At 41.5% G+C, this 125,000-nt stretch overlaps 2 protein-coding genes across 2 annotated transcripts; one reads left to right on the forward strand and one right to left on the reverse strand.

Annotated features, from left to right (window-relative positions):
* The first annotated feature begins 35,559 nt into the window (after positions 1–35,559).
* LOC137616753 (trypsin-1-like) lies at positions 35,560–41,844 on the forward strand. Its single transcript, XM_068346755.1, has 5 exons — positions 35,560–35,654; positions 36,625–36,734; positions 40,152–40,301; positions 41,130–41,275; positions 41,704–41,844. Exons 1-5 carry the CDS (start codon positions 35,560–35,562, stop codon positions 41,842–41,844), a joined length of 642 nt encoding a protein of 213 aa, XP_068202856.1.
* Positions 41,845–47,559: 5,715 nt separating this feature from the next.
* On the reverse strand, positions 47,560–110,953 carry Atu (Another transcription unit). The gene is made up of 11 exons (XM_068356080.1): positions 110,796–110,953; positions 101,985–102,092; positions 100,644–101,828; positions 73,177–73,237; positions 64,845–64,930; positions 64,207–64,388; positions 63,747–63,949; positions 62,804–62,966; positions 55,234–55,449; positions 54,305–54,488; positions 47,560–49,017 (listed from the first exon to the last, which is right to left on the reverse strand). The coding sequence occupies exons 1-11, from the start codon at positions 110,839–110,841 to the stop codon at positions 48,518–48,520; spliced, it is 2,934 nt and encodes a 977-aa protein (XP_068212181.1). The 5' UTR covers positions 110,842–110,953; the 3' UTR covers positions 47,560–48,517.
* Positions 110,954–125,000: the final 14,047 nt, after the last annotated feature.

Here is a 125,000-nt window from a genome sequence, read left to right on the forward strand (position 1 = left end):
TTGATGAAGGTTACTATAAAAAGTTATACAGGTAGTATGTTTTCAGAATGAACACACGTTTTGCTTCAATAAAAAAAATTAAATTACCCACATATTACGAAACAAAGTGTGTAACGTATACTGAAAGTATATCTAATACTATATAACACCTCCCCTTCAGATTCAACGAACTGCTTACCAAACCCTGTGGTGAACACGATGCCACTGGGTACCTCCATGGTTTTGACTTCCCCTAGATACCCAAGGAAATATCCAAGAAACACCGAATGTGGATGGTATATCCAGGTGAGTAACTAATTAAATAAAATGTGTGTATATATATATATATATATATATATATATATATATATATATATATATATATATATATATATATATATATATATACATATACACACACACACACACACACACACCCTTTCCGATTGGGAATACCTTTACGTGACGAAAGGGTTTGCTTATCGGAAAAGCTGTACTAGTCAGGGTCACCCATACTAGGTTGGGTAGCTGTGAGTGACCAGACGAAAATTTCCCATCACCAATCCGCACTGGCCAGCGTGGTGATGAAAACTAGCCAATCCCTAGACATGAATTGATGTGTCTGAGGTAGGCTCTGAACGTTGCATTATATAGTAAGATATAAAAGTGACTGTAAAGGAAGACAGAATATGGAAAAAGGGGTGAATATAGAAGATCAAAAAGTAGGTGCAGCTGGGGCACAATTATACACTGCAATGACACTGTAGTAATACCTACAGTGCACCATGCGAGATATACTGATGGCACTAACCCCCAAGAGAAAAGCTATGTGAAATAGCCTCTAATTAACATCAAATCTGAAAGAGCATTTGCTTTGATGCCACTCCTTAAATCACTTTAGGTCGCCTTCATCTCGCTGAAGCCTCTCTCTCAGTCACTTCAGTGGGCAGGAACACTAAGAACCAAGTCCCAACCGTGACAGGAAATTCTAGTTACAAAGCTGTTTTGACAGTTGAAGATGTCGACAAAAACACGTGTTCATATGAAGGATAATATGGTTAAGAGTATTGAAATCTGCTTGTCATATCACGTGAAAGTATGTGAGATTCAACAAGATACATGCACAGCGAGTTTAGTTTAGCAATACAAAATAGGTACTCTCAAGTTCATGATGAAATGGAAGCCATAACAATATGTGTATTGTAATCAGCACAAAAGATAGGTGGAAAAAGTTTCTAAACAAGATCAAGGAAAATTTTCAGAAAACAACGAAAACATAATAAAAGAAAAAATTGGATAAAATTCAAGAGATGAAATAGAATTAGCAGAACTATCTAAAACAATAAACAAACTAAGCCCAAGACATTGGTAAACACAATCAGACTAAAATTGAGGAAACACAAAACAAAAGGAAATATGGAAACATTATCAACAAAAGAGATGGAGTGATAAAAATTGCAGAGGATTTCTAAACAATGCTATACAATAGCGATATAAGAAAACTTTGCCAATAAAAATAAGGAAAGACCTGAGCTGGTACCAAAAAGTAATAGCAGAAGTAAAAAAAAGCATTAAAGGGTATAAAAGAGGCAAAGCAACAGAAGATGACGACCTAGCAATTGATTTGATGATAGACAAAGGAGATTTCATAGTAGTAAAATTGGCTAAACTTTACACCAAATGTCTGCAAGGATGCTCTATATTTACAGCTTGGAAAACCTTATCAACATACTAATTCACAAAAAGGAAGGCACAAAAGACCTGAAAAATTACTAGCCAATAAGTTTACTCTTGATAATATATAAAATATTTACAAAGATCATATTAGGCCAAACAGAAAGACAGCTAGACTTTAATCAACCAAGAGAGCAGAGAGGATTTAGAAGTGGGTACTCAGCAATTGACCATATCCATGTAATTAACCAGCTAATGGATAAATCAACAGAGTATGACAAACTCCTATGAATAACATTTATAGACTACTAGCAGAGATACCCAGCGTTGCCCGGGTGTAGGATTAAAAAGCAATGTCAGTATATGCAACTGGTCGAATTGTGAAGATGAAACATTTCCTATGTTATGGTGGAGATGATATACGTAACAAAGGCAGCCTAACTTTCCCTCCACTGCCCCACAATCCAGGAGGTTCATTCTTCCATTCAGAACACCACAGTGATTACATTTTTGAGTCGTCAAGCCAATTTGTACTACCTCTTCTGTTTCATACCGATGTCTTGGGTTATAGGTGAAGGTACCAAGGCCCCATTGTTCTGCATTAAACAGGGGTGCTCAAACTTCTGCACACCTGACTCTATCAATATGGCCCTAATTCTCATCTTCTTCCTGCGTTTGTTGGTTTTACTGAGCAATCATTCTGTTTGTAAGTCTGAAGTCAAGTTATTCTTTTATTTATTTTTCCTGATTTCTTAGTGGTGCAATTCTTTGTTGATTATTTTCAAGACAAGAATTTCTTTGGTCTTCGTCTTCTTCTTCATAGGTAGCGGCCATTCGACGGGCATAATGTTCCTTCTATCTGAATTTTTAAGAGGGCGAGGGTTCTGCCTGCAGGCCCCATAGTTCTCTTAAGGGGCACTTAAGAGATTTCAGACCACCTCCATTGTCTTTCTCAAAAATTTTTACATAAGAATATGACTTCAAATTTTACATAGAGTAGAATAGTATATATTTGAGGTTTAAAGTGGGTGGGGTTATGGCCCCCATAGCTCCCTTAAAAGGGTACTTAGAGATTCAGGACAACTTCCATTGACTTCATCGAAAAATTTTATATGAGAATACACTTTCAGTAGAATTGGATATATCTAAAGTTTTAAGAGGGTGGGAGTTTTTGCCCCCATAGCTCTCTTACAGGGAAACAGAGATTTGGGACCAATTGCATAATCTTCCTTGGGAAATCTTACAAAGGAATACAATTTTAGTGTTTATGTAGATTCCTAACCCCTCTTTCTATAGATAGCACACACAGACATTGCCTTATATATATATATATATATATATATATATATATATATATATATATATATATATATATATATATATATACATATATATATATATATATATATATATATATATTTATATATATATATATATATATATATATATATATATATATATATTATATATATACATATATACTGTATATATATATATATATATATATATATACATATATATATATATACATATATATATATAAATATATATATATATATATATATATATATATATATATACACACATATACATATACATATATATATATATATATATATATATATATATATATATATATATATATATATAGTATATATATCTTAATACATTAATGTCTGGATTTTCTTACCAACCTCGAGATCAGAGTCCCAAGGCGAAACGACTCAAAGACAATAGCATCTGACCGGCTGGGAATCGAACCCTGGTCCAGGATACTTGTATGACAGTGACAGTACCATTTCGTGGCCAAATAATTGCATTATCTTCCTCAGAAAATTTTACTAAGGAATACACTTTTAGCTTTCATGTAGATTCTCTAATCTCTATTTCTATAAGGAACACATGCACACATACATACACACAGACATTGCCTTTCATATATATAGAAGATGAGAAAGCTTTTGATTCTGTCAAAACATCAGCAGTAATGGAGGCCCTTCAAAGACAAGGAATAAGTGAATCTTATGTTAGAACACTTGAATATATCTATACAGGAACTACAGCAATTCTAAAACTACATGAAGAGGGTAAGAAAATTCTGATTGAGAAAGGAGTTAGACAAGGAGACCCCCCTCTCTCTCCTAAATTATTCACAGCATGTCTAGAAGTTTTCAAGAATTTAGATATGGAAAAATGTAGGAATTAACATTAATGAGGAAAACCTTACAAACTTAAGATTTGCAAATAACATAGTTGTGTTTAGTAAATCATGGCAGGAACTACGAAAGATGATAAAAGATTTGAATAGAGAAAGCAGAAATGTAGGACTGAAAATGAATATGAGCAAAACTAAGATGATATTAAACAAAAATGCAGAGTGATAACAAATAAAAAGTTGTAGAAGAACCTCTGGAGATTGTTAATGAATATACACGAGACCGAAATTAAAAGAAGGATAAGCATGGGATGGAGAGCATTTGGTAAATAGAATGAGATTATGAAAAGTAAAATGCCACATTCTCTAAAAAGAAAAGTATCTAATCTGATGGTCCTACCAGTATTAACTTCTGAATCAGAAACTTGGAGCCTTACTAAAGCCTTGGAACATAAGCAAGTTACAACTCAAAGAGTTTTGGAAAGAATAATAATGGGATTAAAACTAAGACACAAAAAGAGCAACCTGGATATGAGTGCAAACTAAAGTAGAGGACATTCTAATAACATGTAAAAAAAAGAAATGGACATGGGCAGAACATAAGAGGAGAATGACAGATAACAGATGTACAGTATCCCCCTTTGAGTACAGAGACCGATTAAGGTTCAGCCCCACGAAGTATCCACCTCTGCCATTAAAAAAATGGATCGCACACAGACCTCCTTCAGGCGAAGGAGCTCGCCCACCCACCTCGTAGTCCTCAGTGAATGAGAGTACTCTCGTATGACCTGGCTCCCGCAAAAGCCAGGTAGTTAGCATTATGCACTCCTACAGGAGGAATTCGATCGTTAAAGGCTATCAAGGCTGCGGGACGTGGGTTGTGTCAGCAACTTATAGGCGAGGAAGTAATTTCCCCTTCAATCAATTGGAAGATGGGATGGTCTCTGGCTACCTGGTCAACCAATTACCAAGTAGGGTAGCCAACATTTCCCAGAGACTGTAACTGTTGCTTCCCATCCCCACCAAAGGGTTGTCAAATTCCACTGAGAGGAACAAGAAACCTTTACTTTCAAGCGAAAGGTCAATTCTCACCGGTTACTCACGAGGGGCCAAGAGATTGCCTATCAAGTAAACATCTCAAGTTCATTGATGTCAAGACGTACAATCAGTTGTGCATAACTGCTCTGTCAGGGGGGAGATTCTGTTTACCAACTGCCTTCAATCCAACGGGAGTTGGCCGTGTAAGTATGCTTAGAGATCGGTCATACCAGAGTAGCCAGTGCTCCCTAGAGGAAGATGGGATTACAGCCAATCTCCATAGCAATCACTTTCAAGCAATACACCAGTCACTAACGACCGATCGCACACAACTACTTCGAAAAGGCAAGACTGAAACGTATCTTCAATCCATTGTTGGACAGGTAATGTATGCATAAGTCCATCCATAAACCAGTAACACAGACCGGCCAGACGAGACGAACACATGGGCACAGCCCGAATAATTCATTGCTTCCGGAACTCGATTGGAGAACATTGATCAACATTCGCAATCGAGACCTCCTTTTACCTATGACCGAGATCCCGTAAAAATGACGAATATGTTTGTATTTCTTAGTTTCCGATCAGCAAAACTGGCTTAAGTTCGAATGTTCCCTCCCAGAGAAGAGATTCGCTTATGCAAAATTTCGGAGTCTAAATATTCTAAATACTAAGTCGGCTGATATGAAAATTAGGAAAGAACTGCCTGGAATGAAAGAATAGGAAGAAACTGCCTTGAATGAAGGAAGAGTATACCCCAAGTATGGTTACGGGAAGGCAGGAGGGTAATGCATAACATGACTTCACACAAAGAATATAACCATTGAAATTAATGATTTATTAGAACGGAGTTCTAATTGCATGATAGTACATAGCCCTTGTTCGTAGAAAAGATCGCTTTCCAGCACGTGGTTGTGCAAGCATACCTTCTTTGATTCCGGGTAAGTGTTCGAAAGAGCCTGAACCCGCTTGCGGGAATAATGTAGGTGCAACAAATCGCAACATTATTGCCAAAAGAAATTGGTCGTTGACTAGCTGTAGCTTTGTTAACATGTTCGTGAGCATGTGTGCACCCATGATAAGTAAAGGCAGTTAGCGGAATGATCAAATCTACGTCAGTATTAAATGTTTGCCTTCCCGATTTTTGGACATGACAAACATCCTTGTAAGTCAATACTTGCTTGCTATCATTAAAAAATGTAAGCAGAAGTTGACATTATCCCCTTGGGACTAAAGACTTGAAAAAAATAACCTTGCAAGGGTATTTCTCACTAGCCTCGTGCTCAGGAGCACAATGATGGCATGCGGTAGCTGCATGCGATTGGCAGTAAACTGTATTTGCAGCCATAACCCTGAGGTTTTGTCTTGGCAAGAGAGCACATGCAACCGTAAGAGTTTGTTTTAGCCTTTAATGAGAGGGCTACCGAGGTAAAATTATAGTTACAGACAGGGAAACATTCCGAACAGAAAATGTATGATTTCCTGTAGTAAATAATGTGATTTAACTGAATTTCACCTTCATTTCAGCCGCAAACAAACAGAGCAACCAGTTTGACTACTTTGTTCCCCATTACACACTCACTAAAACTGGTATAATTGAAATGAAGTCAAATTTAGTCAAATCACAATATTTACAAAAGGTAAACATATATTTCCTGTTCATAATGTGTTACCCTGAATCTAATGGTTTTTGCTTTGTCGTTCTCTCGCTTCATTTGCAAAAAAACAAATACAGTATATCAAGCTCCATATGTACAGGCAAGTAGTAATGTTGAGCTGCGTACACTTACATCAATGATTGATTATTATTTCTAAGATAATTATTCTAGATATATTTTTTCTTTAGATTAACTTATGGTTCTTGCATCGTGTGCAATCACTTCACACGCGAAAAAAGAAAAATATTAAGCTCCAATGTACTGGCAAGCGGTACATGCTGAGCTGTGCACTCCTCCCCCAATGGGTTCCTATTTCTTGGTAATTATTCGATAGATTTTTGTAAATCTAAAAATCACAGACCCTAAAATTCAATAAAAAAAATTAACGACCTGCTTCTCTTCCCTGTACTTGGTGACACACAAAAAGGATTTGGAAAGGACTGAAGCGAAGCACTTGAAGTGATAATATAGGAAGGGGGAATATAAACCCCCTATATAAGTTTCCATACACACGGGTACGTGATTGGTTAACGGAAACATCAGTGTAACTGTGTGGCATCTGTAAAGTAAACTTGAAGGGTAAACTTGTTCAGAGCAAATATGTGAAAACTGAATGTAATACAGTACGGCAATAACAAGAAAAAAACAGAAATGATGAACAATTAGTAAGTTAAAGTGAAGGAAAGAAAAAATATTTATTTTGTGGGAATACATTAAAATGTTGTAATAACGGAGGAAAAGACCTTAAACTTGATAAAATGAGAAATATACACTTGGGTATTGCATCAACAAATACATACAGATGGTATTAGAAGCATCAAGTCTCATAGTATACTTGAATATCGTGAGTAAAAAGAAATATGTACACGTGGGAATTGCAACAACCAACACATATATATGGTATTAGAATAGTCAAATACTTGAATATCGAGGGTAAAAATGAGGAGGGCTTATAAGAAAATGAGTAATCCTATTGGTCAAAATAAAGGTGGGCGGAGTTTATGCAAAGAAGTTCTAAAACTGGTTAACACGCATGTACATACGCACGAACAGGAGCGAATACAACCGCTTCATAAAATGTCAACAAACAAATGGAAAATATACCAGTAGTATAGGATTATAAATAATCTATGCAGTTTTCCATAGATTTATTATGCCCCAAGAAAATAATTTATAGAGAAGAAAAGGTTTGTTTTATCATTATATACCATTTTCCCAGTAAGTTTTCCCCACCTAAAACCCCATCTTCCCACTCAGGTCCCCCATTACTGACGGATATAGATATATATGTATAACCCTGAGTATTTATTTGTGGTGAAAATAAGTGTCATTTTCAAAGAAAAGGTAATTTTTCTGTAGGAAAAAAACTGTTATTAGTAGGAAAGCTTTCCCCCTCCGTAACTATAATAAATCCGTTACTGACTGCCTGTAGTTGTGTAAACCTTCTCATGGAAGGGGTTTCCCATGAAGAACACAAAAACTAGGCAGATTGTCCATGCTTGCAAAGCAAACGCCGGAAAGCACCAGTGAGCACCTACAAACACTGGCGAGTACAGTATTAGCAAATGCTGGCGAGCACTGGCGAACGCTGTCAGATATTAGCGAGTGCTGCCGGGTGTTAGCAAGCACTGGCCAGTGTCAGTGAGCGCTGACAAGGAGAGAGTTAACTCTTACCTGTAAGGATGGGTACAGGTAATGTAGGCAACGAAGTAAGCGCACTGGAGGCAACAGTAAGCTGAAGCTCTGTGTAGGCACCCTTGAGACAACAGTAAGCTGAAGCTCTGCGTAGCGCACACTTGAGACAACAGTAAGCTGAAGCTCTACGTAGCACACACTTGAGACAACAGTAAGCTGAAGCTCTGTGTGCTACTGAAGTAGCACACACAAGAGGCAACAGTAAACTGAAGCTCTATGGACTACCGAAGTAGTGCACACTTGCACACTGGCGAGTAGGGTATCGCAGATCACCAATGGGTATCAAGGCGAGCAATCTGGGTTGCTCACAGATCTTCGTGAGGCAGAAGAGCTCACCCACCCACCTTGCTAGGGCTCCGTGGATGGTTGAGCAATAGTGCGCATGACTCCTCTGCAAAACTAAGGTCTTAGCAAAGTACTCATGCTCATCCTACCACCCACAGGGACTTGAAGAACTGCCGTTTCTCCCACGTATGAGGTTGAAACCATGAGGCACAGGTACGTCCCAAAGGACTTGGTTTCACAAAGCTAGTGCCCCAATAGGCATGATCTCCGCAATAACCACAAAGAGTTAAAGCCTACCAGACACATCGATGAGAGAGGAAGCTACCACAAGCGATTGGCAGTCATCATCATCTGCGGCAAAGACCCAAAAGGAAAGTTGCATATGAGACTCGTTTTGTACCCTGAGGGTACGGCGATGATGAGAGCAGGAATTGCAACCAGTCACCTAACTCGTCCATTGTCAAGCTCCAAAGAGTAAGAGCGGGGCATGGATGAATCCAACTTCCCGCGTAGGAATACCCCGAGGAGGAAAACTATTCAGGCAAAGCCAGTCTCTCCCACAGACAGAAAAGGCAACTAACCCTTGTCGGCAATTCTCCCGGCAAGCAGGAAGATCGCTGGTCAGTGGCTGATGGAGGGTAACTCTCCCTAAAAAGATAAAGTTGCTCAACACCTGGTGGAGGATGCCTCTCCCTTGTAAGGGATGGCTGTCAAACACCTGGAGGCTGACCTCCGAGCAGTGCTTTCTGTTTCCCGTCACCGAGCTAAGCTCAAATTGAAGGTCAGCATCGAGTGTTGCCTATGAAACATAGCCAAAGCTGGATTTTGGATTTCCCCTGAAGGAATCACCCCGACTGGAAACCCCGAAGGAACAAGTCTGCCTCTGCTCTCATTCCTACGCCGAAGCTGCAGGAACAAAGGTGAGCAGAAGCAGTGTAAGCTGGAATAAACTGTAACACTCTAGGAACCATTCCTTAGCGGGAGACCTGAAAGCCCAAAGGAAGGTCGGAAAAGATTTCCCTCAGAGGTGGGAGCCATTACTTTGCTAAGGGATGCAACGGAGTTCACACAAAATAGAAATCCTGGGTCACCATCTGAAAGAAAAAAATAATTTTCAAACTTTTAGGCCAGTTGCTTTTCATCGTAAGGTGGTTAAAACGTTTTGACGGGAGAGCAAGACAACGTCTTTACTCTACCGAACCGAAATAAAAAGGGATGGTTGTTTACTAGTGCTGGTCTACTACCGCTATCCCACTCCGCTAACTAGCAGAGGGTAGTTACTCCTTGCCAAAAACTTTTATAGCTGGTTTAAGCTGTCACAGAAATAATACTCCTAAGTAAAACACTGTTATTCCTATCAAACAACACTCGGAGATACTGTAGTGTTTATTACTAATATATGTATAGAACAACAGTAATGCCTCACAACACGAAATTAATTGGTTCTGTAGTGGCTTTCGTAACGAAATTTTCTTCGTCTTGTGAGTCACTTTTTACATGTAAATAGCCTAATTCACTCCCAAACCTACAAAAACACCATAATAAATAATTATAAAAAGGATACACTCCACAATACAGTACTAAATGTATGACTACAATTATTTGGATCATTCAATAATAACTTGATCATTGGTTACGGTACCAGTAAAAGAAATGCATAATTAGAGCAAACAGTAAAAATACAGCAACAAAATTGTCGAACCTTACCTTTGGAGTGAGGCAATGTCCAAGAGTGAAGTTGCGGAGCGGTAGAGGAGGATGGCAAACAGCAGAAAACGTTAACAAGTGGCAGAAAATGTAAACACTCAACTTTACAAAACAGATTAATAAATGACAGAAAACATTAACACTTAATTTTAGAGAACACATTAAAAAATGGCAGGAAATATTAACACTTGACTTTACGATAAACTTAAAATCAAATTTCTTTTCTTTTTATATTTGCCTTTTTCCATTTTTTTTTTTTTTACTTTACGTTTTGTATTTTCTAAATCTAATTATACTACATATTTTCTTCATCACTGCCACTTCTCTTTCCTTCAGCCATACAGTATTCCTTCGCGATCACACTTAACCGCATGCCAACCTCGTATTTCTTGATTATATATTTCCATGTTTGTCTCCATAGAAAGCATCATCCTCTTCTTTCTCTGGACATCAACAATTTTCTTGGGCCCCATGGCTAATAACATAACATAATATCACACATGATACAGTACAATACAGCAGTTACGATAGCGAAATCAAAATCACAAACAGTAAATGAATGGGCGTGATACCGCTGCCAAAACGAAATGGAAGCGGACTGCCAATGCATAGATACATAATGGGATACAGTACAGTAGATGCTGACCAATAGGAGAGCAGAATCTTATGGTGGTAACTAGTATCTAAGTAAGGAGATAACAAATAGGAGAGCGGGAGGATGGTGGCGAGTTTATGGGCTGGCGGTGTGCGAATTTTAAAATTAATCTAGGACACGGTCAGGCTCTTGTACCATACCTCCTTTCATTGTCCGAAACATTTTTCGTAATGCGAGTCGTAAAACTCTTCGCATCGCTTCGCAGAGTGAAAATTTCGTAAGCACATCCTTTCGTATCGAGAAGTAGTTAATATACAATGAATACATTACCACAATAAAAATTTACAAAAAAAGTACCGGTATCAGTACAAAACCATTAACCTTTTATGTACGAAGTTCTATGCAGTAAGTCTGTTGCATGATGCAACTCTTGAGCCATCAACTGTTTGGCATGTAAGGTAATTTAATGTTCATATCACATTTTAAACTAAAATACATTAAACACATTGGATAAGTACAGGATTTTTACATCACAATGTGATTCTACACAAATATCACAGAAGCGCGAGAGGCCCATGCAAGGAGATGATGAGAGGCTGCAGCTGAATCAGCAAGATATGGGGTGTTGTATTGTGTGGAGAGGGAAACCGCATGAAACATGCCGGGTGCAAAGGAGAATGGCGAATTTGAAATCTACAGGATACAAGAATACTTACAGCAAATACATGATTTTTTACTCACTGACTGTACAATCTATTTTGGAATTTAGTGTAATTTCATCTACTTCAGTAATTCTTTATGCTGAAAACACTCTTCATTCAATATATATATATATATATATATATATATATATATATATATATATATATATATATATATATATATATACATATATGTAAATAGCTAGTGTTATCCTTCTAAAAGTGGAAAATATTCCTGAAAAATAATTATTGGCGTGAGCAGCTCATCCATATGCCGCTTCAAAGAACAGGAGCAGTGAGATTACAGTACTGTATCTTTATTTGAGAGAAGTGAGCCACAGCACAGCAAAAATCATTTAAGGAACTTTATATAAATTATAAGTAATTATGGTACTTTAATCATGACACACATCCATGTACCGCTTGCTAGATCAGTGGAACTGTAAGATTATGCTCATTTCCGAGCAAAGCGAGCCATGGCAGAGCAAAAATCTACTGAGGGATGTGATATGAATTATAGGTAATTATGATACTGTACTTCAATTTACAGCCACTAACATGAATCATATATATTCTAACTGGTTATATTGTGTTTATTATTCATTTCTGACCATTTGTTATTTCCCTACTCAATCTCTAGATTCCCACTGAGATCCCACATAAGTGTATTCATAAGAGGGGGCTAAAAAAACTCATGAATGAGGAGTTTGCCCACTTATTCATGGTCAAAAATGGTTAAACATAAGATAGCAAGTAAGAAAAAATAGTTTGTGCATTTAGCTAGGTATTAAGATACTTTCCTGTTATTGCCCCACCACTATTATCCAATATAACCCCAATACTGTTTTTTAGGTTACGTTAGGTTAGGTTAGGTTTGAATTTTATCCCCCTACAGATTAAATAATTCACCTAACCTAAAACATAGTATTAGGGTCATACTGGAAATTAGTGGTGGGGAAATAATGGGAAAGTACCGAAATTAAAGTATATATTTAACTGTATTTATTCAAATGTTGTTTGGTAGCTTACATATTTTAAACAATTCCTGTATTTGTGCGATTAACGGGCCCACATACATGCTCGCAAGGACATAGAAACAAAAATAATAGTACTGTATTCCAGATAAACAATAATGATAAGAAATGGACAGAACATTCGATAAACACTAGAATAAATGCAAGTTTTGTGTGTCTGGTAAGAAATTAGGTGATATACTGTAGCATAAGTCAAACTTGATATCGGTTTCCACTGTAAATTCTTTGTTACCCCATTAAAAAAGATAACAATAATAAACATGGTGAGTGACCCAACTGAGGTTACAATAGGAGGAAGGTTCACAAGTGCCCGTTTAGTTAAAACAGAGTATCCTACGTTAGGTTACTTGCCTGGGTCTGATGATATCTGTATTTTAAACATCGGTTTTATCTGTTTCACCCTTTTAAAATCAACGGTGTTATTTTAAATATATATCCCACAAATAAGACTGCTTGCCATGCACAATATTTCAGAATAAAAAATATGATAAATATCAGAAAAGTACTTACCATGTTTTGTATAGATACTCAGAAATGACAACACATTTAAATATAAGCTGGTGCAGGGGACGACGAGGGCCTTTTTTTTTCTTACCTTTTCAAAATATGCATACGGTATTAAACTTTTTAAGGAAAGGTAAATTATACGCAAATGATGTAGAAACGCAGTCATGGCGAAGCTTCTTAAACTCTGCGTGTTCGATAGAATAGGCCTATGCAAGTACATAGTATTTCACAGCCTAACCTAGAGTGCCTAAATAGCCTCCTAGCCTTGTCTAGTTTCTATTCTTCCTATTTCCGGTTTATCTTGGACAGTTTTTAAACTTCAAACACTATATTTCATGGGTTTTTATCAATAATCCTTAACTGTAGCTTGCCTACGCTAAAGGCATTCATGAACACGATATTGCAATCTTCATATAAAACTTGTGCCAAATGCTAGAGTACCGAAGAATTATTTTGCTTCAGTATTACCACTTCAACACAATTATTTTTTAGGAATTATAAGTTTACTAATTTTCTTTAGGCATTAGCTTGAAATTTCTCAAGATGTTATAACTCTACGACCACTTTCTAAAGATGACAAACTATTTTCATTGGATATTTTTAGTTACAGTGAATGAACACCCCATTTTGAACTCTTCATTAAGGTAGTATTATAATTCATCACGGGGAAAGCTTTGTTAATAAATAAATGACAAGCATTATGAATTCCTTGAAATCATCGAGGTAGTTTTCGAGAAAAATCACAACAGTAAAACCACTCACAGCTTCGATAACATACGTCAAGGATGACTAGTAGACTTAACTAGACGTGACACTCACCAACACTTTGAAAGGTAAGACTGAACTAATGAAGCTCTTTGCTTATGTAAACACAAGTTTATAGTACGATATTTATAACTCAATATACGAAGACATCTCCCAAAAACAATTCCTACAAACAAGTAAAAATCACCCCAAATAAGATTCCACTAATTTAAAAGTCTTCCACAAAAGATCCCTCGAAAGGTTATTTCTTCCAAATATTTATGGGAAGTTCCCACGAACCGGCACAGTGTGCCGTTTTGCTTAACTGAAACTCGCAGTTTTCCACGCAATTAGTAATTTTCCAAAACTCCCAAGCTCAGAAAAACAGAAATTCACATGAAAAGTCCCATGATGTTACCAATCATTTATTTCTTAATAACATTATACATACAGACAATAGTAGCGAACAACACATCAAACTTAATATTTTAGCTTTCAAATAAATTATAGTAGTAAATTGCTAACTTTTCACATTAATTTTTCTTTGCTCTGTAGCCTATTAAGAGGGAATGCTTGAGAAAGTAATGAGAGGAAAATATGAAGAAGGACAATTGTAACAAAATTCAAAGACATTTGAATCATTCAGATTCACAAAAAAAAAAGATATCAAATAGGCCTATAGGTCTATCACAGATCAACGTTGGACTGTGGGTGAGGGTCTACATAACTAAATGGAATGCTGCTCAGCTGTTTACTTAAAAGAGAATTTGCCAGCTTGACCTGTAACCCTAATGAAAAAAAAACTATAATTTTCATCCTGTGCTTATACAAACTGCTATAATTCTAAGGCTACAAAACTATTTCCTCCTTCATCTACAGAGTCTCCCTTCTCACCCTTCTATCAAAGGCATCTTCTTTGACAAAAACTTTTTTCTCTATATCATCTTTCACATTATAACACCATCTAATTATCTGCCTCCCTCTTGGTCTATTCCCCCTAGCAGGTTCCTCCAAAGTCCTCCTCACTCCCTCCCCACCATGCTGAATACTGAATTTAAAATATGATTATTACTATTATTATCCTTTTTTATAATCATAATCATTATAGCGATTATTTCCGCTTCTCATGAATCGGGATAAAGATTAATTTTCCCTGAAGTTAAGTACACCTTACAATGTAAAAATCAAATTGTGAAAGAAGTACCTGTAGGCTAAAGGAAAAAAATTACGTTACTCTAGTTTTAAGCTAACACAATTGGACTGGCCAAGATACTGGAGACTGACGACTTCCGTTTTAAATTACCAAGGTTTTAGTTGATACTGGTCGTTATGGCCGTGTGGTATTATAAACTTTTCAATGGTGATAAAAAAAAATTGGTGCCCTTCCGATATGTGATCTACCTTCACATTACCATACAATGATTTTCTTTTCCAGGGAGAAGACTGGAGTGTCAGAGTGAAAGTCACCTGTGACGATTTCCTCCTCCAAGAGGGCAACGGAAATCAGTGCTTGGACTACTTAGCACTGTCCCAAGATAGGTATTTAACTTTCAAATCAATTCCATGGACAGCGAAACTAGCATGTAATTATTCTCTCAATAAACGTAATTTAAGCAGAGGAGGAACTGAACGATTGCAATTTTATGTTATTAAATCATGATGGGTAATCTGATATCATTTTCTGGTTGTTGAGATTGGCTTGGGTCTATGAATTTGGGCCAATTGGCCAAGCAATGGAGTCAAGGAGGCATTTCATGACACCGCTACTGGAGGAGAACGTGTTGGATAAACATGATATAAAAATTAAGAGATCTCACATGAAAGAAAGTTGGAGTGGAGGTAGGCCTACTCTAGATTAACAAAAGGTGGGGACAGCTAAGGACCAAAAGATAGACAAATCAGGACCAAAATTCAATTTATAGTTTCTTGTGCCCTTCTTTATGTGACTGTGTTCTGTAGACAGCCATGGCCTCAAAGATTTCAATTTAGTGGGAGACATTATGAGCAGATAGTTCTTCAGAGTTTAATAAAGCTGAGCTAATGGTTACTCTAGTTTCACAGTCTATAGTAGTGTACTCATACCAAAAGATTGCGATAATTTAAAGGATGATCTCTACAACAATTCTAATACATACTGAAGTATATTCTCTCTCTCTCTCTCTCTCTCTCTCTCTCTCTCTCTCTCTCTCTCTCTCTCTCTCTCTCTCTCTCTCTCTCTCTCTATACATATATATATATATATATATATATATATATATATATATATATATATATATATATATATATATATATATATACTTATATATACTTGTTGTACCCATAATGTAATAATTGATGGTGAGCTGTCTTTCCTTACTGTACCAAAATTTAGACCAAAGCACATTAGGCCCACTGTACCTTCATTTTGCTTATCTATGTAGAATTGAGATAAGTTTTCCCCTAACTGCACATTGCTAAGTCTAAACAAGAACCTCCTTACTTGTAAATTATCAATTATAAACAATGCATATTATTTGTTAGTGTTATTGTTGCTTATTCTGTAGGTACTGTGGGTCAAAAGCGCCTCTCGAATGGATAAGTCATAGTAGCCAAACGATAATGTGGTTTTCGAGCAGCAGGAAGAATCATCATAAAGGCTTTATATGCACAGCCACGGCAGTGGGTCCATCTGAATATGGCATTGGAGCCTCAACTAAATGCAGTTAGTGTATTTTGTCAAATATTCTCGAACATAATCATTCTTTATATGAACAATCAAATGTGCATGAATACATCATCGCTCCAGTAATTCATTTAAAAATTCCTTAATAAATGAAAGCTTTAATAAAAAGATTAAATATTAAACAAAAACTTATATAAAGTATTTCTGGAACAAACACCAGTGATACAAGTATTCTGAATGACATTGAAAAACAAAGTACTCTACAATTAATGAGAGTTATTCATTTTATGAGGCCTTGTGCTAGTATTGAGTCCTGCTCCTTTGGGTAAATAAGTAAAATATAAGCATGCATTCAACATCTTTTATAGTACCAGTTTAATTCATCAATTTTTCATTTGTTTAAAGAGTACAGTACTAACTTTTCTAGCTTTACCTAATCCATGAACACCTTATAAACACAATATTATTTAATTGATATTATCATAAGCTGCTATTATCTGCTTTATAAATTATATTTTCTGCCAAATAGGGTGAACCAGCAAGTAATCATTAATAACTTCTAAAGTTTTTGAGTGAAAGCACCATCTTTCTTCGATCTTACCTACCCAGAATGTGGACGTGTGAACCGAGTCACAAGAATCTTAGGGGGTCAAGCCACTGAAGTGAATGAATATCCTTGGCAGGTATCCCTAGTGTACAGGAATACAAACAACTCTTTCTGTGGAGGATCTATTATCAACAATCGCTTCATCCTCTCAGGCGCCCATTGCACAGCCGCGTAAGTTAGATGAGAGACAGAAATTGCAAAGAAATTTCTGTGTGATGTCAGGTTTGTCGTGTGCAGATTGTATGAAGAAGAAACTACAATCAGAATATGAAAAATAATTATACATCTAGAGGTTTTAAGTTGATGCCCTATTCTGGTGTTGAATATATATATATATATATATATATATATATATATATATATATATATATATATATATATATATATATATATAACAGATTTTCAAGTAAAGCGAAAAATCTATTTTTGGGTCAGATGGCCATGTCGTCCTGATGGAAGCTTCCTATTGGTAGCTTTCTAAGGGATATTTGGCTACAGTGATACTCCCAGGGAATTGACCATAGGTCTCCAGAATTCTAACTCCTGGCACAAGTATCCTTAAAATTTTTCTTAAGGATATCGCATAATATCAGGGGACGCATTTCTTGATACAACACATGGCAATCTTCACCCCGAATAGAGTTTTCGCTCTGAGGGGGGAAGAGTGGCGAAATTGAAGGGGGAGCCGTCATCAAGGTTACCCAGTGGATCTCCTTCCCGTACTACTACGGGTTCCAATATGGCTACCCATTCCTTGTAGCAATTTAAGCATGGTGCTACAGATAGAGTAGTTTCGGGTGGGGATTGTTATATAATCCTTTTCTTAGAAAAGGAGGCTGGGTCCATCCGGACAACATGGCCATCTCACCCAAAAATAGATTTTTCGTTTTGCTTCAAAATCCGTTTTTTGGGCTCAAGCCATGTCGCCCTGATGGAAGTTTACCAGAGAATTACTTGAAAGTACTGTATCTGTGGGTTTGTATAAGTGCCTCAACCTTGGGTCAGCTTCTATATGGTCGTTCAGACCACAGAGATATATGACGATACTATTATACGTCATCACCGCTAAGCATGGAGCAATGTTAGGGCTTCCTGCTCCCTCCAGGGAAATGTACTCGACAGTAGAAGCAACAAGGTTTGTATTCATATATGAAAAAATCTAGATATCATTCAGATCTTTGTTCATATATATAAGTACCCTCAAGCATGAAATTTACTTAGGAAAATAAGTAAAAAAACTCCGTCTAATTTTATCTGACTACATTTGGGGTGAATAAGATGCAAATACACATTTACATTTATTGAATAGACAAATTAATGTAACAAATGTTGTATTAAAATGTAACAATAGAATTATACATACAACATATGAAAGATAAATATATTTTCTACCTGAAAGGGAAGAAAATTTATAAGCCACTCTAAATCAGTTGAAAAATTATTGAGATAATTTCACTGCAAATGTTGGATAATTATCAACACTGCGTACAAGTGTACACATGGCACTGGTGTCATTGGTATAATTCTGCACCTATAAAGAACAGTCCTAGTGTCACCAGGGTGACACTTAATAGAAAAGATATTGCACTACAAGGTGTCAACACCTTTCCACCCGAATTGAAACAGTCCCAAACATTTCACTGTTCATCGCAGCACTAGACGACAGGTTTCACAACATTACCTGCCACCACCACAAAATTTTTTAAGGCGTGCACTTGCTTCGCATAATGTTTATAGAAGACTTTGGAGGATTTCCAACCAGTGTATGAGCAGAGTCGCTCAAAGTCCATATACTGAAAAAAATTCAGTGAGGAAGCAATCTTTCTCGGATCATGACCTGCGGGTGTACTATCAGGATCCGCTCTGCGAATGAAGTAGGTGAGCTTCGCCCTCAGTTGTTTTAGGGATAAGTTTGATCCTGAGGTTTCACCTTTGAAGAGCTGTCCTCCCCTGAAGTCTGAAGTTCTTCAAAGATAGACCTTTAGACACTCTACTGGACATAGAGAGAGACATCTTCCTTCATAGGGCAGATTCTCCAGGGACCCCACCTTTTGGTGGGTAGCTCGTTTTTGGCGAGAAATGTAGGATCAGGAAAGAGATTCAGTTCTCCCACTTCTGTGAACTGAATATGGCCCTCGTCTCTTGATAGGGCTACTATTTCACTAACTCTAGCCCCTGAGGCTATAGCGAACAGGAATATCACTTTTTGTGTTAGATCCTTTAGAGACCAATCTTCATTGTTCAGGGTTGAAGCATAGTGTAAGACTTTGTCCAAAGACCATGAAATGGGCTTCGGAGGGGCTGCTTGTTTAAGTCTAGCGCATGCCTTCGGAATCTTGTTGAAGACTTCGTTCGCCAGGTCCACCTGGAAGGCGTATAGAAGAGGTCTAGTCAAGGCTGACTTACGCGTAGTTATCGTTGTGGCAGCCAAGCCTTGTTCGTGGAGGTGGATGAAGAAGGACAGGCAGAAGTCTATAGAGATTTCTTTCGGCTTTTTTGCTTTAAAAAAAGCCACCCACTTCTTCCAGGACGATTTGTATTGTCTTCTGGTTGACTTTGACTTGTATTCTTCTAAGAAGTCTATACTGTCTTTCGAGATCCCAAATCTTTTCTTGACTGCTAAGGCGAGAAAATCATGAGATGAAGGTTTTGGGTTCTCCGTGATGAAGCAAAGACAGTCGACTTCTGAACCAATTGGGATAGAGCTGGGTTCGGTAGAGGGACCAGCCTCAGCTTCAGTTCCATCACAAGGGGGAACCAATTGCTCTTGGGCCACTTGGGGGCCACTACTGCTGCAGTTCCTTTGAAGGATCCCAGCTTGTTGAGGACCTTTAGCAGGAGATTCGTTGGAGGGAACAGGTAGATCCAGGTTCATCTGTTCCAATCGAGGGACATGACATCCGTCGCTTCTGCCAGAGGGTCCTCGTATGGGGCTATGTATCGAGGTAGTTTCTTGTTGTCGCTTGTTGCGAAGAGGTCGCTCTGCAGTTCTGGGACTTTTTTCAAGATGAAGGAGAATGAGTCTGCGTCTAGGGACCATTCTGACTCTATTGGCTTTAGCTTGGATAGAGCATCCACCGTCACATTGCGGAACCCTTGTAGGTGAACTGCTGATAAGTGCTATCTCTTCTTTTTCGCTTAACGAAAGAGGGCTAACATCACATGGTTGATGTGGGGCGATCTCGAACCTTGTCGGTTCAGACATCTCACTATCACTTCGCTGTCCAAGACCAGCCTGATGTGGGCTGATCTGCGAGGGGATAGTTTCTTCAGCGTCAAGAGGACCGCCATGGCCTCCAGAATATTGATGTGAAAGGTCTTGAACAGGGATGACCAGGTCCCTTGGGCTTTCCTTTGATGGGAGTGACCTCCCCATCCTTCCGTCGAGGCATCCGTGTGGATGGTTACCGATGGGGGAGGTGGTTGTAAGGGAACGGTTCTTGTTAGGCTCTTGACCTTCGACCATGGCTTGAGAAGTGATCGCAGTAAGGTCGGTACCGGTCTCTGTAGATCTCTTCGAGCATTTGATGCGTATCTTCTCCAGACTCCTGACGCATATTTCAGCTGTGCTCTTAGCACTGGGTCTGTTACTGCTGCAAACTGGAGAGAGCCCAGTACTCTTTCCTGTTGGCATCTTGGGATCCTGTCGGATTTCAGTAGTTTCTTGACAGAACCTGTGATCTCTCTCCTCTTCTTTGGTGGAATGGAGAGGCGGTGTGACTTCAAGTTCCAATGGATTCCCAGCCATTGAAACTCCTGAGCTGGAGAGAGGCGAGACATTTTGTAGTTGATCTTGAATCCCAGATGTTCCAGGAACTGGATCACTTTCTTGGATGCTTGCAGACAAGCAGTCTTGGATGCTGCCCACACCAGCCAGTCGTCCAGGTAAGCTGCTACCTGAACGCCTTCTAGGCGTAGTTGTTGTACGACTGCGTCCGCAAGTTTCGTGAAGATCCTTAGGGCTATGTTTAGTTCGAAGGGCATGGCTCTGAAGACATACTTTGTCTTCTGTAGCTTAAATCCTAGGTAGGAGGAGAGGGGGTAGCTGACTGGAAGGTGCCAGTAAGCATCTGCCAGGTCTATTGAGACTCTGTACGCCTCTTTCGGTAACAGGGTCCTGAAGTATTGAAGGGTTAACATCCTGAACTTGTTCTCGATGACTTTGTTGAGTGGTGACAAGTCTAGAATGACTCTGAGTTTGTCCGAGTCCTTCTTGGGAACACAAAACAGCCTTCCCTGGAATTTGATGGACTTTGCTTTCCTTATAACCTTCTTGTTCAAGAGTTCTAAGGTATATTCTTCCAGTAAGGGGGTAGAGTGTTGGAAGAACTGAGGAAATGAAGGTGGAGATCTGTTCCATTTCCATCCTAGTCCATTTTTGATTAGGCTGTGGGCCCAGGGATCGAAGGTGCAACAATCCCGAAAGTGTTGGAGTCCCCCTCCTACCTGGAGCATCTTATTGCTTAGATGGTCCTGAGGGCTTGCCACCCTGACAGCGTCCTCCCCTTCCTCGTGAGGGGTTTCTTGAGGAGCCCCGTCGAGATCATCTTCCTTTCGGGCGAAAAGTAGTGGTGTGCCTCTCAAACCCTGGGTTGAAGGCTGGTGTCTGGGCTACCAGCTGTTGAGGCACCATCTGGAAGGTGGTCTGTGGTTGGGCGACCACTTGGGGCATCGCGGTCATGGTGACCGTGGGATGTTGGTGAGCAGGCCGAGAAGGTAGACGAGGCTTCTTTGTCTTCCTCTTGGGTTGGGGACCAGCATCCGGGGAAGACTTCCTCTTTAAGGAGATGCTCCACTTTTGGAGAAGGTTCCTATTCTCCGTGGCGGCTTTCTCTACTACTTCTTGGACCACTTCCTTTGGGAAGAGGTCCTTACCCCACATACAGGAAGAAATCAGCTTCCTGGGTTCGTGTTTCACCGTTGCACTGGCGAACACGAACTCCATGCAGGCACTCCTGGCCTTCACGAAGACATACAGGTCCTTGACGAGGGTGGCCATGTACATCTTGGCCAGGACTGTGTACATATCTGGGGTGCTGTTATTGCCTGCACACATCTCTATGCAGTTCTGGAGGGAAAGGGAGGCGACTATCCTCTCCTTTGTCTCTTGCTCCCTTCGCAAGAGAAAGTCTGATAGCTTCGGTAGGTTCTCGCTGAACTGCTGTCCAGCGATATCTGCATCAAGTTTTCCTACTGAGAAGGTTAGGTGGACCTCCTTCCATTCCTTCTCATCTGTGGGCAAAGCCAGTGACAAAGGCCTACACTCCTCTAGTGTAGGGCATAGTTTGCCTGCATCAGCGGCCTTGAGGACGCTCAGAAAAGCCTTAGACATGAAGGGAAAGGCTCTCGAAGAAGGAGCAAGAAAGGTAGGGTGTTTCTTGCTCAGTGCAGAAACTCGAGAGTCAGTGTATCCTGCCTTCTTCAGGCTACTCGTCAAGAGAGCCTGTGCCTTGTCGTGGTCGAATACCATGACCTCCTTTGGTTCCGTCTCTTCTCTTGATGCTGGCTCATTATTCAGCCAGATGAAGCACTCCAGATAAGCTGCAAAGTTAGGCCAAAACTCAATGTAGTCCGGGTGGACGGCTCCCAACTTCTCTGAGATGTAGAGTTTGCCGTTAGTGATTGGCATAAACTCTGCGTACCTCCAGGGATTGGTCTTGGAGAAGGGTGGTACGTCCTTCACTTTGGGTCCCTTGTAAGACCCTCGGGAAGTGACGATCCGAGTCGCTTCGCGGAACTCTCTCATCATCTTTTCTTTCAAGTCTACGTTCTCCTTACATAGACTTTCCATTAGAGTGGTAATGTGGGCCAAAACTGCATGACCCATCGAGTCTAATGGAGGGGTAGGAGCCGAAGACGTAGACGGTGTCGGTTCTACTGCCGGCATTAGCAGAAGGAGCTCCTCCGCTTCTGTCGAGTCGTAGTCCTCATCTCCTCTGGGTGGTCGAGTAGGCTCTTCCTCAGGATCGTCTTGAAGAAGATCCTTCTCCGTGTCTGTGGACACTTCAGACCTCCTTTCCTCTTGGTGGATGTCCATGCCTTATAAGGCTTCACTGACATCAGCCTCGACTGTGATCTAGACGCAGGGAGGCCAGGGTCGTACCCGGGGTATGACGGCATCAGCTGTTGCCTTTGGGAACAGCAAGCTTTGCATACTATCGTTGGGGAGGTACAGTCCAGGAGAGTTCTTTTGGAACCCTCGTACCCATTTCCGAAGCTTCTCACGTGCTGCATCCCTCAACTCCGTCGACTTGGGGTCGCCGAAACCCTCGGTCACCAAGGCCGAACAGACGTTACAGTCCTTGCGGTCCCAATACCTCAAGGTTTCGGTTGTCACTACACAGGCGGCATGAGACCTGCACATAGTGTGACCACAAAAGTTCCTACTTTTGTGGTTACAGTATATCACCTCACATTTCAGTTTCTGGTCCTCCTGTAAGGAAAGGAAATTGAAAATAGTATGTGGTAATTTATCACACTTGATAAATTAAATGTTTTCTCATGCAAGAAAATTTTGATATTATCTTAACCATTATAGCTTAGGATAGTAAGCTAGAAAGGAAATAGGAAAGACACATACTTGTGCTTCCTGTCCAGCCCATTGCTGTGATATCTCTCAATATTAATATAGAGTTTCCTTATTAGGGGAAGACTAGAATAGAAGGGTTCTAACTTCTAGAGTTAAAATTAGTGCATACTAGCACTAACCCTTTCATAAAAGAGTATTAATATTGTGGTGAAAATATGATTTGATGACTATGATTCATCAGTGTATTGAAGGAATACTTCACTTCAATATTATGATTGGTTTCAACAATGGACTGTGAAAGGATACACAGGGTATGTTGGAAAAAAATAAACTACTGTATAATATATGCTATAGTTTTCTGTGTGCAGTATGTACTATACTGCAGAAATACTGACTACTGTATAAGCATATACAGTAGTTCAGCCGGCATGTTGCCGGCTAGGCTAGTACCTGGCGGCACTAGCCAACAGAGAGAGAAAGCATGGGGAGAAGGGCTACCTTTTTATTATAGTTTAATACAATAAATAAGGATGTAGGTACTACTGTCCCTACTGCTTCCTTCCAGAATGAGGGTTCAAATGGAAGGGGGGAATGAATCATTCTAGCTTCCGCCCAGCCACACGATCTTTTGCCGGCCACTGCCAGTTCCAGGGATGTGGGTGGCAGTCCAAGGGAGGACTGAAGAACACTCAAAGACATTAGGGTCTCCCACCGGCAGCCGTCATGGCCGGCACAACCTTTCCCGGAGCCTTGCGTCCATAGGGAGGGGGAAGGTCATGGTGGCTATCAAGCCACCTACGTAGGAGCCCAACCGGCACCACAGCCCCACCCGGCGAGCAGGTAGATTGTAGAACACCGGCCAAAGACATGCGATGGCTAGGTTATCGCTAAAGGACAGAGAGGGGTAGGGAAAGGGTCTTGTGTGTTGTGTCGGGAGAAGGCAGCAGGGTTACCGGCCATTCTAGTCACAAATCAGAAACATCGTTTCAATATCAGCGCTGTCCTGGGTGGCAGAAGAATATCTATTCTTCAGCCCAGGACCTTGCCAAAACAAGACTTGTCTTCTATACCACAAGGGAGAAGGTGGCGGCATTGTACTACCACGTCGGATGTGGTCTAGGGAAGCTAGGCTTCCTATGCCTGCAACTGTAAGCCGGCAGGGGAGTGACTACTCCCCCGGGCAGCCGAGTTGACGGCATAAAGACGGAATACTCTGAGTTACTGTCGTAAAACCAAGCCGGGATGCTCACCGGCAAGGGGGAAGACAGGAAACACTAGCCTAGGCAAGCCGGAGTATATTACTCTATGGCAAGACCAAGATACGGTTGTCGCCTGATGGCGGCACTCAGAGGGAAGGAGAGTTTACCCTTAAATCTCTAAAAGAGACGAGTATCGAATTATATGAATAATTCTAAGAGATATACTATCTCTTGTTGAATCGAGAAAATGATACGCGAGGGTAAACGGGGATAATGTACAAAAGTATACTAAAGTGCATAGGCTAAGTTAGCCCAGCGTGGGGCAAGATCTCGGCTACGCTATATCACCGAGACTCTAATGTATACAAACGTTAAATTTAAGGAAGAGGAAATATATGTGCATGATCTTATCTTCATTAGTATAATTTTGCCTAAATAGCTATAATTCATTAAAGCTAAATACCGGGAACGTCGTTCTACCGACTAAATAACGGATTTTGAGCGAAGCGAAAAATCTATTTTTGGGTGAGATAGCCATGTCGTCCTGATGGAAGGTTCCTATAAGTAGCTTTCTAAGGGATATTTGCTATAATGATATTCCCAGAGAATTTACCTTTAGGTCTCCAGAATTCTAACTCCTGGCACGAATATCCTAAAAATTTCTCTTAAGGATATTGCATAAATCAGGGGATGTATATCTTGATAAGACACATAGCAATCTTCACCACGAATAGCGTTTTCGCTTCGAGGGGGAAAGTGGCAAAAATAGAAGGGGAGCCGTTATCAAGGTACCCTTCCTCCCGTAATACTACTGAGTATCTAGATGGCGCTGTATGCAAGATACCGTGCTATTCCTATTGTTGTAGCAGTTTTGCACGGTGATTTTCCCTGTTGCTCTTTCGTATACACTCTAGTTTCGTGGATTTATCATGCCATCTCCAGCCTCTTCTGCCTCTGGAAAGTTGAGTATTTGTTCTTTACAGTGTATAATTTTTAGCTTCTGCTTCACAGTGAAATTAGAGTAATTTTCAGTGTTTGGAGCTTAGCCGGTCACCGGAGGCGCCATGGGCGCTGTCGTTCATAATGCATGTGTTATTTAGTTAGTCGAACGAAATTCCCGGTGGTTATAGCATTTACATTTTGAGGCTATTCAATTAAAGTAATACTGGGATGATTTTTATTATGTCGATTGTATTCTTTAGAGTTTCGGCGATTTAGGTAACCGAACCTCGCCCGCGCTAGGCTTCCTAGCCTACGCGCTTCAGTCTACTTTCATGCATGATATAAGTCTACTTCCTAGTGGTAATAGCATTAATAAATATAAGCTATTTAGGCACATTATACTTGTAAAGATTTATACATAACATTGCATACATTTCCTCTTCCTATCGATTGTATACGTTAGAGTTTCGGTGATATAGGTAACCGAAGATTCGCCCTGCGCTAGGCTAGATAGCCTATGCGCTTTAGTATACTTTCATACATGATCCAAGTTTACCCTCGTGTATCGTTTTATCAATTCAAAAGGAGATAGATATCTCCTAGAATTATTATATAACTCGATACTCTTCTCCAGTGGAGATTTAAGGGTAATCTCTTCTCCCTCTGAGTCCCGCCCTGGCGACAACCCTATTTTGGTCCTGCCATTGAGTAGACACTCAGGCTTGACTAGGCTAGGGTTTTCTGTCTCTTATCCTTGCCGGCGGGTAGCCGGCTTTGGGTTCCTTGACAGAACTTCAGAGTATTCAGTCTTTGCTGACGGCAGAGCAGCAGGGTGAGTAGTCATTCCCCTGCCGGCTTCTGCTGCCGGCATAGGAGGCTATGCCTCCATAGGCCTCACCTGAAGTGGTGTATGATGCTGCCACCTTCTCCCCTGCGGTCTAGAAGACTAGTCCTGTGTTGGCAGACCCTAGGGTGAAGAATAGACATTCTTCTGCTGCCTAGGATGGCCGCCGACACGGAAACGATGTTTCTTCCCTGTTGAGAGACGGCGGCACCTCCTCTTAACACCATTTTGGCAGACCCTAGGCTGAGGAATAGATATTCTTCTGCCGCCTAGGATGGCGCCGATATTGAAACAGAGTTTCTTCTTTGTGTAGTAGGGGCGGCAACCCTGCCGCCTTCTTCCACACTTTATACAGGACCCTTTTCCCTACCCCCTCTGTCCTTTAGCGATGGCCTAGCCATCGCAACCCTTTGGCCGTCGTCCTGCAATCTCACTGCTTGCCGGCGGGTTGTGGGGCCGGCCGGGGCTCCTACATAGTAGCTGTTTAGTCGTTCAGTCTTCCCTTATGGACGCAAGGCTCCAGGAAAAGCTGTGGCGGCTGCCGGTGGGAGACCCCTATCCTGTAGAATGTTCTTTAGTCCTCTCTTGGACTGCCATCCACATATGCAGGGCCGGCAGTGACCGGCAACGGTTTGTGTGAATGGATGGAAGCCTTAATGATACATTCTCCCCTTCCATTTGAACTCTCTTTCTGGAGGAAGGCAGTAAGATTAAGTACTTACACCTTTATTTATTGTTAACAAACATTTAATAAGGTAACCCTTCACTCCTTGCTTTCTCTCTCTCTCTCTCAGCTAGTGCCACTAGGTACTAACCGCTGGGTGGGCCGGTGCCGTCGGGTACTACCCCAGCCAGCGTAGTCTAGCCAGCAACATGCTGGCTAAACTACAGTATATGATTATACTGTAGCAAGTATATTTGCAGTATATATTATACTGCAGATAGAAAACTATAGTATATATTATTCAGTAGTTATTTTCCAACATACTCTGTGTATCCTTGCACAGTCTATTGTTGAGACCAGTTATATATTGAAGGAAAAGATTTCTTTCAACAGACTGATAGATGATCAGTTACCATTTACCCACATTATTAAAACCTTGGGAAAGGTCAGTGTTAAGTGTAACTTAACACTGACCTTTCCCAAGGTTTTAATAATGTGGGTAAATGGTAACTGATCATCCATCAGTCTGTTGAAAGAAATCTTTTCCTTCAATATATAACTGGTCTCAACAAGGGAAAGGTCAGTGTTAAGTTACACTTCATCCTTATCACTAACAAGCTAGTGAAAGGATCACCTTTAACAAGCGAGTAACTGAAATTTTTGGTCCTTTGTCCGTAGATTTTATTTTCATTTTTAGCGAGTTCATAAATTGAACTATGCTTGATACCTTCTTTTTCTTTTTTTTTTTTTCTTTGTTTATTGAGAAAACACCCGAAACCAAACACCGTTCGACAGCTGAAGACTACCATCGTGTGTCTGCAATGGCAGAAAGGGGTTCTTCCCCTATCCCCACCTCCTCCCCTCGAACTAGAGTGGAGAAAGGCAGGATAAAAAAGCCAAGATGTCTCACTTTGAGAAGCCATAAACGCCTACCAAAGTCTCCTGCAACGGAACCAGCCCCAGGAACCTAGAAAGACCATCCTGAACAAACCTCAACTCACCCATCAGCAGCGCAAGAAGAAGTGGAGACCGAAAATAGCCCCACTCAAGGGCCACCTTCACAGCAAACAACTGAAGACACCAAGTTTAGGCTTACTCCAGGACCCAGCACTACATCCTATGCTGCCATTGTCACCATGGAAGCCAGCAATCCTCCCCTTAACATGACTATACGTCCCAACCGCAGGGGACAGTTAGTCATCACAGTCAAAGATGAGCCCACCAAGGCCTACCTTGAGCAGCAGGATAATGTGCTCAAGCTTGACATTAACGAAAGGCCCACCACTATCATAGTATATGACCTCGACCTGCCATTTGAACCTGTGCTCCAATATCCCTCCATCATCACTGTCAAGAGATGTGAAGGGAAGGACGGAGGGAGATCCCATAAGTTGGAGACTGTCTCCAAAGGATCTCGTCCTCCTCAACTCTCCTTTGGGGTACCTTCCACACCGAAGAGTACTTTAAAGAGCCACTAAGATGCTTCCGGTGTCAGAAGTTTGGCCACCACAAGAGCCGCTGCACAGGTCCGGAGATCTGTGGAGTTTGCAGCAGCAGACAGCATCCTACAGCCCACTGCATTGCCAGGCACAAGGAAGGGCACAAAACCATCGCCCGCTGTCCAAACTGTGGAGGATCCCATCATGCTTGGCATGATAGATGTCCCCACAGACTTCAGCGTATCGCAGACCGCCAGGGAGCAGACTGCCAATACAACCTCCACCCACGTCAGCCACGTTGAACGCAGCCACCTCCAATCAAACACAACCCTCCACCATCCAACCACACCTCCCAACAAAATCCTAACCCTTCCAGACATGCCATTCCTGAACTTTCCTCTCCGCCAGCTCCCCCTCCAGCACCTAAACCTCAACGTCCTCCCAGACCTCCTCCCAAGGCAAAACGATCCCCAACCCATACTCCTCGCACTCCCTCACCTCTAAGATTTACCTCTCCAACCAATACTCCCACTGCCACCCAGCCAAAAAAACCTACCTCATCCTCCTCCGCACCTGTAACTCACACACCCAACAATTCCCACTCCTTAAAAGAATTCCCCAACCTACCTAGCTCCACCGTTACAAGCAAACCAAGCGCCTCACGCCCCTCCAAACGTCCTCCAATCATTGACAGCAATGAGTACGACCTCTCTGCTTGCCCTATGGATGCTCTTCTAGCAGCCATCAGCAATATCCTTCGCAACTTCTTGCAATCCCGCAAAATTAAATTCACACAGGAGTCTCTGGATGACTTCATGTTTGACAAAGCCGCCCGGGAACTAAAATCTCAATTCCCTTCATAGATCCTCCTGCAAACGAACCTAATACAACCACCTGCAACAACCAAAACACCCAAGTGAAAGTGCTCCAATGGAACGTTTGTGGACTTCGAAACAAGTTTGCATTCCTCCAATCTCAAACCTCAGTGCAAGACCCTGACATTATCATACTCCAAGAAACTCTGCTTAATGAGAACATACCATTTGCGTTCTCAGGATACAAAGTGTACACAACGTATCTATCACCAACGACAAGAAGAGTAACCACCCTTGTCAAAAGCAGCATCCCCTCCAAATTACTACCAAGCATAGACTGTGGGACAGAGGCAGAGACTCTTAGTGTCAAGATATCTCTGCTAGCCACAACGCTAACAGTCTACAACATCTACAAGTCCCCAGCAAAAAGCATCATTGCGGAGGCGCTCTTCGCCGCAGCCTCCGATGATGACTCAATTATTGCAGGCGACTTCAACGCTCACCACCAGTTCCTGAACTCAAGATCAGAAACAAATCAAACAGGCAGACACTTGCATGCCCTATTGCAAGAATATCCTGATGAAGCACTGCTTAACAACGTCACAGAAGCCACCCATCTAAAAGGAGGTCGCCTAGATCTCACCTTCCTCTCCAGTGCCATACAAAGAGGTGCCAAATGGCAACTACATCCTGTACTAACCAGTGATCACTTTGCCATTGAAGTTAAACTCGAATTGGAGAAGTACCCCCCTCCTCCTCCACCCTCAAAAAGGTGGAACCCAGAGTTTGCTAACTGGGAAAAATTCGAAACAGCTATGACAGAGTGGGCTCGGGAATACATCAAAAACCCTCACAATGATATCTGCACCCTATCACTCGACTTCTGCAAACAACTAGAGGTAGCAGCCAGTGTTTCCATGCCTCAAAAAAAGAACTCCGAGAAGAAACACGCCGATGCCTGGTACTATAACAGACGCATCAAAGAAATGAATGCTAGAATAAACAGGACCAGAAAACTTCTCAGAAGACATATAACTGATGAGCTACACAATTTCCTTGTAGAGATCATCAAACATTCTGTGCAAGTATCACTGGAAGTAAAAATAGACAGATGGTACTCATGGTGCAACGAGGTCAACTTCAGCACATCCCTAGCCAAGATATGGGGCTGGTTTAACAGTCTCTGGGAAGTATAATACACCCAGAGTCACACACCCAGACCCATTAGCTGAAGCCAAGAGGATTGCTAACAACTTTGCGGACAGAGCAAAAAGCACTAACCTACCTCTGCAAACTATAAACAGGCAGAGAATACTGCTCCCAATCAGGAACAACATCATTGAAGCCGCCTGCAACATGGTAGATGATACTGATCACCCCTACACCATGGAGGAACTTGACATGGCCTTCGCAAAAGGCAGGAAGAACATTGCCCCTGGAGCCAACCTCATCACATACAGCATGCTGAGGAACATGGGAAACCACGCCAAATTGGTCTACTTGCATTTAATCAACAGGACGCACAAGGAAAGACTACGTCCAACCACATGGAACCAGCAGGACACCAAACCAATTCCAAAACCCAAGGAGCCAGACACCTACCGACCAATAGCTTTGATAAGCTGCACTGAGAAAGTAGCTGAGAGAATGGTACTCAACAGACTGCAGTGGAAAATAGGCCTACTACATCACCGCCTATATGCCTACAGAAGCGGCATAGGCACTCAAGAATGTATTACAGATGTCCTCTCAACAATTAATGACAAAAAAGCCTTTGTCATATTCCTCGATCTCAAGAAAGCTTTTGAGCTAGCCAGCTCACCAGCTATACTCTTCACACTTATTGAAAAAAGTGAAAGGACACATACTGGCCTGGACTCGGAACTACACACTGAACCGAGAAGCCAGAGTCACTTCCCAAGGAAAAACCACCGATTTCATACCCCTAGAAAACGGTACACCACAAGGAAGCATATTAAGCCCCTACCTTTTCAATCTTCTAATGGAGAATTTAGCCACTTTAAACCTCCCAAATGGGGTGGAAATCTTCATATATGCCGACGATATATGCATAGTATGTCCACATAAAGCTCATGCAAGAAATGCTACTCAAAAAGCACTTAACATGATCCAAGCCAAATGCAATGAACTTGGCCTAAAGATCAACACCAACAAAACAAAAGCAATGGCTATAAGACACTCGCAAAACCCTCAGAACTTCACACTGAGGGGCGAAGACAATGAATGGGTGAGTCAATTCATGTACCTTGGGGTAATCATTAGCAAAACCCTATCACCAGCAAATGAAGTAACTTACCTCAGAGAGAAGATAAAGATTCGTCTATCAGCCATGAGACGAATGACCTCCCTAAAACAAGGAGTATCAAATAACCTCCTAAGACTTTTATCTACAAGCACTTCGATCCCACATCGATTATGCAGCACCCACACTCACTGCATTGACTGACACTCAAAAAGCATCATTAGAAGTAGTCCAAAACAATGCCCTGAGACTCATCAGTGGCTCTCCAATGTGGACAAGACTCTGCTTACTTAGAGCAGAAACCAACCTAATTCCCCTGTCAGCTAGGATTGACATTAGGAATAGCAGCATTATATTTAAGTCAATCATCGCCGACAGTAAAAGCCCACTCAACAATAAAATAAAAAGGCTTCTACCTCTAGCTGAAGAACTGGATCCACCAAACTCCCATGCAAAGAAACTACTGGATACACTCAGAAGGATGAAGATGCAAAATGAGGCTCACAAAACCAAAGGACAACAAAAGCATGATGGTTACAGCCCTCCTGCCCCTTGGGCTCAGGACCCTATCAAATACAACTTCACCATCCTACCATCAGCAAGCAAGGCTCTCTGCACACCAGAGCAACTCACTGAAGCTGCAAAGAATGCAATCAGGAACACACCTGCGCCTCACACTTACTATATGGATGGATCAGTAGACCGTGCAATCCCTGCAGCAGCTGCTGCAGTTATCTCTACATCAGGATATAGAGAAAACTGGAGACTTTCCAACCACGCCTCCACACTGCAAACTGAACTAGTGGCTATTGCAAAAGCTCTAGAACACTCTGCCAACCAACAAGATGGGAACACAACGATCCACACAGATTCCAGAGGAGCCATTCTGGCCCTCAGCAACAAGGAACCTACAGAGAATGTTTACTTCATCACTGCAATTCAATTCTTAGCCTTGTTCCACCAAAGCAACAACAGGCAAGTAACCTTGAATTGGATTCCAAGGCATACCAGAGTCTCTGGCAACGGCGAGGCCGATCACCTAGCCAAGTCGGCCTTAATGTGCCAAACCATTAGCATTACTCTGCAACCTTCATTAAAAACCATCAAGAATCAAATGGCTGCCTACTGCAACATCCAAAAGACAAGTGAAGTAAGGCGAGCCTTCCTAGATGGATCAAGATCTGCAAAGTGGTATATTGAAGCAACAAACATACTACCACACCCAATTGCAAGACAAACACCACGCCAGGATGCAGTTATCATCTGCAGACTGCGACTGGGATATCTATGCAGCTGGCAAATTATCTTAGATAATGGCGAAGACCCAGCAGCACAGCATAGACCAATAAGACCGTGCAAGTACTGTAATCAAGACACAGAAGAACCTCTACAGCACTATCTACAGCAATGTCAGGAAACAAGCCTACTTCGGCAGGATCTTAATCCCAACAATCCTGCAACTGCAACAACAATTGTCAAACACATAATCGATAATCATAATACCCTCTCAGCCTTTCTCCGCAGCTACCCTCCACCGAGATAACGTTGCAACAACGCCAATCGGTAATCTAAGCGGCAATTAAAGAGAAACCTTCTTATCCCCCCTTCAACTTCTATGTTGGGAGCAGAACGATTGTTGGCGGCTGAGGACAACAACTCATACTCCTTATAAGGAGACAGTTTTGTCTTCCTGTCCTGTTTTCGGCTTGAGAATGGGGTCAGAGTCGTCGATGGTCTTTTTGTCTTCCAACATATCTTTCTCTCCTCTCAGCTAATCTCCCTTGCTGGAATCAGAACGGGTGCTGGCAACTGAGGGCAACAACTCGTACTCCTTATAAGGAGACAGTTTTGCCTTCCCGTCCTTTCTTCAACGTTGAAGATGGGAACGGAGCCGTTGGCGGTCTTTTTGGTATCCAGCATCTTTTTCACCTTCAATCTCTCTCTTCCCATGTCAGGCATCCCTCCCAACCACCTTTGAAAGAAGTCTCAATAAATCAAATCATAAGTACAGTAACTTTTTATTTTTATTTTTATTTTTTTTTTTTTTAGATTTACAGGTACAGGAATTTTTTATTCCATCCTATCTCTACTACTCAAGCTGCTACAACTCCCTCCTTTCAGCTCTCTCTCACTCAGCTGAAATCTCACACTATCCCTCCACCTCCCAACTTAAGCTTAAACCACTATGAAGTACTTTTTTACTTCACCTATATCGATATCTCCTTCTAAAACTTTTCAACTCCTTCCCGAGCTCTCCTACTTATCGGGACTTACTACTATAATTCTTTTTCTCTAACTAAGACTGGAGCCAGTCGGCTCTTGGGAAGGTATCCCCTTCCCACAGTCACCTACTTCTTTCTTAAAAACAACCCATCATAACCCAAAACCTATCCCAATATCCTAAAATAAATGTTGCAGAATATCCCCCATCCCAACTACCTATCCTAATAAATCCTACCAAAACACCTACGAGCTGCAAGATTGCAAGAGCCCGTGTCTGGCCAAAAGGGCCAGGCAATCTTCAACAACAAGAAGTTACACTTATCTACCCCTAGAGGTTAGAACCCTTCCCTTGGGTTTCCTGAATAGGAAAACTTTAGGTTTTAATTTTGGGGGAGGTCGCAGCAATTGGCTGGACAGGAAACACAAGTATGTGTCTTTCCTAGTTCCTTTCTAGCTTGTCTATCCTAAGCTATAATGCTAAAATATTAATAATAATATTTTATATAGTTGTTTATCAGGTGAGATAAACTACCGCATACTCATTTAATTTTCCTCTCTTTACAGGAGGACCATCCAAAGTGCCTACAAGTCTTCTGCAACGTTAGGAGCAAGGACTTCTGTGGCCATGCAGAGTGAAGGGCTCATGCCCCCTGCGCCACTTCCAAGGGACCTCTTCGGTACAAGGACCCCCAGGACTGCAAGATTTGCAAGGCCTTGGTTACCGAGGCTTTTGATGACCCCAAGACAGCGGAGTCAAGGGATGCAGCACGAGAGAAGCTGCGCAGATGGGTTTGTGGCTTTCAGAAGAACGCCACGGAACCTTACCTTCTTAGCGAACGGATGCGCTCCTTGCTGTTCCCAAAAGCGGGTGTGGAAGCTGTCATACCCCAGCCACGACCTGAGAACCCTTGCGTCCAGATTGCCGTAGATACGGCCGTCTCTGACGCAATGCAAGGCATGGACATCCACCTAGACGAGAGGATGTCAAAGGTGTCTGAGGACACCGAGAAGGGCCTTTTAGCAGAAGGTCTCGAGGAGGAGTCCACCTTGACTCCTGAAGAAGAAGATGATGATGTTGAATCGGAGTCCCTTACGTCAGTTCCGGCTCGAGAGCCGTTACCCATTACATCTTCTGCCCCTCCATCAGATGACATGAGACAGGCAATGGCCAGTCTCATGGCAATGATGGAGAGCCTTCGCAAGCAAGGCGAAGAAAGGGAGGCAAAATGGGAAAGACAAATGGCCCAACTCACCGCCTCCCATGGGTCTCACAAGAGACTCAAGGTTCAAGATCTTCTAACTTGCTCTGACGTTAATCCCTGGAGGTATGCAGAATACATGCCTATTACCAGTGGCAAGATCTTTATATCAGAGAAGTTGGGGACCGTCCCTATCGAGGACGTTGAATTCTGGCCCAACTTTCAGGCCTACCCAGACTGCTTTGTCCGTCTGAAGATGGAACCAGCATCGAGGGAGAAGACAGAACCTAAGGTCATAGTACTTGACCACGATAAAGTTCTGGCTCTTTTGTCAAGTAGCCTGAAGCAGAATGGCTTCACTAACTCTAAGGTGTCACGTCGTTCTACTGACTAAATAGGGCATGTATGGCGAACAACAGCGTCCGAAATGGCGGCTCCGGTTACCGGCTACGCTCCGAAAAACACGTCTAAATTATACTAATTTAACTGTGAGAAGGTAGCTAAAAATTATACACAGGAAAGATTAAATACTCAACTTTCCAGAGGCAGAAGATGCTAGAGAATGCATGATAAATCCTCGAAAATAGCAATCTAGAACACAAGACCAAGTGGGAGTACACCGTGCATAATTCGCTACAAAACAAGGAATGGGTAGCCATATTGGAACCTGTAGTAGTACAGGAAGGGAATCCACTGGGTAACCTTGATGACGGCTCCCCTTCAATTTCGCCAATCTTCCCCCTGAGAGCGAAAACTCTATTCAGGGTGAAGATTGCCATGTGTTGTATCAAGAAATATGTCCCCTGATATTATGCGATATCCTTAAGAGAAATTTTAAGGATACTCGCGCCAGGAGTTAGAATTCTGGAGACCTATGGTCAATTCTCTGGGAGTATCACTGTAGCCAAATATCCCTTAGAAAGCTACCAATAGGAAGCTTCCATCAGGATGACATGGCTTGAGCCAATATATATATATATATATATATATATATATATATATATATATATATATATATACTGTATATATATATATATATATATATATATATATATATATATATATATATGTATATATATATATATATATATATATATATATATATATATTTATGTGTGTAAGGATATGATCACTGGCATCTTCATGCTATAATGATGGATTATTGATGAAGCCTCCGAGGGGAAATTTTTCCTATTAACCAATTTATACACCTACACAAGTTTGTTACCACTTTGAAAACAACTACACGTGCTAGATAGCTCCCCTCTATCCTGCTTGCAATCTCACTTTTCTAATCAAGAGGCTCTTTGACTGCAAGAGGAATGGTTACCTTTAGAGCATAAGATAAGAATATAATAAATCTATAGAGCTAAACTAAACCAACAACAGCAGCTGGAGTACTGGTGAGAAACTGCAATATCCAATTTCGTCCACAGAATTATAAAATGTATAACTGTCTTTGGCAGAGTTAATGATTTCCAAATTGTCGTTGGTGGCCACTCATGGACGAATCCTCCAACATCTTTCCAAGTTGTTGAATTTGAAACCTACTACTACAATCCTTACTATAATTATGGTAAGTAAATGCTGTAAAGTTTTTCCCTACGCTGCAGAATGTATTAATTGATGTAAATGTTACCGCACTATTACAGTACATATATATACCAAGGCACTTCCCCCAATTTTGGGGGTTAGCCAACATTAACAAATGAAACTAAAAAAAAAAGGGGACCTCTACTCTCTACGTTCCTCCCAGCCTGACAAGGGACTCAACCGAGTTCAGCTGGTACTGCTAGGGTGCCACAGCCCACCCTCCCCCGTTATCCACCACAGATGAAGCTTCATAATGCTGAATCCCCTACTGCTGCTACCTCCGCGGTCATCTAAGGCACCGGAGGAAGCAGCAGGGCCTACCGGAACTGCGTCACAATCGCTCGCCATTCATTCCTATTTCTAGCACGCTCTCTTGCCTCTCTCACATCTATCCTCCTATCACCCAGAGCTTTCTTCACTCCATCCATCCACCAAAACCTTGGCCTTCCTCTTGTACTTCTCCCATCAACTCTTGCATTCATCACCTTCTTTAGCAGACAGCCATTTTCCATTCTCTCAACATGGCCAAACCACCTCAACACATTCATATCCACTCTAGCTGCTAACTCATTTCTTACACCCGTTCTCACCCTCACCACTTCGTTCCTAACCCTATCTACTCGAGATACACCAGCCATACTCCTTAGACACTTCATCTCAAACTCATTCAATTTCTGTCTCTCCGTCACTTTCATTCCCCACAACTCCGATCCATACATCACAGTTGGTACAATCACTTTTTCATACAGAACTCTCTTTACATTCATGCCCAACGCTCTATTTTTTACTACTCCCTTAACTGGCCCCAACACTTTGCAGCCTTCATTCACTCTCTGACGTACATCTGCTTCCACTCCACCATTTGCTGCAACAACAGACCACAAGTACTTAAACTGATCCACCTCCTCAAGTAACTCTCCATTCAACATGACATTCAACCTTGCACCACCTTCCCTTCTTGTACATCTCATAACCTTACTCTTACCCACATTAACTCTCAACTTCCTTCTCTCACACACCCTTCCAAATTCTGTCACTAATCAGCCAAGCTTCTCTTCTGTGTCTGCAACCAGTACAGTATCATCCGCAAACAACAACTGATTTACCTCCCATTCATGGTCATTCTCGTCTACCAGTTTTAATCCTCGTCCAAGCACTCGAGCATTCACCTCTCTCACCACTCCATCAACATACAAGTTAAACAACCACGGCGACATCACACATCCCTGTCTCAGCCCCACTCTCACCGGAAACCAATCACTCACTTCATTTCCTATCCTAACACACGCTTTACTACCTTTGTAGAAACTTTTCACTGCTTGCAACAACCTTCCACCAACTCCATATAACCTCATCACATTCCACATTGCTTCCCTATCAACTCTATCATACGCTTTCTCCAGATCCATAAACGCAACATACACCTCCTTACCTTTTGCTAAATATTTCTCGCATATCTGCCTAACTGTAAAAATCTGATTCATACAACCCCTACCTCTTCTAAAACCACCCTGTACTTCTAAGATTACATTCTCTGTTTTATCCTTAATCCTATTAATCATTACTCTACCATACACTTTTCCAACTACACTCAACAAACTAATGCCTCTTGAATTACAACACTCATGCACATCTCCCTTACCCTTATATAGTGGTACAATACATGCACAAACCCAATCTACTGGTACCGTTGACAACATAAAACACATATTAAACAATCTCACCAACCATTCAAGTACAGTCACATCCCCTTCCTTCAACATCTCAGCTCTCACACCATCCATACCAGATGCTTTCCCTACTCTCGTTTCATCTAGTGCTCTCCTCACTTCCTCTATTGTAATCTCTCTCTCATTCTCATCTCCCATCACCGGCACCTCAACACCTGCAACAGCAATCATATCTGCCTCCCTATTATCCTCAACATTCAGTAAACTTTCAAAATATTCCGCCCACCTTTTCCTTGCCTCCTCTCCATTTAACAACCTTCCATTTCCATCTTTCACTGTCTCTTCAATTTTTGAGCCAGCCTTCCTTACTCTCTTCAGACATACCGTTAGCCATACCCCTAAACACGTGCACGTCTTTCAATCTTCCAAACATTCTTTTAGTTACCAACACATAATCCATTAATGCCCTTTCTACTACTCTTCCATTTGCCACTCTTACCCATGTATACTTATTTTTATCTTTCTTTTTGAAAAAGCTAGAACTTATCACCATCTCTTGCTCAACACACATATCTACCAGTCTCTCACCACTCTCATTTTCCCCTGGTACGCCATACTTCCCAATGACACCTTCTACCTCTCCAGCGCTCACTCTAGCATTTAAGTCACCCATGACAACTACATAATTCCTTCTACCCAGTCCTTCTACACACCGTTAATTCATTCCAGAACTCATTCCGCTCTTCTTCACTTTTCTCACTACCTGGCCCATACGCACTGATAAACGCCCAACATTCCCTACCCAACCTAACCCCTTACCCACATTAACCTAGATGATATCTCCTTCCATTCCACTACTTTACCTGTCATCCATTCACTCAGCAATAAAGCCACACCCTCTCTCGCTCTTCCCCTTTCAATCCCAGACACTCTACCAGACATTTCACCAAACATCACTTCACCCTTTCCTTTTATCTTTGTCTCACGCAAGGCCAATACATCCATCCTTCTATTCCTAAACATACTTCCAATCTCACATCTTTTACTCTCTATTGTACTACTATTACAGTATTTTCATAAAAGATAAAATTAGAGTAAAAGAAATACAGGATATCTACCCACTTTTAAGCTCTTTTTATCACGACCATAATTGGCGTAAGACAATACTGTAAAGTACTTTGCCCGTTGGTAAGTACTCATGAACAGAAATATATTGCTAGAAGACTTGTTTCTTTTGATGTAAGAATTCTCTCTTTGTGTGGAATTACATGAACTAGAATGTAAACAAAATAAAAATACTATTTTCAAAGCTGGGTAAACTAGTGCATACAGTACAATGCTTTCCATACAGATTGTTTGAACCAATCCACATAGCTTCTGGTTTAATAGATTTTGGTTCAGTTGTAGGGCAAGGTAAGTAATTCAGCACCTGGTTGTAAATGGTGGAATACCTTGAAATCGTAACACGAAGTAAAGATTAACAGGTAAGACAGGAAGATGGAAAGAAATGAAACAAGAACCGAGGTAAAGCAGATAATAAAATTAGTGACCCTAAAAAACTAGTGGAACTAGGGGCCACAGGGATGCTGCAAAGACCCTTTTGTAATTTCTAGTGTACCTTGTGAGGTATGGAAACAATTTTCCAAGTTCATGCCATTTTAAAATAGTTACTAAAAAAAGCAGTTATAAAGTAGTTGTTGTATTGAATAGTAACATTCTATTTTATTCAGCCACTCAGGACAATGACATGGTTTTGATAAAGCTAGCCACCACTCTGGACTTCAGTGACTCTGCAGTAGGTCCGATTTGTCCTCCAGAACCATTCAACAACTATTATGAAGTCAATGTAACAGTTACAGGATGGGGATTCACCAAGAATGGTTAGTATAAAAAAAAGTTTGTGTATGGAATATACTGTAAAAACTGATATTCCTTGGCATTTGCAGCTATGATGATCTAAAATCTTATATATTTTGTATTTTTTTTTTCTCAATTCAATTCTCATCCCTTAATGGAAGTTTGGTATTTTGAAGAAAAGTTATTTTCTTAAAAATTTCTTCAATATATAGGATTTCAAAGAAAGCATTTAAAAATTTATGATCTTGAAACAATTTTGACATAATTTAGTCATTACTGTGAGAAAGTAGGCCCTTTCTCTGATGGTTCCAGAATTTTGTGAATTGGATCAATAATCATAACTTTATTCAGAAAAAATAATCCTATTCAAAGGTTTTATATTCCTTAGGCTTTCCCTGAAAATTCCATGTAGATAGCTTCCAAAGAGCTACTCCCTGATAAAAAATAATAAGCAACTTGAGATGAAAATACAAAGGATTTGCAAGGTCATTATGATTCAAGGAATACAGCAAATATAAAGTGTGAAAGAAAGAATATGGGATTACAAGTTATCCAGAGTGATAGATAAACAGACATACATATACATAAATATGTAGATAAAAGCCAACATAAAGGCAATATAAGAATAATTAGGAGAGCAAAGGCCTGCACCTTTTGCAGCGATTACATTAGAGTACTGTAGCACTGACAAAGAAATCAACATAGTTTTTACTATTTTATCTTATAATGAAAAGGAATGCATTAGCAGCCTGACTTTTATTTGAGAAACAGCATATCTAAATAAGATGTTTATGGATGGAAAATTTGAGCACAGCATTGTCACCCATATTACCACTTTATCTGCCCAATAGATAGTTCAACTCTCCCAGATGAACTCCAAGAGGTCCAATTAACAACAATAAATAACACAAAATGCCAGAACGCTTATCCAGACTATACAATTACAAGCAATATGCTGTGTGCTTGGTACCCAAGTGGCGGCAAAGATTCATGCCAGGTAAAGAATTTTTGAGATACGTGGTCTTTGTTCTTCATATTTTTACTTTCAAAGCTTGCAAAAAATATGTCAATAATGAATGTATTCTTTCAAATATAGCAGCCATATATAGGATATTCACATTTACTCTGCAGCTCATAATTAATGGAATTACTGTCATACATATGGCACAGAATTCTTTCAAATTTATTTGAGAAAAGGGAAAACAGCTAGTATTAGAGAAGCTCCAAACATAGTTATTCACTTGTAAAACTGAATAGCACCTACAGAATCTACAAAACAAAAATTTTCCTTCTCTTGTGACACCAAATTCCTTTTAAGATCATGAGAACTTAAAAATCTCTTTAAAAAATATTGCTACATAAATAATGATGATAAACAATGAGCATTAAATTACCTGTTAATATATCCATTTAAAATTTGTCAAGGGTGACTCTGGAGGGCCTCTCATCACACAAGAAAAGGACTACTATGTTCAGATAGGCATTGTATCCTGGGGCGTTGGATGTGGCATTGCTGGGAATCCCGGAGTATATGCTACAATTGCTAGTAAGTACAAAAGTGGATAAATTGAAGTCTCATAAAACCTTTTGGTGAATGCTAACTTGAGTACATGAATGGAAAAAGATAATTTTATTTTTTTATTTTTATGAGAGAGGGACTCAAGATATCAAACTATGCATAGTTACAAGTTGCAAAACTTAAGCTAGCTCACTGATCGGGAAGTGTGTTAATAGAGCTCCTACATTAAGTAATTCAAATGCAAACAAGTTTTAAAAATGGGTTAGTTGGTTGACAGAGAAGCATGGAAGAGAAAACTTCATAATTATTTCATCAAATGATACTAAAGGCTCATGAAACTTGCTCTCCATTTTCATAAGGAATATGTGATGCTAAAATGATTAGCAAATACAATACAACAGTAGAAGGAATGTAACTATAGCTTTAGAAATGCTATAACACCATATGTAACTTTGATCCTCATCTGGCATGGTTTCATGATTAAATTTTGCTTACTAATTCTATATACTGCCATTTTATGGACATTTCCTTTTGTCTTGTTAGTGTCATATTCCACTGCAAGTTTATTGTTCATTTACAACCATGAATATCCATTAGGAATGATTTCTGAAGGTCAAAAATGGAAATACCTCACTAAAACATCAATGTTATGCTTTTAATTTGCATGATAAGAATTCCATTCATAAAGATAGAAAATTAAAACTGCCATTTCAGTAAACCATACAACCGAGGTAAGAAGGTTCTTCTATTATAGTAGATCAACTTAAGCTGAATAGTCGAGATAAAGATACAGTATTAACATCTATAGCTTACTACAGAATTGTACTAGTCTTTTATAGTGAATAAAGTTTTCATATCTAAAGATAATCATAAATTAGTTAAAACTACACAAATGTTTTGCAAAACTTTAAATATGCTTAACTGCAAAGATGGTGGACACTTTTTTTTTTTCCCCCTCAAGTGTACTGAAGATTCTTTTCAAATTTCAGACCAAATGTATTGGATCAATGCCATTGCCAGTGAAGGAGAAACCTGCTCTAAGTGAGAAAAATGCAGCAGTACAAATACAAATGTCCTGTTGTTTCTGGTCCCCCACTGTAACTCCCAATATCTATAGATTCTAGAATTTCTGGTGTAGAAAACGAGCTTTATCCAAGAGCAAATGGGGTGTCCACAGCTGGTTTAAAAAGTCTTTGAGACATCCAGAGAGAGTCTCTCTCTCTCTCTCTCTCTCTCTCTCTGTGTGTGTGTGTTAGATGTTGACTTTCGTAATGCAATGATGATAAACTAAACCTCTAAGTTTACCTTATCATGTTACCTCTGATGGTGCATCAATGAACAAGTGATTTGCTAAAAGGGTCATATTACATGGGTGAAACAAGTATTCAGTGTTTGGCTAACTTATAAAACCATGGTGGGGTGGCTTGTGTAATGTTTGGGAGAGACCCACCTGACAGAAAGAAGTAATGTATTGGGGAACTCTACAACTTAGGACACTCAACATCCCAGCACTCTAACAGGTCACTATAGTCTAGCTTTTAAACTACTGTATTCTCCTTGACAATCACTATGCATTTCCTGGGACCATATCATTATCTAAATAAATACAACTATTAAATTATGACATCTCTTATCAACTATTTCGTCAATACTAATCTACAATATACATTTGCTTGTTCACTATGAAATAAGAAGCAGAACCAAAGCTTATTCATCGCGAACATAGGATAATATGTTCCAAACCATGGTAGCGATTAAAACAACACACTATTGCATTTAGTATAATTGAATGCAGACATCCTAATCCGTCCAGCTCTCACCCGATTGACATCCCCTCATCACTTGGGCTTGTAGCACCCTGTTTTTCCAACTAGGGTTGTGGCTTGAATAATAATAATAATAATAATAATGATACAATAATAACAATAATAATAATAATAATAATAATGATAATAATAACAATGATAATACAGTATGACTGAATACATGAGAATCATAAATGCTACTAACCTTTGACACGCTACAGGAAGAACTGACACCTATAACTAGTAGAATGCCTGACGACAACTCTGGAATTCAACAGCCTGTTGCTTAAATTTTATCAATAATATCAATAAGATAGTTTAACAAGATAATAAACTTTCAGTAGACTATCTTAACAATACTCCATTTCTCCATCAAGCATTATTTTCCCACTACTTGCTTGTTTTAGGACAAATTATGATACACATGCCTCATTCCTCACTTCTTCTTCTTCTGACTAAAGGAAGAAGACATTTGGTAAAAATTAGCAATTCTTTTCTGCAAGGACTACTTCTTGGCAATGTTCTGCACCTGTACCTAAAATACATACATACATACATATACCAAGGCACTTCCCCCAATTTTGGGGGGTAGCCGACATCAACAAAGAAACAAAAACAAAAAAAGGGGACCTCTACTCTCTACGTTCCTCCAGCCTAACAAGGGACTCAACCGAGTTCAGCTGGTACTGCTAGGGTGTCACAGCCCACCCTCCCACATTATCCACCACAGATGAAGGTTCATAATGCTGAATCCCCTACTGCTGCTACCTCCGCGGTCATCTAAGGCATCGGAGGCAGCAGCAGGGCCTACCGGAACTGCGTCACAATCGCTCGCCATTCATTCCTATTTCTAGCACGCTCTCTTGCCTCGCTCACATCTATCCTCCTATCACCCAGAGCTTCCTTCACTCCATCCATCCACCCAAACCTTGGCCTTCCTCTTGTACTTCTCCCATCAACTCTTGCATTCATCACCTTCTTTAGCAGACAGCCATTTTCCATTCTCTCAACATGGCCAAACCACCTCAACACATTCATATCCACTCTAGCTGCTAACTCATTTCTTACACCCGTTCTCACCCTCACCACTTCGTTCCTAACCCTATCTACTCGAGATACACCAGCCATACTCCTTAGACACTTCATCTTAAACACATTCAATTTCTGTCTCTCCGTCACTTTCATTCCCCACAATTCCGATCCATACATCACAGTTGGTACAATCACTTTCTCATACAGAACTCTCTTTACATTCATGCCCAACGCTCTATTTTTTACTACTCCCTTAACTGCCCCCAACACTTTGCAACCTTCATTCACTCTCTGACGTACATCTGCTTCCACTCCACCATTTGCTGCAACAACAGACCCCAAGTACTTAAACTGATCCACCTCCTCAAGTAACTCTCCATTCAACATGACATTCAACCTTGCACCACCTTCCCTTCTCGTACATCTCATAACCTTACTCTTACCCACATTAACTCTCAACTTCCTTCTCTCACACACACTTCCAAATTCTGTCACTAATCGTCCAAGCTTCTCTTCTGTGTCTGCAACCAGTACAGTATCATCCGCAAACAAAACCTGATTTACCTCCCATTCATGGTCATTCTCGTCTACCAGTTTTAATCCCCGTCCAAGCACTCGAGCATTCACCTCTCTCGCCACTCCATCAACATACAAGTTAAACAACCACGGCGACATCACACATCCCTGTCTCATGCTGAAAATTACACATGGCATACTTAGATGAAAAGTTACCACCTCTTATTACAAAAGAAATCCTGAAGGTACCAAGGTAGTTACTTTGGGATTCATCTTATCATCTGTGTGTCACCTGCTTGATCTAGAAGATGAAAGCACACGAAGGGGAGTTCACTTTCAGTAATCTTGTGATAACTAGAGGTGTAGTTACCAGGAAAATCAATATCCTAATTGGTTATTAACATTCACCTCCAAGCAAACCGAGTGTAATTTCTACATGAGGAAACTGCCATCAAAATATATATATTGGAAACATAAATCTCAATGGAACATTGGGATAATGTAATGATGGGCAATTTTAAAGACTGGAGAATAAATGATCTCAGAGTTACATCACATGCCCCTTTCAGTTAATGCTTCTTCAGCATCACTTCCTCTTGCATTAACTTGAGAATATACTTTTCCACAAATTAATGAGAATACTATTACCTGCTATGAATGAAGTCCAAAGGATTGGGCACCCCTAACATAGAATTATCAAAAGAAGTGCCCAGACTTTTAATTACTTCTACCCCTTTTCCATGTCTAGGCAGGTGCATCACCTTCCCTTTTAATATAGGTGCTGTAAAATTAGCCCATGATAAAATTCAAGGATGTTAAACAACCTGATAACAAAGTGCAAGTACATTCTATGCACATTTTGAATTGAAATCAGCCCCTAACACCACCAAAATATTTGCATTGTGCTATTGATAATCCTTACCATTAAATTGTTCAAATAGTTATGGTCCAAATCTACTAGCTTCAACATTGCCTTCATAACCTAGCCTTTCCGCTTTACCTCAACTGCTGTTTATCAAATTGCAAATTTTGACAGAAATACAGCCAGTCTGTTCACTCTTTTTATAGTTGCCTAATTGTTTAAGGTATTATCTTATTCCTCATGTTCCACCCATCTTGTCCTTCAAGAAATCAGAATGCAGTATCTTTGTTGAATCATCCATATTCCATGGGAAACAAGTACTAAGCTTGCTTGCAATTGAATTTTCTGTTCACCAGCAAAAGATGTCCAAGCACTAGGATATACAAAGATAGATCAACAATACTAATAATCATCCCAGAGTTCATCCCTGGACATTGTTGTATCCCTTACCACTTTATCTATATCAACTTTGGTCAACCAGCCAACATAGCACCTTTGTCCAGACCTTTGTCCTTTGGATATGCTTGATGGCAAACCTTTTAACTAGTATGTTGTGATAACCACTTATGGAGCTCTGCTATGTTCATTTTCATCCATCAGTCTTTGTAAATGAAACATGGAAAAAACGGACATGGACAAAGGAGCAATTATATATAGTTCACAAGCATTGCATACAGCTCCAAGCTTATGAGTTTTTTCTAACTTACGACCAATGGACAAGAACGTAAACTAGTTATAAATCATGGACTATCTGCATCAAGATTAAATAATACAAATCATATTACCACAAGTAGCAAATGGAGTTAGAAATAGATACCCAAGGAAATTAATTTTGAAAATCTCAAAATACCTCAATCTTCCATAATCTAGGTTTCATTTGTTCTAATGAGTTCTCTCCACTCCCTCCTGTACTTTGCATTCTCCTCCTACTCAAGGCACCCATTAAAAACCCATGGATCATCAGTGATTTTTGCTCCAGTCAGTATATTCCTTTCAAACACCACTTGCCCATGCAGCCTTCATCCTCTTCCTTCTGTACTGTAAGTGATCCCAAAATACTTAAATTTCTCCAACTGTTCAAGGGTTATCCAATCTATTCTGTATTGAAACTCGAACATCCTTGCTCCAAGTCGTAAACCCCGCTGTTCAAACGTTCATGTTTTCACCCCCAATCCTAAACCAATCTCTGTAATTCTTCTAATTCTACCATGACTGCAAAATTGTCAGCATATAGCAACTCCCATACATCTGGTTCTCTAACAGAGTATATCACCTATAGAAAAGAGAATAGAACCGAACAATGAACTGATAAATGATACCTGTATCAATATTTGTTGTTGCCACCAATGTCTTTATGCCATCAAAAATTATTCCTATCAATTCAATTCTGCAAAAAATTTTCTGAACAGACTTACACCTTTTGCTTTATCTATATCAATTTAACCTTCATCTTACATGGAAATGACAAACTGAATATTCTACAATTAAATCATTACCAACAAGACAGTTTGGTATTCACACCAGTGACATGTTATTAAAAAAGCAAACCAGATATTAAATTTTTATTATTTCATTTTAGTTCTTGGTATATTACACAATCAAGTAAATATCTAACAGCCTAAATATTTATATTGTAAATTCACAATTGTTCAATTGCTGAATTTCGTCATATATGATTGTTAATTTTATTTATTACAAAATGTCCTGCAATAAGTGCTCTGTGAAATATTCTTAATTCATGGGAAAACTAACTAAAATCATAAGCACCCGAGTAAACAATCTTATTAAGGAAAAATAGTCTTATTAAGGAAAAATAGGGACAATAAATATGCAACTTATACTTTACTCTCATGGTTCCACTAAATTTGAGAGGGGAGTACACTTTTTCTCTTTTACTGCAGTATTCTAAAATTAGCCTAAAAAACTATTTTCAGCATTACTTACTTGAAATGCTTTTCTTCAGCTCCTTTATCCCTAGTTATCGGATGTAATCTATTTACACTATTTCAACAAAAAATAACTGCATCACTTTTGCTACATACTATATGTCAACACCAAACATTCTATATTCATCATACATCTTAAGTTTTCCAAGACTGAAAAAAAAAGCCTCACATATACGAGTATCAGCCATTCATCACTATGTGCTAAAAGGACATGATTTCAAAGAAGAACTTTTTCACATATCAAATCTGTCACAATCTACAGAAAAGCACTTCCCTTTTCTTTAAAAATGTTGGATTTACGACATAGTTGGAAAGCTCTGCGAAACTCAATCACACTGTTTACTTACCAGATGCATACAAGCTTACCTTAAACTAGTTCTCAACCCTAATATGACCTTTCTTATATCAAGAAACAGGAGAAAAGTAACCAAGAACTTTCCAAAATAGACTAAAATTGGTTATGGTTATGTTTAGTGCAATTCCCAAATATACAGTACTATAAATCCAAATAATCATACTGTAAATTTAACAATATAATTTTTGTAAGAGAAGATCTAAACTAATCACTGTCACTTTCAGAGCCAGATGACTTTCCACCACTATCACTACCACTTCCGCTCTTACTTCGGCTCCCACTCCTACTCCTACTCCTACTCCTACTAGGAGACTTACTCCTACTTTTACTCCTGCTTCGACTTCTGCTCCCTGATTTACTTCTACTCCCAGATCGGCTCCTACTGCGACTCTTACTTGGTGATCTGCTCTTGCTTCTGCTTGCGCTTCTACTCTTACTCCTGCTGGTACTCCTACTTTTACTTCGACTTTGACTTCTGCTACCACGACTCCTACTACCGCTTCGACTTCGGCTCCTGCTCTTGCTTCTGCTGCCACTTCTACTTCGACTCCTGCTCTTTCCGCTAACACTTTCCTTTTCAGATTCGCTTCCACTCCCGGATTCATCATCCGAATCTTTGATGGCATGTTTGGCCCTCTCTAACCTCTTGGCCTTGCCTGTTTCAATGTCAGACTCTTCATCAGAAGAATAGATTGGCGCACGATCTGCAAAACATATAATTCCTTGATAATACATTAAAGAGAAATCAGGAAAAATACAGTATGGTAACAAGTAGCTGGTTAGAAATAATGAGCATTTTAAGATATTAGGACCTTTATCAGTGTAAGTTAATGCGCAGAGCATTCGGCAGCCAGCAGTGCAGATGATCCTAAAAGCTGAAATGGATAATTTCATGAAAATGTGAATTTGGAAACAATGCAGTGTAAGTTATGATTAGTAGGAATGAAAGAAAAGGAAAGGAGATTGCCATAGACAAAAGTAAAACTGCTTTTAATAACAACACGTTTTTGAGTAAGGATGATTCTAAGAAACAGAATAGAACTTAAAGAAAAGATTAGTGAGGCAATTTGCTGTCCCTTGCTGAACTTTTATTTACATTTCTTTAAAAATGATCTTTGATTCTTATTTTCTTACAATTTCTGTCCATTGTCTGTAGGATTACTCTATCTTACCCAATCAAGCGATCTTGCTTTTTCTTTGTAATCATCGGTGGCATTGATGCCTCATTACCTTCAAGCTACTAATTCTTTGAATTTATATTTTATTGTTTACTGCCACTGCAATCCTCCTTACCCTGCTCTGCTTCAGCTCCAGCTCAGTATAGTTGGATGTTGCATTCCTTGATATCCTTATCAATCCTAGCTCCAGATATAGTGAAGCCAAGGTGATGGCCATGCACAAGTATGGTGACTGTAAAGATATGTTGGCTTACTGCTGCCAGTGACCCTAATCTCTACCAGCAAACTAAATCTCCTACTATATCCCCGTCTATATGTATATTACCAGGCCTTCAGCTAGGACGTGTTCCAGGGGGATGGTTTGGCAATTGAACCTTTAGGAAAAGGTTCCATGAAGAATTGCAATCATTCAGCTGGGTGACACAAACGTAAACCACAAGCTTCTCTTTGTTTGTTAGAAAATAGTAGAGTAAATACTCAACATACTAGCAGGTTTACAGTAATCAGTTAGGTTACTGGATTCCTATTAACAGAATTAACTTTGAGGGATACAATCACCTGACTGTCTTACACTAATTTTCTCTCTGTTAATATTCTGTCTGCACATATCACTTTCATCATTAACAATCCTTTATAGGTAGTAGGTTGGCCATGGCACCAGCCACCCGTTGTGATACTATCTCTAGAGAGTTATGGGGTCCTTTGACTGGACAGACAGTAGTAAATTGGATCCTTCTCTCTGGTTACGGTTCATTTTTCCTTTGCCTACACATACATCGATTAGTCTGGCCTATTCTTACATATTCTCCTATGTCCTCATACACCTGACAACACTGAGATTAACAACAATTCTTCTTCACCTAAGGAGTTACTGCACTGTAATTGTTCAGTGGCTACTTTCCTCTAGGTAAAGGTAGAAGAGACTCTTTAGCTATGGTAAGCAGCTCTTCTAGGAGGACAAACCAAAATCAAACCATTGTTCTCTAGTCTTGAGTAGTGCCATAGCCTCTGTACCATGGTCTTCCACTGTCTAGGGTTAGAGTTCTCTTGTTTGAGGATACACATCGGGTACACTATTCTATCTTATTTCTCTGCCTCTTGTTTTGTTAAATTTTTTTATTGTTTATACAGGAAATATTTATCTATTAATCTTAATGTTGTTAAAGTTCTTAAAATATTTTATCTTTCCTTGTTTCCTTTCCTCACTGGGCTATTTTCCCTGTTGGAGCCCCTGGACTTATAGCATCCTGCTTTTCCAACTAGCGTTGTAGCTTAGCAAGTAATAATAATAATAATAATTTGTGCAAATCACTGTTATTTCTTGCCCCATTTGACTTCAAAATATTTTAAGAATATACAATATACTGTATAGGCTATGAAAGAATTATAAGAAATTTAATAAACCTATATAACGATAATAAAGTACTGTCATAGTTAAATTCAAACTAGTAATTAGAAGAAATACAAAGAATTATTTACAGAATTTTCCACAAGATTCATGAACTTCAAATATTTCAAGTACTATATTTTTTTTATTCCATATTAAGCTGCATGTTGATGTTATGATATCCTGACCCTGCTGGTGTATGTAGTACTCAGACAGTGCTTCAAAGGTTATCATCAAAGTGTAACCCATGTTCATTTGGAAATCCTTATTTGGCTCCTTGGTAGGAAATCAATCTGACACAGCTACATGTGGGATGTGGCATTTTATGCAATAGTAACATGGTCAACTAAGGCAACCAAAAATTGTTACTAGAAAGTTGTAGAATAAGAATCCGGAGATGATGGAATTACCAAGAGTTAATAATAAAGGTAGCAGGCTGAGATGTAAGACTTAGAACAGTTATTGAGAAATTATCAAAAGTATAATGTATCACTTAAAAAAAATTCAAGAGCACAGAAGACTTGTAATCAGGTAAAAGAAAATAAAAGCTAATAAAAACTGAATTGTTTGAATTGATCTTAAGAACAACTAAGTTAAAAGGAAGAACAACATGGAACTATCTGCTCACCCACCTTTCCAAAAACAACATGCTACCCATAAGGTCTGATTTAAGAATAAAACTGAAAATTTAAACAAAAATAAAAGTAATACTGATGATTAAGGCAATAAAAAAATTATAATACAATACCAATAATGAATGCGGTAGTAAAAAAAAATGCGAGTAGAAAGCTCTAAAATAGGAATCTGGAGAAGGCTGATGGAATTACTTAGTAATACTTACAAGGGTAGCAGGCTGAGAAATAAGAATTAGAATTAAAGGGGTTATTGCAATAATACCCAGAAGGGTGTATGTTAGAAGAAATTCAGGAGGAAAAAAGGAGAAATAAAGATCACAGAACTTATTATTAGGCAAAATGAAAAGGTTAATTGTAAAGCTGGAATAGCTATGAGACAGGAACTTCGTAAGCAGACTTACGCTTAAGCAAATCTGAAGAGAAAAATGAAGAACAGTTTGAAATTGTTTCATTCACTTTTCCAAGAACCATAACCTACTCTTGAGGTCCTATTTAAGTGATAGTCATAATAATTCGTAACAATAATAGTAATGATAATAATGCAATCAGATATTATCATTACCATGTAGGATATTATCAATAAACAACACTTAGCCTTAATACTATTTTGATGGTATTTGCAAATACTGCAGTCTCAATTTGTAATCTACAACAATATTGTATTCATTAAAAAAAAATTCTAAATCCCAAGGTCAGTCTTGTCTACCTACTGTATATACCCTTAAATTTGGTACCATAGATTTCTGAACCCTATGCATTTAGTGGATTGTTTTTTATTTAGAATTTAGGACAATAAGATCCAGCACTGGGTCCTAGGAAGCCATGCTGCACTGGAATTAGATCCTGCAGTTACACTACGGTTATAATAGAGGTTGGACAGTACCCAATAACGGGTTAGATCTTTCTAGTGATGGTTTTATATAAAGGTAATATTGTAGGTTTAAAGTTCATAAATACCCTACAAGAATACCCTTTCAAAAGTTTTTCAGTTGATATTACTTGAATACACACGAACAGTGACTAAAATCAGATAAATCCCTTCAGTTCCCAGCTACATTGTTTTCTACCTATTGCTTTCCATGTACCTTTTTCTTTTTCTCATTTTGGGTGTTCAACTTTTAAATAATGCCTTGCACCAATTCTCACCTTTGGAAATGTAATGAGAAGGAAGGATAAACATAAGTAAAAGAAAATCAGTACTGTAGATTTGGCAGTGGCTGGACAAACCCCTACAGGAATGGCCACAAAGTCATGGGGGGAAAGAAAGAAAGAAAGAAAAAATAATAATAATAGAGGACCTGAACCTAATTGAAGTTCCGTGGAACAAGAGAGAGGAGAGAACTCACTTCAGGTCTACCCAGAAGAGGGAAGAACTAATGATTTAAAACATTGGTAATGGCGAAATATTCACCTTTAAATAAACCCTTGTGTAATTTTGTGATAATTTTTTTGAATTTCATGGCAACAATATGCTGGGAAAACATAAATGATAAATAAAAGAGATGAGGTGATCAGGGACTTAAAACTATACAGCTGGTTTCTGCAAATATTAAAGGGAGAGGAATAATTAATAACATACAAGAAATGTATGGAAACAAAAAGTACAGTGGCTCTCTGGAAGGGCCAGATCATGTTCGAAATGTCAATGGCTGTCTGTAAGAATATCAAGTTAGAGCGTACAGAAGGTGGAAGGCTATGAGGATCTCAATGTAACATAATACTGTATCTTAATGAAAATTATTGATTATATCAAGAAATTATATAAACATGAATATCATGAATCTTGATTACATTAAATTTTAGTGACTTACTAACGTATTGCTGATACAGTAGTTTTAACTTAAGTGATCTTTACTACTTAATACTGAACAATTTATAATAGTCTGTGAAACCTTTACTGCTTAGGATACTTTCAGTTATTATCCATAGCTCTTGTTCAAAGGTATTGATCTAGATATTAATCTTGGGCACTGTCGTTTAATTAGTTCATTATGCCTGTTGCATAAAATTTTTCATAATTCTGACCATCCTTTAAATTCACATCTTCCTGGACAGGTCCATCCTGTTCGTAATACTAGGCATACAATTAATTCTAATAGTCAGGTCTTCTCCATCATGAGGCTCAATACTACACAGTATTCTAGAAGATTCCAGCAGTGATCAAGTGGAACGATCTTCCTAATTGTGTAGTTGAATCAGCAGAACTTCAAAAGTTCAAACTTGCTGCAAATGTTTTTAAGTTGGACAGTGTCTTTTCATAGTCTATATATGAATTATCTGTTTTAATTTTTTAATGTGTTTTATTATTTTACTTCAATTTTCCATATAGTTTATTTCTTAGTTTCCTTTCCTCACTGGGCTATTTATCCCTGTTAGAGCCCTTGGCCTTATGGCACCTTGCTTTTCCCAATAGAGTTGTAGCTTGGCTGGTAATAAAATAATAATATAAAAGGCAAAAAGTAGCCCAACAAGGCACATAAATACTACCACTTTCAGTACCAAAAAGAAAATCTAAATCTTCTTTAATGATGTTACATATTATCTAAATCTTGATGATAAACAAAAATGGTCTGGAAAGACAACTTGGCTAATGAGATACAAATAACATTAATATACTTTACAGTACCACAAATCACTGCTTACAAACATAAAAATAGTCTTTATAGATTTCTATAGAAAAATACATAAAACTTTTTTCATTGAAAGAATCCCACTACTTTTAAGTTCTGAAACAACATACTAACAATGTTAAGTACTTCCTAAAAACCATACAAAAGAATCAATTACTAACCGTTTTGTTTCTTATTCTTGAACTTATTCTTGATGGCTGATAATGAGATTCCACCTTCATCTTCATCTTCATATGCATCAGGCTCCAAATAATTTGCTGACAACCCTTGGCTCGATGCTTTCTCTCTCACACGTTTCTGTTTTACCTCACGCCTCATTGAAGCTCGGAGACGATCTTCATCTCTCTATAGGTTACAGATATAATTGATTAAATATTCCAAAAAAAAGTATATCAAGATATGAAACACAGCATCCTCATTTCTTTGCACCTTCTAATAATATCAAGCCTAACTATTACCTACTGTATAGCCCATCTCACTTTATTGTTTTATACTATTGCTCTCCAGTATAGTTATGGAAGATACAAACCTATCATATTCTTTACAAGACTGATGGGTGAATCATGAGAATGTAATATAAAATAGTAAGAGCATGACACCAAAGTTTGCATTGTGGATGAATGTTGATGACATAAAACATTCACTGTATTCAGAAATTAACTATAAAAAGTATACATTTGAAAGTTAATGCAGTTGCTGACGCTTTCACTCATTAATTCAAAGATGGTACTGACTGACACTGAGCTGTGTTTACGAAGCCCTCCTCATTTAATGATATCTCTAAATCTTTAAGAAAGTTTCCTAAAGTTTCCATTTTAGGTAACATATTTCCCCTGCAAATTTTATCATAATGCAATGTTTTTGTCTTATTTAATGGTACAGTTGTGATGATGCATACTGCCTCCATCATCTTATCTTATATATCCGATATGCAGTACTTATTTACAGTAAGGATATACCAGTATACTCTTCTATTTTCTGAAACTGTTCAACCAAACATTACTAACATACATATGCTCACAAAATATAAAAAAACTTAGCAAAAGAAACTATATATGAGGAAAAAAAAAAACATGCAAATACTTCTTACCCTAATACTCTCCACCCGGGAGGATTCAGGATCACGCGTAACAGCAGATAACACTTTGACACCAGCAGCCTTTGATGATCGATCAGCCAAGGAAAGGGTCATCTTACGATGTGTGAATGAGTCTGTTGAATGTGGACGGAAGGTCAGTTTTGTACGGAAGACAGCTTGACCTTGAAGTCCAGTGCCTTGCCTAATAAACAAATGATTGTGGTCACCCTGCAATGCAAAAAGGTAAAGTATTAGGCAATAAGTAAAACTAATTTACGATTTTTAATTCTTGTTAGGTAAAAATGTTATTTTCCTTAGTAAAATAAATTTTTGAATATACTTACCCGATGATCATGTAGCTGCAACTCTGTTGCCCGACAGAAAAAACCTACGGTCGGGATACGCCAGCGATCGCTATACAGGTGGGAGTGTACAACAACAGCGCCATCTGTCGAGTAGGTACTCAGGTACTTCTTGTCAACAAGAACCAATTTTCTCCTCGGTCCACTGGGTCTCTATGGGGAGGAAGGGAGGGTCCTTAAATTCATGATCATCGGGTAAGTATATTCAAAAATTTATTTTACTAAGGAAAATAACATTTTTCAATATTAATCTTACCCGATGATCATGTAGCTGATTCACACCCAGGGGGGTGGGTGGAGACCAGCATACATGTTAACATTAGAAGCTAAGTATCCCGTATTTCATTTTAGCAGTTATTCAAAATAACAAACATAAAATAAATAAGTACCTGGTAAGGAAGTCGACTTGAACCATTACTCTGCCTTTTTAAGTACGTCTTCCTTACTGAGCCTCGCGATCCTCTTAGGATGCTGAGCGACTCCTAGGTGCTGAAGTATGAAGGGCTGCAACCCATACTAAAGGACCTCATCACAACCTCTAATCTAGGCGCTTCTCAAGAAAGAATTTGACCACCCGCCAAATCAACCAGGATGCGAAAGGCTTCTTAGCCTTCCGTACAACCCAAAAACAACAATAAAAAGCATTTCAAGAGAAAGATTAAAAAAGGTTATGGGATTATGGGAATGTAGTGGTTGAACCCTCACCTACTACTGCACTCGCTGCTACGAATGGTCCCAGGGTGTAGCAGTTCTCGTAAAGAGACTGGACATCTTTAAGGTAAAATGATGCGAACACTGACTTGCTTCTCCAATAGGTTGCATCCATTACACTCTGCAGAGAACGGTTCTGTTTGAAGGCCACTGAAGTAGCGACAGCTCTAACTTCATGTGTCCTTACCTTCAGCAAAGCATGGTCTTCCTCATTCAGATGAGAATGGGCTTCTCTAATCAAAAGTCTGATGTAATAAGAAACTGCGTTCTTCGACATCGGTAAAGAAGGTTTCTTAATAGAACACCATAAAGCTTCTGATTGTCCTCGTAATGGCTTTGTACGTCTTAAATAGTACTTAAGAGCTCTTACTGGGCATAGTACTCTCTCTTGTTCATTTCCAACCAAACTGGACAGGCTTGGAATCTCGAACGATTTGGGCCAAGGACGAGAAGGGAGCTCGTTTTTAGCTAAAAAACCAAGCTGTAAGGAACATGTAGCCGTTTCAGATGTAAAACCTATGTTCCTGCTGAAGGCGTGTATCTCACTGACTCTTTTAGCTGTTGCTAAGCAAACGAGGAAAAGAGTCTTCAAAGTGAGATCTTTAAAAGAGGCTGATTGAAGCGGTTCGAACCTTGCTGACATCAGGAACCTTAAAACCACGTCTAAGTTCCAACCTGGTGTGGCTAACCGATGCTCCTTTGAGGTCTCAAAAGACTTAAGGAGGTCCTGTAGATCTTTGTTGGTGGAAAGATCTAAGCCTCTGTGGCGGAAGACTGCTGCCAACATGCTTCTGTAACCTTTGATCGTAGGAGCTGATACGGATCTTACATTCCTTAGGTGTAAAAGGAAGTCGGCTATCTGCGTTACAGAGGTACTGGTTGAGGAAACTGAATTCGCCTTGCACCAGCTTCGGAAGACTTCCCATTTTGACTGGTAGACCTTGAGAGTGGATGTCCTTGCTCTGGCAATCGCTCTGGCTGCCTCCTTCGAAAAGCCTCTAGCTCTTGAGAGTCTTTCGATAGTCTGAAGGCAGTCAGACGAAGAGCGTGGAGGCTTGGGTGTACCTTCTTTACGTGCGGCTGACGCAGAAGGTCCACTCTTAGAGGAAGAGTCCTGGGAACGTCTACTAGCCATTGCAGTACCTCGGTGAACCATTCTCTCGCGGGCCAGAGGGGAGCAACCAACGTCAACCGTGTCCCTTCGTGAGAGGCGAACTTCTGCAGTACCTTGTTGACAATCTTGAACGGGGGGAACGCATACAGGTCTAGATGGGACCAATCCAGAAGAAAGGCATCTACGTGAACTGCTGCTGGGTCCGGAATCGGTGAGCAATAATTTGGGAGCCTCTTGGTCATCGAGGTAGCGAACAGATCTATGGTGGGCTGACCCCACAGGGCCCATAGTCTGCTGCAAACATTCTTGTGAAGGGTCCACTCTGTAGGGATGACCTGACCCTTCCGGCTGAGGCGGTCTGCCATGACATTCATGTCGCCTTGAATGAACCTCGTTACAAGCGATATCTTTCGATCTCTTGACCAGGTGAGGAGGTCCCTTGCGATCTCGAACAACTTCCTCGAATGAGTCCCTCCTTGCTTGGAGATGTACGCCAAGGCTGTAGTGTTGTCGGAGTTCACCTCCACCACCTTGCCTAGAAGGAGGGACTTCAAGCTTCTCAAGGCCAGATGAACTGCCAGTAGCTCCTTGCAGTTGATGTGAAGTGCTCTTTGATCCGGATTCCACGTGCCCGAGCATTCCCGACCGTCCAGTGTCGCACCCCAGCCCGTGTCCGATGCGTCCGAGAAGAGAAGGTGGTCGGGGGTCTGAACAGCCAGTGGTAGACCTTCCTTGAGAAGAATGCTGTTCTTCCACCAAGTCAGTGCAGACTTCATCTCTTCGGATATAGGAACTGAGACCGCTTCTAGCGTCATGTCCTTTCTCCAGTGAGCAGCTAGATGATACTGAAGGGGTCGGAGGTGGAGTCTCCCTAACGCGATGAACTGGTCCAGCGATGAAAGCGTCCCTATTAGACTCATCCACTGTCTGACTGAACATCGGTTCCTTTTCAGCATGCTCTGGATGCATTCTTGGGCTTGACTGATTCTGGGGGCCGACGGAAAAGCCCGAAAAGCTTGACTCTGAATCTCCATACCTAGATAGACTAAAGTTTGGGATGGGACGAGTTGAGACTTTTCTATATTGACCAGGAGACCCAATTCCTTGGTCAGATCCATAGTCCATTTGAGATTCTCCAGACAGCGACGACTTGACGGAGCTCTTAAAAGCCAGTCGTCCAAATAGAGGGAGGCTCTGATGTCTGCCAAATGCAGGAATTTGGCAATATTCCTCATCAGTTTGGTAAACACTAGAGGTGCCGTGCTTAGGCCAAAGCACAGGGCTTGGAACTGGTAAACGACCTTTCCAAAGACGAACCTTAGGAAAGGTTGGGAGTCTGGATGGACGGGGACGTGAAAGTACGCGTCCTTTAGGTCCAACGAGACCATCCAGTCTTCCTTCCTGACCGATGCTAGCACTGACTTCGTCGTCTCCATGGTGAACGTCTGCTTGGTGACAAAAGCATTTAGAGCACTGACGTCCAGCACCGGTCTCCACCCTCCTGTCTTCTTCGCTACTAAGAAGAGACGGTTGTAGAAGCCCGGGGATTGATGGTCCCGGACTATGACTACCGCTCCCTTTTGTAGCAAGAGAGACACCTCTTGCTGTAAAGCTAGCCTCTTGTCCTCCTCTCTGTACCTGGGAGAGAGGTCGATTCCGAAAAGGTCCAGCAAATCTTGGAGAGTCTCATAGCCAGTCTGCGGGGAGAGTCTACCAGACTTGAGAAGTCGCCCTGGGCAGAGGCAGGAACTCCCAATCCGGGATCTTCTCCCGTGGCATACCAGCCGCTAGATTTGGAAGCAAGCTTGGTCGGTGCAAAGATGAAGGATGTCTTCCCAAGTTGCTTCTTGGACTGCAACCACTCTCCCAGTACCCTTAAAGCTCTCTTGGATGAGCGCGCGAGTACAAGCTTCGTAAAGGCAGGAGCTGCTGACTGCATGCCTAAAGCGAACTCAGAGGGAGGTGAGCGCAGGGTTGCAGACACAAACTGGTCCGGATACAACTCCCTAAACAGGGCAAGGACTTTCCTAAAGTCTAAGGAGGGAGGCGTAGTCTTGGGTTCTTCTATGTCGGAGTGTTGATCGTCCAAATGCGCAGCTTCGTCGTCATCAGAGACTCCTTCATCCGAATGCTGAGGAGGAAGCGGCAAAGGAGGAGAAGAAAGCTGAACGGCTGAATCCGGCAGCACGGGTGCATGCGTAGCTGCACTGGATCCAACATCATGCCGCTGCTGGTCAGTCTGAGAGCTGGCAACAACAAAAGCGGAGTGATGGTGCGTGGTGGGGACTGCCGTGGGTTGCGGAGACTGCCGCATTGCGTCAAAACACGGCAGCTTGACAGCACCTTCCCACTGCTGATGCGGTAGCTCACGCATGTCAACGGAGGGTGCCGCACGTCGGCTAACGTCAACATGCGTCTGGCAGGGTCGACTGCGCATCGGTGGTGGAGCTCTCACAGCCGGAGTGTGGGAGCAGGCAGCCGCAGTGTCTGCTGAGCGCACAACCGTGGCAGGTTGTAGGTTAACAGGTGCAGTGTCAACCTTCTCAGCACGATACTCCTGCATGAATGAAGCTAGCTGAGTCTGCATAGACTGCAGCATAGACCACTTAGGGTCTACAGTGGTTGGTGCGGCAACAGACGGAGTGATTGCCTGCTGCGGAACCATTCTACCTCTCTTGGGAGGTGTGCAGTCTTCGGAAGACTGCGGCGAGTCCGAACTGACCCAGTGGCTACACCTGGGCCGTTGGACTCGCTCGGAAGGGACCTTGCGCTTGAGAGGTCGTGAGACCTTGGTCCAGCGTTTCTGCCGAGAAACTTCTTCCACAGACGAGGAATGAATGGGCTCACTCGTCTGTTTGTGGATGGGACGATCTCTGCAAGATACGTCCGCAACCACTGAGGGTACATCTGTACGCTGATCAAGGCCTGTCGAACCCTTTGGTCCTTCGACATTGCTTCTCCCCTGGGCTTGGGAGCTTGCAAGAGGTCCCGGACTGGGAGGACGACTGGCACGAACAGATGCACCCTCATGCGTAACACTGACACTGACACTTTTCACCGCACTTGCACTCACTACACTTCCCACTGCACTATTCTCCTTCAACTCTTTGACATCGGCCAAGAGTTGATTGCGGTCATTAGCTAATGACTCCACTCTGTCACCAAGAGCCTGAATGGCACGCATCATGTCCGCCATCGAGGGTTGCTGAGAGCTAGTAGAAGGGTCGGGAGTCACCACTACAGGGGAAGGAATAGGTTGAGGGGCATGGGGAGAGGAAAAATCAAAAGAGCGAGACGAACTCCTCCTGATCCTATCCTTCTCTAGCCTACGTGCATTCTTAAGGAATTCATTAAAATCGAATTCCGAAAGCCCAGCGCATTCCTCACATCGATCTTCCAATTGACAGGATTTACCCCTACAATTGGAACAAACGGTGTGAGGATCTATAGAGGCCTTCGGAAGACGCCTAGAACAGTCCCTAGCGCTACACTGCCTGTACTTGGGGACTTGAGTATGGTCAGACATCTTGAATTAGCCAAGGGGGGAATCCAAAATCTATCCAAGTCGTCAACAAATAATCCAAAACTAATCAAAAAAGCTTGATAAGGTAATGATAATAACTCCTGTACAGCGAAAGCTAATATCTAGAGAGAATACATCACCAAAAAGCGTGAAATCAACTCCAGAAACAACAGCGTATCAAGTAGGTCTTGCCGGTGGCACGACAGAGGAAAAATTGGTTCTTGTTGACAAGAAGTACCTGAGTACCTACTCGACAGATGGCGCTGTTGTTGTACACCCCCACCTGTATAGCGATCGCTGGCGTATCCCGACCGTAGGTTTTTTCTGTCGGGCAACAGAGTTGCAGCTACATGATCATCGGGTAAGATTAATATTGAAAAATTGTGCGTAATAAGATCATCAATTAACAAAATCCACAATAAAAAAAAAATGTATAGTACAGATTTCTAACTAGTCTTCTCATCTGCTTAAACCTCTTCTAAAAACAATTTAAACATCACTACTTCCAAGAAGTTTTTATTATCTTTTCTGTCTTAGCCCTTCAAATTAGCAAGCGCTAGTTGCTTTGCTAAGTTTAAGCACCCACATTTTTGTGAGGTACAGAGTCATACTGTCCAATACCAGAGATTCTTCAGGCCTTTACTATAAAACTATGGAACATACTCTTGGTAGTATTAAAGATGTTATAGCAAAAAAAGTGTAATAAACTTACCAGCTATTACTTGTGTATGTATATAGAATATTTATCTACTTGCCAACTCATATTCACAAAATATTTTCACCTGTATGTATTTTATTTTTTATAGGTGTTCCCCTTTTTCATATAGATACTAGTATTTACTTTTCTGAAGGCTTGTTCCACATGTGCATATCCCAAACAAGAGGCAGGAAAAAAGGAGAAAGAGCAAGAATTTGTAATTGACTTGTGGAATTAAGCTTCCGTTCTCATGATGGAGAACTATTCTTGGTTTACAAGAGTAAAATAGTTCATGGGAGCAGTCAATATTCTTCTAAACTGTCATGAATGGTGTCTATCATCAGTTCTAAACATATTTCCATACGAGACTAGTTTAAACTCGACTTTACTGATACTTTATCCCAGACCCTTACACAAATTAAGGAGTTATCAAAAGTTTCTGTTTACAGGGCTTGTTCTAGCACTGTTGCTAATACCATGTCTACAGTAAATCAGTACATATAGCCACTGATGACATAACTCATGATTATCTGAGGTACAGAGACTGTACAAAAGAGCCTGAATCTGTACGACTAACAATGACTTTTTCTTGATAACAAAAATAATGTTTTATGACAGACAATTCAGGTTATTTTGTATCTGTTTGCGCTCCTTGTAGTTAATTACCTCAACCTAAATTTCATAATGAAATTGGAAATAAACACCCAAAAAAGATGCAACATAAACACAAACTCCATACACTAAAACACCCTCTTTATCCTGTCTTTGCAACACACTGCAAAACCACAGATTATCATCATCATAAGTGTACTGTATCATTATCATTATCACTGTTACAATTACAAACATTAAAAGGTCAGGTTGCAACTCTTAGTTGGAAAGCAGAATACTACAAGGCCCAAGGGTTCTAACAGGGAAAGAACCCCTATACAGAAAACTAGAGTAATTAGGACCATGAATAGATACAAAACTTTTAGCTTAAGAACCAAATTCATACCAATGTGGCTAACCAGTGAAGTTTTTTGGCACTGTAACAGAGCCTTAAATTTCTGTTCAACTGACCAGTGATACTAACCTTATCATAGGCATGACGCCAAAAACGTTTTCAATTAAGAATGACTTCAAGAGACTAGCTTACTATGTATGTAGAAAGCTCAACAGAACAAAATACATACCTGCAAAGGCTGCTTATATACGTCGAAAATTTCAGCACCAAGATGCAAGGACATTGAACCATCAGACCACCTGACAAGCTTTGAATTACTCTCACGAATAGCATTGCCTTCTTTGTCGAAATTTATCCGCCACCTTATAGTGTTTTCTACCTTAAGCTTCAACCTGGAAAATCGTAGATTTTAGTAATTATTCTAATGAAGGTATGCTACTTTAATTTTCATGATAAGATAGTGCTCCAAATTACCTAACATTAATTATTACACATGAACTACATTGCATGGCAATATTTCTGTGTGCTTGTAAAGCTGGTATGAAGCATCTATTGTATTCTTCAAACATTAAAAGTTGTGACAAGAAATTATTTTACAAATGTATGGTAAAATAAATACAGTAATTACACAAGGAAGCACAGCTGAAAGAATGCATGATGAAAAAATTTTAATACAGGGAACAAAGTGCTGCACAAGGCAAACCAGTAAGAAGCAAGATCCCCCAAGTAACTACAGCTTTGGCGATGAAATACTTAATAGCAAATCATTCTTCAATAGGGACTGATCTAAATAATAACTTTGCTCTCAATAACAACTTGAATTTACTTTACCTTGCTTGCAAAGTTACACCACAACACATTTTACAATATAACTTAGGAGGCCATTACTTCTAAGAACTTCTTGACAATATGTCACTATTTCCTTGTTTATCAGTCTCATAAAAAATGTTGCCTTCCCAAACCACAAACTCAGGTGCCAAGTAAAAATAAAGGCAAGTGCAGTTATGAGATAAATAAATAAAAGGGGGATTTAAGTATGATACACTAGAGAAAAGAAACATTTGTGTTTTATGGTTGAGCAAGTACAGTATATTGCACACAAGGCTCTTTCTGTTGAGTAAGTTATACTGTACTACAAATTTATTAGATGAAATGTATTTCAGGCATATTACCTGGCACGACCTTCTTCATCTAGGGTTTCTTCATCGTCTATCTCATCTTCATAAAGCTCTGGATCAAAGGGTCTGGTTTCAACAGACAAAAAGTTGGGCAATTTTACGAAGTGCATATCACGTCCCAAGTCAGTGTTGATTTTAGGAATTTCTGCATCTATCCTAGTCTCTGGTGGTGGACCTTCATCTTCCTTTTCTTCATCCTAGATAGATAGGACATTGTAAAAAAAAAAATCCACACTACTCAAAAAAAAAAACAAGAAATACCCAGAGATTTCAGGAATTATACACTCAATGTAATCATTCAAGAGTATATCAATACTGCCCTTATAGTAAATACAATACTTGTAACTACAGTAATGCCCTGTAATTCAGCAAAAACTGTACTTCCCAAACACAGTTGGCAACAGGATGAAAAACAAACCATAGGAGAACTATAGAAAACAGGTTTTATTCTTACCTCCGGAATAACAGGTCTAGGTGTCCGAGGAGTTCCAGACCGAGAACGGGATCGAGATCGGGACCTGGATCGAGAGCGAGAGCGTGACCGGGATCGTGACCGTCTTCGATCTTCATCACTTTCCTTCTTCTTGTCATCTTCATCATCACTGATATCATCAGCATCTCCAAACAAATCTCCAGCTGAAAAAAAGAATTGTATCACTTTACTAGACCCCATAATTCAATTCAGTGTTTTGAAAAATGATTTTCCTCTCCATTGTTAGGAAATAATACATATTTCACTGTTTATCTTAAAATCAATCTTCAGCTCTACTCTGACTAGAACCTACCCTTGAGAGAAATCTCTTACGGTTCTGAGAAAAGTAGCCTTTGATCCATTTCTTACGTATAACTTGAATGTCAAATACTGTACTGTACTGTACTATACATTTCTTGATTCTTGACTATGATTCAAAGTCTCCTGTACCCCCTTTCAAATTACAGCTTTTAAATGCTAGATTAATATAATTTCCTTAGGACAAAATATAACAAACTTTGCCCTATTTACCATTCCTTTCCCTTAAAGGCATATTTTTCAATACATGGGTTATGTACATAAGAGTTACAGTAGATAAACTAACAAATCTTCACTCTTACCATCCATCTCCTCATCTTCATCAGACCTGGCCTTCTTAGCATCTTCATCATCAGAGTCGTCACTCATTACTGCTCTCTTTCGTTTCCTATTAGGCAAATAATACAAGATTAATAATAATAATAAATGAAAATGTAATCTACACCCTCTTCTAACTTTCTTTATTTTTCAGGTGGGATACTCTAGGAATTTATTTTTCACTAACATCTGTGGTTGCATTTGGAACCAAATGGTCACATAAGCCAAGGGCTACCTTTATGTTCAATTTACAAATTTGGAAGTACAGTAATTTGTATTTTTCTAAGGATACAAATCTTGAGCTCTTTATGGGAAACATAATTTTGTCAAAGCTGGAAAATAGCCATAAGACTTTTAGCGAGGTATAACCACCTACCGCTAGTTGGCAACAATAGTACCGACACACACACACACACACACACACAACTCTGATATACTGTCACTTTTGATTGCAGGTAGGAACTGCAGGGAATAGGTGATGGTAGGACAAATCTACATAAAGAGCTCAAGGTTTGTATCGTTAGGAAAAATAAAAATTGCTTTTAAATTTGTTACCAGTTCCAACACTCCATACAAACCCTTTTGCTCTTTATAAGGAAGACTCACCCTTAGGTGGGTTGAAGTCCTAACCATCTGGCTGGCTTTTGACCTGGGGTGTAGGGTGCGTCTCCGTGCTTCGCATGAGCTTACTAGAGGAACACCCTGACACCTCGCTAAATTCTCGCATACAGTATATGCAAGAGTTAATGGCTTGGGCAATCAGTGTGATTGAGTGAGAACTAAGCATCGTGGCTTGTCCAGGAAAGAATTATTGTAGAAAAACTTCTCTGACTTAACCTTAAACACTGCCCGATTCCCACCTTGCTGAGAGGATGGGAACAAAATAAATATATTTCATATATCAGGTTACACGAGGGAAATGGTTCATACCTACAAACAGAGGAGGCCAGCTTGTAACGTACCGAAGGTGCTGTACCCCAAGAGAGGGTAAGGTGAAGAAAGAAGAGGCCAGTCACACTATCATTCATCCCACACTAATCCTGGGTAATATCTGCCCTCAACTGACTGCAATTGTTCCATAAGGGAGCTTGAGGTGTGTAGACCACATGATGTGCAGCCACCACAGGAACAATGGAGAAGGTATCCAGGTTCGCATGGGTTATTTTTTGCAGGTAGTGGGCTGGGAAGGTCATCTTATGTTTCCAAACACCCGCTTCAAGTACCTGTGCCTCAGAGTAGTTCTTTTTAAATGCTAGTTTATTTATGACATATTTGTTTTTGATGTTGTTAATAGTTTATATATGACATGTCTGTTTTGACGTTACTTATTTTAGAATGATTTATTGTTAATTTGTTCTCTTCATTTATTTATTTCCTTATTTCCTTTCCTCACTGGGCTATTTTTCCCTGTTGGAGCCCCTGGGCTTATAGCATCTTGCTTTTCCAACTAGAGTTGTAGCTTGGATAGTAATAATAATAATAATAATAATAGGGACATGCTGATGCCCCTAACATCATGAGCTCTGAGTTTACGTCCTTGCAGGGGGAGAGCCAGGATTCAAGGCACGATCTATTACTTTGCAAAACTATGAAGAGATCATATACCTTGTGCCTCTCCTTTTTACCCTGCCCATACTAACAAACATTTTGTTAACATGCGTGCGAGCTTTTGTGGTTCGTTTGAGGTAACTCCTCAGAGGGCTCATGGGACACAGTAACAGTTAATCTGAGTCATCCATTACAGATAGGAGACTCAATCTGGAAGGGCCCAAATATAAGATCCACCACAGCTGGATTTTAAGTATAGGCAACAGATGCAGGGACAAAGCTAAGAATTACTTGTCCTCGTCCCCTTGAATGGGCAACAACGTAAGAAATATCATGCAACGCGCCGACTCTTTTAGCAGAGGTGAGAGCGAGCAGGAAGACTGTCTAAGGTGTTAGGTCACGGTCTGTTGACTGACGCAGTGGTTCATAAGGCGCTCCTTTCAGGGATCATAGTACGCAAACTATGTTCCAGGCTGGAAGTCTAACTTGTGCGGAAAGCCTTTCTTCGAGAGGAGATGCTGGATGACTTCCAGGCATGAAGTCGATGGGATGCTACAGCTTTGTGGTAAATCTCTATTGTCCCCATCCGCTTGACTGGGCAACATCAAAAGAAATACCATGTAATTCGCCAACTCTTTTAGCAGAGGCGAGAGCGAGCAGGAAGACTGTCTAAGGTGTCAGGTCACGGTCTGCTGACTGACGCAGTGGCTCATAAGGTGTTCCTTTCAGGGATCATATTACACAATCTATGTTCCAGGCTGGAAGTCTAACTTGTGCGGAAAGCCTTTCTTCGTGAGGAGATGCTGGATGACTTCCAGGCGTGAAGTCGAAGGGACACTACAGCTTTGTGGTAAATCTTTATGTGTGGTTGACTGAGTAGATAGGGAAGTGGACAAAGCTCCCTCAACACCTTTGTGAGCGGATGCAGAGGGTCCGGCCACCAATCTGTATGTTGCCACATCTAAGCTATGAGGGTTATCAACAGGTCTTCGGATGCACTCACCTTGTTCAGTAACCTCCTTACTAGGCAGAAGGGGGGGAACGCATTAGACGACCAAGTTGTCCCACTGGTGTTGGAAAGCATCTTGCAAAAGTGCTTGGGGATCTGGTACTGGTGAGCAGTATGTTGGAATTTTCCGATTGAGAGATGTCATGAACTGGTCTACTGTCGGCAAACTCCACAAAGTCAAGACTTTGCAGGCTATCTGACAATTCAAAGACCACTTGGAGCCAATTATCCGAGTCGCTCAGCTCAGATTGTCTGCCAGAACGTTTCTTTTGCCCGTGAAGAAACGGCTTGATAGAGCTACCAAGTTGTCTTCTGTCCATATGAGTATTTCTACAGCTAGAAGGCAAAGATGCTGTGAAAAGGTACTTCCCTGATTGTTTATATATGCCCCTACCGTGGTGTTGACGATCATCAACACCACAGTGTCCTGAAAGAGCTGTTGGAATTGCTGGAGGGCCAAAAAGGCTACCCTCATTTCGAGGTCTATATGGTATTGTCGCTTGGACTCAGACAACAGTCCAGAGGCCGTGTGCTGCAACACAGTAGCTGCCCCTTTTTTTTTATGCATCTGTGAAGAGCATCAATTCTGGGAGCAGAGAGAGATTTACTCTCCTGAGGAGGTTGGTATCTGGTACCTACCACCTCAGGTCTCTCTTTTGCTCAGGCTTCAATTGAACCCAAAGGTTCAGGGGTTACTTGGGCTGAGGCCAAACGGACTTCGGCTGGCACTGGACAGAAAGGATGCAAAGACAGCCATTAGTCACTAGAAGCTCCAAGGAGGTCAGGTGGCCTAAAAGGCGAAGCCACTGATGGGCTGGTAGTCAGTCTTACAACAGGAAGGGGCGTGCTGCTCTCTTCAATCTTTCTATTCTGCTTTTGGATAGAAAGACTTTGTCTAGTTGGGTGTCTATGTGCATCCTGATGTATATCAGTTTTTGAGATGGATGCAGGATGGATTTCTCATGACTTACCACAATCCCCAGATCATGGCAAAACTTGAGAAGCCTGTCTCATTGTCAGAGAAGGGTTGCTGCCGAGTCTACTAGTATCAGCCAATGGTCTAGACATCTAGATAGACGAATGCCATTCTTGTATGCCCAGTTTGACACTAGGGAGAACAACCTTGTGAACACCTGAGGTGCTGTGGACAGGCCGAACACAGCACTTTGAAATAGTATAACTGATCGTTTAAAATGACTCTTAGGTACATCCTTGATGATGGATGGACTGGGATCTGGAAGTACTGTATGCATCTTTTAGATCTAATGTTATCATGAAGTCCTTGGACCTTACGGCCTGACCGTGTCCACCGTCTCCATCTTGAACGGAGTTTGTTGGACAAACTTGTTTAGGGAGAGGTTGATGACTGGTCTCCGACCTCCAGACGCCTTCTCTACAAGAAACAGTCGACTGTAGAAGCCTGGAAACCCATCTAGGACCTCTTGGAGAGTGCCCTTTTCTAGTATGGTCTGGACTTCGGCTTGAAGGGCCTGTTCCTTTGTGCATCACCTCTCATAGAAACATGATGTCACTGGGTGACGAGTCAAAGGAGGGAGAGAGAGTGAACATTAAGTGGTATCCTGCTAGGAGTACGGAGACCGTCCAAGGTTTGGCTCCATGTGCCTACTACCCCTGCCACTGCCTCTGTATGTATCCTCCCACCAATGGACGGGCAGGAGGAATGACCCCTCTAGCGGGATCATCCACGTTTACCTCCTCTGCCCCGTGCCGTTTTGGCAGGAGAGGGCTTCTTGTTGGTGTGCTTGGGGGCATTGGCACCCTTCATGAGCCCTTGACGCTTTACTGGAGATGGTCTCTGCGCTGGAGGTGCCAAGGCATAAGATCGTGATGACATTACCCAATGGAGAAAGGAATCTTGGCTCTCCTTCCTTCAGCATTCAGCAACTGTATCAATGTCCTCATTGTTAAAGAGAAGGAACCTCCATCAGTGCATTGCACAGCTTGAGCTCTCCAACTGCCTTTGGAATTTTGAAACCCAGCTGGACCACTGGTTGACCCTGTAGTGTGACAAGAACTTAACTGTCCTGGTACCAGAGAGCAAAAAGATGGACATTGCCTCCCTTGTGTGTTTGGAAAAATCCTTGTTGCTGAAGAGGTATTCAAATGAGTCCAACCAGATGTGGTTTGTATTGAAAACTTTGCAACTCTCTCAATGTTTGCAGCGTCCATTACTGAGAGCGTCACCGGTAGTGCTGCCAGTCTTTCAAGAGTTGTACTCTGTGTTAGCAAAAGGATTGCTGGGTCTAATGGCAGAAGAGAAGGGACATTATCCACAATCTCATAATACTTTCTCTGCCACACGTACGATGGAGGAAGTAGCCGAGATGAGCCTCCCCACCCGAAGGGACCGGGAGCCTCCTGCAATCTGTGCATAAGCCCTCTTCTTGGCACCCTTAAACCCCCCCCCCCCACCCCTACCCCCACCACCAAACCAGATCAAAGCTACGCTAGTCATTGTGGGTCTAGGAGTGTCGTAGAGATTTGGGACAGAATCCTTTCCATCCGAGGGTAACTAACATTGGATCTCCCAAGGGATTAATTGTTCTTATACAGGAAAGTACTCATCCAAAGGAGTGGTGTGACTCTATTTGTTCTAAGACCGAGATCTTAGGACTGGGGTGGATTTAGGCAGCATATTTTCATGACCTGAGCCATCATCAGGAGGATCATCTACCCATGAGCTTGCACCCATAGAAGCTCGGGGTGGGTCGTAGTTGTTACCAACAGATCTATCTAGCAGGGGCCTGGGACCTCAGGGTTGGGAGAGACTCTTTCCTCTGATCTTCTTAAGATTGAAACTGAACTAGCAATGCCCTTCTCATTGCTTGGGGCTTCAGCTTTTGGAGCCCAGTTCATAGGTAGTCTTAATATCCTTCCTCTTTTGTGGTCGAGTAAAGACAGTGAGAAGAGAGGACGGATTCCTACTCCTAGCCAGCATCGGCCTGGTGGCCTCCCAGTGTGTGAGGAGGGGGAGCTACCATTACCGACGGTGAGGCAGAGGGTTCGATTTAGATAGTCTCCATTGGAGATACTGTAATCGATAATCATCCATGAACAAGATATCCCACGGCAATCTCGAACCTCTGTAAGTTCTGGGTTGTAGCGTGTCCCCAGGAGGAGGCGTTCCTTGCCTTTATTTTCTCCTTCTCTTCTGTGGAATGACTGGAATAATATACAGTTTCTTCCACTCCGGGTCTATGCCGATGTTCATAGCCTTGGAGTCTAGATATTTCTAATACCTGTATCTTGATGACCGTTGTAGCAAAAGAGGAGGAGAAACACAAAGGCAAAGGAGCACATCTCGAGATAGAGCTCCTACGTCTCAGGTCGGAGGAAGGACTGACCATCCCTGAGGAGTCTCATACCTCAAGAGGTAGTCGAGGAGTACCCGCATTGCGGTATTGGGTACAACCAGAGGTGCTTGACCAACTGGTGGTACCTGGTCAGGACCGGTAACCACTTGCTAGACTGCCTTGACCAAGTCAAGGACCCATCGGGTATCCTTTGTAAATGAATGAACACCCGCAGAATGAAGTGGCTTGTCTCGCAGTTCGTGCATGCGCTTTCCCTTCTGGGTGAACAGTTAATCTTCGGATAGCATTCCCTTGTCCACAAACTAGCGCTGCTGAAGCAGTGTGTGCACATGCTACCCAAGTAGAGTTTGCAATCAGCTCACTATGAGACTGCAAATGCGAACCAAAGGTATCGCTCTAGACCTTCGTTAATGAGATAAGCTCGCCTTCACACCTAATTTGGCGGATGGGTGCACAACAACGTGCACGACTCTCTCGCTAGACTAGGGACTAATTGCCCATGAGCCGAAGCTACATGTGGCAAAGCTTGAACACTCACCAATGATCCAGCAGGATCTTGGTGAGCAGCCTTAAGCAGTCTAGCATTAGGAATCACAAAAGGATGGTGAAATCCTGTGTGCATGCACGAATAGCAGCAATGTGGGTTCGTTCCCCAGAGGAAAGGAAACCCCGTGTGCAAGGCCAGAAAGTCCTGGCTTAACAAAACTTGGTACGTTCTGTTGGGTGGAGGAGCAGGGGGTGGGACTGAACACAATCTCCGAACCACCCCGTTTTCTTGCTGCGAAGCGCAATACTCTGAAGGGCTTAAAAGAGGCATCGACGAATCACTCGTTTCAGAAACACCCAGCACAAGCGAACACTCAGATGAGGCAAGTCTCACTCGCAAATGAGAGAGGTACTCACCACTGAGAGAAGCTTACTGCATCATACTCTGCATATTCTCAACTCGCTGAGCGTACTCGGGCTGAGGGAATGCATCATAATCTGCGAGATGATGAAACTGACCAACATCAGACTCTAGTTTCATCGCATTTGGCTCACCTCACTGGTAACTCCAAGGAGCAATAGTCTGCACTTGCTCGTTCATACGGTGAAGCGATATGAACAATGGGCGAACAAGCAGATGAGGTGGTGGTTACAGTTACACGCATGAGAGACTCTGCCGGTGCATTACCTTTAGAATGTCAGAGAGGCAGACCAAGGTCCACCTCGGAAAAGGCAAGTGTACGCTTCCTTTGTGCCGCCAACTGAATTATCTCCAAAAGCTGTTCCTTCAAAGGGGGACCTGAAATCTCTAAGTAGGGCCAGAGTTCACAAACATCGTCAATGGACAGACTCCCCTTCAGCGGAGGGCAGCACCGCTTTGCCAGGGGAAGCAACGGTGTCCTCTAACCGAAGGGTCGTCTTGGGGTCAAGCGGCCATCACTCTTACCCGATCGTTCTCCGGAGTGGGAGCGGTCAGAGTCAACGTGGAGAGATCAAAACGATGGAGAAAGAAGTCGGGGTTTCTTCACCTTCGAGGAAGAGCCTAAAGAAGAATCCTTTTTGGACTTCTTCCACGGTCTTTTAAACCTCACCCACTGCGAGGATGGCCACTTCCAATCAAAACAAGGTGAGTCCTACTCACAAAAGTGACCTCTGCAAGCCGGACAAAGGGAATGGGGATGGGTGTCAAGGATGGACATGAAGGTGCTCACATTGCCGACCTTCACGACCAGGAAAAACCTGCATGACGATATCTGTAAAAACACAAGCACACCTGAAAGAGAAAAAGCATGAAAGTCAAGAGCTCGTTTGTAGTGTTAAAAGTAAAGGGAGACTATGTCTGCACTCCACAGAGGCAAAAGCAAAAGTGACGGTGTATCACAGGTGTGTGTGTGTGTGTGAGTGGGGTGGCCGGTACTATCCCCTGCTACATCCCTGTTAACTAGCAGTAGGTAGTTATACCTCACTAAAAGTCTTATGGCCAGATTCCAATTTTTCCGAAAGTATATTCCCTATAAAGAGCCAAAAGGGTTTGTATGGAGTATCAGAACAAAAGACTTTTTTTATATCTAAATTCTATGCAGGAGGCAGTCTGACATAATGAGCATACTCCACAAACCCTGCCAAGAAACTGGAAAAAATCTAAACATTCTCCCGGGCAATGTTCTTGCATGTAGTCTTAATTTTTGTCACACTAGATTAACCTCTGTCGATATAAAGAAACATTACATAAACACATACAAAATACAAGCCAAATATGTGCAATCCTAAGATGCCTATCATCTACAATTTATGAAACAGCTACTAACACCAGTAATTTGGATTCTAATGTGTTACAGCCAATACAGGAATGGACATTAAAGTAACTAAAAACTAAGACATTGAAAAAATACAACTGGGGCTGTTATTTTGGCACTATAAAAAACAGACTTTATTTACCTTCCAATCTCTACATCGCTGTCATCGTCAGAACCTTTCCTTGAGCCTGCCTCTTTGACCCCTGTAAAATAAAACAAAAATTATGAAGAATTTTTTGTTTCATGAGTTTATATGGCTTATTAGCGGTACCGTATCATAATGCTTTGTAAAAGGTATTAGACAGAAGGCTACAATGTCATTCATCACAACCAGAACAGCATGATTTAACCTAACAATACAAAATGCTTTGGAAAACGTTTGTCTTGATGCATTTGTCAAGCCTAGTTTATGTCAAATGTGCTGTAGCTGCAGAGTGAAATGACAAATTTGGAAATCATTTGTATTTTTCATAACTAATACAAACCTATAGCCCTTTAAAGGGATTATCTTTTGGCAAAGCTGGAAAGTTAACCATTAAGACTTTTAATGCGAGGTGGCAACCCTACCCAACCACTATAATAGCGAGGGTAGGGGGTGGCTGGGAGGTACCCAGCCACCTATATCCACTCACAAGTCAGTGAACTACATCACTTTTTTATTGAAAGCAGGACTTATCGGGGGACAGGTGTTGGCAGGACAATTTGTATAATAAGCTAAATAGCTACTGGTTTGTATTAGTTAAGAAAAATACAAATTATTTCCAAATTTGTAATTTGTTTCTGCACTAACAAATCTTACGCTATTGATAGGGATGACTCACCCTTGGGAGGGTGGTAATTCCAACCACTGGCTTGATCATTGACCCAGGTTTTCTCTGAACACTATTAGACTGTAGCTAGGGGAAAACCTTGACACCTAGCTAAAATAATATATAAATGGAGTATTGATAGCAGCCTAAGCAACCTAAGTGGTTGTGAGAGATAGCATATGAACATCTAGGTGAGCATATTTCGAGTTTTTAACAATAGAAATAACTAATTTACACATAAACGTTTTCAATGCTTACCTCGCAGGAAGCATTGGGGATGTGTACAAGTATAAAATCTATACTAGGCTACTCAAGGGAAATAATACTTACCAGCAGACAGATGAGGCCAGCTTGCAGAGAGACCCTTGGTGCTGTTCCCCAAGAGAGGGGAAGATGAAGAAAAGGAAAGACCAATCATTCTTATTCATTCATCCCAGACTAACCTGGGTAACCAATGACTTCAACCATCTGCAAATTGTTCAACAAGGACCCTGAGGTACTCTTAAACCACTTGTTGTGCAGCCATCACATGACCGATAAAAAACGTAGTGAGGCTCCTGTGGGCCACGTCTTGCAGGTAATGACCAGTGAAGGTCGTCTGAACCTTCCACATGCCTGTTTGAAATACCTGGATAAAAAAAAGTTATGTTTGAAGGCCAGGGACGTACTGATGCCCTTAACATCGGGATCTCTAGGTTGTCGAGCTGGAGGAGGGTCAGGACTCAGTGCCGAGTCTATACCTTTATGAATCAAGGAAGAGATGGTATTCATGGTGACCTTCCTCTTAATTCTACCCGTACTGAAAAAGAGGACTGCCAGTCGGGGACAAGTTGCTGCAGTGCGTTTAAGATTATATCTCAAACTTCTCAGTGGACAGAGTAACAGATGATCTGGATGGAGGAGTTAATCGTCGAGGCATAAGCAGTTCATCCTTAGTGGTCCTTTGAGGACAATCAGAGGATACTGGAACCAACGCAAGCTTATTTGGAGGTTCTTTAAACCCTTTTTGGAAGGGGATAAGTCTACTACTAGGAGCAGCAGTTGCGGAGACTCTTTCCAGAAGCTTGGGGCTTATAGCCACTCATGAAAGCAAGGGTCAAATGCGTGAAAACAAGTGAAATCGGTCAATTCAATCGTGAAAGGGAGCGATTCACGAGTAGATGAAATCGTTTCATATTGATCGACAGCGAGTGAGGAAATGGGAGCCTCTGTTGCGCTATAGGGCTATGATCGCTCGTTAGAGGCGGCAAAGGAGGCCTCTGAAGGAATGAAGCGCGTCGCGTTGATGAACGTTGCGTCGGCAGGTGACGCGTAGGAGAGCATCGCGTAGGCCCCATGCTGCAAAGGGAGTAAGGGGTAGACGATAAGAAGAACGTCTACTAGAACATTATCGTTCATGAGATCGTTGTCAGAACGTAGGTCGTCAAGGAGAAAGAACAGTAGGAGATCACCGGGTCAGAGAGCGCTGCGTTGATCGCAAGAAGCGTGGAGAGCCTGACGATGAGCGCCAAGAACAAGAGCAGGCTCGTCAAACTTGGGATGGAGCGCATCGTCCTCATGAGGGATAGCATCTTGTTCGGATACGAGTGCACTTGACTCTTGAGGAAGAGTGTGTGCCTTGTGAAGAGGAGAGCCTTGTTCGTGATCATGAGCATCTTGCTCGTGATCGTGAGCGTCTAGCTCGTGAATGTGAGCGTTTAGCTCACGAATGTGAGCATTTAATACTTGAATGTGAACATCTAGAAGAAGAAGAGCAGCGAGATCGTGATGACCAATCTAGTGATCCGTGGCGATCATTGGAGCATCAAGAACGACGTCCTGAGGGGGATCGTTGGGAAGGGCGAGAAGATGACCGGTCTCGTCCTGGTGATTGGCGAGCAGATAAAGAGCTGGCTGTGGGTTGACAATCGTTCGTTAGTTCATGATCCACAGCAGGCGAGCGTTGCATACACAGGTTGGAGTGTTGCCTGTGGAGAGACAGAAGAGATTGTGGATCGTTCGGTGACGAGATTTGAAAGTGGCGAGAGGACTCGTCGTTCGCAGGAGGCCATCGGATGAGTGAACGGCAGCATCAGCTACAGGCGAAGGATCTCTCCTTGCCCCAAGCTGAAGGAGCTGAACCAAACCTCCCTTGCAAGGGGGTGCAGTCACTCCCAGGGACAGCCACGCCTGCAAAATATCTGAAGGTGAGAATGGTTTCCCGGTGGTTGGAGGCGAAGGTGCTCCTCTAGGGGAAGCAACAATCCCGCCCCCCACCGGTACCCCCGAGGTTGCCATGGAGTTAATTGGTCTGCGCTCATTCTCAATTGTGCCCCCAGGAGGAGGAAAGGCGAGGAGGAGCTTCGGAGAGAGGTCTAGGGGTGCGGGAAAAGGAAGTCTGAGGTCTTTTTGCCCCTGAGGAGGGCCCTGGGGGAGAAATCTCTCTCTTGGCCTTCTCCCACTGGGAGGCAGGCCACTCCCTACACTCGTCACAGGAAGAACCCTGCATGCAGCAACATCAGCCGTAGGTCAGGCACACCGAATGAGGGTTGGTATCTACCAACGACATGAAGGTGCGACTATAGCGCCATTCAGGACCCAGGCAGGTACGCATGGGAGCGTCAAACAAACAGTCACACCTGAGAGAAAAAAAAAGTTATGCATAAAGCAATAATCTATATGGCAAGCTTTGAGAGGGAGAGAGCGTACACGTCTGATCTCTACCAGCCAAAAGGAAAAAGTGACATAGTTCACTGAGGTGTGAGTAGATACTGTATAAGTGGCTAGGTACTAACACCCAACCCCCTACCCTCCCCCTATAGTGGTCAGGTAGGGGTTGCCACCTCGCATTAAAAGCCTTCCTGGCTAACCTTCCATCTTCGCCAAAAACATAATCCCAATAAATAGAGCAAGGTTTGTTAGTGAAAGAACAAAGTCAGTTTATAAGAACCCTCACGAGAATTGGACCTTGTTTTTGTGAAGCAATGAAGGGACAAGGTACTAATGGTACAGAGAGAGAGAGAGAGAGAGAGAGAGAGAGAGAGAGAGAGAGAGAGAGAGAGAGAGAATATAACAATTTAAAATAAGGCTGTGACTTAACATTAATAACATAAAAAATTATAGTAGTAGAAATGACAGTTTTCAAAGAGGAAAAGTCATGAACCTTTTGGTTACAATAAATCCGCAAGATGATAAAATTTGAATTATGAACTTTCAGAGATAAGAACCTATGTGCAATGATATCAACTTGTTTTGAAAACATTTCATTATGTGAAAACTACAAACTTAAATACAATTTGTATCTTTCTTAATTATACAAACCAGTCATTTACGTGGGTTACTGCTAGTCAAGTTTTCTGCAATCGACCAATAAAAAAATTTGGTTTTGCATGCACCATCCATCATTGCTGGGCAACCCATAGCGCATGTACATTGAGCAAGAGTACTTCTGCTTATATCATCTCCTCACAAACACTCACCCTGGTCAAAGATTTGCGGGGCAGTTGAGGTGGGAACTATGGTAAATGACTCAGGTTTTATATAGCTAGGAAAAACAGAAATTATATTAAAATTCGTAGTTTATTCCTACGTGGATCCAAACTTTTAAGTCATTTATATGGGTCTTCCTTAGGAGGGAGGAAGTCTTCGTGAAGTTGAGAGGTACAGTATACCCCTTCCCTCTCTGAAAGATCCAATTACTATAAGTAATATGAAGAGATCAACATGAGTTGTTAGTGAAGTGTAGCCACCTCAAAGATGTAAGGGCCATACTTCTGATTCTTCCCAGGATTCCAGGAGTGAAGTCTCCGTTAAGTTGAGAGGTATACCCATCCTCTGATACAATTCCACATTCTCCTCTGTCCTCATACACCTGACAACACTAAGATTAATAAAACAATTTATCTTTGTTCAAGGGGTTAACTACTGCAGCGTAATTATTCAGTGGCTATTTTTCCCTCTTAGTAAAAATTGAAGAGACTCTTTAGGTATGGTAAGCAGCTCTTCTAGGAGAAGGACACTCCAAAATCAAACCATGGTTCTCTAATCTTGGGTAGTGCCATAGCCTTCCACTGTCTTGGATTAAACTTCTCTTGCTTGAGGGGACTCTCTGTCACGCTGTTTTATCTGATTTCTCTTCCTCTTGTCCTTTTTAATTTTCATAGTTTACATATAAAAGATCCAATTTAATGCTGTTACTGTTCTGAAAATATTTCATTGATTGTTTATTACTTTTCTTGTAGCTTATTTATTTCCTTGTTTCCTTTCCTCACTGGACTATTTTTCCCTGTTGGAGCCCTTGGGCTCATAGTATCTTGCTTTTCAAACTAGGGTTATAATAATAAGTAATAGCAAGAGATCATAGAGAACCTCCAGAGAACAGTAGTAGGCTCATAAATAGAATCTTCACCAAGGGTGAAGGGTTATGAACATAAGGTGTTACATAATAAAAATGCAATTTCAGTAAACCATTAAATACTGATATGATCATGGTGAGGGGTAGATGAAGATAGTTTGGGCATGCTCTTCACACTCCCCAAGAGAGATTAGTTCACCAAACTTTCAACTGGGCTCCACAAGGCACTGGAAGAGTTGAAAGACCCAAGCCTTCATGGCTGAGGATTATGAAGTGTGAAGTCGATGATGATAAATGGAGAAGCATTGATTTAAAAGCTCAAGATAGAGACGACTGGTGAAATCTAACCGATGCCTTTTGCATCAATAGGCGTGGGAGGAGATGATGATCATATAATAAATAAATTTGAGATATTCTTCCTTGCATTAGGGTGAAAACGAATGGCAGGCTTTAGGTCCAATCTAGATTACTATCTGCCTTAGAGCCCATTATACGAAATAATGCAGAGAATAGTTAGGTCTGAGGCAGGAACTGGCATGTGTCCCATGAGTGCTGACAGTTAGGTTATTTGTTCTGCTAAAACCATAAAGCTTACTTAGAGGGTGTCAAAAACTTGTATGTGCCATCTTCAAGATAACTGTCCATAATGTGGATTTTCTCTTTCATTCACCACCTTTGAGGACTTGTACTACAGAGTGGTTTCGCGGAACACCGAGGTTGCGGCAAGCCCATGTATCATGTGCTTGAGGCGGCCCAGAGCCATGCTTTCCCTGAGTATGTACTGTATAAGCTCTCATGATACTTTCTCTTAATCAGAAAGAGAGTGTTTCTGAATACCGTACATTCTCATGGAGCAGCTAGAGCTCATGAACAAAGTAGGGTTTGAGGACTTGTACCATACTATAGAGTGGTTTTGTGGAACACTAAGGTTGCAGCAAGCCAACATGTATCAAGCTTGAGGGAGGTTCCTAGTGACGCTTCCCCTGAAGATGTATATGCTCTCCTGATAATTTTTATTCATCAGAGAAAGTGTTTCTGAATACTTTTGTTGGGAGCGACCAGAGCTCATGAACAAAAAGGGAGTATTATGTCCCAGATACTGTTATGTTCTATGAGAAAACTCACAGCTCTACGGGACAGAGTAACTAGTTGTTCGTGTCATCAGGAACCTCTTTGAGAGACAAGATTGTGATAGAGTTAAACCTGAGATCCTCTCCAACAGGAGTCTGGATCTGTTCACTGAACCAGAAACGGGTAAAATGTGGCAGGTCCACTGATACCAGATGATCGAGGGAGGGGGGGGGGGTCCCTGGCAATGCTTTCCCTGAGGATAGTGAGTTTTCATGTTAGGTCTTGACTCTCAGATTGAAGAACTTCACTTCTGAGCTGAGGGCACCAAAAAGAGGGGAATACATAGTATCCCTGGGGAGAGGGGTCGAAGCACTCTGCTCATCAATGGATTTTTATAGAGGCAAGATCGTGAAAGTCACAGAAATCTGGTTCTCATTATCAAAATGTGAATAAGATAACCCCAGAAAAGATAAAAAATTTGGAAATAATTTGTATTTTTCCTAACATACAAACCAGCCAAGACAATTTTAGTGAGGGATAATTACCCCACCCGCTAGTTAGCGGAAGGGGGTTGGGGTAGACTGGCTACCCCGCTCACTCACACCTGTTGGTTGAATAACCACTTTTGCTTCCTGGCAGGACTTCTAGGGGGACAGGATGGCGGGCCAATTTGTATAAATAGCTCCAAGTTTGTATGTTAGGAAAAATACAAATTATTTCCAAATTTGTTATTTGTTCCGACACAGATACAAACCTTCGCTATTTATAAGGTGACTTACTCTTAGGAGGGAGGAAGTTCTACCAACTGGCCTTGGTCATGACCCGGGGTTCCCTCTAATTAATCTTTGATCTAATTAGTAGGAACCCTACCCTCGCTAAAATCAAAGTAGTTACAAGGTAACTCAATGATAGCGGCCTGCAGAAGCTTCTGTGAGAGATTCGTGGCTTATCTTTACGTAGGAACTCGAGAATAAGCATGAATTCTAAGACATATCCAATACCCTCCCACACGAGGTATTGGTGACGTAATAAAGGGATTTTGACGTAGGAAAAATCTATTTCTGGGCGAAGGACCTGTGCCGCCCAGTGAATAAGCTCCATTTAAGCACTTATTCTTAGGTAATTTACTGCTAAATATACCAGAGAAAAAATGTAAAGGAGTGCTAGGTTAACTAGCTCGCTCACCTATTGGTGTCGGTATAAAATTGGGCGTATAATCCAGAGGTCCCGCACTATTTAGATTAATCCACGACAGAGAACCCCAATAGAGGAGAGCCGTTCAACCTCACTCGGTACTACTACAATGCATCCGCTCAGAACCCAACTCCTTAGCACCCAAAGTTTGGGGACTCCAAGGGAGAGGAGCTGGGAGGGTTCACTGGGCGGCACAGGTCCTTCGCCCAGAAATAGATTTTTCCTACGTCAAAATCCCTTTTCTGGGCTCGAACCTGTGCCGCCCAGTGAATCTATACAAGAGAAAAATGTCACCAAACTTGCAAAATAAAGGAAAAAACATAAGCGTAAGAGAAATACAGGATGCTTTAATCAGAGATGAGTACCAAAAAACAATTATAAGGGTATCTTAAATATGAACATAAATCCAATAAGGTAGGTATAATAATGCCGTGAGTGATAATATATACAGATACTCAGGAGCATAAAATTTACAAATATAATAACAGTATTCAGGTGCGAGACCAACGAATACAATAGGGTATAAATGAGGCAGGTAAGAGGGAGAGATAAAGAGTCAAGGCATTAACCTGTGAGTTACTCGGGAGTAACTACGCTCCCTGCGGCTACTGTAGAAAATTTTAGGGCTTCCAAATGTTTAAGGTAGTGTTTCTTGAACACTGACGGTGATTTCCACCCTGTATACCTGGAAAGGTCTGTAAAATTCATGTGGTGAAAGAAGTTCACCGAGGTGGCAACCGCCCTGATATCATGTGCAAGAGGAAAAGAGTCAGGGTTAGCTTGTTTAATAAAATACAAAATTTGTTGCCTGATCCCTTTAATAGTAATGGTACCGCCTTGTTCTCTAACGAATAGAGGCCCCGAGGAGTTAGAGGAGGTCCGGGATAGATAAGACCTAAGAGTAGTGACAGGGCACAGCGACGGATCTTGCGTGAGGGGAACAATTTTCCAGGAGGTCCATCTGTTTTGAGGGTCTTCATTCTTAGCCAAAAAGAATTTGTTAGGAGAAAGAAGGACCTCTCCTGAAGGCAGAAAGTCAATATGACCCGGGTCTCTCGACAAGGCTGCCAATTCAGAAATTCTTGCCCCGGAAGCCAAGCTCACTAGGAAAAGTGTTTTCCTGAGAAGGGGCATGTAATCACAAGAACTGTTAATGGTATCAGAAGCCAATTTGAGTACGTCATTAAGAAACCAGGTCACCGGGGTAGGACGAGTAACCGGTTTCAGTCTGGCACAAGCTTTCGGAATTGAGGCTAACAAAGAGTCGGTTAAGTCTATGTTAAAACCCACTAGGAAGATCTTTTTCAGAGCCGATTTAATAGTGGTGATAGTATTGGCTGCCAGACCTGATTCTAATAAAGATCTAAAGAAAGTGACTGTAAGGTTCAAGTTCATACAGTTCACGTCTGAATCTATTAAAAATTTTGCCAACTTTTTAACTGCAGAGTCATACTGACGGATGGTGGAATCCCGTTTATCTGATTCTAGGAACAAGGTGTTTTGAGGATCAATATTGGCACCATGCATAGCCGCAAACTTCATAAAGTCCATAAAGTTAGGGCGCTCTGAATGTTTGAGAAAGCGTACACAACGCGTGTTTGTACTATCTGAGACAGAACCGGATTGGGTATCGGGTGAGGGTATAGTCTCAACTCCCGCAGGAGAGGATACCAGTTGCTCTTGGGCCAGTTGGGTGCGACCAAGGCTACTTGTCCCTTGAAGGATCTCAGTTTGTCTAGAACTTTCAGCAAAAGATTCACCGGGGGAAAGAGATAAATCTTTTCCCAGTTGTCCCAATTCTGTGACATGGCGTCTGTGGCGTAAGCCTGAGGGTCTAGATTGGGAGCCACATATACTTTCAATTTGTGGTTGGATTCCGTGGCGAAGAGGTCCACTTGGAGGCCGGGAACCTGAGAGAGAATCCACCGAAATGACTTTAGATCGAGTGACCATTCCGATTCTAGAGGGGAGGTCCGGGACAGGGCGTCTGCCACTACATTCCGGACTCCCGCCAGGTGGACAGCTGAAAGATGCCAACGGTTCGAGGCTGCTAGGGAGAATATGGCTACTAGAACATGGTTCAGAGGCCCTGACTTTGACCCGCCTCTGTTGAGGCAGCGGACCACCACTTCGCTGTCGAGGACCAGACGGAGGTGTTGTTTCTTGGGAAGAGCGAGACGTTTCAGGGTTAGAAGAACTGCCATGGCCTCTAGCACATTGATGTGAAAATGGCGGAACAAGGGAGTCCAAAGACCTTGAACTTTCTTGAGCTGAGAATAGCCGCCCCAACCTGATAGGGATGCGTCTGTGTGAATGATTAATTCCGGGGGCGGAAATCGAAGGGGAACTGACTTTGACAGACTGTTTGCTCTTGTCCAAGGAAGAAGTCTTTCCCGTAGAATGGGAGGAAGGCGGACTTTCCTGTCCCGGAGCTTCCGGTTCGCCCTCGAACGCCAGACACGATTGATATCTTTCAATTTTGCCTTCAGAAGAAGATCCGTCACTGAGGCAAACTGAAGGGACCCCAGAATCTTCTCTTGAAGCCGTCTGGAACTTACTTTGTCTTTGAGAAAGCGTTTGGTGTTCCTTGCAATCTCTAACCTCTTGGGTCTGGGAAGACACAGAGTATGAGATATAAGATCCCATTGCAGGCCGAGCCATTGGAACTTCGATTTTGGAAGAAGACGGGACTTCTTGAAGTTGATCTGGAAGCCTAGAGATTGAAGATAATGGATGACTTTGTGAGTGGCTTTTAGGCAATTTTGGGAGGTGTCTGACCAAATGAGCCAGTCGTCCAGATAGGCTACTACTTGAATCCCTTGATTCCTGAGTTCCTGAACAGCGACTTCTGCTAGCTTTGTGAAGATCCTTGGGGCAATGTTGAGCCCGAAAGGCATCACCTTGAAGGAGTAACTTTTGTCCCCTAAGCGAAAGCCTAGGTACGGACGGAAGTGTCTCGCTATCGGAACGTGATAGTAGGCGTCTGTAAGATCGATAGAGGTGGTGACGGCCCCACGGGGAAGTAAGGTCCGCACCTGCGAGACGGTAAGCATTCGAAACTTGTCGCATTGAATGGACAAGTTGAGAAGGGATAGATCTAGAATCACTCTTCTCTTGTCTGAATCCTTCTTCGGGACACTGAACAGCCGACCTTGAAACTTCAGATGTTTCGTTTCTTGTATGGCATTCTTTTGTAAAAGATCCTGGACAAATTCGACCAGGTCCGGAGTGGAATGTTGACGAAATTTGTTCGGAGGAGGAGGTCCTTGAATCCAACTCCACCCTAGTCCCTTGGAGATGATACTGAACGCCCAGGGACTGAACCTCCATTTGTTGCGGAAGGCATAGAGCCTCCCCCCTACCTGCTGCACCTCAGTATTGGTTTGAGGAGTTGCCTCCACGTCCGCCTCGGAAGTTCTTTCCTCTGCGAAAGGCTCTTCCCCTGCCTTTGTTCTGGTTAGAGCCACGGTGGTAGCCTCTACCTCTACCATAACTCTGGGAAGAGCTATGAGCCTCATAGGACTGGTTAAAGGCAGGGGAAGTGGCGGAGGCACCAGAAAGCTGGCTCTTAGGTAGCAGAACGGTGACATAGTCATCCGAAGGAGCCCGAGAGGTGGAGGGCTGTGCAGGGGCAACAGAAGATGGAGGAAGAGGCAGCCGGAAGTTGGATGAAGCACTTTGTTGTTGCCTGAACTGGGTGGAGGTATATGGTCTAAGCTTCTTCCTACCCCGGGCTTGATAATTTGCGGGGTCATACTTGCGTTTAGGGGTCAAACCCCAACGGGCTTTAAGGCTCTGATTAACCCTAGTGGCCTCCGCCAAGACTTCCTCTACGAGATCCTCGGGGAAGAGATTTGAACCCCAACAGGAGGACCGGATGAGTTTATTAGGTTCATGCCTAATCGTCGCCTCAGCTAGAACATGCTTGCGACATCTGCGTTTAGCAGTAGCAAAGTCATACAAGTCATAATATAACGACTGTAACGTAGCCTTGTTGAGAGACTTAAAAATACTCTCCGTATCGTAAGTCAAGGCTATCGACTCCGTGGATGTGGCCAGGTTTAGAGTACGGCCCACACGTAGGCGGGAATTATATTCCTGTTTAATGAGAGATTCCGGGAGACGGGGAAGCTTCTCACTAAACAAGACTGAGGCACAGTCTGCTGCAAGCTTGCCGGAGGTAAAGGTGGTATGGACGTTGTCCCAACACTCAATACCTGAGGGAAGAAGGAGGGAGATTGGATCCACCTCTCGGATGGGAGGCAAGGGCTTCTCCTCCAGAGCATATTGAAAGGCAAGCTCTGCCACCTTATTGACGCATGGAGTCAAGGTGGTCTTGTCCATTAAGAACATCGTAAAGGAGCTTTTATGAGGCGTCAGCATGGTGTTAGTGCAGCCGATGTCATTCAAAAATCTGGCCCAAACAGATTGGGCTTGCTCCTTCGGGAAGATGACCGTCTCTTTGGGGACCTTGTCTAATCGGACTAAAGCTTCCTCGGTAAGTCTGGCATAACCATGAAATGGAAATGCCAGACCCGGAGGAAAGAATTCAAAGTCCTCTAGAGGACGAGTGCCAAGGCCCTCCAGAGTCAACATTCCGTCTGAGAACGGGGAATGAAGAGCCATCCGCCAGGGGTTGTTTTTGGCAAACGGGGGGAGCTTAGAGGCATCCGGTATGAGAGAGCTTTGGACTCTCTCCGGAGCTCCTTGCTCTAAAGCCCCAATTCTCTGACCGAAGTTAGAGAACATCGTGTCCATCCTCGACTGCATCTCCGAAACCAACTTTTCCTGCATCTCCGACACGATGCGAAGCATAGCTGATTCGGAAAGGCCCGGGCTAGCAGCAGGAGGGGCGGAAGGAACTCCCGGGTCGTGAGACTTAGAGGAGGAACCAGAGGTCTTTGAAGACGGGTTCGTACCATGTTTAGAGCCATGAGAAGTCTTGTGAGGCTTGCGAGCTTTGGGTAAGGTCCTTGAAGTAGACTTATCCTTAGGGGGAACCGGGTATGAACGTTGAGACGAATCACGGTCCCCAGAAAATCCAAGAAAGGAAGAGCGATCAGAAGAAGAAGAAAGAGCGGGGCTGAGGATAGGAATCTCAGCGCCGGACACACCTGCCTCACTTACCACCCTACCTGTATCCGGCTCGTCTAGCAACATTGGTTCGACGTCCAGGTTCATGGAGGCAACATTGTCCTCCAGACCTCCGGGGGCGTCCGATGGATCTTGCTCTGGGTCGATGAGACCCGTTATAGTGGCATCAATGTGGGCAATGATGGGAGCTGCCACATGCCTAGCCACAGCAGCTGAAGACTTGGCGTTGGGGTAAACCATGGTGCAGTAGTCCTCAGATAGGACGTACGGCCGCTTAGACTTTACATTCCGGGCAAACCCACCAATCCACACCTTCAGTGTGGCCCGAGCCGCAGACTTTTGCTCCGGGGATGCCTGAAATAATAGGGGGAATTATAAAAGGGAGACTCCCAATGGTCCTTCAAGACCATAGATATCTTACTAATAGTAAATAAAATAAGAAGGCAATATAGCCAACGGGACTCACCGAGTCAGATCCAAGGGTAGTGATGAGGTCGAGCAAATCACACAGTTATCTGGGTGCCATACCACAACGTCTTCCAGTTGAACCCCACAAGGGGCGTGAGATCGGCAGACGGAGTGGCCACAAGGCTGGTGCAGAACAGCTGCACAGGCCGGCGTCAGACAATGCACCATCTGTAAAAAGAATAGTATATGAGAAACTGTAATTCTCTTAATTAGGGGCGGGTCTGGAGGACCCGGGCCTAACATAGGTCTAACACAAGATTAGAGCTTAACTGTACTATTCTTTAAGTGGCCTAACATAGGTCTAACACAAGAATAGAGCTTAACTGTACTATTCTTCTAAGTAGGGGCGGGTCCGGAGGACCCGGGCCTAACATAGGTCTAACACAAGATTAGACTGTAAAAAATAAAATAAAATTTTTTTTTTTTTTTTTTTTATAGGGGCGGGTCCGGAGGACCCGGGCCTAACATAGGTCTAACGCAAGGTTAGAGCTTAACTGTGATATTCTTACATAGGGGCGGGACCGGGGGTCCCGGGCCTAAACATAAGTCTAACTTGAAACTAAAGTATAGCCATCCATTCCGGTCAAGCCGGGAGCATAAAAAAGGATGCAATAACAAGGAATTAAGACACATAGTGTCTGATTTCCCGGGGTGGGGTAGACCCCGGGCCGGGAAATAAAGGTATATTCAATACCAATTCCTTTAGAGACTCCGGGGTAGTGATCTGTCATATATAATCATCATAGGAAATGTTATAAAATAATAGGGGGGCGGAACTGTAACTAAGAACTGCCAATCGAACCCGGAGGGTTTCGTATAACATAAGCCAGAATGAAAAGTGAATATAAAATAGGGTGCACCGGGATCCAACTCTGTTGACCGGTGGCCAACCAGACTAGACAGAGACTAAACCGCCGGGCCACCCGGAGGACAAAGTCCATAAACACTTAACTACCCCCTCTAAAAGGAGGGAAGGCAACGGTCCCTTAGTGGAGGGGGGAGAAGCCTAACCTCCCACCTAGCTAGAGGGGGAGCGTGGGGGAGGATCACGTGATACGAGGCAGCAGGGCTACCAACTGACGATCCCCAACCAGACAGATCAAACGGAGTAATGGCACAAATATTCATTATAAAATTAATAATAGCGTTAAATATATGAATAAACACATAGAAAATTTTTGGGCAAGGCATGCAACATAAATAATTAAATCACAAAAGACACACCTGATGGCTAAAATAACATTGCCGCCTTAGCACGGTCGGCAGCCATAGCGATACGTAAATGATATCGGCCCAAAAATTGAACCACGAGGATTCTAAACGCTAAATAATGAATATTCACAATAACAAATAATATTTGATAATAAAAATAATACACATAGTAACACCGCAAGTGAAAATTAAAAGCTCTCAAAAACAGGAGTACCAACTGTAGTGAAATCAAGCAAGATCGGTATGAACGAAGAGAATAAACTCCTATAATATAAATATTAAACGATCTAGGTTGCTCAAAACACAGTAAAACCCAGCTTGGTACTTAACTTAGACGGTGTCTCCTGGGAAACCGACGAAGAAGCCATAATTCACTAGAAAATATCCAAAAATCGAGAGCACTAGAAAAATGCGGGTTACTGCACAAGTCGTGCTAAACGGAGTTGGGTTCTGAGCGGATGCATTGTAGTAGTACCGAGTGAGGTTGAACGGCTCTCCTCTATTGGGGTTCTCTGTCGTGGATTAATCTAAATAGTGCGGGACCTCTGGATTATACGCCCAATTTTATACCGACACCAATAGGTGAGCGAGCTAGTTAACCTAGCACTCCTTTACATTTTTTCTCTGGTATATTTAGCAGTAAATTACCTAAGAATAAGTGCTTAAATGGAGCTTATTCACTGGGCGGCACAGGTTCGAGCCCAGAAAAACGGATTTTGAGCAAAGTGAAAAATCTATTTTTGGGTAATATGGCCATGTCGTCCTTTATGGAAGGTTCCTTTAGGTAGCTTTCTAAGAGATATTTGGCTACAGTGATACTCCCAGAGAATTGACCACAGGTCTCCAGAATTCTAACTCCTGGCGCGAGTATCCTTAATATAACTTTTATGGATATCGCATAATATCAGGGGACGTATTTCTTGATACGACACATAGCAATCTTCACCCCGAACAGAGTTTTCGCCTTGGGGGGAAGAGTGGCGAGTTTGAAGGGGAGCCGTTATCAAGGTTACCCGGTGGATCCCCTCCCCGTACTACTATGGCGTAACTATTCCTTGTTGCATTTAAGCATGGATAGCCGCAGATAAGAGTAGTTTCGGGTGGGGTCTTTCGTTACATAGTTGTATACTCCTTTCCAAAAGGGAGGGAGGGTCCATCAGGACGACATGGCCATATCACCCAAAAATAGATTTTTTGCTTTGCTCAAAATCCGTTTTTTGGGCTTAGCCATGTCGTCCTGATGGAAGCTTACTAGAGAATTACTTGAAAGTACTATATCTGTGGATTTGTATAAGTGCCTTTACTTTGAATGAGTTCCTTATATGGTCTCCTAGACCTTTATATATGACATTACCGTTATTTGTCATATCCACTAAGCTTGGAACTAGCTTAGGACTTCCTGCCCCCTGCAGGGAAAGTGTTGACTTTAACTTTAAGGATTCAAAGGTTCTATCTCCATAGGGACGGACGGTAAATCTCAGGGATTACCTTTCATCCCTTGGAAATCTGTATTCTAATTTCAAGTTGGGCCCTTCTATGGTTTAATTAAAACTCAAGTATACTTCATTCGTCTGTGAATGAGCTAGCAGCAATAAGACACAAATACGTTCAGTATTTTACCTTGTAACTAGATTATCCATTGTAGTTACAATCAGGTATGAATCTGATCTGGTAGTGAAAACACATCAGGGCCCATATTTTCTCCTTTTGGGAAAAATATGTAATTTCATCGAAATGATGCTCCTCAATGGAGATGTGAGACCAAATCTGACTGATTTGTACGGATTTTGGAAATGCCTGAACACCGTGACGCAACGTTCACTCGGCACTGGTGTTATCGGTGAGATATGCACCTACAGTACATAGAACAGTGTGTTAATCATCATTGTGATTTCCACTTGAGGGTAAATGTACCCATGCACCCGATGCACTGGAAAGTCCCAAAGCAGTTCACTGCTCGTCGCAGGCTTAGACGACGGGTTTCTAAAACTACCCACTGCCACCACAACGTCTTATTTATGTACTTGCTTCGTATAGTGTTGGAAGAAGTTCCGTGAAGAAGCAATTTTCTTAGGATCATGAACTGTGGGTGAGCTGTCAGGATCCGCTCTGCGAATAAGTAGGTGAGCATTGCTCTCAGTTAATTTAGGGATAGATTTTGATCCTGAGGTTTCGCCTCGGAAAAGCTGTCCTTCCTTGAAGTCTGAAGTTCTATGAAGATAGACCTTGATACACCCTAATGGGTATAGGGAGACATCTTCCTTCAGTGGACAGATTCTCCAAAGACCCCACCTTTTGGTGAGCAGCCCGACCCCGGCGAGAAAGCAGGACCGGGGAAAGGATTAAGTTCTCCCTCTTTTGTGAACTGAATATGGCCTGCATCCCTGATAGACCAATATTTCACTAACTCTAGCCCCTGAGGCTATTGTGAACAGAAAATTGAGTTTCCGTGTTAGCTCTTCCAGAGTACAATCCTCATTGTTCAGGTTCGAAGCATAGCGCAAGACTTGACCAACGCCCATGTAATGGGCTTTGGAGGGGTTGTCGGCTTGGGTCTAGTGCATGCTTTGGTACCTTAAAATGGGTTCGCTTATGAGGTTCATCTCAAAGGCATATAGAAGAGGTCTAGTCAGGGCCGACTTACACGTGGTTATTGTAGTGGAAGTCAGGCCTCGTCCAAGTAGGTAAATGAAGAAAGGGAGACAGAAACCTGTTGAAATTTCTGTTGGTCCCCTTGTTTTCACGAGGGTTACCCCTTTCTTCCAAGACAATCCACATTGCCTCCTGGTTGGACTTGACTTGTACTCTACAATGAAGTCGGCCACATTCTTCGAGATCCCAACCTTTGTTCGCTGTTAGGGCAAAAATATTATGAGATGCAGGTTGTTGGTTCTCGAGGACGAAATGTAACAGCCGACTTCTGCACCAGTTTGGATAAAACTGGGTACGGCAGAGGACTTTTAGCAGGAAATTGGTTGGTGGAAACAGATAAATTCGATTCCATCCATTCCAGCAGTCGAGAGACATGACGTCTATTGCTTCCGCTTAAGGTTCTCATAAGGGGCTACATAACTAGGTAGTATCTTGTTGTCGCTCGTTGTGAAGAGGTCGATCTGCAGTTTCGGGACTTTATTGAAAATAAAGAAGAATGAGTCTGCGTCTAGGGACCATTCTGTCTCTATCGGCTTTCGCCCGGATAGAGCATCCGCCGTCACATCGCGGAACCTATGGAGGTGAACTGCTTGATAAATGCCATCTTCTCTTCCTTGCCAGGCAGAAGATGGCTTACATTACGTGGTTGATGTGAGGTGAACTCGAGCCTTGTCGATTAGATATATTACTATCACCTCGTTCTTGAGAGCCAATCTGATGTGGACTGTTCTGCGAGGGGATAGTCTCCTCAACGTCAGGAGGACAGTCATAGCCTCCAAGATGTTGATGCGTATCACCACTGATGTTTGTGGTGGTTGCAAGAAAATTGTCTGTGCTAGGCTCTTATTTGTTGACCATGGCCTTAATGGCGTGCGCAATCGGGTCGGTGTCAACCTTGTTGATCTCTTCGAGCGTTTGATGCGTATCTTCTCTAGACTCTTGGCGCATCCTTTGGCTGTGCTTCTAGCATCGGGTCTGTCACTACTGCAAACCGGAGATAGCCCAGTGCTCTTTCCTGTTGCCATTTTGAAATCCTCTTGTGTTGGATTACTCTCTTGACAGATGCCACTATTTCTCTCCTCTTCTTTAATAGAATGGAGAGGTGGTGTGACTGTAAGTTCCCATGGATTCCTAACCATTGAAACTTGTGAGCTGGAGAAAGGCAAGACTTCTAGCGATTGATCTTGAGACACAGGTGTTCCAGGAACTGGATCACCTTTCCGGCCGCTTGCAGACAAGTAGCCTTGGATGCTGCCCGCACCCGCCACCCGACCAGTTATGCTACTACCTGTACTCCTACGGAGCATGGGTGCTGGACGATCCTGTCCGTTAGCTTTGTGAATACCTTTGGGGCTATGTTCAGTCCAAAGGGCATGGCTGCAAAGACAAATTTCGTCTTCTGTACCTGAATCCTACGTAAGAGGAGAGGGGGCGACTGACTAGTAGGTGACAGTAAGCAACTGCCAGGTCTATTGAGACTGTATACGCCCCTTTTTGGTAGAAGGGTCCTTATGTGTTGCACTGTAAGCATCCGGAACTTGTTGTTCTCGACGAACTTGTTGAGTGAAGACAAGTCTAGAATGACTCTGGGTTTGTCCGAGTCTTTCTTGGGAACGCAAAACAGCCTTCCTGAATTTATATGGACTTCGCTTTCCTCATTACCTTCTTGTTCAAGAGTTTTGAGGTATGTTCTTCCAATAAGGGGGAAGTGTTGGAAGAATTTGGAAAGGTGGATTTTTGTTTCATTTCCAACCAAGTCCATTTGTAATTTGGCTGTGGACCCAGGGATCGAAGGTCCAATGATCCCGAAAGTGGAAAAGTCTACCTCCTACCTGGAACCTCTCATTGTTTAGAGGTTCCTGAGGATATGTTTCCATGACCACGTCCTCCTCCACCCTTGGGGAATTTCCGGAGGATCCTTTTTTGGGGCCCTTACCTTTGTAGGGCCGAAAAGTGATCGAGTGCCTTTCAAAGCCTTGATTAAATACAGGTATCTGACTACCAGCTGATGAGAGACCATCTGGAGGGTGGTTTACAGCTGGACCACCATTTGAGGCACCGTGGCCATGGTCACGTTTAGAAATTGTGCAGTTCTAATGATGATTTCCTCTTTGAGGACATGCCCCACTTTTGGAGCAGGTTCCTACTCTCTGTGGTGGCTTTGGTAATGACTTCTTGGACCACTTCCTGTGGGAAAGGGTCTAGGCCCCAGATACATGATGAAATCAGTTTTCTGGGGTGTTATTAAAGTCATGCACACATTTTTAAGCAGTTCTGATGAGACAAGGAGGCGATAAGACTATCTTTCATCTCCTGTTCCCTTCTCAAAGGATGGTTTGGCAACTTTGGAATATTTTTATTTCTCTAGGATTGGGTAGGGTTTTCCCTCTTCGACTGCTCTCATGACACAGTCTAGGGCTTTCCCTGAAAGGGGGAAGGCTCAGGAGGTAGGAGCAATGAAGGTTGGATGCTTCTTGCTCAATGCTGAGACTTTGGAGTTTGTATATCCGGCCCCTTTCCGGGTCTTGGTAAGGATGGCTTGAGCCTTGTCATGTTCGAAGAAAATTACTTCCTTCGGTATAGTCTCCTCACAGGATGTAGGTTCATCTCGCAGTCTCACATAGCAATCTGGGTACGCTGAAAGCTGGGCCAGAGTTGAAACTCTTCAAGGGGATTGGACCCCAACTTCTAAGGGATATAAAGATTCCCATTGAACATGGGCATGTGTTCCGTCTACCTCCAGGGGTTGGTTCGGAGCAATGAGGGAGGTCAGATATTTTAAGGGGCTTAGCGGAGCCCCTGGAAGCGCCGGGGCGTTTCCTTCCCTGTACCTCTCTCTTCATCTCTTTGAGATCTTGCTTATTCTCCTCTCGTTCCTTCCGGAACAGTGTCAGCGTCTGCTGGATCGACTCTAGGAGCGTTTCGCTCCTGCCGACCTGTCTAGCCAGTTGGGGAGTTAGGACTGAAGAGGTTGAGGGCATAAGTTGATATGCCAGCACAGTGAGCTGAGGGACCTCAGTCACCGTCAAACGGATCCTTCTTCCTCCGTGGCTGGTTGAACCACTCCTTATTTAGGGCCTTCTAGCAGTAGGTCCTGGCCGGTGTCAGTGGACACCTCTGACATCCTATCTTGGTGGATGTCTAAGCTTTGCAATGTCTATTGATATCCGTGTCCACTGTCCGTTGGATAGGGGGATGCTGGACCTGTGCCTGAGGCACAAACGTATTCAATTGAGCCTTAGGGAACAGTAAGCACTACAAATATTTGTTAGGTAGGTAAGGTCCCGGAGAGTTCTTCTGGAAGCCTCATACTCACCTTTGGTGGGTTTCCCTTGCTGTATCCCTTGACTCCGTAGTGTCAAGGATATCTTTTAAAAAGCCATCGGTCAGCAAGGTCAGGCGATTGGAGCGACCCTTCGGGTCCCAGAACCTCAGGGATCCAGATACGATGCAGCAGGGGCATAAAACCTGTACATCGTATGCCCACAAAAGTCCTTACTCTTGTGGTTGCAGTATACAATTGTACACTTCGCCATGGTTCCTCCTGTAAGGGAGAAAAAAGGGTGAATGAGTACTAGATTGTACGATGCAGCAGGGGGCATGAGACCTGCACATCTTGTGGCCACACAAGTCCCTACTTTTGTGGTTACAGAACAGGACTGCATACTTCACCTTAGCTTCTTCCTGTAAGGAAAGAAAGAGTGAAATGAGTATAGGATAATTTATCTCACTAATAAATATATACATGCATAAATAGTATGCTTTACTATTCTTTATCATAGCTTAGGATAGTAGCCTAAGCTAGAAAAGAAGTAGAAAAGACACATATCTGTGTTTCCCCTCCAGGCAATTGCTGTGACCTACAATATTAATATTTTCATTTTCCTTATCAGGGAAATTACAAAGTGGAATAACTCTCGTACGTAGAGCCGGAGTCAGTGGATACTAACACTAACTCCACTACTTGTAAAATTTTAATACTGATAGGTAATCATTAGTGTTTCGATGATCTAGGATTCATCAGAATGTTGAAGGAATACTTCACCTCAACATATTTTAAATATTTTAAAACGGTCTCGGCAATGGACTGTGAAAGGATACACAGAGTATGTTAGAAATTTCATACTACTGTATCATTATATACTGTAGTTTTCTAACTGCTGTATTGTTATACTGCAGGAATACTGGCTACTGTATTGTCTAATACAGTAGTTTTGCCGGTATGCTACCGGGTTAGGCTAGTACCTGGCGGCACTAGCTGACAGAGAGAGAGAAAGAATGGAAAGAAGGACTAACGTAATACTATAGTTTAGTACAATAATTAGGGTTGTAGGGACTACTGTCTCTACTGCCTTCTTTCCAGAATGAGGATTCACATGGAAGGGGAGGAATACATTGATTCTAGCTTCCATCCAGCCCCAAATTTCTGTTGCCGGCTGTACTGCCGGTTACAGGGTTTGTGGATGGCAGTCCAAAAGAGGACTGAAGAATACTCAAAAGTATGATGGGTTTCCCACCGGCAGCCATCAGGGCCGGCTCAACCATTCCCGGAGCTTAACCTCCGTTAGGGAGATGGTAGAAGCGGCAGCCTAACCGCCTTTGTAGGAGCCCGGCCGGTAACCCAGTCAGCCCAGCAAGCGGGGTGATTGTAGAATACCGGCCACAGAAATCGTACTAGAGGACAGAATGGGAAGGGAAAGGGTCTTATATTTTACAGAAAGGTGGCGGCAGGGATGCCTCCTGAGACATTGCCGAATATAAGACATGTCTTCTAGTCTACAAGGGAGAAAGGTGGCAGCAATTATACCACCCACTTTTGGTTGCGGACTAGGGAAGCCGAACTTCCTATGCCAGCAACGATGTAACCAGCAGGGGAATGACTATTCACTTATCGGTACCGTTGCTGGCACCAAGACAGAATACTGAGTTACTGACGTATTCCAAAGCCGGGATACTCGCCGGCAAAGAAGACCGACAGAAAACACTATCCAAGTCAAGCCAGAGTACACTACTCGATGGCGATGACAGAAGATAGGGTTGTCGCCGGGGCTGGCGGCACTCAGGGGGAAGGAAGGGTTTAACCTCATATCTCTAAAAGAGAAGCTTATCGAATTATAATAATAATTCTATGAGATATTTATCTCCAACTGAATTAATTAAACGATCCAAGAGGTTAAACGGGGAATAATGTTACTAAAGCAAACTAAAACGAGTTAGGTTAACCTAACCCGAGTCGGGATCTCGGCTACGCTAGTACCACCGAGAGGCCCTATCGACAACGATAGAAACGTTATTAGGAAAAGGAAATATTGAAAGGAAGCGTTTATCCTCATTTCTCTAAGAGAGAAGTGTATCGAATTATAATAGTAATTCTAGGATATATATATATATATATATATATATATATACTGTATATATATATATATATATATATATATATATATATATATATATCTATAGCTATATCTATATCTATATCTATATATATATATATATATATATATATATATATATATATATATATATATATATATATATATATATATATATATATAAATATATATATATATATATATATATATATATATATATATATATATATATATATATCTCCGACCGAATTAATGAAAACGATACAAGAGGTTAAACGGGGGATAACGTTACTAAAGTCTACTAAAACGAGTTAGGCTAACCTAACCCGAGTCGGGATCTCGGCTATGCTAATACCACCGAGGCCCTATCGTAAACGATAGAAACGTTTAATAGGAAAAGGAAATATTACATGTGTAAAGCTTATCTTCACTGGTATAATTTTGCCTAAATAGCTAGAACTTCTTTATAGCTAATTACCGGGAACGTCGTACTACTAACTAAATAAAGCATTTATGCGTACGACAGCAGTCTTAAAATGGCCTCCTCCGGGAATGGCAGTGCTCCGCTTAACACACACCTAAATTATGTTAATTTAACTGTGAGAAGGGAGCTAAAAATTATACACAGGAAAGATTAAATACTCAACTTTCCAGAGGAAGAAGATGCTGGAGATTGCATAGTAATATTCCTTAAAAACAGTAACAACACTGAGAGAAAGTGGGAGAAATACCGTGCTTAAATGGCTACTTTTAAAGGAATAGTTACGCCATAGTATTACGGGGAGGGGATCCAACGGGTAACCTTGATAACGGCTCCCCTTCAAACTCACCACTCTTCCCCCTCAAGGTGAAAACTCTATTGGGGGTGAAGATTGCCATGTGTCGTATCAAGATATACGTCCCCTGATATTATTCAATATCCTTAAAAGTTATATTAAGGATACTCGCGCCAAGAGTTAGAATTCTGGAGACCTGTGGTTAATTCTCTGGGATATCACTGTAGCCAAATATCCCTTAGAAAGCTACATAAAGGAGCCTTCCATCAGGACGACATGGCTGAGCCCAAAAAAGTATTTATTCATACTCAGGATGCACAAGGGAAATGAGTCTTACCTGCAGAGGGGTAAGGTCAGCTATGCTTCGGTCTTGCAGAGCTGTTTCCCCAGGGGGGGAGAAGGAGAAAGAAAGAAGGGAGCCAGAAATTCTTTTCATTCACCCCAGACTAACTCGGGTAATCTCAGCCCTCTACCCTCTGCTACTTGTTTATCAAGGAGTCTGAGGCATTAGATCACTTGTTGTGCAGCCACCACAGGACCAATGGAGTAGGTTTCCATGCTCCTGTGGATTACGTCTTTCATGTAGTGGGCTGTAAAGGTTGTCTGACGCTTCCACACGCCCGCTTGCAATACCTGTGCCACAGAAAAATTCTTCTTGAACGCCAGAGACGTCGCAATGCTTTGACGTCATGAGCTCTGGGTCGGTTGCACAGAGGAGGATCTGGATATAGAGCGTATTCGATTACTTTCCTTATCCAGGAGGAAATAGTATTCCTAGTGACCCTCCTCTTGACCTTCCCCATGCTGACAAAAAGTGCTCGTATATGGGGCGAGCTTTTGCTGTTCTTCTTAAGTAACACCTCAGACTCCTTACTGGACATAACAACAGTTGGTCTGGATCTTCGGTTACAGAACGAAGACTCTCTATCCGAAATGGACCGAACCTGGAGTACAGCACCCCGGATTTTGAGTCTTAGCTACAAACTCAGGAACGTAGTTGAGGATTACTTCCCCCCATCTCCTAGAGTGGGAGACATCAGCAGATAGACCATGAAGTTCGCCGACTCTCTTGGCCGAAGCCAGAGCGAGCAGGAACACCGTCTTCCACGTGAGGTGGCAATCGGAGGCCTGGCATAGTGGTTCATAAGGGAAGCCCTTCAAAGACCTGAGGACCCGAACCACGTTCCAAGGGGGAGGTCTTAGCTCTGCTTGGGGACAAGTAAGCTCGTAACTACCTATGAGCAAAGAAAGTTTGAAATATCGACTCCTTTCAGTCTAAAGGCGAGACTCAAGGCTGAGCGGTAGCCTTTGACTGCCGAGACCGAGAGAAGCATTTCTTCCCGAAAGTATACAAGAAACTCCGCTATAGTTGGAACAGAAGCATTGAGAGGAGAGATACCCCTTCCACAACACCAACCACAGAAAACTAACCACTTCGTCTGGTAGACTGCCTCTGTGGATCTCCTGAGGTGTCCAGCCATTCTTTCAGCAACCGGTTGTGAAAAGCCTCTCTGTCTGAGGAGGTGCTGGATAGTCTCCAGGCGTGAAGTCGAAGCGAAGCTACAGCTTTGTGGAAGATGTTGGCATGTGGTTGTTTGAGGAGGTCGTGCTGTGGAGGGAGCTCCCTCGGGTTCTCCGTGAGGAGATGCAGAAGGTCCGGGAACCATTCTGTGTGATGTCATAGCGGAGCTATGAGGGGTCATTTGCAAGTTGTTGCTTGCTCGTACCTGGTTGAGGACTTTTCTCATCAGACAGAACGGGGGAAACACGTAAGCGTCCAGGTTTATCCACCGTTGTTGGAAAGCATCTTGCCAAAGAGCTTGGGGATCCGGGACTGGGGAGCAGTACAACGGGAGCCTGAAATTCAGGCCCATTGCGAAAAGATCCACAGTCGGGGAACTCCACAGAGTCAGGACTTTGTTGGCTAACAGAGGATTCAAAGACCACTCGGTGCCAACTATCTGAGTCGCTCTGCTCACCTTGTCTGCTAGCACATTCCGCTTGCCCGGAATGAAGCGAGCTGATAGTCACCGAGTTGTCCTCTGCCCATCTGAGTATCTCTACTATAAGATGGCACAGCTGCTGCGAAAAGGTACCGCCCTGTTTGCTTAGATAAGCTACTACCGTGGTGTTGTCGCTCATCAACACCACGGAATGCCCAGCCAGGACCTCGTGGAACTTTTTGAAGGCCAGAAAGGCTGCCCTCATCTCTAAGAGATTTATGTGCTGGTACCTTTCTGATTCGAACCATTGGCCAGAGATGTAATGGTGCAGCACGTGAGCGCCCCCCCCCCCCCCCCCCCTTCTTTTGATGGATCCAAAAAAAGCATCAATTCCAGGGGAGAGACCAGAAGATCGACCTCTTTGCAGAGGTTTGGCTCTGCCAGCCATCACCTGAGGTCCAACTGTTCCTCTAGCCCTATGCGGACTAGGTGATCCCAGGATTCAGTGTGCTGGTTCCTCTGTGATTTTAGTCACCACTGGAGGGATCTTATCCTGAGTCGACAGTTGGGGACTAGTCGGATCAGGGAAGAGAGGTACCTAGAAGGCGAAACCAATACTGCGCCGGGAGCTATTCCCGACTGAGGAAGAACTGTGCTAACTCCCTCAGTCTCTGGATCCTTTCGTCTGATGGAAATGCTTTGTGCCTTAGGGTGTCTAATCGCATGCCTAGGTATACCAGTTCTTGAGAGGGGAGCAGTTGAGACTTCTCGAGGAGGATCTGTCACAAGACCCTGAAAGGTCAGTGTGATTGATGGCACAAGTTCCCGAAGGCTTAACGTTACCATCGTTACGAGAGCCTGAAGGTTTCGAGCGGAGTCCCGAAGGACTCCTACTGTCATGAGAACCCACAGGATCAACATGACGAGAGCCCGAAGGCTCAACGATCACGCCAGCCCAAAGGGTGATCGAACGAGGCCCCGAAGGATCAAGAAGAACCAGCAGGTTCAAGATCACACCTCCGCATAAGAGGTTTGTTCTCCCGAAGGAGAATGTCGCTTAAAGGATGGCTCTCGCTCCGCCCCTGAAAGAGAACCATAAGCGTAACGGGGGACCGCCGATGCCCAGAGGCGGTCTTCTCTCGAGGACGAGAGACTCGTTCCCCCAAAGGGATAACCTGCTTCGGAGAAAACTCTGCCATCGCCCCTGGTGGATCAGCAAGCTCCTACAAGTTATTTCTCGTGAACGAGAGGGAAGTTCTCCGGAAGGAGATCGCCTAGGACAAGCTTTCTCCCAGCTATATGGGAATAAAGCGTAGGCGTAAAAAAACTCTCGCGAACGAGGGAGAAGTCCTCCCGAAGGAGGACATCGCCAAAGACAAGCTTTCTCCCAACTCTATGGGAAAAAAGCGTAGGCTTAATAATCTCTCTCTCGCGAACAAGAGTGATGTCCTCCCGAAGCACATCGCCTAAAACAAGCTTTTTCCCAGCTCTATGGGAAAAAAGCGTAGGCGCAAACAAAAATCACTCTCTCTCTCTCTCTCTCGCGCGAGAGAGAGAGAAGTTCCCCTCGCAGGAGGAACGTCAAGTTGAAGGTTGACAGCGAATGTTACCTCGTAATAAGGGTAGCTCACGAGCTACCACATGGAGCGCAGGATAACGAACAGGGCGGCCGTAGCACTCGGCCTTGTGTTCTACGTCGCTGTTACCTGTGGGGAAAAAAAAAGAAACAACAACAACAACAACAACAACAACATATCAAGGCAAGTCTTTGCGGGAGAGAAGGGCAGCATGTCTGTCCTCTACCGAGCCAAAAAGTAAAGTGGTTACTCAGCCGAGAGGTGTGAGTGAGCTGGGTAGCCAGTCTACCCCAACCCCCACCCGCTAACTAGCGGATGGGGTAGTTATCCCTCACTAAAATTATCATGGCTCGTTTTTCAGCTGCGTCGAAAGTAATACCCTACAAATAGCGAAGGTTTGTATCTGTGTCGGAACAAACACTATTTTCAATTGTCCAATCCTAACACCAATTGTTATTAGACCTTGGTGATTCACCCAATGTTAATTACAGAAAAAAAATTTTATTGGCTGGTTGTAGAAAGCATGACTAACAGTAATCCATATACATGACTCAGAAGTTTGTATCCAAATAGTAATAAATAGATGTATGAATTCATAATACTGTACTTATTTTTCTTACTACTGATAGAAAAATCAGCTACTGGATGCCTAAGTTGATCATCTTAGATTTGAGAGCTTTTCTACATAAAAACCCATCCTTGGAACACATCTTGATCATATGTAGGGGACTTACTGTACATTTTTCTCACTCTATAGCCTTAATTATGGTTATGCTATACTCCACAAAACAAGGCAGAGATTTGAGGGAGAAAATGTTAGCAACTTTTATTCAATTACGGTATCTGTTAAATCAGTCAAAATTTCCCTTTAAAAACAAAAACAAAAGTTTCATGTTACCATGATAAAGAGGAAATCTTTAAATCTTGTCATATATAGTATTTTGGACTCTTATGAAAAAAAATTTGTCTTCACACCCAAGTTTGGAAGTATTTACTGCATTATATCTACTTTAACTTTATGGACATTAAACATAAATAAAAAAAACATTAGCCAATCTTTTCAATTTTAAAAACAAAAATCTCATACCTAATCATATTAATCACTTACCATTCACAATTGGTGACCTGGAACGAGACCGGGAGCCAGACTTCCTACTACCAGTGGGTGAACGATTTCCTCTACTGCTAGCTGGAGATTTTGGGCTTCTTGGGCGTCCATCTGGAGTCCTGCTGTGGCTTCTATCTCGAGTTCTACTTTGACTTCTAGCAGGTGTTCTACTTGAACTCCTGGGACTTCTACTTCGAGAACCAGTTCTTGATCTTGGTGGAGAATGACTACCAGTTCTTGATCTACTGGGTGAGCGGCTACCACTTCTAGATCTGTTCCTTGATCTACTGGGTGAGCGGCTACCACTTCTAGATTTGTTCCTTGATCTACTGGGTGAGCGGCTACCACTTCTAGATTTGTTCCTTGATCTACTGCTAGCTCTTGATCTAGGGGATTTACTTCCTGTTCGTGACCGAGCAGGCGAAGGACTACCACTTCTGGACTTAACTGGAGTCCTGCTGCCTTGCCTTGAGTGAGGAGACCTGCTTCTAGATCTTGAATGTCTTGATTGTGTTGGTGTCTGACTGCCTGCACGTGATGCTACTGGAGAACCACTAGCTCCTCTTGAGCCTCTTGGAGAAGCACTTGCTTCTCTAGACATGGGAGTTCTGCTCCTGCCTCTGGAACCAACAGGAGATCTACTGCCTACACTGGCACTTGGTGACTGGGTGCCTCCCCTAGACCTGTCTGGGGAATCATCTCCATATCCAGATTTACTGCGTGGAGATGATTTTGATACACTCCTTGGACTTGGACTTCTGGGAGATTCACTTCCTCTATATTGAGGACTACTAGGTGGGCTTTTAGGGCTACTTGGTGGGCTTTTGGGGCTACTTGGGGGGCTTTTAGGGCTACTTACTGGGCTTTTGGGACTACTTACTGGGCTTTTGGGACTACTTACTGGGCTTTTGGGACTACTGTGAGGGCTTTTGGGGCTACTGGGAGGACTTTTGGGGCTACTCATTGGACTTTTGGGACTTCCTGGAGGAGAAATACTACCCCTGCTTTGAGACCTGCTGCCACCACTTTTAGGACTACTTGGGGAAGCACTGGCCCTACTATAAGATCTACTATCTGGGCTTCTGGGACTAGCAAATGAGCCACTAGCCTGGCTCTCCATACCAGCACGGTTACTTGCTGGCGATCGACTTCTATTGCTGCCAGGTGGGGATGGAGAACGGTCCTCTGTCAAAAAATAAATGTACATAAATAAAATCTCTAACTACAAGTAACTTCAATCATTCATGAGAAATATGAGCAGCAATCTTTTAAAAATCTGTCACTGTAAACATTTCCATTCAGGCATCGGTCATTACACAAAATAATTTCCACTTTGCTTACGTGCAGGAGAGCGGCTACCTGCCCTGCTACCACCCTGGCTGCTACTGCTGCTGCTACTTCCTGAACTACTCTCGGAATCTGAGTTGTCAGACGACTCTTGCCCATCACCTGAGAAAATATACAAAATATGACTAAAACAAGAAAATGACATGGTAGCAGTTAAATACTCATTGACAAATTTTTACAGGGTTTGTTATGTTTGTTATTTATTATATTTCATATGGTAAGTAAAATAATGTTTAAATTTTATCTAAAAGTAATGCAACAAAGACCCCAAATACAACCATACCTTTTACAAAAAAAAAAATTTGCATACACAATATCTGGTGTGGCTATCAACTAGTATTTATATGACAAAAATCATGGTAATTTCCTTGTTTTCAAAAAAAAAAAAAAAAAAAAAAAAAAAAAAAAAAAATATTATTTTAACATTAGGTAAACCTAAAATTTTTGACCAACTCAAGAAATCACAACATCCAGGAAGGGTTATTTCTTGTTCTATGTTGGAAAATGCTTTACATTAACCAACACCAGAGTAAAAATCTTGTTGCTTGAAAGATAAAATGCATACACTCATCACATAAAATTGCATATGGTACTTCAATGTACAGTAATTTATAAAGAGAAGTCCTTGTTATTTGAAAGCCTTGGGACATTGAGTTCTGAAAAAATGGAAATTCTGGATATCAAATTTGTAAGTAATATGTTATTTTCATTAGTAAAATAAATTTTTGAATATACTTACCCGGTGATCATATAGCTGTCAGCTCTGCTGCCCGACAGAAAAACCTAAGGACGAAATACGCCAGCGATCGCTATACAGGTGGGGGTGTACATCAACAGCGCCATCTGTCGAGCAGGTACTCAAGTACTCCATGTCAACACAGAACCAATTTTCTCCTCGGCCCACTGGGTCTCTATTGGGGAGGAAGGGTGGGTCCTTTAATTTATGATCACCGGGTAAGTATATTCAAAAATTTATTTTACTAATGAAAATAACATTTTTCAATATTAAACTTACCCGGTGATCATATAGCTGATTCACACCCAGGGGGGTGGGTAGAGACCAGCATATATGTTAACATTAAGAGCTAAGTATTTCGTATTTCATTTTAGCAGTTATTCAAAATAACAAACATAAAATTAATAAGTACCTGGTAAGGAAGTCGACTTGAACAATTACTCTGCCTTTTTTAAGTACGTCTTCCTTACTGAGCCTCGCGATCCTCATAGGATGCTGAGCGACTCCTAGGAGCTGAAGTATGAAGGGTTGCAACCCATACTAAAGGACCTCATCAAAACCTCTAATCTAGGCGCTTCTCAAGAAAGAATTTGACCACCCGCCAAATCAACCAGGATGCGAAAGGCTTCTTAGCCTTCCGGACAACCCAAAAACAACAATAAAAAGCATTTCAAGAGAAAGATTAAAAAGGTTATGGGATTAGGGGAATGTAGTGGTTGAGCCCTCACCCACTACTGCACTCGCTGCTACGAATGGTCCCAGGGTGTAGCAGTTCTCGTAAAGAGACTGGACATCTTTAAGGTAAAATGATGCGAACACTGACTTGCTTCTCCAATAGGTTGCATCCATTACACTCTGCAGAGATCTGTTTTGTTTGAAGGCCATTGAAGTTGCGACAGCTCTAACTTCATGTGTCCTTACCTTCAGCAAAGCATGGTCCTCCTCATTCAGATGGGAATGAGCTTCTCGAATCAAAAGTCTGATATAATAAGAAACTGCATTCTTCGACATTGGTAAAGAAGGTTTCTTAATGGCGCACCATAAAGCTTCTGATTGTCCACGTAATGGCTTAGTACGTCTCAAATAGTACTTAAGAGCTCTTACCGGGCATAGTACTCTTTCTTGTTCATTTCCAACCAAATTAGCAAGGCTTGGAATATCGAACGATTTGGGCCAAGGACGAGAAGGAAGTTCGTTTTTGGCTAAAAAACCAAGCTGTAAGGAACATGTAGCCGTTTCAGATGTAAATCCAATGTTCCTGCTGAAGGCGTGTATCTCACTGACTCTTTTAGCTGTTGCTAAGCAGACGAGGAAAAGAGTTTTCAAAGTGAGATCTTTAAAAGAGGCTGATTGAAGTGGTTCGAACCTTGCTGACATAAGGAATCTTAGTACCACGTCTAAGTTCCAACCTGGTGTGGCCAACCGACGCTCCTTCGAGGTCTCAAAAGACTTAAGGAGGTCCTGTAGATCTTTGTTGTTGGAAAGATCTAAGCCTCTGTGACGGAAGACTGCTGCCAACATGCTTCTGTAACCCTTGATCGTGGGAGCTGAAAGGGATCTTTCCTTCCTTAGGTATAAAAGGAAGTCAGCTATCTGAGTTACAGAGGTACTGGTTGAGGATACTGATTTCGACTTGCACCAGCTTCGGAAGACTTCCCACTTCGACTGGTAGACTTTGAGAGTGGATGTCCTCCTAGCTCTAGCAATCGCTCTGGCTGCCTCCTTCGAAAAGCCTCTAGCTCTCGAGAGTCTTTCGATAGTCTGAAGGCAGTCAGACGAAGAGCGTGGAGGCTTGGGTGTACCTTCTTTACATGCGGCTGACGCAGAAGGTCCACTCTTAGAGGAAGTGTTCTGGGAACGTCTACTAGCCATTGCAGTACCTCGGTGAACCATTCTCTCGCGGGCCAGAGGGGAGCAACCAACGTCAACCTTGTCCCTTCGTGAGAGGCGAACTTCTGCAGTACTCTGTTGACAATCTTGAACGGGGGGAACGCATAAAGGTCTAGATGGGACCAATCCAGAAGAAAGGTATCTATGTGAACTGCTGCTGGGTCCGGAATCGGTGAACAATAAATTGGGAGCCTCTTGGTCATCGAGGTTGCGAACAGATCTATGGTAGGCTAACCCCACAAGGCCCATAGTCTGTTGCATACATTCTTGTGAAGGGTCCACTCTGTTGGGATGATTTGACCCTTCCGGCTGAGGCGGTCTGCCATGACATTCATGTCGCCTTGAATGAACCTCGTTACTAGGGATATGTTTCGATCTCTTGACCAGGTGAGGAGGTCCCTCGCGATCTCGTACAACGTCATCGAATGAGTCCCTCCTTGTTTGGAGATGTACGCCAAGGCTGTGGTGTTGTCGGAGTTCACCTCCACCACCTTGCCTAGAAGGAGGGACTTGAAGCTTCTCAAGGCCAGATGAACTGCCAGTAGCTCCTTGCAGTTGATGTGCAACGTTCTTTGATCCGTATTCCACGTGCCCGAGCATTCCCGACCGTCCAATGTCGCACCCCAGCCCGTGTCCGATGCGTCCGAGAAGAGAAGGTGGTCGGGGGTCTGAACAGCCAGTGGCAGACCCTCCCTGAGGAGAAAGTTGTTCTTCCACCAAGTCAGTGAAGACTTCATCTTCTCGGAAATAGGAACCGAGACCGCTTCTAGCGTCTTGTCCTTTCTCCAGTGAGCAGCTAAGTGAAATTGAAGGGGGCGGAGGTGGAGTCTCCCTAACGCGATGAACTGGTCCGGAGATGAAAGCGTCCCTATCAGACTCATCCACTGTCTGACTGAACATCGGTCCTTCTTCAGCATGGACTGGATGCATTCTTGGGCTTGACTGATTCTGGGGGCCGACGGAAAAGCCCGAAAAGCTTGACTCTGAATCTCCATTCCTAGGTATACTATAGTTTGGGATGAGACGAGTTGGGACTTTTCTATATTGACCAGGAGACCCAATTCCTTGGTCAGATCCAGAGTCCACTGTAGATTCTCCAGACAGCGACGACTTGACGCAGCTCTTAAAAGCCAGTCGTCCAAATAGAGGGAGGCTCTGATGTTTGCTAAATGCAGGAATTTGGCAATATTCCTCATCAGTTTGGTAAAAACTAGAGGTGCCGTGCTTAGGCCAAAGCACAGGGCTTGGAACTGGTATACAACCTTCCCAAAAACGAACCTTAGAAAAGGTTGGGAATCTGGGTGGATGGGGACGTGAAAGTAAGCGTCCTTTAGGTCTAACGAGACCATCCAGTCTTCCTTCCTGACCGATGCTAGAACCGACTTTGTCGTCTCCATGGTGAACGTCTGCTTTGTGACAAAGACATTCAGAGCACTGACGTCTAGCACCGGTCTCCACCCTCCTGTCTTCTTCGCCACTAAGAAGAGGCGGTTGTAGAAGCCCGGGAATTGATGGTCCCGGACTATGACTACCGCTCCCTTTTGTAGTAAGAGAGACACCTCTTGCTGTAAAGCTAGTCTCTTGTCCTCCTCTCTGTACCTGGGAGAGAGGTCGATGGGAGTTGTTGCTAGAGGGGGCTTGCGCAAGAATGGAATCCTGTACCCCTCCCTGAGTAACTTCACAGACTGTGCGTCTGCGCCCCTGTTCTCCCAGGCCTGCCAGTAGTTCTTGAGCCTGGCTCCCACTGCTGTCTGAAGAAGGAGGCAGTCAGACTCTGCCTCTAGAGGACTTGGAACCCTTCTTCTTGCTCCCACGTTGACTTCCGGCACGAGCACCTCCTCTGCTGGAGGCTCTGCCACGAAAGGGCGGAATGAACCTTGACGCTGGAGTGTCCATCCTGGGTCTAGGCACGGAGGGCAAAGGGGTGGCTTTGCGTGCGGATGACGCCACCAGGTCATGAGTGTCTTTCTGGATCAAGGAGGCGGCAATCTCCTTGATCAACTCTTCAGGGAAGAGACACTTCAAGAGAGGAGCAAACATAAGCTCCGACTTTTGACATGGGGTGACTCCAGCTGACAAGAAGGAGCAAAGGTGATCCCGCTTCTTGAGGACCCCGGACACGAAAGAAGCCGCAAGCTCACTAGAACCATCCCGTATGGCTTTGTCCATGCAGGACATAATGAGCATGGAAGTTTCCTTATCAGAAGGGGAGGTCTTCCTGCTCAACGCTCCCAAACACCAGTCCAAGAAGTTAGAGACTTCGAATGCACGGAAAACTCCCTTCATAAGATGGTCCATATCCGAAGGAGTCCAGCAAATCTTGGAGCGTCTCATAGCCAGCCTGCGGGGAGAGTCTACCAGACTTGAGAAGTCGCCCTGGGCAGAGGCAGGAACTCCCAAGCCGAGAACTTCTCCTGTGGCATACCAGACGCTAGATCTGGAAGCAAGCTTGACCGGGGGAAACATGAAGGATGTCTTCCCAAGTTGCTTTTTGGACTGCAACCACTCTCCCAGTACCCTTAAAGCTCTCTTGGACGAGCGAGCGAGTACGAGCTTCGTAAAGGCAGGTGCTGCTGACTGCATGCCTAAAGCGAACTCAGAGGGAGGCGAGCGTGGTGCTGCAGACACAAACTGATCCGGATATAAATCCTTGAACAGCGCAAGCACTTTCCTAAAGTCTAAGGAGGGAGGCGTGGTCTTGGGTTCGTCGATGTCCGAGTGTTGGTCGTCAAGATGTGCAGCTTCGTCATCATCAGAGAGTCCATCGTCTGAATGTTGAGGAGGAAGAGGCAACGGAGTAGGTAAAAGCTGGACGGCTGAGTCCGGCAGCACGGGTGCATGCGTGGCTGCACTGGACCCAACGTCATGCCACTGTTGGTCAGTCTGAGAACTGGCAACAACCATAACTGAGTGGGTGCGCAAAGCGTCTACTCCCGACTGTGGACGGATAGCGGAGACCACCGTGGGTTGCGGAGGCTGACGCACCGCGTCAAAACACGGCAGCTTAACTCCACCCTCCTGTTGTTGTGGTAGCACACGAACAGCAACGGAGGGTTCCGTGCGTCTGTGAACGTCAGCATGCGTCTGGCAGGGTCGACTGCGCATGGGTGGAGGAGCTCTCACAGCTGGAGTGTGGGAGCAGGCAGCCTCAGCGTCTGCTGGGCGCACAACCGTGGTAGGTTGTAGGCTAACGGGTGCAGCGTCAACCTTCTCCGCACGATACTCCTGCATAACCGCAGCTAACTGAGTCTGCATAGACTGCAGCAAAGACCACTTAGGGTCTACAACAGCTGGTGCGGCAACAGACGGAGTTACTGCCTGTTGCGGTACCACTTTGCCTCTCTTAGGAGGTGTGCAGTCGTCGGAGGACTGCAGCGAGTCCGAACTGACCCAGTGGCTACACCTGGGCCGTTGGACTTGCTCGGAAGGGACCTTGCGTTTAAGAGGCCGTGAGACCTTGGTCCATCGTTTCTGGCGTGAAACCTCTTCCGCAGACGAGGAATGAACGGGCTCACTCGTCTTCTTGTGGGTGGGACGATCTAGGCAAGATACGTCCGAAACCACGGAGGGAACGTCTGTCCGCTGATTAAAGCCTGTCGAACCCTTTGGTCGTACGACATTGCTTCTCCCCTGGGCTTGGGAGCTTGCAAGAGGTCCCGGACTGGGAGGACGACAGGCACGAACAGACGCACCCTCATGCGTAACACTGACACTTTTCACTGCACTAACACTCACTTCACTTCCCACTGCACTTTTACCTTTCAACTCCCTGACGTCAGCCATGAGTTGATTGCGGTCATTCGCCAATGACTCGACTCTCTCACCTAGAGCCTGGATGGCACGCATCATATCTGCCATCGAAGGTTGATGAGAGCTAGCAGGGGGGTCGGGTGCAACCACTACAGGGGAAGGAATAGGTTGTGGGGCATGGGGAGAGGAAAAATCAATTGAGCGAGACGAACTCCTCCTGATCCTATCCTTCTCTAGCCTACGTGCATATTTCAGGAATTCTTGAAAATCGAATTCCGAAAGCCCAACGCATTCCTCACATCGATCTTCCAATTGACAGGCTTTACCCCTACAATTGGAACAAACGGTGTGCGGATCGATAGAGGCCTTCGGAAGACGCCTTGAACAGTCCCTAGCGCTACACTTCCTGTACTTGGGGACTTGAGAAGGGTCAGACATCTTGAATTAGTCAAAGGGGGGAATTCAAAATCTATCCAAGTCGTCAACAAATAATCCAAAATCTATAAAAAGAATGCAAGGAAGTATTGAAGATAACTTCTGCACAGCGATAGCTAATAACCAGAAATGAATACTTCACCAAATAACGTGAAAATCAATCCAGAAAACAACAGCGTATTTAGTAGGTCTTGCCGGTGGCACGACAGAGAGAAAATTGGTTCTGTGTTGACATGGAGTACTTGAGTACCTGCTCGACAGATGGCGCTGTTGATGTACACCCCCACCTGTATAGCGATCGCTGGCGTATTTCGTCCTTAGGTTTTTCTGTCGGGCAGCAGAGCTGACAGCTATATGATCACCGGGTAAGTTTAATATTGAAAAATGTTTTTTTTATGCTAAAATGGCAGGGTAGGAGTCTACAGAAATTTTACCTAAACCTCTACAAAATAATACCATTATATAACATAGGAAATGAAAATAGAGAGCTATTTAATCCCCCTATAGGTTACAATAACCGCACATCCAAGGTGACCAGATTTTGAAAATTAAAATAAGGGACATTTACATCAGTTTGAAATGGCACTAACTGCGGTGAGTCTGGGGACCTTCCCCAGAAATTTTTTTATGAGGAAACACCCTTAGTCGCAATTTCCAGTCTTATCTTTAAATTTCTAACGACTTATATATACGTAATTTCATTCAATTTATAGTTTGCAGGAGACAATTATCTAATATTTAAATTTAATTTTTTAATGTTTTAATTGATACTTGGTAATACTGCATTGGTTATAAAAAATCAAGGTATCTAAAATACTTTTCGATTTTTACTCTTAGCGTTATTTATTTTGAATGTGCATTAATGCCATTATTTTTTGTCTTTTGCCTCTGCCCCGTAGCCAATTTATGCCGATTGCCTTTAGTTTACCACGTATTTTGCAAAATTTCACTGGTATATTATATCTTTTTTTTTTAAATATTTAAATTAAGGGACAAAATGCACTACAGGGATAGTTGAACTGGGGCATGGGACAAATGTCATAAATATGGGACAATCGTATCAAATACCAGATGTCTGGTCACCAAGCATCCACCTGGGATGTCGCCAGCTGACGGAAACTCTTGACCGGTGTGACGGTCTGAACGTTCCCCCGGTCTCAGAATTCTCCTTGACATTGTATAATGGTTCTTTTCCGCCATTAGCTCGCTTCGCTCGCATGAAAATAAAACATCAAGCTCGTATGTACTGGCAAGCGGTAATATTGAGCTGCGCACGCTAACTTTACAGGAAAATAAAACATCAACCTAGTATGCACTGGCAAACGGTAATGTTGGCGCATGCGCAGATTATCAAGGAGAATTCTGAGACCGGGGGATCGTTCAGACCGTCACACCGGCAGTGTTTGCCCAGACCTAAAATATTCAAACTTTGAAACATCCAAATAATATTAAGGGTGTCTCTATGATAGTGGCCACCTGTATATATGATTACGGCTAACTTATAATACGGCAGTGTAAGGGGGGTTGCAGGTGGGCGTTAGCACCCCCGTTAGGTAAGTAGGTAAGGACACGGCTAGTAGGTTAGGTCAGGTGGGAAAGTTTAGGATAGTTGATGTCCATTTTATATCCACATGGGAGGAAATGTCCGCCAATATACAAAGGCTCCTAATATTATACAAGAATGAAACTTGCTTAAGAAAAGGAACATATTCTGAAATGAAAATTTACTACATCAAAGATATATCTCTCTTAATGACTGGAAAAAGGTAAAGTTGAATACCTGAACTTCTATTACTGAGAAGTTGGTCTAGCATGGGCTGGCACAGTTACCAACACAGTCGCCAAAATAGGCTTAGACTAACCTAACGTACACTCTAGGGTAGTAAGTAGGAGAAGCTAGTATTGACATTGTACCCTTAGGGTATACAATTATCTCGCTTTCATGTTTCAAGGCAAATTCATATTGCTGGATATTTACCATATACAACACTAACCTTGTCTATCGCCACATTTTGAGTAGATACGTTCATCCGGAGCCATGATGTTAAGATTTAATTATACCACACAACTAACATTAAGGAACTTCAAGTTGTGTATTTCTGCCGCTAGGTTTTGCCCGCTGTCGCTGTTTCGCATCTACTTACACAAGTGACTCGTTATAACTTCCAAGATGGAAATCAAATTTTATTCTTGTCCTATTCAGATTTTATCAAAATAAATAGCTATATGGTTTTCTATAAAAGCTTTAATATAATTCGCAGTCGACAACAATAACATTAAATCGTTTTAACGTTCATTGAGTAATATATTGTCTTAGATGGCTGGTTAAAAAAGTACGATATAGCCTTAAAGTAATGTTTACTACGTTCTTCTTCAATAATTCACTTTGTTCACAGTTTACAACTTTAGATCCCATTTTAGATAAATAGACGTAAAGGAATTAAGAGAGACTTCAATACAAGATTATTAAAGGTATGTCTAAATTGGCTGTAAATATGCTATTTTGGAGGATTAAATGTGAAAATAGGAATTTTGACAAACAGAGAACAGAATTTAGTACAGACATCACGGTGGAAGATCGAAAAAGAGAACTATAAATGAGAATGTTGGGGAAAAAGTCTTCTAGAAATTTACAAACAGTATGAAATTAAAGTTGAAGACGTAAGGAATTGTAGAAAGGAAGAACTTAATTAAGAAATAAAATGTAAAGGGCCAATTAAAATTAAAAGAAAAATAGCATATATTACAAAGCTGAGGTTTGTAAATGGGAATGGCAGAGAGGATTGATTACAGTTATTGATGGATCAACAAGATTAGTTTGCCGTATACATTATTGAGTATTTAGAGTACTATATGGCGTAACCACGGTAATGATCAAATCCACAATTCTTCTCCACCCAAGTGGTTAACTACTGCACTGTAATTGTCCTTTGGCTACTTTTCTCTTGGTAAGGGTAGAAGAGACTTTTTAGCTATGGTAAGCAACTCTTCTAGGAGAAGGACACTCCAAAATCAAACCATTGTTCTCTAGTCTTGGGTAGTGCCATAGGCTCTGTACCATGGTCTTCCGCTGTCTTGGGTTAGAATTCTCTAACTTCTCTTGCTTAAGGGTACACTCGGGCACACTATTCTCTCTCGTTTCTCTCCCTCTTGTTTTGTTAAAGTTTCCATAGTTTATATAGGAAATATTTATTCAAATGTCATTGTTCTTAAAATATAATATCTTTCCTTGTTTCCTTTCCTCACTGGGCTATTTTCCCTGTTGGGCCCCTGAGCTTATAGATCTTGCTTTTCCAACTAGGGTTGTAGCTTAGCAAGTAATAATAATAATAATAATAATAATAATAATAATAATAATAATAATAATATCGTAGAAGTTCACGAATAAAAGGGTTTTCAACTTCTTGAAAGCCTACCATTGGTTCTTCGTATGTCTTGTGGACGCTTGTTTTACAATCTTGGGCCGCATATTTAAAAGCCCTGGAGTCTACAACCTACAATAGATGTGCATCCCGGCTCCATTAACTTTAAACCATCCACAACTATTCTTGTGTCGACTTGATTTGTTGTCTATACGGTGTGTAGTAATTTTATGAAATATTTTGGACTTCCAGATCTGAGAACTTGATGAATCATTACATATAACTTGATATTTATTTTAGCTTTGATAGGCAGTCGGTGTAGTATAATCTGTTTACAAGTAATCCTTTCTTGCGGTCGAACACCTTTTTATCAATATTGCTTAGAACATTCTTAAGTTGCACTTTGGGTAGCTTGTAATAGATAGAATGATAGTAAATCCTGGTAATGACTGTTAATCACAAGTTTCCTAAAAAAAGAACATTCATTTAAACGTTTCCCTGTAAAAACAATGTTTTCTAATGCGATATCAAGTGATTCTTACTACATTTTTATGAGCACTGAAAGACAAATTACAGTCCAGTGATATAGCTAGGTCATGAACTTGATGTCAGAACCAAGTTGTCAATATTTATTTGGACGCCACCAAGGAAGCTATCATAATAATGAAGATAAGATTCATCATGCTGAATCTATAAGGAAACTATAGAAAGGGGAATGAAAATGACAGGATATATGAGTTGTGTACAGATGCAAATGGTACTAAAGAGAATTTATTTAGGTGTAGAAAATTGGAAAAATTTGGATGCATGTGTATATATAGAACCCTCACACAATAGCAAGGATAGGTAAGAAAGGAATTTCTTTGCATGAGGTTTCCCATGAATTATTTTCATTATTGATAATAGCCAAGCTACCATTCTAGTTGTTAAAGCAGGATGCTGCAAACCAAAATTCTCCAACAGGGAAAACAGCCCAATGCGGAAAAAGGAAACGAATAACAAATAAACTATACATGAGAAATAACAAGAGTTCTGTGGAATAGATTAAAGTTAATAACTGCGTTGAAATAGATAGAAGTACGAAAAAAAAATTCTCAAATCTTGTCACCTAATAGCAAGAAATGCCAAAGATTGATTATAAAAGAGTCCTATTTCCTACAATAGAGTGCAGAGTCAAGGTTAATTATCAAGTATCAAGGAGGATTTGAAAATATCATAAACGATTGTCTTTAAAAGTTAGGAAAGAGTAGTATGATACATTTTATTAAAAGGAAAATCCAAATTGAAAGACAGTGAAACCAATTGAAATTTCTACATCTTTGGACACAGTACATCAATTTTATAATTTTTCCTCTAGTTACTAGAGTTTTATTCTTGTTTTAAACTTATTGTGTATATCCAGGGAGAGAAACAATTAAGCAGTCTTGATAAAATGTGTAAAACATAAAATCAGAGAAATGGCCTTATAATGGAACTGAATTGAATTTGCTGATTCTGGACGTAAGAGCATCAAAAGTTCAAGTGAGATCTTTATTATTATTATTATTATTATTATTATTATTATTATTATTATTATTATTATTATTATTTTTATTATTGTTGTTGTTGTTGTTACTTGCCAAGCTACAACCCTAGTTGGAAAAGCAGGATGCTATAAGCCCAGGTGCTCCAACAGGGAAAATAGCCCAGTGAGGAAAGAAAATAAGGAAATATGAAATATTTTAAGAAGTGACATCAAGATAAATACTTCCTATATAAACTATAAAACCTTTAACAAAACAAGAGGAAGAGATATAAGATAGAATAGTGTGCCCGAGTGTACTCTCAAGCAAGAGAACTCTAACCCAAAACAGTGGAGGACTATGGTACAGAGGCTATGGAACTACCAAGACTTAGGGAATAATGGTTTGATTTTGGAGTGTCCTCCTAGAAGAGCTGCTTACCATAGCTAAAGAGTCTCTTCTATCCTTACCAAGAGGAAAGTGGCCACTGAACAATTAATTACAATGCAGTGGGTGAAGAAGAATTGTTTGGTAATCTCAGTGTTGTCAGGTATATGAAGACAAAGGAGAATATGTAAAGAATAAGCCACACTATTCGGTGTATGTGTAGGAAAAAGGAAAATGAACCGTAACCAGAGAGAAGGATCCAATGTAGTACTGTCTGGCCAGTCAAAGGACCCAATATCTCTAGCGGTAGTATTTCAAGGGGTGGCTGGTGCTCTGGCCAACCTAATACCTTTTTGGCCTTAATCTGCAGAGGATGGCGGGTAAATATATCGGTCAACTATGAGAGCATAGGTTCAAACAAACAACGCCTGACTATTTATTTTGGTCTCATCTAATAATTTTGAAAAATAATTAAGGATTGACACTAAGATCGCATGTCATAGAATATTAGTTTTCTTTTAGGATGAGGGAGAGGCCTAAAATTATTATGCCCAGATAAGAAAAAACTTGGAATGTAGAGTGAGGGATAGGTCCCATTATATGTCAATCACTATAATTAGTGCAGGCTTTGGTTATGTCATTAATATTTAGAGCTATTGTCAATTTAATTTAAAATCTTGTGGATTGACTTGAAAAGAATGAAGACACACGCACACACACAGACACACACACACACACACACACATATATATATATATATATATATATATATATATATATATATATATATATATGTGTGTGTGTGTGTGTGTGTGTGTGTGTGCATAACAATAACAACAAATGCAACCGTGTATAGTCCACTACAGGAAAAAGGCCTCAGGCATGTCTTTATGCATGTCTGGGGTTTGGCCATTTCACCACCACGCTGGCCACTACTGATTGGTGATGCTGCAGACTTCGTCTGATCGCTCATAGCAAGCCAACCTAGTATGGGAGCCCTGACTAGTACACCTTTGTATGAGGTAGAAATTTATTTCTATTTGAACACGATGTTGTGTTGATATTAATCCATATTGACTCATTAGGGGTAATTTGAATGAATTACTGCCAATTGTGTCACGTGGTGGCCCCGGATATTGGGTAAATCTCGCTGGTAAGAGACTGATGTCTCGCCAGGTAAATCCTCGGACAGCTGGTAGCGGTCAGGTTCCAATATCTTTTATGGGCTCTCGTGACATGGTTGGTTTCGACCTGGCCTTTCATTAGAAGGGGCTAGCGTTCGATCCCAGGTATGAGGTAGAAATTTATTTCTATTTGAACACGATGTTGTGTTGATATTAATCCATATATATATATATATATATATATATATATATATATATATATATGTGTGTGTGTGTGTGTGTGTGTTCATGTGTGAAATGGTCTTTAAGATTTTGACCTCTGCGTTCACCTTTGATTTAATGCCCAGCATAAAGATTTAATCTGGCAGAAGCAGACCGCAAGGAAATATCCAACAAGACTAAAAAGGGTGTAATAAGAATAATCCTTTGCCGATCAGTAATGTTGCATTTTCAGAGAATGTTAAAACATGGCATTAAAGGTTACAATTCTATATATGCTAACTTTCGGGCTTAGAATTTCCAAGTATCAATAAACGTCCCGAATAAACCCATCTACCAATAAGTAACAAATCAATAATAAAAGTAGAAATAGTTACAGATGGTTTCAAATTATTGGAACCAAGATGTATGTCTATTCTAGGTTCTAGAGCTTTCAAATATGCGCCCCAAAGACGATACTATAAGCTCCCACGAGACATTCTAAAGACTGGGGATATTAAAGCTTTCAAGAGATAATTAAAGACTTTCTTGTTTTCTGAGTGCTTCGATAATGTGGATTCGATAATAAACGAACTATATGCTGTGTGAAATGCTGAATGGCTTGGAATGTATACGATAAAATGAATGAGAAAAGGTTGTGTAGAGAGTAGGGGTTCCCTGCAGTATAGGAACAAAAAAAAGCATCCCTTAAAGAAAATAAGTAAAATGGTATTAACTACGGAGGACCTACGCTCACCAGGATGAAACAATGACTTCATTGATATGACTAATGTTTATCCTGAGTTTATTACAAATCACAGATATTTCGTTGCTGAAATCAGCAACTATTTCTTAGAATTCAAGAGACGAGGATTTGGAGTGGTTTGATGGCGATTTGCATAGAAGACACTCGAAGGCTCTGGTTTGTACAGAAAACCCCAGCGGGAGAAGACCGACCGCAGGAATACCGCAAGCAAGTGTGTCATGTCCCATGTTATTCTACTCTGACCTGCACCTATCTGAGATACGATACTTTGAGATACAGTAGATTGTTTGCTAGAAAGAGGTCTCGTTTCATAGTTCATGTGTTGCTTACAAGTTCAACTTTGTTCTTTATTTTAAGTATGTATGTATGTATGTATGCATATATATATGTATATATATATGCATATATATATATATATATATATATATATATATATATATATATATATATATATATATATATATATATATATTCTTTATCTTCTTATAGCTTATGCGTTACTACCCCGTCTCTTTTCTACGCTGGGCTCCTCTCCTTGTTGGAGTCCCGGTGCTTATATAATTCTATTTCTCCAACTAGGGTTCCAGCTTGTTAGTAAAATAACAATAACAATGCAGAAAGTTTTATCATCACTATCCAAATTCACGTTTAAGAAGAAAGTGTAGATAAGAATGTTAATACAATAAATCAAAGCTAAGGTGCCTTTACAGAGGCAGGTTAATTTTTCCCTATCTTCTTTTTTTTCTGGTACCACCGTTTATAAACCAGCAAAGTCATTATATAGATTTATTTAACGTCCAGAGAAACTTATTCCCTATCACTTCCAGTATATGGGAATGTTCTAAAAGATTGAAGGATGTCTTTACGATTTCGCTGGTGTTTTCATGTGTTCTTCGAACTCTGTTATTTCCCAATTATATATTTACTAGTACTACTACTTTTTCACATCCAAGGAGGACACTTTCATAGATTAAAAACACAAATACGAAATTTGCCCTTAGAATCCCTTAGCAACTATGTCGAATTCAGTAAATATGTTAAAGGTATTTGGACATTTTGACCAATAGAAAAAATATTTAGAAAAGAACACGTAAATATAGAATTCTAAGTTTCTAGTGTTGCGCATTTCACTAACTCATAACTTGTATACAACCTGAATAGAGACTCCTATTCACAACGTACCCAATCCTTGCCATCTCTATATTGATTCAAAATATTGAGATTGAATTAATTCAAGTTCGCCCAGCTGGCAAACTACGAGTCTTCCTTTCCTCTCCGATTACATCCCCCCCTCTCTCTCTCTCTCTCTCTCTCTCTCTCTCTCTCTCTCTCTCTCTCTCTCTCTCTCTCTCTCTCTCTCTCTCTCTCTTGTACTATTAATTAGATTAATTTTGTTTATATCGCTGAAATGGGTAACCTACTAGCAATGTGGGTAGACATTATTTCTTGAGTCAATCTTATTTGATAAACTTAGATGAAGAAGAACTTGAAAACATTCACTTTGTTCTAACTAGCAACCCTTAGACTACTTAACCCCATGACTGTTTTTAACCATCCAATTTTAAGCCTTGGAATTCTTTTACTGCTTCCGTTTTCCTCCTATTTCTGAAATCTTTCTCCAATTTCCACTCGACTTGGAGTAGGTAATGTAAGTGGGTTTGCAAACATTACTACTTCTTTGTCTGCATCTTTTCCCAATTTTGTTTGCAAACATTACTGGCCTATGTATAATCATTAATTTTTTCCAGTGACTTGAATGCAGTGCTTTTGTCTCATAAGTTATTATTATTATTATTATTATTATTATTATTGTTATTATTATTATTATTATTAGCTAAGCTACAACCCTTGTTGGAAAAGCTGGATGCTCCAAGTCCAAGGGATCAAACATGAAAAAATAGTCCAGTGACGAAAGGAAATAAATAAACTACAAGAGAAGTAATGAATTATTCGAATAGAATATTTCAAGAACAGTAACAACATTAAAATAGATCTTTAACATATACACTATAAACAAAAGACTTATGTCAGCCTGTTCAACATGAAAACATTCGATGCGAGTTTGAACTTTTAAAGTTCTTCATGTTTAGAAATAAACGATGTGCAGTGGAGTTCAAATGAGGTCATGGTGGGTCAAGACCCCAGTTTCAGATATCACATTTAAAATTCTACGTTATTTGTTGATGAATTCCATCGTAATTTGACCTCTTTTGATTAAACCATCCAACAGCCTCATAACACCTGTCAGGTGGCCTTTAACCTCTCTCCCTTTAATAATTAATTCTATCGCTGTTAAATCCCACTCTTCTTCCTTGCTTTTCTTCTTTTACATCATCATCATCATCATCAACCGTTACTAGTCCCCTGCAGAACAAAGGCCTCAGACACGTCCTTCCACTTGTGTCTGTTCATGGTCTTTCTATGTCAATCCACACCCGCAAACTTTCTTAGTTCGCCAATCAATCGTCTTCTAGCTTGTTTCGGTCCTGGACTGTGTATGGGTGTTAGTTTGTCCATTGACTTTTATTTTTGACAAAAATCTGATCACACAGCATAGCAAATTTTATTAGACTTCATTGTACAGGCTTTCAGTGGTAAACACTAGAGAATAATGTATACAGAATACCTGCAATTTCTGCAAATACCGTAGACTGGTTCTTCAAAATATGTTAACCTTTTTTCAATTAATGTTCTTTCTTGTTTGAATGATATCTACTCGTGCCGAACTAATTTATACTTCTGTTTGATCAATTTCCCTTAGTAGTGAACATGACTATTGATTTTGGAATGAAGTGCAGGATGTCATATAAACAATTGCCGCTGTTGGCCAGACCACCAGCCACCCGTTGAGATACTACCGCTAGAGAGTTATGGGGTCTCTTGACTGGCCAGACAATAGTACGTTGGATCCTTCTCTCTAGATACGGTTAATTTTCCATTTGCCTACACACATACACCGAATAGTCTGGCCTATTCATTACACATTCCCTTCTGTCCTCATACACCTGACAACACTGAGATTACCATAAAATTCTTCTTACTGCACTGTAATTGTGGCCAATTTTCTCTTTGTAAGAGTAGAAGAGACTCTTTAGCTATGGCAAGCAGCTCTTCTAGGAGAAGGACACTCCAAAATCAAACCATTGTTCTCTAATCTTGGGCAGTGCCATAGCCTCTGTACCATGGTCTGCCACTGTCTTAGGTTATTCTCTTGCTCGAAGGTACTCTCAGGCACACTAATCTATCTTATTTCTCTTCCTCTTGCTTTGTCAAAGTTTTTATAGATAGTTTATATAAAAATATTTATTTTAATCTTGTTGCTCTTCTTAAAATATTTTCTTTTTCTTTTTTCCTTTCCTCACTGAGCTATTTTCCCTGTTGGAGCCCCTATGCTTATAGCATCCTGCTTTTCCAATTGGGGTTGTAGCTTAGCAAGTAATAATAACAATAATATTAATAATAATAATAATAATAATAATAATAATAATAATAATAATATCCATAGGATACGCTCTTTTGCATTACTTTACTTTACTTTAAGGGCTGCTTTTCCGGTCCTGTACAGCACGAGAACCCTACTCTCTACAGGGTCTCCACGCTCATTTTATCATGTTCGTTCGAAAGCATTCAACATTTCACATCTCATATTGCTCGCTTACTGTTAAATCGTCACTAGCGAAGCACTCATATTATTCTTTGTTTTTCTTATTACAGTTGGAGAATGCTGACTAGAAACAGCAACTCTATCACAATGGGAAAAGCTGAAAGCAAAGAAGAAGTTTTCCTTAATACAATTATGACATTTAATAGTTCATCAACTCGAGTACCCTTTCTTCATTCGTTGCAAAAATTAGTGTATGTTCCTCGAATAGATTTTTATGTTTTGTTTTGTTAGAGTAAAATATCATTACAACAGAAAACTTTAAAAGTTAGTTTGTATAATGTTTTTCCGCCACATGCATTGGCAAAAGATTGATTGCCAAATATCTAAAAAAAGGTTCTGTTAAAAACATCAGAAACAACCAGGTCAACAGCATTCAAAACATGTTACACACAGGTGTAATTACCTTTGAATGAAAACATTAGGATGACGAAACTGTACCTTCAGAAATATTATTCAAACTTCAGCCATCCCTGAAATATCATTTCCATGCAACTGTTATCATTTCTAAAATTTGTGCAACATTAAGAACAATATTTTGAATTCGAAACAATTTGTCAAGAGGTAAACTCGATTGATCGTTATGTTCAAAATATGTTTAGGTAAATGTAAAATTTTATACGAATTTCATTATGAAACTCAGGAAAAAAAAATCAAATCCGTCAACACCAGTTTGTAAAAAAAAAAAAAAATAAATAAATAAAAGAGGATTCGGTTACTAGGCATCAAAAAATGAAAAGGGATTCGAAAATTATATTAATTTCAGTTTAAAGGTGCTTTTTCAGTCCAGTCACGAAGAATGATGAAACCTTTGATTATCAATAGAATTAACGAGGGTTATTTTATACGATGATGTCAGCGCTGAAACAAGAAGCATCAACATGATCACTTGAAAAGGAAACTCCTCTTTAAAATGTGCTAATTGTTTAGGTAATTCGTCATAGAAAACTTATTCAATGGCAAAATGGATCATAAGCATTACTAACATAAATTGTCAACTACAGTATGATATCATTGTAATGTAAATATACCAAAATAGTGCGTATCATTAATAATAAGCAAGACTTATGAACTCCGAAATTTCTTGCAAATTTCAACTACCACTCCATCTTCATGTACTATCCATTGAAATTAACTCTAAACAGCAGTAGCATTTCTCCTGTTCATAAAAGTAACAATAGTTTCAATCAGTTATGCATAAGTTGATCAAATTAAGTTGGACCAACATATCATGAACAAACTTTGTTTTAAAAACCTTTAACTATATCAGTTCATTCTTTTTTTAACTTGTGAGGCTAATGGTAGGGCCAAACATGAGTGAGGCATCCCCCACCCATAACGACACCACTGCCTAATGTGCCTAAGAACAATCCAAGCTGCAACCCTAGTTGGAAAAGCAGGACGCAATAAGCTCAAGGGCTCCAACAGGAAAAAAAAAAGCTCAGTGATGATAGGAAACAAGGGAGTAAATAAATTACAAAAGAAGTAATGAACAATAAAAAAATGAAATATTTCAAGAACAGTAACAACATTAGAGTAGACCTTTCATATATAAACCATAAAAACTTATACAAGAGGAAAAGAAATAAGATAGAATAGTGTACCTTAGTATATACTCAACCAAGATAACAACTAGCAAAGCTCTAAAACACTAAATAAGATGATATCAGAAGTGGGAAAATGGTGCGATGAGTCTAGGGGTAAAGAGCACAGGCCAATTAGTTCGGTATCACTTGGGTTTGACATTATGCTGAATGCAGCTGAAAGCATAGCCCCAGTTTGCATGAAAGGTTAAAACACCCCCAAAATGAACTGAAAATGAAAAATGCTTATCTGTAGATGCATGCAATGTAAGTATAATAATCTACGAAAGCTTAGAAGCATGGGCAAAGGCGGTAGGCCAATAGTTTTTTTTATCGGATTTCCAAATGTGTTATCAGATTAATGATAACTTCTTTGAGCGAGATGAAGTTTTTCAAAATGATGATAGTGGTGATATGATAGTTACAAGTATAGTTCGAAATTTGGATTAGAATAAAAATATGTTTGATTTCATAATTGATGGCGATATTGGTAAGTGGATGAGACAAGTTAATTTTGCTGTGACGTCTGTGAGTGTTATTTAGGAAAAATTTTCGAATACCAAGAAACCTTTTAAAGTTGATGCCTGGGTCAAAGTAAGGATGCGGTAATTAACACAGAATATGAAAGGGAAAGAAAGGTATGAATGGAAGACATGTTATGAGAACATCGAGAGAGGTGGAAGAATGAGTGGATGGGCATAAAATATTAACAAAAGTTTAAGGGAGCGAATATTTTTTTTTTTTGTAAAGGAAAAAAAAGGCGCAGAAAACTTTGGCACAGAGAAAGAGTTATTTGGTTTGTGAGGAACGAACGACTCGTCTGAACAGAGAGAGAGAGAGAGAGAGAGAGAGAGAGAGAGAGAGAGAGAGAGTATGTAGGCCTATTATTGCTGTGTGAAGAATGTAACCAACACAAGAAACGAGAGAGAAGATATAATTAAAGGGAAGATGGCAAAAGAAGTTAGATATTTAATAAATTGAAGAAACAAGAAAGGGAGATGAGAGTTACATTTTCAATAATCAAGATCTATTATTCTAAAGGGTCACTGAATAGTAATACGAACCCAAATCAAATTAAGAACACATATACAAGCTTACAATGAAACCCCAAACATAATTAGTTTGTCAACAAATTCCTATACCATCAAAATTCCTAGCTTCTCATAAAACGCTGTCCCCCGTTCTCTTACGAACAAATTTCTTCTTGGCGATAAAGAGTTCTCTCTCTCTCTCTCTCTCTCTCTCTCTCTCTCTCTCTCTCTCTCTCTCTCTCTCTCTGGTGAAGAAAACAAATGTGACAGTAAGCATACGCATATAGCAGTTTTTAGACCGAGGCGCCGGAAGGTTAAAAAGGAAATGATGGTTTAACCGTATTTTACGGACTGTTTGTGAGCCAAGAAGATTAGCTTTGCGTATGCGAGCAATTTGTGCGCCCGTGTGCGGTTTTTTATATTTGATCAATTTTTTTTTGTATTTTCAAAAAGGTTTGATCTCCTGCTGACTGTGTTTATGGAGGCGTGACATTAATCAGGATTGTACAGGTAAATTTGTGCTAATATCTGCTACCATTTATTCAATTTTTAGTGCCTAAATATAAGTTATCTCTGTTAGGCCTATATGATTTTCATTTTGTTTATAAGTGAGGTTTTTATTTCCAACCATAAAGAATTAAATTTTATTAGCGACGATTACGTTTGGCTGTTTACAGCTCTTGACATTTCTCTCTCTCTCTCTCTCTCTCTCTCTCTCTCTCTCTCTCTCTCTCTCTCTCTCTCTCTCTCTCTCTCTCTCTCTGCGTATCTACGCAAGCATTCCACCTGTTTACATTAACGTATCTTTTCCTAGTCGACTTTAAGTTGCTTTTATGTTTTCTAGCTTTCTATAATGTTTTATGAACTTTAGGGGTGAGAATGATGGCTCATTTCCTGAATGATAGCAACCAACGGAAAAAACATCCTTATTCCACTCTTCGATAAGGATTAACTTTGAGTGACACTAGACTTAATTTAGGATCGAGCCTTGTTGTTTGAGTTGTGGGGTTAGAGGAGATGGGACTTTAAAAAAGGCAATGTATTGCTATGCAAACAGACCCGTTGAAGACATTGGGGATCAGTGGCATATAAAGTTTTCCCTTCTGATGTTTTGTGATTCTTGAGCTTCCCTCCAAAAAGTACTATTATTATCATAATCATTAGTGGCAAACAAATACTAAAGACTAGATGCGAAAATTATCCATTTAACGTACAGTAGATATATTGAAGTGTAGTCCTATTATCATAGATATATACAAAATGGTTAAAGAATACGTTGATTTATTCAAGCCAGCCTTGTGCTGGCACGGGCTGTGACTGTTTATACAGTATATGATGTTTTTGTTTATTTTCCCATCGAGATGGCATCGTTACCATGCGCACTGTCATAATAGTGTTAAATTTTAGACTCATTGTGTGGCAGGTACGGTATTTAAACCCCTGCGTTCCAAAACTGGCTTGAGCCGAACGTCGAGTTTGACAATTATTTTTATTGGTACAAGTTTTCACCTGAATTATTATTATTATTATTATTATTATTATTATTATTATTATTATTATTTGTAAGCTACAACCCTAGTTGGAAAAGCAAGACACTATAAGCCCAGGGGCTCCAACAGGGAAAGCAGCACAGTGAGGAAAGGAAACAAGGAAAAATAAAATATTTTAAGAACAGTAACATTAAATAAATATTTCCTATATAAACTATAAAAACTAACAAAACAAAAAGAAGAGAAATAAGATAGAATAGTGGGCCCTAGTGTACCTTCAAGCAAGAGAATTCTACCTCAAGACAGTGAAAGACCATGGTACAGACGCTATGACACTACCTTAAGTCTAAAGAACAATGGTTTGATTTAGGAGTGTCCTTCTCATAGAAGAGCTGCTTACCATAGCTAAAAAGTCTCTTCCACCCTTACTAAGGAAATTTAGCCACTGAACAATTAATTACATTACAGTAGTTAACCCCTTGGGTGAAGAATTGTTTGGTAAACTCATTGTAGTCACGTGTATGAGGATAAGAGAATGTGTAAAGAATAGGCCAGGCTGTTCGGTGTATATGTAGACAAAGAGAAAATGAACCGTAACCAGAGAGAAGGCTCCAATGTAATACTGTTTGGCCAGTCAAAGGACCCCATAACTCTCTAGCAGTAGTATCTCAACGGGTGGCTGGTGCCCTGACCAACCTACTATTATCATCATTATTAGTGGCAAACAAATGCTAAAGGCAAGATGCAAATATTATCCATTTAACGTAGGTATATTGAAGTGTAACCCTATCATAAAAATAAAAATAAATTATATAATTAAAGAATACATGTTGATTTATTCAATCCAGCCTGTGCTGGTACGGGGTGTGACTGTCTTTACTGTACAGTATATGATGTCTTTGTTTATTTTCCCATCGAGATGGCATCGTTACCATGCGCACTGTCATAATAGTGTTAAATTTTAGACTCTTTATGTGGCATGTATGGTATTTAAACCCCTGCTTTCCTAAACTGGCTTGAGCCAAACGTCGAGTTTGACAATTATTTTTATTGGTTCAAGTTCTCACCTGAATGGCGCTTTTCAGAAGTGTATTC

The sequence above is a fragment of the Palaemon carinicauda genome, chromosome 2 (assembly GCF_036898095.1).
Source record: "Palaemon carinicauda isolate YSFRI2023 chromosome 2, ASM3689809v2, whole genome shotgun sequence".
Taxonomy (NCBI): Eukaryota; Metazoa; Arthropoda; class Malacostraca; order Decapoda; family Palaemonidae; genus Palaemon; species Palaemon carinicauda.

What these genes read in the sequence shown, in the direction of transcription:
- LOC137616753 (XM_068346755.1), top strand. Translation starts at nt 35,560, where the DNA reads ATGTATGGCGAACAACAGCGTCCGAAATGGCGGCTCCGGTTACCGGCT. An exon ending in ATGGGGATTCACCAAGAATG is followed by an intron (nt 40,302 to 41,129) that starts GTTAGTATAAAA and finishes TCTGCCCAATAG; the next exon opens with ATAGTTCAACTCTCCCAGAT. An exon ending in GCGGCAAAGATTCATGCCAG is followed by an intron (nt 41,276 to 41,703) that starts GTAAAGAATTTT and finishes AAATTTGTCAAG; the next exon opens with GGTGACTCTGGAGGGCCTCT.
- Atu (XM_068356080.1), bottom strand. Translation starts at nt 110,841, where the DNA reads ATGGCTCCGGATGAACGTATCTACTCAAAATGTGGCGATAGACAAG. An exon ending in AGGTAGCCGCTCTCCTGCAC is followed by an intron (nt 101,829 to 101,984) that starts GTAAGCAAAGTG and finishes ATTTTTTGACAG; the next exon opens with AGGACCGTTCTCCATCCCCA. An exon ending in CCCGGGTGGAGAGTATTAGG is followed by an intron (nt 54,489 to 55,233) that starts GTAAGAAGTATT and finishes TGTAACCTATAG; the next exon opens with AGAGATGAAGATCGTCTCCG.